General features: G+C 39.7%; 2 protein-coding genes across 8 annotated transcripts; one reads left to right on the forward strand and one right to left on the reverse strand.

The window, feature by feature from the left end:
• Positions 1-8,457: 8,457 nt before the first annotated feature.
• On the forward strand, positions 8,458-99,297 carry LOC101155255 (zinc finger protein basonuclin-2). 4 transcript variants are annotated; one of them, XM_020703682.2, is made up of 8 exons: positions 8,458-9,110; positions 9,924-10,259; positions 13,513-13,575; positions 53,773-53,875; positions 55,402-55,637; positions 85,482-87,877; positions 92,059-92,132; positions 93,109-93,219. In XM_020703682.2, the coding sequence occupies exons 1-7, from the start codon at positions 9,108-9,110 to the stop codon at positions 92,087-92,089; spliced, it is 3,168 nt and encodes a 1,055-aa protein (XP_020559341.1). In that variant the 5' UTR covers positions 8,458-9,107; the 3' UTR covers positions 92,090-92,132; positions 93,109-93,219. The 4 variants fall into 4 exon arrangements, with proteins under 4 accessions (XP_020559341.1, XP_004065975.2, XP_020559334.1 ...); XM_004065927.4 differs by lacking the exon at positions 92,059-92,132 and having other exon boundaries at positions 93,109-99,297; XM_020703675.2 differs by lacking the exons at positions 13,513-13,575; positions 92,059-92,132 and having other exon boundaries at positions 8,459-9,110; positions 93,109-99,297.
• Positions 99,298-132,878: 33,581 nt separating this feature from the next.
• LOC111948731 lies at positions 132,879-137,245 on the reverse strand. Of its 4 annotated transcripts, none has more exons than XM_023963085.1 (6): positions 137,205-137,245; positions 136,062-136,154; positions 135,753-135,902; positions 135,217-135,350; positions 133,461-133,586; positions 132,879-133,166 (listed from the first exon to the last, which is right to left on the reverse strand). In XM_023963085.1, exons 2-6 carry the CDS (start codon positions 136,147-136,149, stop codon positions 133,074-133,076), a joined length of 591 nt encoding a protein of 196 aa, XP_023818853.1. In that variant the 5' UTR covers positions 136,150-136,154; positions 137,205-137,245; the 3' UTR covers positions 132,879-133,073. The 4 variants fall into 4 exon arrangements, 3 of the variants coding, with proteins under 3 accessions (XP_023818853.1, XP_023818886.1, XP_023818812.1); XM_023963118.1 differs by lacking the exon at positions 137,205-137,245 and adding an exon at positions 136,755-137,187; XR_002874713.1 differs by having other exon boundaries at positions 133,128-133,166; positions 136,062-136,142; positions 137,205-137,242.
• Positions 137,246-144,179: the final 6,934 nt, after the last annotated feature.

Genomic DNA, 144,179 nt, shown 5'->3' on the forward strand with positions numbered 1-144,179 from the left:
TGAAGGATGACATTATTAGAATGAGCTGAGTAATTTAGGCCACCCAATGATCCAGGTGTTGCGCAATGGTCTCTGTGCGCCGTTTTACCTCGCAACATGCGCCCACTACCCTTCCCCTTCTCCTCCTCACACACACACACACCCACACACACACACACACACACCTCTTTCTCAAAGGCGGGAGCGCCGATTCGCAAGTTTCAGGCTGTTCCATACTCTGCCATATATTTCACGATAGCAGAACTAAAGTGCCACAATTACTAATAGCAAGCACTGAATGGCCACCCTCTACTATCCAGGCATGTACCGTTGCGCCCGAGTCTTAATTCACTATCTTCTTACTTAGTAACAGCCCCACTGGACATGTCCAGAGCTGCTACCCGTGCCCCATGCAAAGCACAACCCCGGTTTGTTGAGAAAAACACTCACATAAGTTAGTGGACAATCATATCTGTCCGTTTATTTTGAACACACCCATCACCAGCCAAACAGCATAAACCTGACTTCTGCTCACAGCTCCCTCACTTATGGTGAGCGATTTAACACCCGAGATTCAACACTTAACATGTGTCTTAAAAGCTGAAGGCGGGGCAAACCCCCAGATCGCCACAATATATTGATTTGCTATATAATCAGTGCTATTTTTGGAGCATTCCCTGCGGGCGCCACAAGGGGTGCTCAGGGTTGGTGACCCCTGATATAAGCTTTTTATTGGAAGTAGTTGCTTGAACACGCTGTCCGGGCCCAGTGGGAACGTAGCACAGGACCATGCAAATGAGCAAAAATACATCCCAAAAAGAACCAGTGATGCAATACCTTCTGCTCTGACAGAAACCTGACTTTGGGTGATATATAATAATCTGGTCCTTGAATGTAATCCACGCCCCACTGTTTCATTAAATATTATTGTTTTACTAACTAACCTCTAAGATATCCTTAGGGAAACAGTTGTAAAGGTCAAAATAAAACCCACTGATACTGAACTCTCTTCTTCATCTCAAAGATGTAGGTCTTTGTGAAAAAAAAAAAACACGTCAAGACGAGCAGAAAGCTGAAAGAGGTAGAGACGTTTAAGTGAGGAGGTAAAGAAAGTCAGGTTAGAAGAGAAGGACAAAGGGTAAAAATGGATAATGAGAGATCGGGAGACAGAGAATTAGCACTGAGCAGATAAGTGAGGGACTTTGTCAAACTCAGTGCTGAGTTCAATGGAGATCAAGCTGGTGGAGGGGGTGGGGTGCACTACAGGGGCACTGGCAGGGTTGCCACGGCAGCGTTCCGGATGGGCAGGCGGTCTCCTCTCAGGGGTGAGGGGGACGTGGGGCTGTCAGGGAGCCTGGCAGGTGGAGACACAACGCCCTGTGACTAGGGGGAAAGCACGGGTCAGTGAGAGAGGACAGGACTGAGGGGATGGAGGTGGTGGAGGAGTGAAGTAGAGGCTTGTCTGATGAAGTGAGGAGAGGGTATGAAAGGGGAGGGAGATATGTGAGAAGTAAATGAGGGCAGAGGAGGAGAGCAGCTATAGAGATGATTAGAGAAGAATTATCCAAGTGTAAGTGTGGATCACTGGAAAGTAAAGAGAAGGGAAGAAAAGCAGCAAACTGAAGGGCTCTGGGTGCCCCAATTTATACATCATTGAAATAGTCTGAAAGTGCGCCAAACTATATTTTTCTTCAAGAATCTCCTCACACATTTCAGTATTCTTTGCTCTCGTCAACCAAAAGATGCAATGATTCAAATAATCATGGTACAATTATTGCAATCACAATTCAGTCTTCTAATGAATTATAGTGTAGACTCAAGAATTAAAAAACAACACGTTCACCGGTCATATCCGATCTGTGCCACATGAGAGGAAAAAATCAGAATTGGGTCACTTGAACCATGCAGTGTTAATGGGGCATTAAACTCAAGTTACATCCAATAGACCTGCCAATCATTCCAGCAGGTAAACCTTAGCAACGATTCTAATGGTAAATTTAAATAGAACAGCTCTGCTGACAGGATTTTATTTGAGACATTTTTAGAATGTCAATCTTGTAAACATAATCCTGAATTTTTAAGAGATTTTATATCAACCTATTGATTCATCCATTTATCAATCCATCCACCCATCCCTCCCTCCCTCCATCCATCTATCTATCTATTTACCCAACCATCCATCCATCACATCCTGCTTCTTTTTCGTTGTAAAAATGTGGATGCTGGAAAGATATCAAAAAGCTGAAGTAATAACTGCAGCGAATGTTGCCACCAAACCTGATTGAGTCAATAAAATAAACAGCATTTTTATTTTATTTGGTATTGAATTTACAGAATTGAACAAAACTTTCTTGTTTGCACTTTCTTTCATGGAAAAACCACTAGAGAATAATATTTTTTTATTTTTTATATTGTTTGCTCATTTTTATCTCATGAAATTATACAGTACATTGAAATCAGCTGGTTTATGTGAATTTATTTTCTTATAGTAAACATTTTTTTATATTAACTGTGGTTGTTTATGCCTTTGATTTAAACTTTAGGATGGAAAAAGGGGATGAAAAAGCAACATATTGTTGTGGGATTTTCTGTGATTCAGTGAAGAGAACAAAGGTCCAGTCAGCTTTCTTTCTGCAAGGCCAGAGGTGAATATGTGCATGACCGCTGTTAAAGTGTGTGCACTGGTGCTGATAAAATGGTAGCATTTTCCTTTTGACCTCATGAGTGGTTGTAATTTTGCTTGGAAAAACAAAATGTGGAGAGATTTTATGCATACCATGTGTCATTAGGTCATGTGTTGCCAAATAAGCATTAGCAGGTTACGGTCTCAGCAATTAACCTTGTGCTGCTCTACATTAGCATGAACATAGTTGAAAACTGTAAAGAACTCATAAGACTCAGCCACGACACTCTGCTTGCGTCTTCATTATCTGCCTTTTTCACAAAGGTGCACTTATTTGTGGAGCTCACATCGCAGTGATCAGTGACACAGGCAATCATGTGGCTCCCTCACATCTCTCAGACCTTTCAGTGCCCTTGTCTGACTTTTTCTACATCTTTCTCCCAGTCTCGCTCTATCCTACTCTCACAAGTGGAAGGCTGTTCCTGTTGGTGTCACATGATGTCTTGTGGCCCTGTAGTGGTAGCAGAACAGTGACAGTTCTATCCCTGTGCCATCTGATCGACACACTGCTCCCTGTCACATGCACACATGCTATGACCATAAACCAGGTCAGAGACAGTAGCTGCCCCTAAGCATGTGCTCCTGTTGCTTGTGAGCTTCACAAAGGCAGCACACACTTTTTGGGAAATGCCACTTCCCTCCCATGTCAAGCCATCATTTTTGTTGGTTTGCTTTTTTACTTTGAGTTGCCCAACTTGAAATGGGGAGGAGGTTGGAGGTGAGATCTTCAGAAACGTAGAGAGTGTCTAACAGTGGTAGACATAAATTCGTGATCATGCATCAACTGGTGTTTTATCAGCATCTTCTTCTGGCTAAAGGGACACCATTTTCCTTTGCTCCCTTTTGATGATGTTCATTCGTTGCTTAGTTATTGCCATCTCAATACAAATTGTTCTGTTCTACTTTTCTATGCCTGCCACCAGCATCTGTCCTCACTTGACCTCCTCTTAGAGTGCAGAGATGGAGTTGCGTTTTGTTCAATTGAAATTTTGCTGACATCGATGTACTACACACACTCAAGCCCAAACTGGAAAATAAGACAGCAGTTAAGGATTGTAATTATGGGTGTTTCATGACCTTTGCATTTGTTTTGTACCAAGTGATGTTTGCTCAAACTGGGCGCCTTGTCACTCCACACTCGGGGGCTCTTGCTCCCTATTTCTGGGCTATCTGACACATTAGATGTGTGGAAAACAAGCAGGCAGCTATGAGAGCTTTGATGGTAGTGAGGGAGGATAACTTGTTACTGATTTTTTTACCCACAAAAAAACAAAAAGCTCAAAAAGGTTTGACTTTTTTTTCTTATGTTGTATGTGGATCCATAACTATAACCAGACAGTTTTGTATCAGGAAACCCAGGCCCTTAGAATCATTTAAATGTTATTTTAGACCCGCACACCTAAATAAAACTGAAGATTAAGGCAAAGGTTGGTCTAGCTCTAATCGTCATTCAGGAGATCTGACTCATATCAAGTCGGACTACATTTTTGCATTTAGTTCCTTTTTTTTTTGAGTTGGCTGTTTAAGATTTATAAAGCATCTGGGTATCATTTGAGGACATTACAATAATGCATACAATCTTTTTTATGTTTAAACCAGTTAATTGAATTTAATAAAACTACAAAAATCCAAAATTTTCACATCTATAAAGATAGTAATCCCATTACTTTGATTAGTATTTTTTTACATCAAGAGTACAGTTCAGTTAAATGACATTGACACTTATTATTAAAGAAATTGTTTTACATGCAGCTGAAAGTTACAGTTACAGCCAGCAGTTCGAGGTTTGTAATTTTTTTCTTATTTTGTTGCAATAATTTGAAATAAAATTGATTTTCACGACTTGTGGGGCTTAAAAGGGTTAATGTGTTTGTTTCAATAGAAAACATATTTACTCCAAAGAAAGAGCAATTTTTTTTTAAATGTTACATTTTTTTAAATATAACTTCATAGAAGACTTAGGTTGTACCCAAATTCCTTCACTTCTCACTACTTAGTGCACTATAAAGGCCGTTCTCCATTTTATATGGATGTCTAAATCTAAATCCACAATTCCGAAATCTAATGCCTTAGAAACTTCCCAGAAGTCTCTAGTCTCTATCAATACTCACTATTGGTATATATATACACACCGGTGTATATATATATATATATATATATATATATATATATATATATATATATATATATATATATATATATATATATATATATATATATATATATATATATATATATATATATATAATGTATTGTTTAAAAATCAGAGTCCGCTGTGTTTGAATGATTTTTCATTTGAAAAAGAAAAAAGTATTTAAATGTATTGTTTAAAAATCGTCCAAGTCTTCATCATCAGAACACAGTGGATTCAAAAATAGTCTTTGTAAAAAATGTTCAGATTTTTTTTTTTTACTTTGGGAAATCTATGACGTCATATTCGGGGATTTTAACCCAATAAAGTCCACTACATCAAAAACTTGTCAAAAATTTTATTAATTGGGGAGAATTGAGATGTTTTATAAACCCTTTGAAAAATTCCACCCAAAAATTGCAAAATCCTTTCTTCAAGGAAAAATAGATAGTATTAGCTCTAGCAGAGTTTCTATTGGCTATGAAATTGTGCAAATTGTATTTGCAATAATAAAGTCTTAATGGAAACACGACAATTTCAAAAAACTTGAGAAAAAAAGTTTTAATTGAAAAAATGTATTTGAGATTGTAGGAAGTGGTTTTTTAAGTGGTTCAAAATTGACATATTTCGTAAAACTACAATAAAACACTTTTCGAATTAAATGAGTCAAATAGCGATGGAAATGCGCTTCTTGTCTTGGTAGGAACTGGCTGCCTACAGCATCACACAGCTCAACAAAAGTTAAGTGTGTTGTGCGGAATTGTTGGATCCACAGCTCCTCTGTAAAATCACCATCCACGATTTCCCATATCCCTTTATCCGTAGCCACTCCCACGTGTAGGGAGCTTGCCGCTCCCTACATGCCGATGTCTCTTTTGACACGCCGATGTCTCAACAAGACGCTGATGTCTCCTTTGAAAGGACATTTATAGAAATAGTTTTGCACATATGTAATGAAAATGCAGCTTATAAAACATTCGAGTAATAAGGTAAATTTTTTCTCGCAACAACGTTGGTTTAAGATGCAAAAATATTGGATATGGGGAACAAAGCACCTTATTTACTCAGTATCTTAAATTTGATCCACACATTGATGTAACTGTATTATAAAGAATTCATTATTGTTATACTCTTCTAGTTCCCCCTAGCATTAAAAGGGGCACAACATAAACTGGGGGCTCATCTGGGATTTTGTTAACCGTAAGGGTTTATTTGATTCGGTATTTGATCTACGTGGGTTTTGTTCAGATTCTATATTACTTGGAGGAAGAGTTTAACAGTTTTTCCCTTTGTGGGCCATAACTTGACAATTATTAACAAACATATCTTACTTACAATACAGCAAGTATAGTCATTTAAAAATGTATACCAACAGATGCGTTATTCTCATCATAAAGTTTAAAAAATTGGCAAAATTGTTTTCTTCCAAACAGTTGTTGAGATTTCATAGAGGCAGCCATTTCCAAATGAGCTGGAAAAGCCGTTCTACTGCCCCTAGTGGAATGATGATGAACTACAGGGCAGAAAACATGGACCAAGTTATGCTTTTTTTAAGGAAAGTTTAGATCATGTTAATGAGATAGGGGTTATACAAATGATTAGGTATCAGTAAAAGAGTAAATCACATGGATGCGTAAGCATCTTAGCATCTCCTAAATTACTTATCATTACTCTATCATTGAGTTTGTTATCACTGTTTCATAACTTTTTTTCTCTGCAGACTCCTCAGATTGCAATATTTGTGAGTGGCCGGGGTCTGAGGGTGCTACGGCAGAGCTTCAACCTCATCCACACATTTGTATTGATCCAAACAAGCCTCAGTGACTGTTGCTACAGAGCAGGCTGCCCTCCTCATTCAGGGCTACCCTACACTCACCATGAGTGTCAGCTAATGAGGAGACCCACACACCCGACACTAATAAACCGTACTCGCATCAACATCTGAGCTGCCACCAATCCTGCCCATTTCCTCCTGTCTCACCCAGCTACCCTCAGTCTCCATCTTCACCCCCCTTTTTGCTCTGCCTCTTTCTCTACCTCACTTTTCCTCTAATGAGTTGCAACACTGATAACGAGCCTGATGATCTTCCATTGATTCAGCTATCACTTGCTTGTCTGGTAATTGATCCGTAGCTGAGCCTCTAGTTAATTATATGGGCTTCGACATGAACCCTTGCCCCTCAGGGAATTCTCAAGTCCTGCACAATAATAGTTTTAATAAAAGAGCATGAGGATCTTTTTTTCTACCCTTTTTTTCTAGATAATACTTCTTTTTTTTAATCTTTCTGTCTCCTTTTCCCTCCCTGTTTCCCCTCCAAATTTCTTCATCCTTGTATTTTCACCACATGGTCATCACTATAAGGAAGAGAAAAGTGGGGGTGGGTGAAAAATGAGGAAGAAGAGTGAGCACTATTGGCAGAGTCCACTCCTCTCTCCCACAAATAACAGCCATTAACCAGCCAGGTCAGAAGCTGAGCCACCAGCTTGACTTGAAACACTGAGTGCCACTTGAAAAACCCACAGACTAGCACATTTACTGACAAGAGGGAGGCAGAAAAGAAAAAAGGACGAGGGAGAGTAAAAAGGAACCTTGGCGGCTAAATTGTCACTTAATATAATTAGCCTAAGACTTGTGAATTACCTTTTCAATAGGAGCGGAGCTGGTTGTACACGGGCGGCAGTTGACACATTCAGAATTTCTGAACAATGCTGCTTGTGGCTCTTGACAGGGCATTGTCCACAAAAGATGAAGATGTAGCCAAAGAGCGGCAGGTTGATTTAAAAGCTCAGATTAAAAAGTAAATCCGGAAGACAAAAGACACAGACGGGAGGATGGGGAAGTTAAGAACTCAAGTGGAGACAAAAGGCTCGGATGTTCATTTTTCAGGTGGCAAGGAGAGCGCTGTTACCTTTGTGTCTGCTTCCAGAAATCCTCATATGTAACAACTGGTGTAATAATCTCAGCAAAGGTTAACGTCGCACTGCCATTAGTGCGTGGTACAAAAGGCTTTTAACACACAGCCGAGCAGCTGTCTCCAGCAATTTAGCACAAAATTTGAAGTGACTTTAAGGAGGCCATTTAATGCAGTTGGAAAGCCAAGTTCTCTCCCTGTCCCTCTTTTGTTCCTGTGCAGTGGAAAGATCACTGTGACATCTCTCTCTCGCTGTGGACCAAGCCCCTTACTCTGTCATTTCTCTAATGATAGTGAGGGGGGGGGGGGGCAAGATGGGAGATTTAACATAAAGAGGAAAAGATCAGAAGGTGTTGTTTGTCCTAAGAAGTACAGATCTCCTTCTTTTTATTGATTTTTTTAGTTTTTTATGCTCCATCTTATTTTTTTCTGTCTGCCTCTTTTCCTCCTCCATCCCTCATTTTATTCCCTTACCTTTGCTGCTGTGGGGACCAATTTGACTAAAATGGAACCTCTTCCTCATTTTTTTCTTAATTAAAATCGGAGAGCCTCCGCGGACAAGAAGGAGGAGGAAAGGGGAGAGAGGAGGTGCGTGGAGCGTGCGCGTGCTGGCGGTGGCAGATTGCTTGTGTTTCATTAGGCTTTCATTAGAGCTGCAGTAGATCAAACAAAGGCAACCGGATTTTTAGGAGATGCAGGATTCCATTTTGCCATAAAAGCTATGATCAATTGTTGATCAACTGTTATACATCTTTTTTTCTTTCTTATTTTTTTTGGTGGCAAAATACTAAACTGTTTGACAGCGTTCAGAAAAAGTGCAGTGTGGTGTGTATATAGAAGTTGGAAACTGCTTTTTCCTCCAACCAAAGTGTGTGTGCTCGCATTTGTGTGAGGCAGGACTGTCCCACAGGAGAACTAAGCTGCTCTGAGACATGCTGGCCACTCACACAGCGCAAATGGTAATAAGGCAGAGGGGGGGACAAACGCTCCCCCCCCTCCTCCTTCTTGGTGAGGCCCCCACCTTCCTTCCTCTCACAGAGGAGGTGTATGTATGTGTGTGTGTGCAGCACAGTGTCATTGAGCATCTCAGAGTGGAGAGGCACAGTTGACTCAGTTGAGCCTGCACCGGCCTGGCACACACACTCCTTCGCAGCTTGGCTCCTGGTCTCCGGCGCGCACACACACACATGCGCTGCGGAGCTCAGTTCTTGCACAGCAGCGGCGGAGAACAGAGAAGTCGGAGAGAGATAGGAGCAAAAGAGGGAGGACATTCAGAGGCACTGACGTCGAGAGAGGGACACGGTCACGTAGAGAGAAAAAGAAAAGGAGGCAGGGAGAGCTGGATAGTTGGTGGCTCCCTCCCACACCTCATCTGCACTTTCCTGGGACAGGCACAGATTTGATGGTAAGACACATTTGTGCTTTTTTTGGGGAACTTTTTTCTTTTGTGTTGACTTTCTTCTTTTGTCATTTCTTAAGGGATTTTGTGCAGATTTTACATCTTTGCTTTACATTAAAGTTGACACCAAATTTTGAAGTTTATTTTGAAATTACTGCAAGGAAATTGTTTCTCGCTGACAACTTTTGCATGTGTGACTGCTCTCTGCTTGGTCTGGATTTCTCCTGTGCCTGCATATGTTGCATGCATGCGTTGAATGAGTGCAGACAGGTGAACTTGGGCTCCACTCTGCGTCTTTGTAAGTTTTGAGTCAGGGTTTTCAGAGCAAAATGACTGACAGCTGATCTGCAACAAAAACAAAACTCAATCTACAGACAACATGCACCCCTCCTCGCCAACTCCATTACCTTCCCTCCCCTCACATTTTTTGTCTGTTTTGCTCCCTTATCGCTCACCTTCTCAACGGCTTCAACTTTCTCACCTCCATCCTTCTCCCCATCCCTCCTCACCAGTGGTCCGCTCATCTTCCCCGTCCAACATGAGGCCCCCCCTGAGGAAATGAACTGCCGGCCTTCTTTTCCATGTCTTCATGAGAATAAACTCCACACATGCACAGACGCACACACTTTACCAAAGAAACCGCTCACACACATCTTCTCCTCTGTCTCTCGTTTCCTTGTTATCCTCCTTTAAACGTGAGATGAAAAAAGCTAGCACGACCCTAAGAGAACCCACCTTCACTGACTTCTTTTTCTTCTCTCCTCCTTCACACTCCCACATCCCTCCTGCCCTCCCTCCTCGTGTCTCCCTTTCCCTAAGTCCAAGGAGGCAGAGTTGGATGTGAAAGACAGAGAGAGTGACACCGTCCCCCCAGAGCCCAGCCAAGACCCGGAGCCGCCGAGGCCACCTCCAGCTCAGGCTAGCGGACCCACCGGCGCAGCTGGCATTTGTGTGACCATCCCCTCCAGTAGTCAGAGCAGCCGCAGCAGAGGCAGAGGTCTGGGTGGCATTAGCATTGTTAGCAGCAGCGCTGAGGGAGCAGGAGAAAGCTCCATGCAGTTCAGCACCAGACCGCCTAGTGCTGAGCAGCCGGGCTTCATGGGGACATGGCAGCAGAGCACTGACAGCAACCTCCTCTACAGAATGTCCCAGCAGGTATGTCAGCTCAGCTTTACCTCCCTGTTTTGTGTGTTCATCTTTTCTTTCAGAAGACAAACTTTTGTTTGGTTTTATTTATTTCTTTGTGTTGTTCTGTTGTTCTTCATCACTTCTTATTATCCCAAGAAAGTCTTTGTGTTGAAGGATCATGTCTGTGGCTTGTGGGGGGAAAAGAGTGTTTTTTGTGACATTTAAGATCAGGATTCTCACCTGTTATTTCAGCAACTCACCTTCCATGTAGAAGAGTTTCAGAATAAAAGCTTGCATGTTAAAGTTCTATGAAGCATGCCTGAAAGTCTTTTGTGTGCGTTGACATTTGATTAATTCAGTGCATGATCTAAGTGTGTGTAATTTTCATATCCTATAAAACATGGTTTTGCATACCCCACACTTTAACTAGGAATTGTTAAGTTCAAGAAAATATATTTTTATTTTTTTGGTGGGGGGTTTCTTACCCTGACTTATTGTCTGGACTCCACACATCCATTCTCAAGTCTGCGTAATTGGTCTGTGAGGGTGTGGAGTTTAAATTAAAGGCAAGCAATCGCCATGTTTTTGTAACCTCTGCGCCGATAAAGCCTCGGACAGAGGGTCCCCTCTGGGACGGGCTTATTAACTTCATGTGGCCGAAGCAGGAAGTCCCTTGCGCGGTCACAGATCAGCAAAGGAGTCGTGAACGAACCGAGTTTTGGAAAAGTGGTGGTGATAACGGATAGTCTGCGCACAGAGAGGAAAGTCCACATTTCCTCCCGACATTGCGGGTGTTTACATTTGATTGTAGATTTTCTTTCTTTCTTTGTCCTTTTTCTTTTCCAACTTAAAACAAAAACATAAAGGAGAGGATTTCGGCACGAGCCAATGTGGTTTCGTGGGAGAATCGCGTATTGTGCCATCTCCAGCAGCTGCGTGCGCGCGTGTTTCCGTGTGTCCGTTGGCGCGCAGTGCACGTGTCTGAGGGGGAGCCGGAGTAGATAGAGAACGGTTGCTGGGTTGCAGTTAATCATAGCGGGACCTGCAAGCTCTCCGTACCAAGCACATGTTGTTACGCACCCAGGCCACAGCGGCTCTTGCGCAACAGCATCACGGCCGCTCCGAGTTGTAAAATAAACACAGATTATTCTGTCACTTAATATTTTAATTGTGGAGAAATTTTAAAACGTTTTCCCTCTATTTCTTTCATTTATTTTTACACCAGGGACAGTTTTGCGTTTAAAGACCTGAAATGATTATTTTCTTTATTCTTCGATTACTCTTAATCTCGTGTTTTATGGGGTTTAATGCTAAATACAATTATTTGCACAACTTTTTTGTATAAAAAAAGACATTAAACACTAAGTGTTGTCATTTAGGACTCTGTCTCCTTGCTTTATTTTCATGCGTTTTTCTTTAAAGGAGTTTTGCGCACGTGAAAAAAAGTGATGGATGGATCGTTAGGCCAGCGTCGGCGAGCCTCCTTTTCTTCTCTCAACTGCCGGCTGAGCAGGTGGATGGGCCCTAGCGCTCTACCGGGACCCCACGCCCGGATCCCCAACCCCTTTTCCACAAATGCGCACCGTTGTTTCAATATAATCAGCCGTGGGACTCGCTATTTATCCTTCCTTGCACCACTCAGAAGATATCTTTCCATGTTTAGTAGGCATGACATAAATTCTCTAAAGGAAGCCTGTTTCTTGACAGACTCGCCTTATTGGAATCTAACCGATAATGACTTTGTGTTTGCCGAGCCTGGCGCACCCAGGGGTGTTGGAGAGAGATGCGTTATGGGCTCGTGCATCCCCTCCACCCCCCTCCTCCTCTCTTCTTTCGTAAAGATCGCCTGCGTGACACGAGAAATGCTGTAGTTTATCGTTGTTAGGCCCAATTATATGTGATCAATACTCGCGCAAGAGAAGTCAGCGCAGCGCGTTTAGGAGGCGCGCGGCTGGGGGGGGGAGCTGCGATTCTTCCGAAAATCCTTGTAAATTACGCACAGATAAACACACACTCAAATATAAACAGAGCAGCACCTAAGGAAAATAATGTGCTGAGACATAAACAGAGGTTGTCTTTAAAATCACCTTCCTCTGCAGCCTGCAAATAAGATGTGGTTTTGCGGCAGGTGTGTGGTTTTCTCTTGGTGCGTAATCTTTATTGGCCACTCCAACAACAGCAGAGACTTTGCAATCAGCAATTAATGACTCAGTTTTTAAACGACTTTTTGTTTGTCCTCACTGCTTTTTACAGAGTAAAAGGTGTATCTGATAGAGACAGAAGCAAAATTCCTGACTAAAACAGATTGTTTCTTTTATTTGAATTTATTGATTCTGTTCACCTGTTTGCATTTTGCTATTTTTGTGTAATTAATTTTTTGCCTGAAAAAACTTCGTAATCTTTTTTGTTCTTCCTAAAAAAATTGCAACACAAAGATTGCATCAGATAATACGATTAAAAGCTTTTATTTTCTTAAATTAATTTGATTTGTCTGGTATAAGATGAAACAAACGTGCACTTTTTGTAATTTAGCCTATTTTCTCTTTGTACATTTTCTAAAAATGAACGAAAAAAACGGCGCATTATGGCATAACTTATTTTTAAAGGCCTTCGTGTCAGAAATAGATTTTTTAAAAAGTGCGCAACAGTGGATTCTACTAAATTTTCTCAAGAGCCAACAGAAATAATTAGTAATTCATAAAAAATCGGTTAAATTCATTCGATAAACACATTTATTTCCTATTTCTGCAAAAACATTGTAAGAAATAATTTTCGGAATTGCCAAAAAATATTAAAAAACAACTAAAAAATATTCAGAAATTAGAAAAAAAATTGTAGCTATTTAATTATGTTCTACTTTTTTCCGCAGAGATTATATTTAGAGCATTAAGTGACCAGCAGCTTCACGTGCGTGGCTCTGAAAATCGACCCCTGCAAGTTAAAAACTCCGGAGTTAAGTGATACCACGGGCCTAATTGGCTCATCAGGGATGTTTCCTTTATAGCACAGCAGCCGGAGGCCGCTTTGTTTCTATTTATTTGATTATTTGGTTCGCTTCGTGTTGGAAACATGTAGAGAAAGAAAAAAAACTTGGGATCTGAAGGGCGCGTAAAACCAGATCATCCACCTGAAGATCTGCTGAGGCCACCCTGACTCTGCGCGCGCAACTCGGAAGGAAATGAGCACAAATACCTAAATAAAAAACTAAAAAGGAGAAAGCAGTGTTTGTCTTACATTTAAAGCTATCTCTAAAATAGCCTCTTCCTTTTCTTTTTGCAAGGGTGCTGTAACGCGGCTTCCTTTGAAGTGCGACAGGTCGACTATGGGCCGAGACCTGGAAGAGGTACAGTGGCATTACAGTTTGCACTGCCTGTTTCTTTTAAAAACGGAGCCCTCTTAAACTCACATATGAATAAAACAGGGTATTGTAACATACAGTTGTAAATGTGAGCCCAAAAATGCATCATTACATCACAAAAATGTGGAAAACTTGATCAAAATGTGTCATTTTCACCTTTGCTTTGGATTTTACCACCTGGAAAATAAATGACTTGCATGATTATTTACATATTTTTCAAGATATTATGTTGCAATTACATTTTTATTAACTTAATTCATGTGTCGTGGGGTTTGATTACAATATTGTTTCAGTTTGACTTTCAATCTGAAAAGCAAAGTCCTTCTCCCTGTCACAGAATAGTTAAGACAGACCTGTCTCCTTAGGTCATGTCATTCACAGTGCCTATAAAAATATCTCAACTAAACTTTTAAACTCTTACTTCATTTGCTCGTTGTTTTGTTTCATGCTGATAACTGGTCGTTTTCTTCGCTGTGCATTTCATCAGTGCTCTGCATGTGCAGCCTGCTCGGTCCTGTCTGTCCATGTCAGAGCACTGAAAGTGCCTGGCATTTGCTTTCAGGGTATGATGACAGACATATTTGTGGAACAGCTCTGCTTTGTTTTGTCTGAGTGAAGAAATGAGCTAGATATTATCCTCCACAGCGTCGATCATGGTGCAAGCATATCTGCGTATTAATGGACTCAGATGGGCCTGTAGCAGTGTGTGCGTGTGTGCAAACTTTGTTTTTACATGGTGGTGTACAGATGTGTTGCACATTGCATGTGTGCTTCATATGTCTTTTTTTTCTTCTTTATTTTGTTGAGTGGGACTGGAAGGCAGTGATTTGACGCATATGTGCAGAATTATCCACAGTCAGTGGATGCGTGTGTACATGTGTGGTTACATTCAGCTGTTATTATTTCTGTGTCTGTCTTTGATGGGTCATTGCACACAGAACATATGGACGTCTATACATGCATGTATCTGGTGTCAAGTTTGTCTCTGCGCGTCCTGATACTGACGTTTGTGTGTGTGTTGAGGCGTTCGTGCTTTTGCCATTTATTTTTCTGAGTGGGTGGCTAAACAGTCATATGCCAGTTGTGTGAGTGTGCGTCCTCTCAGTGTGTGTTGGCTCTGGCTCCATGTGTGTGCGGGTGCTAGCTGAAGTGTCTCTTGGCTGGCCCTGGATGGAGAGCTGGAGGAGAGCAGAGGTGAAAGAGGAGATTTGCAGAAACGACACGCACCACTTCCCCCATTACTACTTTTTCTTCTTCTGCTTCTACTGCTCTGTCTTGCGCTGCCTTTTTCTTCTCTCACTTGCGTTTTCAGTCTTCTTCTTCCCCCACCTTCACGCCCTCTGCTCAGTCTCCACTTCACCACTGTCTTGCTTTATAAAAACTGTCTCCACCCTCCATTCTCAAACGCTAAATCGGATTGTCCTGCAGTTAGACAAAATTGTATTTGTGTCACAGAACCTCTTGCAATTGTAGTAATTGAAAATCATACAAAATGATGCATTCAAAAAGCACATTTAAAGTGCACCAGGTCAAATAAAACAACTATAAAGCTGGTAAAAGAGAGTCCTGATGGTAGAAGCAGAACTCGGAAAGGTCATCAAATTAATTTTACAATGACTGTTAAAGTGAAAGAGAAAGGGGCCACAGATGCTCATGTGTTTACGGTTTGAGCGCTCTATTAAGAATCCATCTAGCCCGACGAAGTGGGAAGATGCACAAGGTTCCATTCATGCCACGGTCCCCTCCATGTTTACCCAAGAAGCCACCAGGGTGAAATGACGTCTGGAACACTTTTACCTCAAACTAGTGTCAAAATACATTTTTATGTGCTGCTTATTTATTCTAAAGGAATTTAATTACTTGCTTTTTTATGTCAGTCATATGTTTTATTCTGTTTTTTTCTTTCTCTTTAAACGTGATGTGTATAAAGATGGAGCTTTTATGTGGTGCCGATTGGGTTGTGCTGCAGAGTTGTTGTGTAGTGATGCCCTGCAGGATGGGTATGCCTGACTTTTGACTCTGTGTGCGAGACAGAGGGCAAACAGCGATCAATAAGCATCATGTGAGCAACCCTCATGGGCTCCAGGTCAGCTGTTTCCCGTTTGTCCCGAGGAGACAGCCCCCTCACCACCATGGAGAATGCTTGAACGATTTGGAGGGATGCAGAGATGTAATCACGGAAGTCCAAAAGGGGGGTTTTCTTTTTTGCGCTGTGCCTTTGTGTGTATTTTGTGCAGTGACACAAACGAACGGCCATCTGTGGGGAAATGTGTTGAGGGATCTCTTTTACATCAGCGTGGCAAAATAATCATGAAATATGTGTTATCTGGACGGAAAATGTTACGTCACCCGTTGGAGGGATTCGTGAGGGGGAATGACACCAAATAATTTAGAATTTATTTATGTTTTTGCAAGCCAATCAGTGAGGCAACAACTTATGTAAGACAAATGAAAGAGGATTTGACAGCTTTTGGATTGAAAACATTTTAACTTCACTCACCTTAATTCCAAGTGACCTATCTGTTCCCTCTTTTTCAGTCTGATTTCATTGTGAAAAGCCAAAGTCCACACATATTTTTTTCACTTTATATTGCATTTTAGAGATGCCCACGAGGTCTATATTTTTTGGGCAGTTCCCTGATTTGGGGAGAAGTCGCCGGTGTAAAGAGGAAGTGTGTGCTTGAAGGGCCAGTCGCTCAGGATGTCACCACCCCACTGCTGCCTAATGAGGTGGACATAAGCACAGGGCCGGGCACACACTTGAGCACGCACACACGCATGGCCAAGGTGCAGCAGCTGTCATCCAGGTTTTAGCAGTTGTGAACGTTTTTAAGGTGAACTGCGAAGTGTCAGAAGCTTCTTTCAGAGGCATTTTAAAAACCCATGGGAAGCCAGCGTTGGTATTGTTTACCAGGCCACCGGCACAGCGGGTGATCTCAGATAAGACTATTTTGTGTAAACAAGACAAAAAGGAGGAAACACGCACAAATATTTGACGGTGCGTGTGATATTTTGAGACGTGAACATATGGAAGAGACATTGTTGTTCTTTTGAAGCAGTTCTTTCCCTTTCTGCATCCAGAGGAAGGTGACATTAGGTGTGACCTGCGCTAAGTGACAGGAACTTGGGCATACTTTCACCATGGCTTCTCCCTTTTCCTGTTATTCCTCAACTCCTGTTATTTTGTTTTCCTTGGAGCGGGGCCAGAGCAGCGGGCAAATCGACAGTCTACTATTTTTACATCCGTCTTTAAGGACCCCTGTCTGCTGGCTCTGCCTGCAAATTTGCCCCATCAGCAGTGGCAACCAAGAAGAGCTCTCAAGGCACCAAGCCTTTCATTTTTCTGTTGGCGATGTGACTAATGCTGTCACTGTTATGTGAAAAAGCACTCACAGTGAATTGCTACTATTATTGTTAAAACCATCATCATCATCAGCAGCCATATTTATAGTTATGGATAATGATAGTAATTTTGTTGGCGGCTTGTAGTTGTCTCTGTCTCTTTCACCTGGTAATCCAACATGTACTGTTAGGTGACTATTTCCACTGTAGGTTTTAGATGCGCTGGCCAATTTTCAAAGTTGTTGTTTGAAGAAAATAGCTTTCCAACAGGCAACACACATTTCATGCCCACAACTCACATGTGCAGGGGTGGAGGGGGGGGGATGGACAAGGCTAAATGCTTCATCTCTTAATGCATACATTGAGCTCTTGTGTCTGTGTGTGTGTGCGTGTGTGTGTGTGAGAGAGAGAGAGAGGAAAGAGGACTTTTTTTCTTTCTTAAATGCTCCCTCTACTTTACGTTTCATTTTTCTTTCGCTCCCATGTTTTATTCTTCGCCGATCTCTCCGCTCTGCTCTGTTCTGTTCTGTCTCCAGCTTGCCATAGGGATTTGATTGCCAGAGGCCCAGGGAGGATTTTTTAGGGAGGTTCTGGAGAAGGGAGGGTAGTGGTACCGGCTGTGGTAGGCTTTTAGCCAAGGTACACTCACACACAGAGACACCCACATCCACACACACACACATAAACGCACAGAGGCATACACTCTCAATCATATCATGCCTTTTGGGTACATATTCACACTGGAACTTTCTGCATTTAGCTGTAAGTTTTCGCTCATTAGCCACCTTTTTGTTGTGAGCAAAGTGTTAACGCAACATGTGCAAGCATTTGTTTGCACTCTCTGCTGACTTTGTAAAGATGTTTGCGCTGTTGGATTAATAACATTTAATGGCCACTGTTAAATGCAGCTGCCTTGGCATCCTACTGCCTGCATTTTTCTGGCAGGCTTCAACTCCGGGTAGCCTTTTTTTTTCTTAACCATGCCTTGAGCGTATGCATGCAGCGCAGTGAAATACCACTGTGTGTGTGGGCTGGATGGGAGAGGCATTGTGTGTTGTCACAGAGCATGGCTTTTCATTTACATGGGGTCCCCATGGGTGGCTGAATCGAAGCATGCGAGCAGATCACAGATGAAGAACTTTTGTATTCCACTTTCCAGCAGTCTATAACTTAAATTAAATCACAAATTACCTAATTAGCCTACAGTAATATACATTAATTGGAATGACTGGGTCCTGTAGCATTTAGCACTTTGGCATTGAACACTGGTAATCTTCTGACTTTAACAGAAGTGACAGCCTCGGTCTTTTCCAACGGGACAAAGTGAGAATGCATGTTGGAAAAATGCAAATGTCATGCAAGTTAAAAGAAGAAGATGTGTTTGTGTTGTTGACTCGCTGGCTTGGAGCCACACATAAACGCCTGCTTTCTCTGTGCTGATGTTTTTCTGTGTTAATGGCCTGAGCTGCCTCTTCCTTTGTCGGGAAACACACTCCACCATAAGTGCTTTGTCTCCTGCATGATGCGTGCGACTCTGACTGCCATTTAATATTTTATGCCATTTAATCCATTTGATATGTTTCCTCCAATAAATAAATAAATACAAAACAACTTTAATTGGTGGCTTGTTGATCGGGTTAGTGTTTTTTAAAATGTCTTATGGAGTTTTATTTCTTAGATCAAATGTGATGCATCACTTTTGCAATAAATTGGAGAGGGTTAAATTTTGGGGACAAATGTGCTTCTTTCTGATAAATCAATGAATAAGAAGATGTTAGGGTAATGACAGCCAGGGGACAACATCTGACAAAATGGCGTTTACACGACATAGTTAATGTTGTAAAAACCTTCCGAATAATATGATGAAAAGCAGCCGACGGTTGGTGCTTTAGTCATGAGGTGAGGAGGAGCCTCTCTTTAGAGATCAATTGGTAATAGTCTGAAGTCACAGAGGCGATTAGAGGCGTCAACTTGCCTGTGTTGTAAATGCTGTCAGATCTGTTAAAGGAAGCCTAATACCTCTCAGGTTGAAAGCTGTAATAACATCAGCTGTAACTGAATCCGCGGGAAGTGCAAGTCAGTCTGCATGTGCCCGAGCGAGTGAGTGAAAGAGGACTGGGAGGGAAGGGGAAAGTGTTTCATTTTGTGTAGATTACATAGGTGTGTGCATTTGTGTGTGCATGCCTGATACAAAGCAGGGCCAGCGCGCATCAAGGCGAGGGCCGCGGGCTTGCTTCCGGCGTTTTTTAGGCCACCAGATGCCTGTCACTCTTTTAAGAAAAAAAAAAGAGCAGGGGATGAGGAAGAGAGAAGGACAAAGAAGGAAAAGTGGCGGAGAGAGTGTGTGTGTGTGTGTGTGGGGGGGGGGGGGGGGGGGGTTTGCAACACTGCTCAAATCATGTCACGTAGCGCTAATTCATCCAGCCTCATTAGAGAGCGGGAAGGGACCAGAGGGCCTCTCTCAGGACAGGGGCCCGGGCTCACAGACATGCACAGCCACACACGGATATGTGCATACACTTAGTTTTTCTCTGGCACATACTTACACACAGATACAAATTATCTCTCCCTCAGACACACACACACACATAAACACACACATACAGATGACACTGGCACATGGCGCAGCGCGGGGGCAGTTTGGGGAATAGAAAATTGCCTTCTCAGGAAGGCCCTGGCCAATTAAGGATCTGACCGTATTGAATGTCAAGTGTTAATTTAGGCTCCCCCCTCCCTACAATGTCCCCCAGCTTCACCCCTCAATTTCCCAGCAGTGGAGGTGGTGGTGATGGTGGGGGTAGGTGAACGTGTCCCAGGGATGAGCAAATACATGTCAAGCCAAAGTTGATTGCCTCCTCCATATTATGTGTCCCAGGCAAGTGGCAAATGTGCCTCCGCCTTTTAGCCTTCGGCGCGCCCCCTTGGGGGACTCCGCGATAGAAGGAGGAGCAGAGAAGGAGGATTAACTGTACAGCAGTGATAAGAATAGGGGGTTTACATGGGGGCAGGGGTTGCAGGCGACAGAGAGGGAAGTAGAAAGCAGGGTTGGTTTGATCCCACAGGACTGGGTTGTGACTTTGTCTTTTATTCAACTTCATTTCATAGAGAGTTTTATTTGAAGTGTGAAAAGAATCGTCCCACTTCAATCATCTTTTGACGTATTTTAAAAGGGTTCCCAGTGGTCTTTTAATTATGATTATGCCGTTTTTTTTTTCCAAAATAAAAAAAGTTAAACTGTTGTTTTTTAGGACATAATTTCTGCAGAGTGGCAGAAATTGATGAAAAGTTGCCTTTAATTTATGGGCAGGACTGCTGGCACGGAGTAAGCCTTCCTTCATTTCCCATCATTACTTAGTTTACACTCTCTCCCACTATCTTACAGCCCCTTACAACCCCAGCCTAATATTATTGGTACAACAAAAATGGCAAACAATATTGGAGCTATCCAGTCGTACAGTTTGACAAGGAAAATGAAGATCTAAATGGATTTATTTGTCTGCATGTGGATGCATAGGAATGGAGATTTTACGTGACAACTACAGGCTTTATTTAACTGCATGTTTTTCTTTCCCATTTCACCACAATTTCATTTCATTTATTTATTTGTTCCTTTCATGATGTTGAATTAGTTTACATGTTTGTCTTACATATTAAGCATATAAATATTAAGAAATACATTTTTAATCTAAAGTTTCCACAATTCATGTCCTCTACTATCAGAAAAAAGCCAAAAAGAACATTTTCATTCGAGTGAGTCTTTAAACATTGAAGAGGAATATAAAAAAGATTTAACTTTGTTGTCATGCAAGACTTTAAATGATCTCAACATGATGGTTGTCCACTCAACAGCCTTTAAAACGCTAGACAGGATTGTTGGACTGATGGTAAATCCCCACCTCCTTACCTCTATGATCTAATAGACATCCACTTAGAGTTAATGGGCAGATTGCCTTTCTTCTCTTGTGATGATTATTTTCCTCTTTAAAGGTGGAATTGCCAGCTTGTCTTTCTTATCAAACCTCACTTTGCCTTCTTTTGTCCATGTATCTTGTGTCACTCCCTCTCACGTGGGTTCCTGGGGAGTATTCAGTGATGAAGGTGTTAGCGCCTTTCCTGCATTTTCAACAAGCCCAGAACGTCTGTTCTGCCCTTTAGCTCACCTCCTGATTTTGGAAGCCCCTTTGTTTCACACGGATGCTGCACATGTTCGCTGGGAACACGTGTTCATGTTGAGCATGTCTGGAGCTTGTGTGTTTCTGCTAATAGTGGGGATGTTGTGAAATTCAATAGGGAGGCTGAGCACCGTTCATTTAGGCCGGTGTTATTGGCGCCTGCTGCTTCTTGCAGAGCCTGGAAGCCACCTGCACATACGCGGCCTAAAAAAATGTCCGCGCACATATTGATGTACTTAGCGTCTTTGCATATTTTGTTAACTGTAATCCATCGACTAAATTGGGAAATAAGACTTACCTGAAACAAAGCAATTTATGTAAGTATCAATATTGATGGCAGATGTCTGTGAAATTAACGTCTAAAATTATGACAACTACATTAAAATGACTGACAGCAGTATATTTGAATTATTATATCTAACAAGGGTGAACAAAAAAACAACGATCATCCTTTTTAACATCTATTTTATCATTCCTCAACAAGGAAAACCCCATTTTGAGTCTACAATTTTCTAATATGATTCAGCCTGTGATCAATGACAGGACAAGCTTCCAGGACCTCAGGAGAAGGGACGCAGTTGAAGCCAAATAAGCGCTCCGTCTTTGGGTAGACTTCGATGTCAGCAGAGCCACTGGAGCTCCAGCGGCCTGAACTGAGAAGTCTGTCAAGCTGTAATTGATCACCCGGACCTGGGGAACTGAGGGCGAAAGAAAAGGGTTTTGAAAGGATGCAATAGATAAAGCTAAAGGGAAAAGGAAGATGGAGAAAAGAGGAGAAATAGTGAGACCAGTGGTTTAATCTTTCTAGAACGGCCATTTTTTCCCCTCTGGATGATAGATATGGTAGGTGCGGTGTGTGACACAGATGGATCGTGCAGGCATCTGGGGTGATAGAGTTATAAATTAACACATTACTGCCCCTAAATGTAGACGACTGTGGACAACTGAACGGCGGCATCATCAAGCCTGCAGGCGCACACACGTATTCACACACAATTACAGTCTCACTGATGCGTCTAGCTGAACTCAGGATGTGGATTGCTCTCCTCAAGTGGCATTGATTTGTCAAAGCGCTGAATTAGCAGAAACGCTCCAGCTGCTGCTCAATGTTCTACTTTCCTTCCTTTTTTTTCTGTACGTTTCACTTAAATCTTCTTTACGTTTTTTTTCTTTTATGTCTACCTTGTTGCTCCAAACTTTTGTTTCGTCTCCATTACCTGTGTGAAGTGTTCACACATTTTACCTGAGTTTGCCCTTTTTGCCGTCTTGGCAAACCAAGTGACGTTTTTTTTGTTGCTTTTTCCTATTTTTTGTGTCCAGCTGGGACTTTTCACTTAAAGGAAAAGTTGTGTTTTCTCTCCAACTACTTGTGGCCTGCACCGTTTTCACCAGCCAAAACTGTAATGTCCCTGACTCTCACAAGAAAGCGGTGCATGTATGTGGCTGGGAATTGGGATTTCATAACCAGGCGTATATCCAGAGCAGCAAAAAGCTTGCACACTGTAGAGGCCACACACAGTGACAAAAATCTATCCAGCTCGCAGTTTTAAAACTCTCACACTAATACATCTACAAGATAACCACAGTGAATTCCACTGGTGCAAATGTCATTTAACAACAAATGAATGCCTTTGGAAAGAGTGCGGGGCTAAAGTAAGGGTCACTAGTCCTTCTGGCTGCTGAACGTGTAGCGGTGTGTTTTACTTGGGCTTACGAGCCGGGCAGACTGTCTGCTTTCTGATTCTGAGTCAAGGCTTCTAGCCAAGAGGTGCAGATTTGTTAGTGTCTACTCCATTATCACCCATCACTCTCATGGTTTAGTGTGTGTGTCAGCGAGCGGGACTGGGGAGTAAAGAGACTGTCCCCCGCTCTCTGTGGTTCAGCCCAAACAGTTAACATCTGGTGACCAGTGAGTGACCTTCTTCCAGCCTCACACACATTCAGACGTAGACATAAACGCGCACTAAGAGCCTAACTGCATCCAAGCGATGAGTGAATGACCACCCCCTTTCTGTGTCCTCCCCTGCTGAGTGTCCGTCTCCACCAGAGCTCTGCCCCCCCCCTCACATGCACAGATGACTGGTTGATGAAAGGTTTTTGGGTGACCAGGATTTTTAATAATTAAATAAACGTTGGCAATCTTTTTCCCATTTAAGCTCATCACAGACCAGATACCACACTCTGTTATAATATTATAATAATTTAAATGCACACTCAAAAACCTTAATTAATTCTAAGAAAAAAACAGACAAGTACGCTTTGTATTCTGTAACGCCTTGTTTTTGGATTAATTCTGGTTGCGCTTATTAATGCTGAAGCGATTTTGAAAGGTATTCTATCCAAATATTTAGTTGGGTGCAACGTGTCGGACTGTGTTTTTTACATGTTACTAACAAAGTTGGGAGTTAGTGAAGTCACAGTAATGTTTGTTTTAGTTCGATCTGTTTTTTTATTTTCTTTACGTGGCGGTTCTCATGTGGCTAACTTGCAGTGGTGTCTGACTGTGTATTTCTTATGTGTTACTAACAAAGTCGGGATTAACTGGTTTTGTTATTGTGCTAATGCGTCTTATGTGTAACATGCCACAAAACAATTACTGTCAGTTAACTAGAGTTACGCAGATAATAAAATCTGATTGACTTATAGACTTATTTCTGACTTTTTTCTTTCACTTACTGTGCATTATAATTCGGTGCCCTTTATATATGACATAAATTTAAAAACTAGACTATTCATTGACGTTGGGTCTTATAATCTGTCGCGCCCTATGGTGTGGAGAATTTAGTACTGTATTGATCATTTAAGGTTTTTGCCCCTTGAGGACTTTAATGTGAAGATTATTAATAGTCTCAATAGCATTTCTTGTTGATATTTAGACGATTACTGCTTTTTATCCTCTTGTGAGAGAAAATAAAGTGATTTTGAAATATTTTTAAGAGTTGGTCCAACATATACATTTGATTTGTTCTGTAATGAAAACCGTACCAACTACTTGAAACACAAGAAAAATATATTTAAAAAATATTTAAAATCAGTTTTATTTGGTTGATGATAAGTAAGTTTTAAATAAATCAACAACAAAAAAAGATTGGGTGTGTCTTATCTACTTTGTGACAGGAAAAAGAAAAAAATGTTGCAGAAAAGGGGTGACACGTACATCACATGGTTGTGGCATGCCAGGGTCACGACCTTTATCCCCCTGAGTTTCTCCCTGTGTTTTTTTTTGGAGGAACTGTGTCAAAGAGTCAGTGTCCCTTAAAAGTACAGGAAAATTGTGGCTCCTGGTCAATGGAGTCTGGGTGAACAGGGAATGTGCGGAAAGCAGGTCACATGCGGGGTCTAAAGGCAGCATGTTGTTGTGACTGAAGCTCTCCCTCCAGATTACATGTGGACAAAAAGAAAAAAAGGCAAAGTGTGTTGATAGGGTGACAGCATTAAAAGGGGAGATGTGGTGACAAGGGGCAATGAAGTGAAAGCAGAAGTGAAGCATCTCAGCAAGAGGCTCACTTAATGTGAGGGATAGTGAGCAGCCTTGGGACTGGTTGGTGTGAGGGTGAGGGGAGTGCATCCCTCGCCTGAGGCTGATGCATTGTGACAGTCACTTAGAAGGATTTCACTTTCCCTAAACTGTGGCTTGCAGGAAGAAACACCATAAGTTGGGACAATTACAGAGTGAAGGAGATATGACAGGACACATGCAGAGCCGCGGAGGGAGGGAGGAAGGAGGGAAGCGAACCAAGGAGTGTGCATTTGTGCATGTGTGTGCCTTTACTCAGGGGAACACAATCATATAATCTGCTCACATTTGGTGGATTTATTTACAGTACATATGCTGTCCAAATACTTTGTGTGTGTGTTTGCCTGCAGGGGCCAGGAGGTGCATGGTGCGCAGCGTGTCAGGCAAGATTTGCGTTTTGCTCCTCATGGTACAGCGTGTTACCACACTACCTCCCTCATTCCTTCACCTCATGCCTGTAACTTAACCTGCTGACGGAGGGCAGGAGGGAGGGAGGAAAAAAGAAAATATAAGAAGCTGCAGGGAAACACAGCCAAGTGAACAGACACTAATTTACTTCAATAGTTTGGACCTTTTTTTTTTGTCGTTGCCTTGATAAATGTCCCAAATGTTCTTTTTGCAGCAGTACACTGTGTTACCCCAGTGCTGCAAGTTTTGCCAAGAAATTCAATATAATTTGGGTGTTAGGTGATTCCAAGAAATACACTTTTTTTTCCTGTTTCATTGAGTCGTTTTCCTTTCAGCGGAATTATGTCTTTTCAGTGAGGTTTTGGTGAAATTGTCTTTTTCTGTTTCTCTGGCTTGTGTTCTTTGCACGATACACTTCAGCTATACACAGTTCTGTTTCTTTAACACAACTATTGATCAGTGCAAAAACAGTATTTATCTAGAAGAAAATGTAGAATGTAGAAAGGTAGAAGAATTTTTATCTACATTTGGCATTAACAATTATATTGTCAGTAGTTTTGACAAAATTCAAATATTTAGTTAAAAACATGAGTTATTTGTAACAAACTATTGCTAAAGAGAATTCCTCAGGGAAATCAGCTGATTGCCATTACTGTTATTTTTGTTGTACAGTTTCCTTATGAGTATAATTGTTTGCTGCACTGTAGACTTTTATTTTGGTCAGTTATTTGAGATTTACAGTAGTATTGACTACCTTTTCCCCCCTCTCCTTTTTTATTGGTTTGGTCAGACACAGGTCAGACTGCTGAAATTGAATGGTTATAGTGGGGTAATAGGTTGAATTGCTGGATGGATGACCTGATGTCATGTTTATTTTAAGGCATATAGCCAAAAAATGTAAATTACATTGTGAAAAGATCCATTATTTGTAATCCAATATTCTACTTTTAAAAACACAGTGAAAAAACATCAAAAGAATTTGAACTATTTTACTATAACCTGTTATAGAAACTTGTTTGAAATCGCCTTTTACATTTTTTGTTGAATAACTTTACTTGTGACATTATTGGATGTGTCCTACACATTTCAACACCTTTTTTACTTTCCTCCAGACTGAATCGTTATTCTTTTTAAATAAATCAAACACACTTAAGCTCATATTTCCACATTAGTATAAAATCTACTTTTTCCCCTCTTAACACCAGACAGAAAGATTGGTAATTACTTTATCAATTTTCCAATTTTCAGTGTCTGAAATTTCTTTAAAAGCCAGGTTTTTCAGAGACTTTGATGGCCTTATAGAATTTTCATTCAACAAGGAACTCTTCTTAATTATAGCTGATGTTGTTCTCTAAAAGTGAGGTTAAAACTTAAAAACACACACAGACAGCAAGCAGCATGGAGATTTCAAAAGTTATTTAAAAGTTTTAACAAAAAGAAATTACCTGAACTGGAACTCACACATTGTCACATTTGTGTCACATTTTTGGATCTTTAAGCAAAAATATGTTTTTTATACCATTTATCACAGTAATTACCTGTGACAGGGGTCACCAATGGTTGTGTCTTTTAATCTTAAATCTTAATAATATGTCACTCATGTCTGTTCACGCCCATCCTTTAGCAGTTTAGACGGGTCAACCACGTCATGACTCCCTTAAGCTACTTTGATCATTAAGGAGAAATTACTAGTTGTTGTTTGTTCGTGGAAGGAATTATGTGATGCAGTCTTTATCGGAACAAAGCTGTGAAAGAAAAAGCCTGGAGAAAGATTTGCGATATTTACACCGCTTCAATATTTTGCACAAAGACTCTTTTTTTTTTTTTTTTTTTTACAGTTTACATGTTTTGCAGACCAAATGTTTTTTACACTTTTGCAGCTGTATTTATTTAATATTTATTTCTTTATTTAATAAGAATCTCATTTTTGATAATAATTTTTCATAATAATTTTAGTAATATTTTTAATTATCTAATATAAATGTAATTTGTGATGTCCTTTATTGATGTTATATTATATAGATTATTTCTGAATGTCGTGTTGCTGCCACAGAAATGAAATTTCCCCATTGTGGGATTAATAAAGTCATCTATCTATCTATCTATCTATCTATCTATCTATCTATCTATCTATCTATCTATCTATCTATCTATCTATCTATTCTATCTATCTATCTATCTATCTATCTATCTATCTATCTATCTATCTATCTATCTATCTATCTATCTATCTATCTATCTATCTATCTATCTATCTATCTATCTATCTATCTATCTATCTATCTATCTATCTATCTATCTATCTATCTATCTTATCTATCTATCTATCTATCTATTCTAATCGTAGGTGGCAGGCAGACATGTGCTAGTAGGCAGCAGAAAAAGAAAAAGAAGAAGCCCCTCCTTGCTAGTTCAGTGTGAACACCATAGGCTAAAAATGTTTTCAAGAACCTGCATTTAGCGTGTTCTTGAATGTGCATAAGTCCGGTGTGTCAGTGGCTTTATAAACTTCTGACACATTTAAAGCACACTTTATCTTTGCAGTTGTCTCTGCTGAAAGCAGGAACTGGGCAAAAAACAGTCCATTTTTGCAGTCCAGCAGCAGCCAGAGCTCTACAGTCCTCTCGGGTTTTAATAATTTATCTTTCCTCGCTATCCCTAGATCATGCACTTTCTCTCCACCACTCTTCCTTTCCCCCTTCCCCCTCGTCTCATTCCTCTTAGCACTTGCTTCATTTGTTTGCTTTGAGGAGCTAAATCTTGTTTGCACGTATTAAGAAGTCAAGGCGGATTATACCCCCACCGCCGAGGCCCTTGCAGCGTCGTAGCTCTCTCTCCTCACACTGTGTTTGTGGCTGGGTGGCTCTGTTTGCAGGGTGCCCCCACTCCCATTGACTCAGAGAGGTCTAGTGCGCTAGGCTAATTAGATTAATTCCGACGCCTGTAATGATTGTTCACCATCTATTTTTAATGACTTGTGCATATCAAAGAATGGTTAACCATGTGACGAGCATAGCTCACTCCCTCTGCCCTGTGTGTCAGGCACAGTTGGGGGCCCTAGCTTAACGCTCGAGTGTCAGCATAGTGTTGCTGTGTGTGTGTCTTTTTGGGTGTGCATACATTTCTTTCACTAAAAAAAGCACTTATATATATAAAGCAAATAAAAAAGGAAAGGTTCAGAGCACTGTCTTGTGGGGTCTAGCTGACCCAATTCCCAATGTTAAAGTGCCTAGGATAGCACGTTAAACAATGATTTTTTTTAAAAATAAATTGCCACAACCACTAGGGGGTGCTGTAGACGTGTGTATGAGTATTTGCTACTGACAACGAAGAAGAAGTACAGGTTAGTCGTACACAGTTGGCAGAATTGTTCCAAAGCGACACAGAGGATAAAGAATTTAGGTAATTTTTTGTGATTTAAAGTGATATAAAGAGTTTAGTTGACTTGTTAGCATATTCTTATGCTATGGTTATCTGAATAAATGTTCATATGTTGCACTAATAAAATAGATTCCTTCTGTTTCATGAGACTGTTTCGGTAGGTGAAGTGTGAATATATTCAGTCTCTTCCTGTTATCTATTCTTTTGCAATTTTCCTTTCAAGCAGAAATGTACTTTCTTCTTCCCGTAATATATTTTTTCAAAGTTGCAAAATATTACATATGATTTTATTTTCTTTGCTATGCATGTAATGGCTGCTGTGACATATACTCCAGAGTGGCCTATAGTCCAAAATAATTTCTAATTTACCAAACCAGGTTTTTTGTATTTGTTTTTACTGGCTTCTTCTTCAGCTTTAGTGCAGAAAATAAACAACCTCACTATGTGTCATTTAACATTAAATCATTAACACCTCGCCATCCCTGAGCAGGGGTCTTCATCACTACCTTTATGCATTTGAGATGTTGCTCATCTTTAATAGATAGATCGAAGTCGCTCCCCTCTTTCTTTACTCCTCTGTATCTTGGCTCCTTGAGAGGGAGCATAAATATTTGAGAGGGAAGCAGTTCAAAAGTGGGGCAAAAGGGGCGTTTAGCGTAGCCATTTGGAAACACAAATGTGAAATGAGAGACTGTGAGGAGTGAAGGAGGGATGAAAGAAACGGCGCGAGATCATGATTTCATAATTTTCATTTTCTGTTCCTTTCAGAGGTTGAATAAACATGTTCAAATGCAACTCGCTTTCCATTCACTCGTACACACACACTCACACACGTTCACTAGATTTCCATAAAATATTAAAGGAGGTGTTTCCTGTAATTATAGCACTGTTTGCCTCTGACTCAAAGCCTGATCTGTAATTAAACAGGATTGCACACGCTTGTGCCAAGGTAAGCCACGCACAAACACACCTCTTAACCCCCAAAATTCTACATCCCAATCGCCACGCAAATACACAAACTGCAAACTGAGCACAACTTTTGAGAAGATTGCTGGAATTTATACTCCTGCAACACTTGCTCACACCCTCAATGGGCTCATTCACACCGAGGCTTTCGCAAACACACATCCTTCACCTCCTCACACACATTTTTATCTAATTCCCACAAGGAGAAGAAAATCAGGAGTCTGTAAAGTACTATCTTTTCCAGACACTCTATTGTGACGTTATCCCTAGTTGCTATCCATATATTGATCCACCTCCTTTTTCCCTCTTTCTAATTCTCTCTCATCCTGCCACCCTTCACCCACCTATCCCTTATCTAATCTGGCTGTGCCACTAATGGCAGCCATTCCAAGCCACGAACAAGTGCCATAATGTGCTCTGGTAAGAAGTCATGACGTGAAATGACCCCATTGATTGGCCTGCATCCCCACTGACAAAAAGAGGTGGCGGCAGTCACTTATTACTGTTAATGAGCTGTGGGACCATCCCAAAGTGGCATGTCGAACATGCACATTTGCAGGAGTGCATGCATGTGCTTTCATATGGATGCATTTGTGCTTCGTATAATTTTCGGGCATTACTCCACCTGTCTGTGTCTCGCCACATTCCTGCTCGTTAGTGATGGGAGATCCCACCGTGTGGGCAAGTGACGAGCTTTTAATGGCTGCCACTTGGCATTGTCTTGTCTGTTTTTTTGATGACTCGTGCATCTGTTCCCATTTTAGCATCTGTTGTACACACCTGGGGTTCTGTGATGAACAAAGCAAAATGCAGACACTTAGTGTAACAAATGATACCGGCTTTTAGAGCTCTTTGAGGAAACCTGGTTGGTCAGCCTATGTGTAAGCTGTGGAGCAGGAGCTTTAGTGGAAAAACAGTCAGAACAAAATTGGAAAGTTTGGTGGGAAACCAGTCAGTGTTGAGGCCACAAGCACGGTTTATCCACTTTTTGTACACAGCCACTGTACATTTGTCAAGCTGGCAGCACCTTCCTGTACTAATCCATGGGATGCAACCAATCAGCCACAGTGCATGTGCGACACATGTTTTTTTATTCAATCTTCTTGACTTTTCATGTTCCGCCATCACCAGAACGCTTCCTGCTATTTTCTTCCCAGCTCTGTACAAACGAATAACAGATGTTAAAATCTGGAACAGGCTCTCCCGCTCCCTTTCCTCTCGTCCTGTGCTGTGACTAGCCTGTGACAACCTTTGCACTCGCTCCTCTTTTCCTCCTCTTTCATTTTCCCGAAGGCTGCCCATCCCTTGTCTGCTATGTGGGGACAAGATGCTGCACCCAATTTTCCACCCAATGTCTGATTTAAAGATGTTTGCTGGGGTCTGCATACGTGTAAACAAGCATGTGTGCACAGCTGTTGGCCCCCCAACAATGTGGTCAGTCAACGATCAATCCATGTTAACAGCAAAAAAAAAAATCCTGCCATTTACATAAAATAAAAATAAAAATGTCATTTTGAAAGCTAGTTTTAAACAGTGAAGAACAGTTTATTGTTTTTTAAGCACATGACTCAAATTAAAGATATGCTGTTATAATAAGATAAAGCTGTTTGTAATGGAGATGATTATTTTACTTTTCCTGTTAATTGGCTGCAGGGGTGGGCTGGTCACCATTCCACCATCGTGGTATGCTTATGTTTACAGTTTGTTATAGAGAATTAACCAACAGAAATCAGCCTTTCATACATGGTTTTTACCTCTGAGAGAACCTATTCTCTGCTGTCTGTTTGCTTAGATCTTCCCATAAAAGTAAATGATTAAACTCCCATTCACACATTTTCTTATTAATAAGACCGTCAAAAAATAAAAAGTCAATGGTATTTCGTTACTGCATGCTTGAGAAATTGTATTTATGAAAAGCTGTGGCTAAAATGCAGGATATAGTGAGGTGTCTGGGAAGAGTCAATATTTTCATATGTAAGCCTGTGAAATTAATGACCTAATATCTGCAATGGAGAAGCTTGTTTTAAAGAGATAATCCTGCCTGTGCTTCTTCGTAAAATGGGACCAAAGAATCAATGAAGGTTTAGGCTCTGGGAAATTACCAGAGCATATGCACACACTTACCGTGCATGAACGCACACAAAGGTCGAGCAACTTGCACACACGCAGTTTTGCAATTCTGAGAGAGGAAAATTATTTACTTGATCTCCTTAACTGACCGGTATGAGTCTAAATCTATAATTAAATTTGGTGTGAAATAAAAAGCATTCATCGACAGTTGGCACTTCTTAAAATCACCAATCAGTTCTTGAATGTAATCCAGAGGGCAAATGAGGTAGGGAATTGTACCTCTACGCCATGAGAACACGTGCTAAAGGAGGAATTTCTACTTTACTGCAGTTAAATAAATCTACACTTTGACATTTTCCTGTAGAACAATTTTCCTTTTTTTTTAAAGAGCACTTTTTATTTAACTTAGTGCAAGTTATGTGTGTCTAACCCTGTCCAAGCTTATTGATTACAATAGCAGGAAAGACAAAGACTCTTTGTGTTCACCTAAAGAGCTGTAGTTTCCTGCGCACACACATTGACACACTCGCACGCTCAGAATTAAAATGTCATTACTTTGCTGGAACGGAGGAGCTCAACAAGACAGAGGAGACAGTAGAAAGGAGAAAAAGAGAGCGCAAAATGGCACTTAACATTTTCATTATCTAAATGAATGAAAATCCCATCAATGATGCTTCACATCTGTCTGAAAACTAGCTGATAATTATCAAAGGAAGATTTGTGTGCGCTTCGAGGAAAGATATCTTTGTCTGACACCAGCTTTTTCTGGACTCCAAACTTTGATTCACCAAATAGTTAAGAGAACTAACTTCTCATATTGAAAACTATATTAATGTAAAGCAAAATATTACAGTATTGCAGCACCACACTCATGCAACATGAGTCCCAACTCCTTTGTGCCATATTTTGGTATGGGAGAAGGCGGACTGGGAAAAATAGACAGACCAGAGACGTAGGGGGCATGTAGAGGACAATCGTTAGACTACACGGAAGGAGGAGTCAGGAAAAGCTGCTGTGTGTTGGAAGAACCAAGAAGCTCAGAGGTCCCAGAGCATCTGGCAACACGTCGCGGGGAGCCACGGTCCTTGTCATTAATAGTGATGAAATCATTTAAGTCATCAGGACTAAACGAGCCAGTTAAGAGACACTCAACGCTGCACTTCTGTCTAGAGACAGAGTCGTCTGTGTGCCCCACTGGCACTGACACAGAGACAAATAGATGTGTGCATGTGTGGTAGGAGCAGGCAGGGTGAAGAAAGTGCATGAACGGTAGAGATCTACAGTAAGTGTTGTTTTTATGCAGCCGTGTTTTGAGTTTCCAAAGCTTCTGCAGGGTGAAGTTATTTGAAAATAACTGAATTGTATCTCTTGAATTAAAGCGAATGGCTTAAAGTTTAAAGGAATTTTTTTTTATTATTATTTTAAAGTTGCTTCAAATTAATTATATTGCACAACTTTTTCTCAGAAATTCAAATAGCACTGATTTAACCAAAGAATATATTAAGTGTCCACAATACTTAAAGCCAACGACTTTATTGCAAGAACATGCACTTTCATTATTTTGGTGTTAAATTTGTTTTCTAATTACAACTAGGAAGATAACATGCCTACAAAAACACAGAAAACTCGACAATAAATAACAAAAAATGCTTAAAGGACACTCAAACGTAACTGCCAATCTGCTCCAACCCTCAGAACAGCAACGACAAACGTGTATCCAAGCACTTCCTGTGTCTTCAATTCTTCATTGTCGGTGCACCACTGCAGCAAGTAAATACATCATATTTTTTCTATTGCCACTATAATATGAACATAAAGTTAAAAAAGGGGGAAAAAAGTTGTTTATTATTGGTGCGCCACAATTTACAAGAGATGTACAATCATTAGAGCTGCAGCCAGTGAATAACCAAACCACTGGCTAAATCTGCCATGAAATGCTAGACTGCTGCAATAAAATCTAAGCATCTACACCAAACTGGAAACAGATGAACCCTGTAAAGGATACACTGTTCTTTTTTATTTCCCTTTTGCTTCCTACATTATCTTATAGTATTGCTTCTTTTTTTCTTTGCATAATCACAGTACATGTGTTGATCTACTGAATGCTTAATGCACAGCATTTGCAGATGGTAATGCACATGCTGATGTGTGTATCATATTATGGGCTGCACAAGTTCTGAGGCCACAACGGAAATCCATTGCCAACAACAGCACGGCTATTGGCAAGGAGCCATACCACCCCAGAGAATTATGGAGAAGGGTTTAAAAACCAGAGATGGAGTCTAAGAGGCTAACATCTAGAAGGGGGTGGGGGGGGGGGGTTGTCACTGTGTTACACTTAATCTGGTGTCCAGTTATTCATCAGGAAACTGTCAAATGCCTTCCCAGAATTTCTCCAAAACATGTTTTCATCTCGTGCTTCAGGCAGCTCCTGACCAGCAAGGTGTGCTGCTGTCATTTAAAGCCACTGATACCGAGCATTACGTTGATGTAGAGCAGAGAACCACAGATTTATAGACTACATTAGGAGTCAGATGAGAACATTATGGTGTTGGTTGTGAGTTAGGTCATGGGCTCTGTGCCTTGTTTGCTCCTGGGGCAGGGTTGTGATATCGCCTTACTTCCTCATGGCCCTCACTCAGATGGGACAAGTGTGCTTTTTCCATCATAGCCCCAGACGACTTTTTTCGACGATGTTGGCTTTCTTGCTGCATAACGATACTTGATTGCTGCAAGGTCATGCGAGATGGCTGGTTACACTACGCAGATGCAGAATGGTGACTGGTTTATTAGCTTCATAGACATAAACAATGTGCTGTTTTTGCTTTTGCAAAGCCGACTAAAGTGACCGTGCGGTCCATTGAGATCACGGCTCGTACTTTCAGTCATTTATTTCAGTCAGTGTAACAATTTCAGTCGCTAACAATGTGGAATGTTAGTAAAAAGCCAGACAGTGCCTCGATTATCACTACCACTGCCCTTTCCCCCTCTCTCCTTTGTCTTGTCATCCTATTCTTCCTCCTTTTTTTCCCCTTGCCTTCCGTCAGTGGCCTTGCTGTTTATTGACAGAGCAGTACATTCTAGACATATCTGGGGGATTAAGTTGCAAATTTAAGCAATGAGAAAATCAATGGGTTCCTCTTTTAATTCATGAGAAAGGCTGTCACTGTGAAAAAACAGCAGGGCGATGTGGCTGCTTAGATCACATTCATCTGGGGAGAAGCAGAGGAGGAGGAGGAAGAAGAGGAGGAGGAGGAGGACAGCATCCGTTAAATCTCTCCATCAAATGAGGGCAGAGCTAAAGGTGGTTAGCTTGAGATAAATCCTCAAAAGGGGGGGAAAAAAAGGTCTTTTGTTTCTACGTTTATCCGTGTCTTTAATGACGGAGCTCTGACTGAGGTAAAAAAGATTATTTAAAAGAGCTGCATTGCTAGTTTTTTCCAGATTTTAGCATTTGAACATTTAAAACAACATGTTATGAACAAAACAAGTAATAGCGAAGAATTACCCATTCACACCTCCCAGCTCTTGAACGTCAGCCATCTTTGGCAAATAGTCAAGAAAGTCATCAGATGCAGCGAATGTTTTACAACTCCTCTAAACCAGTCATGTTCATTCCAAGGATACAACTACAGTATGTTAAAGTGTATCCCCTGCTGACTCAAAGGAATTTGATTTTTTTTAATGAACAGCTCAATATCCAATTCATTAAAGTGGCTGTTTTATTTGATGCACTTTCCTTACTCCAGCTGAACCCGGAGAGCAAGCCTTGGGGATGAGGGCAGATGGAGTCCTGGCGAAGGATGTCCAGTTTCTCGCTCCGTAAATGTGTCTATGTGGCCTTTAGAGAGAGACTTGTGGACTCGGGCGGATTGTGACTCTCCTCGGCAGAGGCTGAGATCAGGAGTTTTACTCTCTCTGGCTGCCGAACAATAGGGGATGTAATTGGCTCTCCTTCATCATTAGAGGCAGGCCGAGAGGCAAACCTAACAACTGGTGTGGGGCCATCCACCAGAGCTTTCTAGAGCTCTCTGAACATCCATCTGCCATGGAAAACAACTCACATTGAGAGTCGTGTTAAGCTTTAGTGTCGTATCAAAAATGTCACCCGTGGCGCTGCTTTGTGCGTACTGTAATTACAGTTTCTCTTTCATTTAGTGAAGTGAATGTGCACTCTGAAATCTCCTTGTGCGACATATGAAGCTAAAGACAAATTTAGGAAGAAAAAATAGGTAAAAAGATGGACATACATAACCTACAGCAGTTTGGAGGCCCTGAGGAGAAAACGCATACAGGGGAAAGGGTCAGACCAGGAGGGGAAGGAGTTCCTTAGCATGGGCCTGAGGGCTGGTTGGGGATGTGTCAGGTGCGTGAGCTGCGCTCTGTGCCGTGCAGTGTTGTTGTTGTTACACCGAGGGCAGAGCCACAAGTCCGAAAGTATTGATTTCCAGCCTTGTCAAAAGGCAAAGAACTGTCATGTGGAGAGCCCTGACCTTGGTACACATACTAAGACAACTATTCCCCTCGGCCCCCTGCGGCACGGATAGGAGAGAAGAGAGGAGCGAGAAATATCAGCATTGAGCAGCAAACAACAACCAGAAACCAAGTCTCCTGCAGGGGGTGAGAAGGAAGAGCAGAGGGGAGGAGGGGGGGGGTTGAAAGAAAAAGACAAAGAAGGTAAGGGAAAGGAGGTGATAAAAGTAGGAACAGGAAGCAAGACAGAGAGACGAGTGGAGTTAACAGTCAAAGCCAGGACCAGTTCCCCTGAGTTGTCAGTGGGCAGCCCAGCGTCTAGTTATCACGCTGTTTGAAATGACAATGGCTTGACTTGTATTTTCCTCCCGAGACCTGTTTCAGATCTATAAACCGGAGGGGTGGGTGGGTGGATACCAGAAACAAGAAAAGGCTGGTCAGATATAGAAACGGAACAAGCAGGTCCTGGCAGAAGCCTGACAAAAAAGAAAAGAGACGCAGAAGGAGTAAGAGATTGGTTCCTTCTGTTTCTGTATCGCTCATGTACTTGAAGCCTTTGAGATCTACAGAGAGGACGGAAGAAAAGAAAAAATCAAGCAGCAGCTCCAGTGAAATGTTTTTCATGTGGAAGCTCCAGGATCTGACAACAAGGAAGAGCTCCCTGTCACCTGCAGCTACACGGCAGGGCTCATCCCAGATTGCTGCGGAGCGCTCCGAGCGGGGAGACAGACGGAGGAAACAGCCTACAAAGAGCTCTCCCTGGGTTAGATTAAGGTGACAGACACTTAAGAGACCCAGCTTTAGTCACACATCTCTTGCCTCAGATCAGGGTCTTTTGCTAACAAGCTCAGTAACAAGTTCCCTCTCTCATCCATGGAAGCTTCTGAATAAAGGCCACTTTTTCATGATGAAGAGTTCTGCATAGAGTTGTAAGGGAATCTGTGCACAAAGTCTCTTTTTAGCGAGTCTGTAAGAACTGCACTCCTAATTGAATTAGCTGGCTTATTAGTGTTTGACATTGTAAGCTTGGCCATAAGTGAAGAAGTGGGGACTTGGGGAGTGGATTTAAAGAGCAGTGTTGGTTTTGGTTCTAATTTTACACTCTCTTGACACACATTATTCCCTTTGTAGCTGCAGTTACGCCCCCATATAGAAATGCTAATAATACGCGCGCAGGCTGGTTTTAGCGGCTGCCAAACCAAGGAAGCTCAGTCATCTCATAAGCCATTGGCTACAGCCTTGTCCAGTCCCATCAGTGATGGAGACTCATCATTTATGGATAAAGTAGGAATAGGGAAGTGGGTATAATTAAAAAAAGACCATTCATTAGAAGAAAAACTATGTTATTAGGCTAAAAAAAAATCAAAAGAAACAGGATTATTGTCCTATTTGAAGATAAGAATATGCAACATTCTTTATCCTCTTACTCTCAATCCTCTTATTTGAACTGGTTTTGAAGAAATAAAGATTAATCACACCTTTAGCTATAAAACAGTTTAGTAGCCTTGATGATGACTCCTGCATGTGATTCTGCCTTAATTTGACCAAAAATAATTGCTAATTACGCTTGCTTGTGTTATTTTATTGTTAAATCCAAGGGCTTATGCAGAGTTAACTCAGGAAAAAAAAGGAATCTTTGATCAAGAGCAACAACATTCAGTTTTTATGAGTCTGTGCAAATGCGCGCACACACAAGCGAAATGAATGTGTCTTTACCTGCTCAGTCCGCACTGTAAAAACTACTGTCTCTAACCGCATAAATCCTATTTAGATTATATAAAGTACATAACACATTTTGGATGGGACATGGCAATCTAACTAAACTATCACTTGTCTTTTTCTTGTCAAGACCCGACTCTGCTTTTAAAAGTGCTAAATTGCTCACTTTTAAAATTATATATAGTAAAAATGAGCATTACAAAAAGATATAATTCAATAAATTAATTTAAACTGGGGAAATTTAGATTTTTTTCAAAGAAAATTGCATAAATGTTCATATTCAGATTACACGTGCAGGACACGTGTATTCACCTACAGGTAAAAACAGACCAAATAAAGAAATTAAAAATGCATCCAGTGCAAGACTTTGGGTTTAAAGCAAGAACATGGTTGTGTCTTTTAAATTAGGATTAAATTCAGTTAAAATGCTTGAATTTGTACAAAAAAATGAATAAACAAGGACAGATTTTGCCCCCAAAAAACTGCTTCTTTACCCACAAAATGATCTCTCTTTGGATATAAATGAGAGCAACCCTTTGAGGCCAGCCGGCCTGTCTGCTACTGTAGGTGCCAGAGGGAACCCTGACAGGCAAATGCACTGACTGACATTTGATGATCTTGGGGACAGGTGGTCAAAGTGAAACTGGCCGTTCTTCACATTTCACACAAGCTTTCAAGTACCAGCATGCCAAGAGAGAAATCCGCCGCTCATAAATCCAGCAGAGAAACATACTGGGCTGTACTCTGAATGGTGTCAACAGGTATGATGAAACACGGGGAGCATTCAGGTTAAACAGCTTGATGACATAATAGCAGCTCTTGTTTCCTCACATGAGACAGCAATTTGGGATGATGAATGTATTGTTGGATGGAGAATTCCAAAATATAATTCTTGCAAGTGATAAATAGAAAAAACTATTGAATGAATGTATGACAAATTTTTTTAACCCTTTGATGCTTATTGATGCAATCAAACCACTTTGGCTCCAAAACGTAGCTTAAATTTAGCATCTATAAAAGCACAAACACTTGATTTGTTTTCACAGTCATCAAGGGGTTAAAACATTTTAGTTATGTATCTTTTGTGGAAGGGCTTTTCTTTAATGTTTTTGTTCAAAATATCAAGCATGTCAACATTTTGTTATTTTGTCTGAATTTCATTTCTTGATCAAACTATTTCTTTCCTGCATTTCCCTGGTGATGTACACATTAGTCTTATCCCGGCATTTCACCTGGGGATACATAGGGCCCATAAATATGGAAGGCACCTTACCCTGTAGCTTCTTAATGAGCTTGCGTGTGTGTTAGTGTCTGGGTGGCGTGCCGTTTGGTGTGTCGCACCACGTCCCCGCTGTTTGTTTACTCACTCCGACAAAGATACACTCGCTCAATGATGGTGCTCAGCACCTCTGCCTGTAAGTGCCAAAAGAGCGGGCTCCGGCTCCTCCTGTAAATAATGCATCTGCCAGCGTCGTGCAGCTCGCAGGCGCCAGTTGTCTGGGGCTGTTTGGCACCCTGATAAATCTAAAAGGCGACCTGTCGCTCTGCATTTACCGCTATTTTTGTGTGTTTGTTTGGAAAAGTGCGATTGTCACTAGCAGGCGGGCTTCAATAGCTCCATGCTGTGTGAAAATGGTGCATTATTTGTACACACGCTGCTGCCCCTGAGGCTGCATGGACCCTGCGAGTCCCCCGTGGCTGCACTGATGCCAGCACGTGCGCAACCGCGGCGAAGGTCCCCATGGAGAGGAAGTGGGCCATTAGTACAGTCCTTGCCCCGCCATTTTATTCCACTTCAGTACACATTACAGAGGGCCGCCCTTTACAAACTATCTAACACATACTAATTAGTCTAGCGACAGAGACGATTTTTTCCTTTGCTGATGGAGAATCTGTACAACTACAAAGCTGGGCAAAAAAGAAAAAAGCCCTGGACTCATACTGCATTAAAATCTCTCTTTTGCTTTAAAAAAAAGTGTGTCATGTTATAGGCCGGTCTCCCTATTTAATAGTGCTGTGAAAACATAACTGATGGAACCATTTCATAAAGGAAAAAAAGGGTAGTTTTATTTGTTTGAAAAAGAAATAAACCTCCTGGCTTTAAAGTAGTTTGGATATACAGTTAAAAGTCCTTTTTTCTTTTCTTACATGACTGGCCTAACGTTATAGATTAGCTTGTCGAGCCGTCTTCTCTCCTACCAACTCGCCTCTCATGCAACATCTTCATTTTCTGGAAACAAGAACAACCACAGGCTTAATGAAACTTAATGATGATAGTCATAACACAACAATAATCCACTGGTCTGGAAAACTAATCAATGCGTCTTCTCTCCTTCCACTAATGACCTGTGAAAACAAAGCAATAAAAAGGCGGTGTGTGTTTATTTTGGGCTAAGCAACAGGCTGATAGCACCGGTGGGTTGATTAGTGTAAAGAAAAGACAAGATGGTCACACAGATTAAGGCTCACACAAAGCTGGTGTCATCACATGATGTGACGGAAAAAGTCTGTGAATCTAAAGGGCTTCTTTAAGTTATTTATGATTTTTAAGATTAATTTTTTTTTATTACAAGTGTCCTTCTGTTCTGTGTGACTTAAGTAATGGGGTGTGCAGAAATTTTATTTTGTTTTATTATGCATTTTTAGCTGATTCCTTCCAGCCTGTGGCTGTTTAGTGGAAAAAACTGCGAATGCAGCTTCAGGACTCAACTTCACCCGACACAGTTGGGTCAATTTCTTTGTGGGAGAATTCCAAAAAACAATTCAGGCCCACTTTTGAACAAAGTCCTGCTTTTTTTCAGGCCTATTGTTTTTAAAGGAGAAACTAAATCAAGAAAAAGCAAAAACTAAGGACATAATATTGTATGTACTGTGGCTCTTTTATTCCCACATTCCCTTGCTTCCTGTTTCAGTTTTGATCAGCAGCTAAATCATTTCTTGAACCCATCAACTGCAGCAAATAGTTCTTATTTTGTGTAAATAGATCATACATTTTGCAGCAGGGTTATTCTTCAAAAAAAAAAAAAAATTCAAATTCTTTATAAAGTTTTGTGATAGATGTACTTTGTATTCCCTGGTCAGAGCATAGGATTGCCTTAACACAAAACACACTTCATGTGTCAGCTTCAGGGATCACTGTCAGGTGGATTACATGGAATGATGGGGTGATGTGTCTTTTTTTTTTCATCAGGCTTGCCAGAGAGCCTGGTGTCCTGATTAAAAATTTCAGCTCCACTGCCTTTCTAATTAATTAGCGGGGCCACTCAAAGGATCGCTGCGGACCAATTAGTCTCTAGCAAGCCGATGATGCTTATCGCTACTGCATCACCATACAGCTGTCGCTCCCTGCTCCGAGGACGGCTGGGGATGGACCCTCTAGGTGCTCTCGCAGGTTCAAACATGCATGTGTGTGTAATTCACCAGATGCACAGAGAGAAGGAGAGAAATATGCAGACACAATCGGCAAAAAGAGATTAAAATCTGCAATCAAATTAAAGTTAGATAAACTCTAACATACTTAAAGAGCAATTGCATTTTGAGGGGTGAAAAAATAACAGCAGATAAAATGCTTTTTGAGCTCTGACAGTGAGTTGGTCCTGCATGCTGACCACAGGGCTGGGCGGGGAAGTGTCTGCAGTTCTTTGGAGAGGTGGCTGAGTTTGCTGACTTTGTGAGAATGGACTAGTTATAAAACCAAGGCAGCTCATTTCCACTTCAAAAAGGTCGTCTGAAACATGGCATCAGCAGGCCTCTGTTGCAGTCGCTGGTTGTACACGTGTCTGTGCAGACTAATACATGCGTATGCACGCGCACACACACACACACACACCCTCCATCTGATCATCCCACATTTACTAATATTCCTAACGTCTCCTCATCGCCTTTTTACCCGGAGTTTACTATTTATGCATACTTGAGGAAAATGAGCTGATATAGTTTTTCTGCAAGACTGAAAAACAGCCAATAGCTAAAAAAAAAAAAAAAAAAAAACACTTCAAAGCCCCCAGTCGTGGTGAGTACGCACTAATGAACACATCACACACTTCACACACACAAACACATAAGTTTGGTTACTGAGTGGACTGAAGATTGGCATGTTTGAGAATAAGAAAATGTGTGCGGGTGCACTTCCAAAGCGCAGACACAAACTAACACCAGTCACTTTGCAACTACAACAGTCAGCACCATTGTGGCTGATTAGTATGAGGAGAGGCGATGAATATTAGAGAAGGACTCTGAAGAGCTGCAGATGAAATGTGGAGACGACGTCAAAGCATTTTGCTTCTGTTTCGTTCATTAGCTCTAAATCAGGCCACTGACGGTCTGTCCGCAATCACACAAAGACAAAACTGCACAAACAACACTGCTGGAAATAGTTGTAGTTATTAGATCGGCATGTCTGACATTTTGTCGACATAAGTAATTAATTTAGCCTTTCTATTAGGAAAGTCCAAAGAGCCCAATTAACATAGCTAATATTGCTGCATCGTGTAAAAAAAAAGCATCTTTTTTTTTAATACAGAGGGAATATTTAAATGACTTGCCTTCATTATTCAAATGTACAAGCAAAGTCATCACAGGGGAAGGAGACAAGATGGGATTCCGAGTGGTAGGAACAGGAAAATGATAATCAATCTTTTAATTGTGCAAAGCAAAAGAGCATATGAGCCTCTCTTTGGGTTTTCAGGAGTCATTGAATAGCTGAAGGTCTACTGACATTTTTCTTTCTTCTAGACAGCAGCTTCGATGTACTTTTGTTTTCACTGAGCACCATGTTGTGCTCATAATGTTTAAAATTATTTTGAAAAAAAACAACATTTTTTTGTGGGTGACAGTCTAATCATCTTTAGGCTATTTTCAAAGGATTCCCAGTGTTCTTTTAATTATGATTATGCTGTTATTAGGCAAAATCAGTATATAATCAGTTTCTGTAGAGTGGCAGCGAAATTCACCTCTAAGTCGTGGGTTGGACTGTCCCAATCCTCTCCCGTTAGCTTACAGCCCCTCACACCCGCAACCTAACATTAGCGGTGCAACAGAAATGGTGAGCCAACCAGCTGTACAATTTTGAGCCAGATGCCAGCTTGGATGAGGATGTCTACAAGCCTCCCAGCATAGGTACTATGTGACGCCTACAAGCTTATTTTATTATTCCTTCATCTATTCCTGATTTACAATTTGAATAAAGAAATATGTAAAAAACAACATTTTGAGCTAAATTATCTTCATCTATGTCCTCTATCATGAGAAAATGGCACAACATGATGCTAAAAACACCTCTAAGTTTAGCCTACAGACATGCAGAATTTTAAATTTTTCAGCTCATAAGCTCATACAGGAAGGAAGTCCCACAACTCTGGAAGCAGCCCACCCAACACTCAAAATCCAACAAGAATACATTCATAGAATAAAAACCTAAAGGTCAGCTGCAAGTGAAAGAAACCTTTTCGAGTTGATTTGAATTTTTAAGTACGTGTTTTAAGGACGTGTTTTTCTGTTTTCACATCAGTACCGGGGCTTGTTTTGTAGCTAACTGAGAGGGCCCCACTACTGCTCTTGGCTCCAATCTCCCACTCGGATAGCTATAACAAAGTCAATATTACAAAGAGGTAACACATGTCGAGGTTTGCTCCAGCCCCGCCTGGTCCTGTGATCCTGTATTTGAACACACATACATGGTGTAACCTTCTGTGCTAGAAAGCTTACCTCCAAGAAGAAAAATGCATCAGCATTTTTTTTTTTTTTGCTAATTTGTCCTCTGTTGATGCTGGTATGTTGGCTCTCCTCACGTGTGAAATTGTTCATGTATGACTGAGGTAGTGTGACCCCAGAGCGGTATTTCGGATGAATTAAATAGCGGCATTCGTTCATATGAATTTTGCCTAAATGTGTGTGTGTGTGTGTGTGTGTGTTGTGTGAGGGACAGTTTGTTTTGTTTTTCCCTTACTTCAGCACATCTGAGAGAGCTTTTCTGGAACTCCTGAGCCTTGTCCAAACAAAGATGGACGAATGTGAGGGAAGATGGGGGTGGGGGTGGAAATACGGGTGTGTGCATATGTGCGTGGAAGTGTGTGTGTTTGTGATTCTTCAAGTAAGCAGGGACTAGAAGGGCCTTGCGAAAAACCAAGAGGAGGGCTAGAAAACCGAGCCCCTGAGAAAGGCAGCTGGAAACACGAAGACTTGTGGTCTTTTTTCCTCCTCCTTGCCCCCCCCCCGACATACACTCTTCTTACTCCCTGGTCCAGCTGCACTCAGATGTGTCTGCATGCCCTCCCCCCCCTCCGAAACCTCATCACCCCTGCGCTCCCAAGCTCAATGCCACTGCCAAGAGGAGAGAGTGTCACAGCTGGTAATACTTACTGGCCATTTCACCGCGGTGAAGGCATGAGATTCATTAGGCCGCGTGTTTTGTGCTGAGTACCGGCCGTGTTATTGTTAGGATGTGGTAAAATTATAAATATGGTGGGGGCGAGGGGGGGATCGGAGGGAATCTAACTGAAAAGGTTGGAGCAGAATGAAGGAGGTGGAGGAAGAGGAGAAACATGCCACTCATTAACTCCTCTGCCACAGACTTGTTTCTCATGATTGGGTGGCAATAAAAAAGTCTGTCACAATTTGTCAAAGTTAACGACTCAAAGTCACAGCAGCACTCAAGGGCTGGAAGGCACGCAAGTAAATGCCGAATCAGTCGATGGCTTTATAATTGCCAAAAAAGTGAGGAATTTGTATTTAGTCAAATGAAACAGACTTCCTGCAAAAGAGTTTGTAATCCTCTTACTTTCTTTCCTTTCACCTGCTTGAGCTCTGCTGTATCTTCTATACGACCTGTGACTCTGAATCAATGTCTGTCCTCCACTTCAGGCTCTCTATCTGTGAACTTTGTAAGAAGCGATAAAGATTAAAGCAGTCAGAAAGTCTTTCCCGACTTTAAACTCGCATATTTAAAGGCACTCCTCATTCGCCTGTCTCATCGTGTGGCTCCAGGAGTCACACAGATGTCATTGCAGCGGTGTAAGCTGCTGGTTAAATAATCTATCCCTCCCCTCCATGTCCCTATCTTTTATTTGAGTCTTAATTCTCTGTGTCACACAAAATACTAATGGAAGACTCTGCTTTCCGTTGGACTGTTCTGTCTGAAGCGGGATCTACAAAACTGGATTGGGAGCAAATGTCGCTATGCTGGCTGAGGTAAAAAAAAAAAAAAAAGACAGAAAGAAAAGGTAGAGAAAAGGAAAATGCATAAATGTGTTTTTTTTCCTTGCATTTCCAATTTTTGACAATAATTTACAAGAATGATGTAAGTATGTGGTTTCAAATGACTACAATAGTGTAATTATCCCCGGTGCGGCGCAAAGGTTTAGTGTTACCACAGCTGTTGGCTGTTCGAGACCAGGTGTTTACAAGTAAACCGTCACCGCTGACATTTTGTTTGAACAAAGCTCTCATGAAAGAAACAAATATTATTGCCCATTCGTGTGTCTTGAAAACCAGCCAATCTGTCTGCTGTAGTTTCTCATTTGGAAAATAATAATACAACATAAAAAACCCAACAACAACAAAACACACACATAAATAAATTGGGGTTTGCTTGTGCTCTGCTCTGCTAGTGCGTTTTGCATAAAAATGGCAAAAGACAACAAAAAACTGTTGGGGAGATTAAATCTAGGAGCTCTTCCAAGATTTTTCTGGCTTGAAGCTGGTTTGAGAGTAGGAATTCAGTGCTTGTGTGCGTCTGTGTACACGAGTTTGCATGAGAGGGGATGTTGGAGAATGTGAGCGCATATAGTTCAAGAGGTTATGCAGCATTGGAGGTGGTTCTGGAGTCTCAACCAGTGCATTCTTGTGATGATTAAATGTCAATTTGGGGGAGTCTCTTCATTGCCGTCCTCCTGTTGCCATGATGCTGTCAAGATCTGCGCTCCTTGAGCCGCCATGTCTAATGCCTGCTGTGAAATTTCCCCTTGCAGAGAGAGGTCGGCAATAGCTCCAAGGTATTCTGAGTGGTGATGGGCCGGGAAGTACAGATCAGATAATCACAGTCCCTCTCTCCTCCTCCGCTCGTACCACCTTTACAAAAACACAGCATTTTCCTTTTCTCTTTCATTTCAAACCCTCTGCTTCTTTTCTCCTCTTTTCACTAGTCTCCCTCTACCAAACATGTGTCTGGTTGTGCAGTCACATCCGTCCTGCAAGCCTACAGGGAGGATCCAAGCGAGATGTTGGTGTACTATTTGCATTCTGTGAGGGCAATCAGTGGGCCAGCAAGTGCAGGTGTCAAGTGTAACACGGCCCAGTGCTTATCTGCAGCTGGACACTCCCTCTGATAGGCTGAAGGTCAGAGAAGATGTAGTATATATGGACAACAATGGGCTCTTTATTTTCCTTCCTGTTCTGCCCACACATGACCCGTGATAAGAAAGGATGTGCATAAAGACTAATAACAAAATTCATACTTTTCTGTAATGATGAAACAACATGTAGATAAGTTATGGGCTAACATTTATTCGTTTTGGGCAGGTAAACACTTAAGTGAAAGTGTCAAATGTGGAGAAAATCATATATATATATATATATATAATATATATATAGATATAATATATATATATATATATATATATATATATATATATATATATATATATATATATATTATTTGATTCGCTATGGGATTATTGCTTTATGTGAAAATATCACACCCAATTTATACAAAAATTTAATCGGTCCTATTATTTTGTTATTTCTAATTTTAATTTCATTCTATTTTTTTGTTTTATTTTGAAAGGACTCAACGCTGCACATTCTGAGGAAAGAAAATGGGCCGTTTTAGCATCTTTTTTGCACAGCCTTTTCCCAACCTCCCTCTGCATCTCCACTTTCCTTGAAAAAAACCATTTCCACACCGTGCCAGCCTCCACCTGCCCCCACCCCACCCTTCTCCATCCCCTCATACTGCTCCCTTGCTGCTGTATCCCAGATCTCTGCGTTTTCACCAACTTTCCATTCGTTCTCCCCTCATCAAACCCTGCCTCCCTTTGCACCCAACTTTGAAGCAGACCCGTGTGTCTGTGGACCCAAAGGTCTGTCACTGGGCAGATGGTTTGATCTTTGGCTGGGGAAATGCTTTGAGGAGAGCTGAGAGGGGCCAAGGGTTTGGACTGGGGGGCCTGTGCATGCACCTGCTCTCTACCCGAAGGACAGAAGAAACTACTGCTCCCTTGATGCTTAGCTATTTGAACTCATAGTCTAGTCTTGTGTTACGCATGTCTCTCCATCTCTACCGGTTGCAGTAAGAGTATTGCTCTCCCCTTTTCCTTGGCTGCTTGGAAATATCAAAGCCAGCTGGGTCCTTTTTCTGTCCTCTTCATAAACAAGTGACTGTCCTCAAGTGCATGGACAGCTATTTATTGTGCAAGTCAGAGAGAGAGTTTCATCATTGATCTGGGTGGAAGCGATTGGCCCTCATCAAGCCCAGATTTATTTCTGTGACTGTCAGTTTATCAAGGGGGAATGTTGGAAGGTTTACTTGGATGTGAGCTGGATTTTGAAATATTCCCTAATGACTGTCCTGTCTGTGGATGTGCAGGAATCCAGGGGTGTGGACAAAACTAAAGCAGGAGTGTCTTCTGGGATGGCAGTGGACAATAGATGTCAGGGTTTTGTTGTTGCTATTAAAAGACACACTCCAATGAAAATATTGTTTTGGTGTTTTAATATGTTCTTTTGGCAATTTTCTGTTGATGGAGGACACATATAAAGAAATTAGGATGAAAATTGCATGTCTTTATTCAAATTGTTGTAAAATCAGGAGCAGGCACAAACATGCAGTTGGAAAAAGCTTGTTAGCTTGATGCTACTAAGGCAAGCCACAAGCTCCCTGCCCCGCTCCATTCTGATGCATCCACTCGCAGACAAATAGATAAGTGTAAATCTTTGTTTTCCTCATCTGAGCTGCCATCTGGTTTAAAACTGTACAGCCAGACAGTTCTGATAATGCTCATTGTTTTTATTACACAGATAATGTTAGGTTGGGGTTGTGATGGGCTGTAAGCTTGTGGAAGAGCATGTAGACAAATGAATGATGGGAAGGGGGCGGGCTTACTCCAAGCCAACAGTCCGACCCACAATTCAGAGATGAATTTCTTACGAACTACTGCCGCTCTGCAGAAAATGTGCCCTAAAAAACAACACAGGTTTTTAAATTTTTTTTATTTGAGCTTAAGACAGCATGATCTTAATCAAAAGACCTCTGGGAAAGCTTTTAAAATAGCTTTAAAGATTATTAGAGTGGGACTTTAATGTTTATAGGGGTCCAGACTAAAGATTTTTAATAAAAATGACAGCTTTTTTTTTTTAATCTGCAAGTTTATATTGATGAGGTGGTCAAAGAAAGGACAAGACATTAAAAATGATAGATTGGATTTAAAATAATTGTCTGTCATTTGGGCATTAATCTGAATACAGTTAATCTCATCCCTACTGTGTGTTTGTAAATTCAACCGAAATCTTGATTTTCCCTGTTGTTGCAGCACTGAGGCCGCATTCTTTTTTCATTACAAGCAGGTGAAAGCAGAGTACAGCAAGCGGGACAAGCTGCCAAACATCTGAAACTTGTGTTTCGGCTTTTTACAGACACAATATGTCCGCAAAACAACAAAGTTCAGATGCTCTTCTTTCTTCACTCGTCTTTGTGAAAGGTTTATTTACTTTGCTTACTTTGTTTTCAAACTTCATTTTCAAATTTTGAGCTTCTCACTAAAGCAGTTTACAGGACGAAAAATTGTGAAACAGTCATTGCCTGTATTTGATCAGTTTTCAGTTATGTCAACTGATCGACAATTATTCCTCAAGTCTGCTAAATAACAGGGCATTAGTTAAGAATGCGTGCAAACTGCAGATATTTCTGCTCACATTTGTTTGACTTAGGAAAAAAAGGAGAGAAGAAAGAGTGAGGTCCCAGGTCTCCGCATGAATACATGAAAACACATGCTTCTCTTCTCCTTCTGTAATCCACCGGGGGCTCACGCCCCATTTGGTTCCCATTAGCATAGCTCTGGTCGCTCTGCCCCGTGTCAAAGCCCAGATGCACAGCTGCACACAGGACAGGGACCTCTGGCTCTGTGACTGCCAGCCGCTGGGCTCAAAACGAGAACCGACAGGCAGGATGGGCCTTCTCCTCCAGGGAGTTCAGGGAGAGATATTCACTCTTTAACATATAAGATACCTTAAAACCTAAAAAAAAAAAAAAAAAGATACCCCAATGATTATTCTGCCTTTATCAGTACGACTTTGTCAGACAAGAAAACTGTTTTTCAAGTGAAATCTGAAGGAAACAAGTCTAAAAAACAGCGATTAGCCTTAGCATGAGGTATTTGCTTAGCTGTCTTTTGTGGCATGCTGTGCCTGACTACAAAGACTTTTGTGTGTTTTATTTGTCACCTGTTTCCAATATGGACATTGTGAAGCCCTGATCTATCTGAGTCAGGACCCTGTTTTATGACACGCAAAGCTGCCGTGCCCCCCCCAACGCACATTGGCCGCACATTTCTGGCAGGAAATTGACAGCATTTCAGCAGCTAACTCATGGATGAGATAATATCTTGTGGATGGAAGAGAAGACAAGATGCTCCCAGTGTTTCACTTGACCCTAAGCATAGACAGTGTGTGCATGTGTGTTTTCATTTAAAATCGCAGCTCTGCTTAACTCACCAAACAAGAAATGTGGTCTGTGGCTTTGTGCTGAACATGGTCAACGTTTAAATTAAACAGGAGGAACAAAACTCACCCAAAATCCAGCTGCCTGGGTTGGTTTTGTTCTGCTGAAAACATGCACATGTGTCTGACAGAGAAACTGTTGACACTCCGTCAAATGTATCCAACAATGGGGAAGTACAAAGTGTGACATAATACTTTAAAGCTATCTACACACTGGGCATGTCATGTGGTTCAAGAACGCTAATATTCTTTTAGCATAACGTGTTCACTGGACTGTTCGAGTAGCACATGTCCTCACAGTTGCCCCTGATTGGTCAAAGTTAAACTGCTTTTACTTTTGATTTGCGCTTAATGACTGATATAGATACCAAATACTGACTTAAAAACACGCATAGAAACACGCATCACTGCAAATGCGTGTTTACATTGATTTTTTAGTGGAAGTGGTCGCTTGAAAGTGCTTATTCGAACCCTGTGTGAATGTAGCATCCTAGTGATACTGTTCGTTGTAGTGGCGGCAGATAAACGTTTGCAGCTGAGTTCTACATATTCTGTTGTTGGCCTTGAGCTGACTGTCATGCATGTTCACTCACTTTTGTGCAAAAATTTCAGCCATCTTTTCATGCAGCTCCCCTTTTCTGTAGTTCTTCTGTTCCACTAATCGTCTTTTAATTGAGAGTCTTTTCCAGGACCGATGCTGGCCATGTCTGACCGTCAGTGTTTATACATTTGGACTGGGACAGGGACTGTAAGCCAAGAAAAACAACCATGAAACATCATGCCTCCAGCAGTGAGACACATGAACTTCAGCCAGCTAAAGGCTGAAAATGATGCTGTCTGAGTGAGCTTGGTTAGGCTGTTAACCAAAGTGGTACCTCGGCAGCAGTGAGGAAATGTTGACTGTTGTCTGGGTCTAATTAGTACAGCGCTCTGAGTTATATTTTTCACTTTAGCCTCTAAGTTTTCCTGTATTTCAAGTCACACACACTCTCGTCTTTGTCCTTTTACTCAACATCATCCTCTTTAGTTTTGAGCCAAATGGGAAACCCTGTTGATACGATACCACAATGACTAATGTTGAGTATCTAGCCAGGGATCAGACAACACTGACTCTTTCCTGTGTCTGTTGTGACAAATGCATCCAGTGCAGATGAAGGATGAGGACCAGAGCATGCCGCTAAACCAAGCTCAGGTCAAGCATTTGGCCAGGGCCTACAGGAATGTGGCTGTGAATAACTGAAACTCATAATGTTCTTGTGGCATTTTTCTGATGATGGAGGACATACATAAAGCAAATAGAGCTTAAAATTGCATTTCTGAGTTTTTCTTTATTCAAATCATTGTGAATCAGGAGCAGACGATTGGAAAAAGAGCTTAATTGTGACTTAAAAATATGCTGGACCGGCCACAAAGCTCAGCTTTGCAATGGAGAGGGGAAGAGGGGACGGGGTTGCTCCACACCAGCAGCCTACCCACAGCTCAGAGGTGAATTTCTAATGAGCTCCTGCCACTGTCAAGAAGCTATGTCCTAGAAAAAAACAGTTTTTTTTTCAATAAAAATGCCACAATGATAGTTAAGAAACCACTGGGAATGCTTTGAAAATAGCTCTAAAGATGATAAAGGTGGGACTTAAAAAAAAATATATTTTTTTACAGTTTTTTGACACTTCCATCAGCCTTTTTTTGTATCTTTAAGATATTTACCTCCTGGCAACAATAACGTGTAATTCCACCACAAAGCATTTCTTCTGCTACTTTTCTCTTTAATTTTTAAACTAAATGTTTCCCAGAACAAAAATTAAAACCAAAAAACACTGTCTGCCCCTTTTGTTTTCCTTTTCTCCTGTCAGTACATGTTTAGAGAAGGGGAGCCTGCTGCTGCTGCTTTAAAGCTTCTTAATGCTGTTGTCTGCTTAATGGACCAGATATGAGAGGTGCTGCTACCCAGCGTAATAAGTCAGTGATTAGAGGGCGCCTTGTCACAGCAGCAGCCCTGCAGACAGTGGCACGCTCTAATTGCCGTATTAGACGCCCCTTAACTATCTTGTCAGCTGTCAGACCCCAGCTCGTAAACAGCAGAAGTGCATTTGATATTTCCATTTGTTTATTTCCACTCTTCTTTAATAACGCTGCTGCAAAGACAGGTAATTAGTAAGACCTAGGCTGACTAATGTCATTGAACAGAATTTTGCTAAGAATGCTCGTTCTCAGTGCAGGTAGAGTAAGATGTTTTGCGAAGAAAACTTACATAAACTGAAAGTTGGTGATTAAAAGCCCCAAAATGGCAACTTCACTTAGCTCTTTTCAGTGCCAAATGGTAGTTTTACAATTTTTAAAAGACAAAAAAAAAAAAAATACTTTTCAATGTTTTGGCCAAATCAGAAACTGTTTCTTAGTTCCCAGTGCTTTTATTATACTATATAAGCATTGGGGAATGTATCTGTTTTGTTTTTTTAATTTAAACAAACTGTTTTTGTTTTAATAAGTATGTATTTTGTGACACTGCTGCTGCAAAAAAAGCTGAATTATAAAAGAGATGCTGCAAAAATATCTCTAGGAGGCATAGTAGAGGTCTAGATGCAGATAGATGGCTAAATAAAGCTGAAACAAGTTTAAAAAAATCAAAAAATGTTTCCAGTGGATCATAAATCAATAGACTCTCATATTTGACCATCACCTGTAAAACCTCCAGAAACACCCATGACTGTTCCATGTAGCTTCTCAAGGGAAGAAAAAATGAACGCAATTATGGTGAGCTCTGGATTAGAGCATCACCGGCTCAGTGAATCACCCTCCATACGTGCGATTCTTCTGACACATGCCGTGTAATCCTCAGACACTGTGAGGATTGCCGTGGCTGCACCTGGAGAGCTTAAAAATTGTGTAAAGTCAAATAATCTCTGTCTCCTGTCTGGTTCTGTGTCAAACCGTGTGGTGGCACGGTTAGAAGTGGTGTAATTTCTGCTTAATCTCAGATAAACCTGTGTTCACTTTGACACCTCTGGTAACTAATCTGGATTATGGCACCATTGCAAAGAGGAAGTAAATAGCTGGTCTGATAGATTAAATAGCCTTCCAGTTGGTTCTAAATGTATTGCATTAAACAGTTCGGACCCCCATGGGTTTTTATTCTTATCCCGAGTGAATATGCAGAAAAAGCAGAAAAGGCTGTCTCCTTACTGAATTGACCTTAGTTGAAAAGACAAAAAGCAATCTGTGCCGATCCATTTACTGAAGAAGTGCTGATTGAGGCGACATTGTGAAATGCAGCTGTTGATGCAGATATGGACTCCAACCTACGACCCTTTGTCCGTGTCACATAGGTGTCACTCCATCAGGAAAAAACAGTTTGATGACACGGCATTGTCAGTTCAGACTATAAATCCATAAACATTTGATAAGTACAGCCTTAGTGTGAGATTAATAAGTCACTCTTTTATAATGTTGTCATAAACAGATGGATCTTATCAATTAAAGACAAACAAAAAATGTACTTTTGTGTGTCAAATAGAATCAAATTCTGCTTTTACAGTTGACAATTTGTATTTAGTCTTAAATATTTTGGGGGGGACAAAACATTTTCAAAGTAAAATACAAAAAAATATGTATCGGTTTAGCTTTATAAAAAATATTGCTGCACAATTTCAGGTCAAATCCCCTGTAGACTGATAAAGCAGCACCCATGTTAAAACCTTAATTTGTCAAGTCCTCATGTTCGTGTTAGAAAAAGATAAACCGAGACAGTGAAACAATGAAGATTTATGTTTCTAATTTCTTTTGCATTTTCCTCCCTTTTTCTCACCTTTTGCCTTATCTTTTTGTTTCTTCATGTCATGCTGGAATTTACTGCTTGCAGCTGCTCCTTTCATTTGGATGATGAAGCAGAATTCATTTCTATTTATAATTCAACAGCTTGCCCTTTGCAGAGCCGAACGGTCATTTTGATGCGTTTTATTAAATCAAGCAAAAGTCCTGTAAAATGTGTACCTGAAGATTTGTTTATGTGGTGGTGAGCCTCAGCAGGCGGTTATCGCGCTGTAGTGGGATGGACTCGTCATGTCTGGACACTTAACCTCTCACTACTAAAAGCTTTCCAGGGTCAGACAAAGTGCAGGTCCAGGGTTAAGTAATGGAGCTGCGGTCAAAACAAATTATTTTTTCGGACGTTTTATGTTGATCCACATCAGCTCAGCAAAAAAACAAAAAAAAAACCCCCAGCAAATTAAGATGCATATTTGTAAAAATACTGACCAGACAGTCGGGTGGAAATGTGACATTTATCCCACTTTCAGAATGTCGTAAGCCTTAGGGATTTGCTCTTCTAGAACCAGCTACTACTTTTCATTTGCATCTCATTGCATATTCTTCCGATTTGCATTTTTCTTTGTAAATAATGGCAACATTTCCTGTGTGTTTCTGCAGGCCATTCGCTGCACTCTGGTAAACTGCACATGTGAGTGTTTCCAGCCTGGAAAGATCCACCTGCGAACATGTGACCAGTGCAAACATGGCTGGGTAGCTCATGGTAAGGTTAAATAATACTTGTTTTGAGTGCATACATATTAAAATTGAAGCAAAAAAAAGCATAGTTTTTGCCCTTTCTTCTGTGCAACAAGAAACTGTTTTTACATAAATATTTATAGACATAGTCATTAAAAGAAAATTTAATGTATGCATGTATTTAAAGGGAATTACACTGCTGTGATATAAGGTTTTTAAATATTTTATTCAAATGATCTCTCTATGGCTGCCTGTTGAGGCAAAACTGAAGTTGCCTGTGCTTTACATTGTTTTTTTTTTTCCACTTTTCCACTGACTTGATATAAAACAACCAAAGGACAGGTTTGGAACGGAGAGACAACACCTTGTGAGCTGTTCACGCTGCTGTAGAAAAATGGAGAAAGAACAAAGAGAAAAGGGATGGGAAAAAAGATAAAAGAAAACACCTGTTTGGCTCGTGTCCGCACTAGAGCGGGCTGTGGGCCCTGTGCACAGGACCCCTTTGACTAGTTTTTAATCTCCCACTCTGAACTGTCAGGCACACATCTCCGCTCTTGCTCACTTTTCATTTCAAGTCGACATTGGCAGGGACTTTGACAAGTAGTTCTTCATATTTTATTACGTTCGTGTCTGGCTGCAGAGTGTTGTCAGGCTAGGCCCTCATCAGCAGAAAAAAAAAAGTCGTCCCAGGATCAGAGAGAGACCCAACCAGGTGTCACCCAGGCAGGGAAGAAGAGAAAAAGGGGTGGGTGGTGGTGGGGGGGGGGTGGGGGGCATGAAGTAAGAGAAGAAACCGGGACTGAGACTGAGAGGAAGAACAGGTGTCGCCCAGACAGCCAAAGAGGGAAAAACTGCAGACTATGCTCTGTAGCCTCTGCTTGCATGTCTCACACTCATACACCGTCGACTTAATCGATTTATATTCCAATGATCCATGGCTACAGATCGATTTTAGGTCAGTGAATCGGATCACTCAATATTAACCAATATTGGCTATGAATGGTATCATCAGCCACAAGTCATGAAAGGAGTCCTATCATTGTAAAAATGAATAGTTACATCCCAATTAAAAATGTACCCACAGTTTTTTATTTGTGTTTTGCCTTCCGAATTGGGGAGGCATCTAGACAGTTGAGGTGGACAGAATGCGTAGTGAGTGAAGGAATGAGAACTAAGGTTTGGTTTGGAAGATAAAAACCATCCTAAAGCCTCTTTTCTGATCTGATGAGGGGGAACTTATTCGTTTTTGCTGCCGTGTTTCACTGTCCTTTACTTTTTAGATAATCTGAGCAAACATAATGATGAATAAATATGGTTCAGTGGTGAAAAAGGAGGGCAGGGTAATTGGGCTGCACACAAAATTCAATTAAAAGAAAAGAATGAAAGATAATTGGATTAATTGGAATTTCTCTGTTTGACTGACATTTTATAAGTCTGACTGCAGAAATCTATTTGCCAATCCTTTTTATAGGTATTAACTTTGTCCCTCTATGCTTTTTTTCTGTTCACATTTTCTTTATGTTTTTTTGTCTTCTGTTTCCACTTATGCAGCTCTGGACAAGCTCAGCACTCAGCACCTCTACCACCCGACCCAGGTGGAGATCGTTCAGTCCAATGTGGTGTTTGACATCAGCAGCCTGATGCTGTACGGCACTCAGGCCGTTCCCGTCAGGCTCAAGATCCTCCTCGACCGCCTTTTCTCTGTGCTCAAGCAGGAAGAGGTGCTGCACATCCTCCACGGTCTGGGCTGGACCCTGCGAGATTATGTCCGGGGCTACATCCTGCAGGTGAGTGACAGCAACAGACACCTGCCAAGCGTCCCATGGGAGTAAACACTCAAATACAGGCATCATTTACTGCTTTCCTATGTATGAAGTAGTTTTGTTTTTTTTAAAAAGCAGGAAGCATGTCCAAATAGGTTCTCACTAACCCACATTACTGGACTCTTTGTTAGGTATGGTGAAGATTGATGTTTTATGAAGAATGTTGTTTGAAAGCACTAATCCAGGCCACTTCGCTGCCATCCCATTTTTCCTGCTGTGAAAATCCGGGCCTGTCAACACTATAGTACGGCCCTCTGCTGGAAACATGAGGGAAGAAGGAAAAGTTGAGAAAAATGTAGAGCCAGCAAACTTTGAAACAACTGAAGTGCACTTCCTTTCTTTTCTTTCGCTCTCTGTGCTCCCCACTCATCCCTCCCATTTAATTGCATTCAGACACTTCCCTCAATCAAAGGCACAGAGTCTTTTTTTTAAATGTTGAAACAAACCAAAATGTTCCTGAATGAATTAGTTAACAGAGGTGAAACATGTGCATGTGGTTAGCACGGTGTGTGTGTGTTTTTGTGAGGGAAGGGGAGATGGGTGGTGGTGGTGGGGTTAATGCATAAATGGTTTAGTTTTACTAGGAGTGTAAATGGAACAGCATGGCGAACAGTGACAGGGTTGCATGTGAAAACAGCTCCTGTGAGTAAAATGCTTGTCCTGATAAGAAGAACACACTAATACTCATAGTCTTAACAAGCCAGCGCTTACATTTCAGCTTCTTTTTGATCACTAAAGTGTCCCGACATAGAAAATGTAGGACTAAAGTGCAGTTATTGCTCAGTTTTTGTTTTTTTTTAAGTTAAAATTGTCAGAAATGTATATAAATGTGTTATTTCATAGAATTTTAATAAAACTGCTAAAAGCATGAACAGGAAAAGCTTACACGTTTGCTATTTCAAAACTAAAAAGCCACAATTTTGTTATAGTTAACCCATTGATGCCAATTGATGCAATCATGCATCAAACCACTTCTGCTCAATACATTATTTAGCATCTACTTGAAAAATAAAAGCATAACTTTCAATGCTGGAAATAAATAAATTCAAATCCTTTCTATGACCTCTGAATGCTTCAAAATGTAACGGCGAGAAAAAGTATTTTATTGAGCAAGAACTGAGAAAGAGTGGTTCCCATAGTGTTAGCTTCTATGTTTTTATCAGCTGGTTCTAATAGTCAACTGGTGGGAGCCCCATTGCTCAACTGCTTAGCCTCATGTCACGCTACTGGCTTAATCCTCTAGATCTCCTCAGAAAGGCTTCAAAGGCACCGCGGCCGTAGAGAGGCAGCCAGTCACTTAAGGACAGTAAGCAGTCGTTGTACAGCCCTATTAGCCTGTAAGCAGCTATGAAATTCAATCATCTTCCCGGAGCCTCCGGGCAACACTTTATGTCAGGGGTGTGTTCCTCACCACTACGCCGCACTAAATGAGAGATAAAATGAGAAGAACAGCATTACAGATGATGGATAATAAGTTGTCTTTTTAATACTGATGTCAGGGGACGTCATTTGATGATAAATTTCTTTACCGTAATCCTAGCAGTCAGGCTTTCAAGCCCATAGTTATACTGATTTAAGGTCGGAACAAAATTGTTTAGGCCACCCGGGTAAAGATGTTAATTTCTGTTTTAACAAGATATGCCACAGTTACCCAGAAGAGCCACTATGTTTATTGTTTACTATTTCTAAAGTAAATGCTTTTAATGAAACCTCATGTCATGGTGCATTTGATCTGCCAGTTCAGGTGAGCTCACTGCCTTCAGTTGTTTTCTACTTTTAGGGATTTTTGCAGCTTTGCTCTCTTCTAGAGAAAGAAATGTCGAAAAGGAAGGAAGTGAGCAAAGATAGAAAAATGGAATTTAGCCTGGCTGTTGTGTGGGATGCATAGTTGGTGTCTCACACTTCAACACAGGTTAACTTTTTTTTGTAAAGAAGGAAAAAAACAAATTTCTGCAACAAGAGGCAGCCTGAAAAAAGGAAAAGAACACAGATCTTACAAAGAGAAATCACAAGAAAACAGAAAAGTATCTGTCCATGCAGCAAGTACTTTTAAATCTTAAAATAGGATATCAAAATCTAATTTAGAAATAAGGAGTTTCACACAGGCATTAAAAATAATAATAATAATAATAGTAATAATAACAATAAGATAAAAAGCTACTGTTATACAGAATTGATTAAAACCGAAGGTCATGCAGCCCAATAAATATTTTTTTGCTAGTATTGAGAAAATGTTTTTTTTTTTTTTTACGTTTTATGTATTTAACTGTAGTTAATTTTGATTACAGTGATAAAAAATAACTAGTGTAATAAGTGGAAATGACTCATGTGAGAATATGATCTTAGTACAAATGGCCCATCTAAACAAATCCTTATAAAATCTAAAACTAGCACTTATTCTTAGCATATAAATCTAATTTTTTGTATCCAAAATTATAACACTAAATATCAGTCTAACTGGTCAACATGTATTAAGCTTTGAAATTAAACTGAACCAGAAATAACAGAGCTATTTGGTTATTTTCTTTAAGTCTTAAATCAAGTTTTTATTTTATTTTATTGAGTGTGGAGCAAAAATGATTTTGACCCATTTGTTTATTTCTAGATTTTAGCTCTTAATGAAACAAAAAAAATACTGTGCTGATTTGTGAGGAAAGGTATAGTGCAAATTAAATTTTAAACAACTTAAAACCTGGTAGGAAAGCAAGGTTTTAAATCTTTGCAAGTTTTAAAATAAATAGTTTGCAGGGAGGATGTGTTTTTGACCGACACATCTATTATCTCCTTCTGTCATGAGTTTGAACATTTACAGCTTTGCCTGTAGGTTCTATTCCCAAACTCCATCATTTAAGGCCACAGCCACCTTTAGGACTCAATGTTCTCCCTTGATATTAAACAACACAGCTGATGTGCTTCCGTCCAAAGCTACTTTGTTGTCAGGAGTTGACTATATGTGCTTCTCTGTATGTTAAGTTAAGTGAAGTCTCCTACTTGCAGATGGAGACTTTAGTTCTGAACACGGTGTAGTTCAGGTCGGGAGTCCACAGCTTCACGGAAACTCAGCTGCTTTGATGTGGATGCAGACTGAATGAGCCAAACACCTACACACCTTACGCACTCCGTTCACATACCATCAAAATAAACAGGAACACTAACTCCTGAGTCGCTCATTCAAGTCAAAGCATCCGTGCGGCCTCAGTGCCGTTGAACGCACCACTTGCCATTACTACACAGTGGAGCATTACGAATCCCTAAGTCAAACACAGAACTCTTTTTGACCTTAAAGAAACATATAGTTAAAAATAAATCGAAGGATCTTTAGTAAGCGGTACAATTATCTTTTAAAGGAAAAGCTTTCTTTCCTTTATTTAAAGCTCTGTTGGGGAGCGGGCACACACTTTCCAGGGTTTTTATATTGCATCTATTAAATCTGATTTTTCTTTTGAACTGAACAAGTCTCCATTATTCAACTCTAAAAATGCACACTGGAAAAGCAGGCCCCTTAGAAATAAATAAAAAATTCTTTAAACAAGCCAAAATAAAATCTGCCAATGGGGTAGGACAAAATAGTCTCACCAAGAAATCCTTATCTTTTAAGAATAAAACTTAAGTCAGCAAGACACATTTTCTCAAACTAAGATTATTTTGGTATTGAAAAACTTGTTTGATAAGATAATTTTTCTTGCAGGACAGAAAAAAAGACATTTTTGTTCTTAAGATTCAGTTTTTGGAGTGCAGTTGTTCAATAGTTATGGTCTGAGTTTGAAAAACTAGCTGTCACTTATGCTCTATAAGATGTCAGACTAGTGTCTCAAAGTAGGTCTTTGCCTGAAAGAGAGATCTATCTGTGAACTAACGTCAGATATACACTGCAAAAACTGAATCTTAAGAAAGTTAAAAAGACCCTTGTTTCAAGAACAAATGTCTTATTTTTAGTTTTGCAAAAAAAATCTTATCAGGAAAGTTTTTAATAGCAAAATAATCTTGATAAATGATCTATTGATGACTAGAAATTAATTTTTGAATAAGAATTCTTGGTAAGACCATATTTCTTACCCCATTGACCCCATTTTTTTTAAAGAAAATATGCCAATGGGGTAAAAATGTTTGGCTTACTTTTGAAGACCCTGTTTTTGCTGTAGGATATGTAGTGCCAAGTCAAAAATGCATTTTTGTAGAAGCTTACTTTCTCAATCAGAGATGTTGTGTTCCATAACTGGCCATTAGAGCAAAAAAGATAAACTAATCCTGTAATGTTTCACTCATTTCTTTAAAACAAAACTGCTTACATTTGTAAAAGAAAAAGAAAAAGTGTACATCTTCTCTGAAATGTCTCTTTAATCATAACAAATTTTTTTATTATCAGATTGTGGTTACTGACGATTGTGTATTTGAATCCATTGCTCATTCTCCATAAACTTTTATTTTACTCTTTATTAGGGGAATATGTGCAACTATACGTCTGGCCAAAATTCCACGTCTTGCTTGTCGGCATGACTTTCACCTTCTCCAGCTCACACTATTTTATCTTTTGGAGCATCCCTCCCTCATTCTTCCACTGCTCTTTTGCCACAGTTGCTTCCAGACAGAGTCACGGCCGATGTGCACCAGATGCCCCTTCTCTATGTGCCTGAACTGGCAGCTTGTCACAGCTCACTCCTCTCCCCAATTCGGACAGATGGAAATACTATTAGCGTGGGCTTCTCTGCCTCAACCTCCTCTGTCTCCACAAACTCCATGCTTTGTATTTTGCCTTACTTATTTCTTATCCCTTCGCAGAGCAAAAAGAAAAAAACAAAAAAAGAAGTGGAAAGCCAACATATGGACTCAAGCCCAGGGTTTTCCTGAGCGACATTCTCAGTAATGTTCTGTCCTTGTAGAACATTGGGCTGCCTCTGCTTTTATGAGATGTGGTTTTTCTGACTCCTTCCAGGAGGCCCAGATGGAACCGCTAACAACCCCCACCACCACCATGCAACCACACATGCATATACTGTACATACACAAACAGCTTTAAACCCTAATTGCACACACACTCGCAGGAATGCTTATTCAAACTATCAGGCACACAAAGAGCCACAAAAATCACACTCTTCTCCCCCAGCAGCTCCCTGACCTGGGGCTTTGTTTCAGAGTCAGATGGCTGGGCAAGAATGGGTGGGGGTAGGGGGTTGGTGTTTTCAATTAACATGACAGTAAACTGTACTTTTTGAAAAATTAATAATTATAATATAATTATAAACTAGAAAAGCAGGACATTTTGTTTTTTTATTTCAATTGCAACTACAATGTAGTGCATGGATGTGATAAACACTCATTGCAATTGCATGGAACCGGGGTGCAACAGTGTTTATATAAAATTAGAGAAAACATTTCTAGTTGTAGTTTAGACACAATAAAAGCACATCTCCGTTTTGTGTTTTCATTTCTCAATAATTTACTGCATTCCAAAGTTACATTTCAACGGTTCTGTCATGCTTTCTTCTTTTTATGCTGCACTCCTCTCTGTCTAACCCTGTCAACCATAAGGGTCACCATATCTCTCTATCCTTTCCTGAGAAACTTCCATTTTAGGTAGCCAGACTCTGTGCAACAATGTTTTTGGACCCAATCCCCTTCTCCAATCTCCTCCATACGGCACACTTGTAACCCTTATTCTCCTCCTGTCCTCCCATCCTCCTCTCCACCCTCCATCACCTCCCCTCTCTCAGAACCTGTTTTCTGTTATCACTACTTAATGCCTCACCCTGGGAGATGGACGGGGGAGAGAGCATTCTTCTAAGGTGGAAATTCTTATGTTCATATGGTTATGATTTGGTGGGAAGGTCAGGCTCGATTTTTGCTGGAAGGCTTACGATTGGCTCTCTGATGGCCATGCTGGGCTCCAAACACTTCAAAGACAGCCGGTGCACTGAATCAAGGTGAATCTCAACCCCTCTACAAAGACACACACACACACAAAAGCAAAAAAAAAAGTTACCCTCCCTTTGCTTCTAAGATGGCCTTCAACTGCTCACCTCTTCTTAAGCCACAGATAAAAAGTTGTGATTTCAGATAAAAGGATCAGTCAGAGAAAAGAACCTTATCACAGTCTGACACTGAAACCTCACAGTTTAGTAGCATAACTCGTATTTTAAATATTTGCCCACTAGCATGTTTAAAACTAGCATGCATTATACAATAAACCAACTAAAAATCATTTTACATGAAATGGTAACCCGCCTCAATGTCACCTCCCTCACCAACGTGCTGAGTGTACAGCACATTCTTTTTACACACAGAGCCAAATCCTCAGTCCACTACTCTGGAGTCCTGAACCCAAGCCTCAAATGAATTCAAGCTGCAGAAGCAGGGTTATGAGCAGGTTACACTGTATACAGGAATTTGTGAAATAATTCCCCTTATATTGGATTTGGAGGAAAGTCTGCAGTTTTGACAAGACTTTACCAGCTGCTCTTGTTAAAAAAAATAGCCTAAAAGGCAAAAAACTGAACTAATCAGTTAATCGATGGTCCATGTTTTCAATCCTCCTGAGGAAATAATGAGCCTCAGGGGAGATGTCACCTCAACTCTCCCATACGTCTCTCTAAAATGACGACAGTGTCTCACAATCAACCTATGACATGAGGTTGATAAATAGTTAATACGTACTAACATTTCTCCATCACAGAAAAACAACACAGCATATAATCATCCCCAAAATGCATTCAAACATCATAACAGCACAGTACTACAAAAGCCTATAGCGTGCAATGCAAACTGCTGCAAGCTAAACCAGTACAGAAACCAAACACAATGTAAGGGATTAATATTGCATTTTTCTAGCTGAGGTAAGCAATATCAAAGTCCTAAAGGTTATAGCTATACTTTTTCAGAAATGCTAAATACACAACTAGGTACAAGCACTTGACACAACTGTTTTTACAGCTTTTTTTAAATATATAAATGGAGCATTGCAATGACAGATTTTTTTATGCTGCAGCATTAAAATGTTGAATAATTTTACAATCAAACTATTTAATGTAAAAGTAAATTGTTGTGCAAAATGCTCAAGTGTGTTTAAGAGGGACTGCTTTATTGAGACCGGATTGGAGTGCAATGTAAGATCTGTTTAACATGCATGATCAGGTCTAGGAGTCCTTTAGGAACCCTTGCAGGGTTGTTTTTTTTTTTTAGAGGGATTGAGGTTCACACAGATAATCTGGACACACACACAGGTTACATGAGCGCCACTTTCTTACCCATTTCTCACAAAGCCCCAAGAGAAGGCTGTCTTCAAAGCCTGCCAGCCAATCCTACAGCTTTACCAAAGATGTTGGTTTGATTCCCTGGTTGGGACTCTTCCCATGGCCCCCGCCACACCCCAGCATTCACAAAAACGTATTTCCCTTTAGAAAAAAGTAACTGTTTCCCCATGTCTTCTTTTTCTTTTTTTTAAGTGCTAAGTGGTTTTTTTTTCTTTCTTTTTTTCTTCTTTATTTTAACTTTTTAAAAATAATTTTCATTTATCGTCATCGAAAGTTTTAATTTAACCTCGACAATCCGTGTTCTACATACTTTTTCAATCCCTCTTTTGCATTCAGCATAATTTCTCCTTCTCTGCATCATAAACCTCTCTCATAAGTTATAATATCCTGATGCGCCTGTGCTCCAAGGAGGAAATGGCTTCGGAATTCTGAAGAAGCTTTTCAAGCAGCCAAGGGTGGCTTGTTGTTGCAGAGGGAAATTGAATTTTACTTCAAGGTCAGTGACACTAATGACGTTGTGGGAAGGTGTTGATCTTGTGAAGCACTGGTTTGCCCAGAAGCGTCCCACCGTATCGATCCAAATGAGAGATTCTAGTCCTGCATTGATTGTCACACACTGAATTGTTAAGGAAAGCTGCAGGAATTACTTGTTTTGGTGGAAGTGAGGATAAGAGTGTCTCTGTACTCTCTGGGGTAGCTTCTGTTAAACAATAAAAGTAAGTTTCATGATGATTCTAACCAAAAGAGCAAAATTGTGTGGATCTACAATATATCATAGCTAAAATTCTCCTACGCGCAGAGAGAACTAATCCCTTTCATTGAACTGACACTCCTATGCAGCACGGTTAGTTACGGGTTGGTGTCCTGTGGTTTGAGTGAATGTATGTCACTTCCTCTACAAATGGAAACATTTGGACGCTGAAGTGTGTCCTGAGGTAAGAACTGTAGAAGCTCTCACTCATAAAGTAGCAGGGAGGCAGCTTGTGGAGGAAATGAGCTGGGCAGACTGGTGGAGGCAGAGAAGTGCGACATGCACTGAAGGACCTCACACACACAAAGTCACTTTTTGCTGGCAACCCACACACTGGTGACTACTATGGCGGTGCCAGGTACCATGTCCATCCCTGTGGTTTCATTGATCTTTGTTTGACTCTGTGGTGTCCCTGCTTAATTGCACACAGCTCACACTGTGTTGGGCCTTAGTGTTGTGTGGTTGTGTTTGCCAACATCAGTGCTCACCTAAAAAGATGCTTCACAATCTAAGGAATAGAAGATTACTCAGAATCTGGAGAATGCTTACATTTTTTAGATGGGTCAGCACCTCACAGACTTGGTGGTGTGTTTTGATTTTTTATTTATCCCGTTTTTTCCTTCACTCCTCTTTCGTTATCCTCTTTATCTGACACGTTGAGTGCCGTGGTTAAGCGGGGTGAGCTGTCATGCAGGAGCGAGGAGATGCCAATGACCATCCCCGTCTGCTTCTACAGAAAAATACAGCTTCACCCATGCCAATTTGTCTGGACTAGGGGAGTAACGATTAATCGGCCTATTAGAAGAATCAATTTATATTCCAACAATCCAAGCAGATCAATCTCTCTGAGGGAAATTGTTAATTGAATTGACCGATTCCTATATAAAACTGAAATTAGATTTATAAATGAATGAAAATGAAATTAATCGATTATATCGATCTTGGAAAATACCATTTGGATTGAGACAAGGCAGGTTCATTTTACTCCAACGTTAAAATGATCAAGTACCATCACAGCGGACAACACACAAGTGATGGCAGCAAAAGGTCAAAAGGTTTTGCGAAAACGTGTCGATGGCTAAAATACAAAACCTCATATCTGCTTATTTTTAGATTTTTAGTTTTTACATTAAATGGGGAGAACAAGGATAACTCCACATTTTAAGTGAATCTGCAAGAAAATCCTGCCCTTTTTTGTGACATAAAGGTCGCAAGACAAAACCACCTATCACCATTGACTGAAGTATTTGAAACAATTTTCTTGTGTCCTGAAAAAAGGGATAGGAGATTTTGTATTTTGGCCATGGATGTGACCATAGAGTGTGGTGTTATGTTCCAATAATGTTCTGTTTATATTATTTTTTATTTGGAAAAACAACACTGGGCTGAACTTTATGACACTAAAATGGGAATATCTTTGACCTTAATGCTTATTTACTTGTTTTTTGTACACATATTTAATTTACACTTGATTATCTTGCAAGAAATACAAGGAATCTGGAAAACTTCACTTGTACCATTCAGAACCAGGTATTTATCTCTGATTCACACTAGTTGGATTTTAGGCTAAAAATGTCCTGGATCGATTTTAAGTCAGTGAATCGGATCGTTCAAAATGAACCGATATCGACTATGAATCGTTGGGTCAAGCAAAAATTATGATATGAATGGATTTTTTTTTTATGAATTGTTACAACTCTAGTCTGGACAGAGGAGTTGAGGAGGACAATGAAAGTAAAGCAATGATGGTTCCTGGAAACGAATTCTATCATAGATCAGCTTTTTTTTTCCAAAATATTGATTGGAATAAGCATGCAATCCAGACTTTAAGACCTTTTTTTGTTTACCTATTTGTTTTTATCCTTTGCCAAGCCAATAGACAATCAGTGCATTAAGTGGCGACCAAATAGAATCAATTCATTCAGTTTACGCAGATGAGTGCAGAAAACGAGACGTGAAGCAGCCGCTCTCTATGTTTGGAGTGGCTAATTAGTAGCCCATTACAAAGCTCCTCAGCATGGTGCTATCCTGATTGTTTATTTGAATTTCACTAAGATGAAGCAGAGTGAGAGTGCAAGGGGGGAGAAGTGGGGAAAGAAGGAACTAATAGCAGTAATAAATGGATAATAAATGGATACCTAACAGGCAGAGACACACTTGTGCACAGCGCTTAGCTAAATGTCAACCCCTGGGCTGCCTACAAAATGGCTCTTGTAAAAATGGGGCAAAAGGCATAAAATACATGTCTACCAGCTTTGTCGAGAAGCTTGGCTCCGTCCTCTTTAAGGCTGTCTTATTAAATGGGTAAGTTGCTGAGTGTTGGGACCACCGAGTGAGCTGTTCTGTCACTGGCGCATGGCTCTCTGAGGGCTGAGTGCAGCTGGCGTAAAAACTATATCATGCAGAGTCACCAGAAATGATGGTTTAATACCCAGTGATGCCTCAGTTCCCAGCATTCACTGCTCATCCTGCCAGTGGCTTTCACAGACCTTTCCAGCCCTCAATTTTGTTGTACAACATGCAGATCTAAGCTATCGACTCCCACAATAAGGCATGTTGGAAAGGAAATCAACAAAGACGGTGCATGGGTCTCCCAAAGAGGGCTTATCAATACCGTGCTACAGGTGACTGACTACAGTGAGCATGCTTGCGTACAGAATACAAAGCAAAACTTCAGATCTGCTCTCTCTTCTTCTGGAACCTATGTGTGTGTGTGTGTGTGTGGGTGGGTGAGTGCGTGTGCGTGTGTGTGTGGGTGTGTGTGCATGGGTGCACAATCACAAACAGCCAAGAACTATTTTCTGTCATTTTCTAAGGCCCTTTGCCAGCTTTTTTCTTTGGTGCCAGGCAGTGCCCCGCTCTCTCACACACACACCCATACTTGTGTTCTCCATTCCTTGTGCACTTTTAGGCAACTTGATTGCAAGACTGTGTGCAAATGCACTCGCACACAGCTGTGCACGATGATCTGCCCTCTGCATAAACAAAGATAAGAAAAGGAACGCTTAGCACGAGGCCCCAAGAGGTACAAAGCCATTACTAGGAGACCACAGTCGCGTGGCTGTGTGTATGCACGCTCAGTCATGTTTGTGTTTACGTAGGGCTAGTGGCACAGCAGAGGTCCTCAAAACTGCTGCTTAGACTTTGATGCAGGGGCTGCTGTTTGCCTGTTTGCAGCAGTTAGCACAGTTAAAGACCTTACGGGGGAGAATGTGAGGTATGATCCTTTTTGACTTGCTTTGATAATCTTTGCCATCAGTCTCTTCTAACTAAGAAAAAAAAAGTCACAGAGGGTGTAAAAAAGTGCCAAAAAGTCTTGACAGTTTGACAAAGGCTTTGTCAGGGCCATTGGCTCGCATTAAGCATTCTCTCACACCTTTGCCAAGCAGCAAAGCCTGCTTAGGTATGTGGTGTGCTGTCTGCTTCTTGATCCCTGACAAAAATCCAGCTTGTTCAGGTGACACAGTACAAAGTGTTTTCCTTCTTTACGGAGCTGACAAACCTAATTACAGTGGTAAAATTCCAGGGATCAGTCTCAGATCAAGTATTCTTAGTGCTGTGAGCTGAACACCCTTTGTCCCTCAGGAAAGGCATATCTTCAGATTCCAGGGATATCCCAGATTCCCAGGCTTGAACACTGAACATGTCACTAAGATTTCCAGAGAAGTAGACTTTTTTGTTTTGTTTCAATTCGACCTTTTTCATTTTTCAGTGTTCCACAGTGGTGACATTAAGGACTTTTATTTTTGATAGCATCAGGAATATTTTACAAGTCTAGTCATGCATTTGGATTGGTTTTAAAAGTATAACTTGTCTGGAAGAAAATGGAAAGCTTTGGGCGCTTTCTTTTGCTTTTCTCTTGGGTGCAGCACTTAAATGAATTCCTCTGCATAATGACCACATCAGTTGTAGAGCTCTCTGAAATAAATTCAGCCATTTTTTTACCCTCCGGCTCTTATCAAAACGTCAGCCGAGCCACCTTCTCCCTTTATGGACATGTTTTGCTAATCTGGCTACTGGCCCCTAGGTTTTAAGTCCAAACAGGTGTTGCACACCGAACCCGAATCTTGTATTAAAGTAAGCTCTGAGGCTCAGACTCATTTAAGGTAACATTTTTTTTTTTTTTGCAAATGCTTTTCAGAGTCAAGGGGCCTACACCTTGTTTCATTCGGGGCAGACTTAAAGAAAAAGAAACACGAAAGCTATTTTTATATGGCTTACATTTCAAGAATAACTTGCTGGGGATTAGAAAGACTTATAACAAGTCTTGTCAGTGCCTCAGAAAGCCACTGAGAACTCATGTGCTCCCATAAAACCAGGCAAGTCCAAAATGACACTTGCTGTGTCAACTCAGCATTTATTGATTTCTCCTTAATTATAACAAAATGCTTGTGTTACAACTTAAGCTCTGTTTACACCAAACATGATATACATGTCAGGATGTCCACTTTTAATGTTAGGTCAATGTATAGATGTAATCAGAGGTCCTGGGGCGAGGTTTGAGTGCGGCGTCCGGCAGCACTCCCTAGACTAATGCGAGACAGCAAGTCATCAAACTGGGTCACAAAGAGACAAAAGTACAGCTGAAAGTGGTCGTCATTCAGTAGCAGCTCCTGGAGTAGATGGTGAACCTCACTGTACTGGGAGAGTCTGTAGATGATCTCATGAACCCAGACACGGAGACGTGATTTTGTAGAGCTAGTCAAAATAAATAAACCTAATCTCTCAACATCATACTTCAATGCTTCCATGTAGTGATGAGGTTAACAAATTTAGTCAGTAGATCCTCCCACAAGCCTCTGGGGCGTCACGTTTATCAACAAATTTTTGGACACGCTTCAAGCAGCGAATTTGACATGCATCGAATGAGAGGCGTCCTATGCAAGTTTGACGTGTAAATCACATTTGGTGTAAAAAACAGCATGTCTTATTTTCCACTTTAAAATATAAGCCATACACAATAACCATGAATCTGGGGCATGACCCAACAAATGTTTCTGTGTCAGTCCTTTCAGCCACCATCCTGTCTCTCCCTTTTTCTGCTCTTTGTGGAAGGACAGAGAGATTAAAGGAAGCCTCGTCTCCACCCCAAGGAACTACCATCACTCAAAGATGAGCGGTGCCAAGCTCTGAGCTCTGTCCCGCTCTCTGACTCTCAATCTGTTGGATACACAACATCCCCCTGTGCTCTTTGGCCCCTCTCTTCATCTTCAACCCACTCACTTGTGCGCACACACACACACACACACACACACACACACACACACACAGCATCTCTGATTTGCAGTCAAAAAGCTTCATTTTTTGTGCATGTATGCAATAGATGTACGTAAGTGAGTGCACATGTGACAGAAACCTCTTTGGATACACTATTAATTACTTTTGTCAAATGTTAGTCCATATTCTTCATAGACTTTTTTTAGAAATCCACCTTTCGCATACTGAAAAACATTTCAATATATATAAATATATATATATGGAAAAGTAGAAAATAAAAAAATAATAATGAACAAGAGAAACAGCAGCTTACATCTGGTACCATGTCTGTGCTTCACTTTTCCAAGTATGTGTCTGGGAAGGAAATCTGGTGGGACGGAGCCTGAGTCGGCTTGGAAGCAGTAGAAACGGATGTCACACTGGAAATTTATATGGTGGAGTTCAGGGAGCAATGGCTTCAAACTGACAAAAAAAAAGTCTTATGAGCAGTATGGCCCGTATGTTTCCCTTTCTCTGGTCTTTTCTTCTCTGAGATGTTACTTCTTTGCATCTGTGCACATGCCAAGTATTATTGTTAACGGATGAGAGGTACAAAACCAAGCCAGAGGGCTGGGGAGGGAGTGGGTTGTTAAAGGGAATGACTTGTATTCCCAGTGTGGCGAAAAACAGACCCGAACAAAAATGTGAAGAAGAGCAGGAGCCAGTATCTTTTTCTCTGGATGAAAATGGTGTTTTACTTGGATGAATGTGACCCTGGAGCCTTCAATGATGAAAGTTGAACATGACGGGAAATTGTAATACAACTCACACAACATTAATATAACCATCAAAACCGAAAAATTGTCCTTTTTTGGCAAAAACAGCAGCAGTAACTACACTTCTATCATTGAATCTTGGACAAACAAATCAGAGATCCATCAGTGAGGAAATGCAACATTTGAGTGTGTGTCGGTGTGTGTGTGTGTGTGTATGTACCATGAACTGGTTGAATCTCAAGTCGTCATCAACTGCAATAGGGCTCCTTAAAGACCCACTTCGATCCTCTTTTGATCTATTTTCAAAGCATTCCCAGCGGTCTTTTAATTATGATTAAATCAAAAAACATGTGCCGTTTTCTAGGACATAGCTTTTGCAGAGCAGCAGGAATTCATAAGAAATTTGCTTGAGTTGTGGGCGGGACAACTTAAGACACCTTTCCCCTTTCTGTTGCTGAGAGCTATCTGTTTACACAGACGGCCGCTAGTTTACAGCCCCTCACACCCCCAACTTAACATTAGCTGTGTAACAAAAATGGCAAGCAATATTGGAGCTATCCGGCTGTAAAATTTAGAGCAATACGAGTGAAGTAAGATGAGGAAAACCAAGAGATACATGGATCTGGTTGTCTGGTTGTCTACAAACCTAAAGACCCACACTGGATTCAGCTCATCACGCCCCCTGGGAAACAAACCCTGGTTTCCTATGTGCCAATCCTACCCACAGCCAACCAGTTGCCCACTTATTATCAGTCAATCAACTTAAAATTTTAATATACTGTAAGATTCCATATTATTACCCTATGGATTGAATCTTTTGGAGAGGATAAACTGTGCCACTGTGAAAGCGATACAGCCTCATGATCTGAGCCTGTGCTCTGTCTGCCAGTGCACCGCTCAGCAGTGACATCTGCTAGACTGCGCTTTTTCTCCCACCAGCACTGCCGCACACCAATTGAGATCAGACAGATGCCAAGACCGCTGTGGCAGCTCTGTTTTGCTATGGGAAACATGCTGTCACATCTGGTCCTTTCAGAGAAAAAGAGACATGAGGGAAGAGATAATGCAAGGCAAAAGTGGGTGGAAGGATCAGAAGGGGTGCAGAGACATGAAGGATTTCACCAGCACTTCCACACATAGACATGTCACAGGCCCAAACATCAATGTGGGTGCCATAAGTATGAAGCCCCTTCAGGGTGACAGCGTGATGAGAAGGGAGAATTAGACACCAGCCGTGGTGTGGTATTCTAAGCGTTACTTGCCACCCCTGCCTAGCCCGTTCCGCTCCCCCTCTCATTAACCTCCAGTCTGATTGCCCCCAGGACTCCCTTGTGCTAATTAAAGGGGGAAATATGTCTACGATGCATGCACTCCCACGCAGGCGTACACACACACACACACAGGGTTTTGCACAGCTGACAGAAACGCTGCCATAACTGTAGGTGTGAGAATGAAAGGCTCGTCTGCTATTGTGTTTCATCTGTGTTCTGAATGTGTTGGCAACCACAAAGTTAACCCCAGCAGGTGACGGCTAGCAGCACCGCTGATTACTTTTACACCGACAGCCTTCATCTCAGAAGTGCGCACTTTTTTGATTTGGCTCTGCTAAATCAAGAAGTAAGCGTTTTGTCTCAGCATGAAACAATTAGGGATGAACAGGATATAAAAGTGTGAATTGATCTTTTCCCCTTGTCAGTCACGTATTATAATTACTGTTGTTGTAACACTATCAAATTTTGATAGTTACTTTAGAAAATTAAGAAAGGGGAAGTGTTCATTAGAGGGAAAACTGGAAAAAAAAGTATGATGAGTGTAATTTCCTCATCTTTAAATGACGTTTCATTTGCTATGGTGTGTTGCACGGGGAGGATGCAAATTAACTGATTACAGAGGTGAATCACACATGAGGTTGCAAGATGACTGTTCAAAGCTCTACTGCCAGGGAAACCGGCGTCTTCCAGCACAGACGTTTGTGGCACCATGACATCTCAATTTAGCAGGCTTTTGTGATCTGAGAAGCAATTTGTCATCACAGAGAGTGCACATTTTCTTCTTTTGTTTTACATGCTGTAAGGGACAAGCAAAGCAGACGCTAACATGATGTGGGAGTTGTACAGCAAATAGCCATTTGTATCTGGTTTGGACCTAGGGACGACTGTGGAGGAGGGAAGGAGAATAGGGTATAACAGTAGAAGGAGGGGAAAGGGGGAGGTGGTGGGGTACAAAAGCGAGTGTATTTAAGAGCACTTGAGTGCCCCGCGTAGATGTAGTCACTTCTCCCAGCGGACAAAAGCAGTTCCTGCGGCACCGTGGCATGATTTTTCACTTTAGCAAGTAGCACTCGGTGCTCCTCCATCAGTCCCCCTTCTTCGTTTTCCTCTTCTCTCAGTGACTGTGTGCTTCAGTGGGTCCATCATTCCCTTTCATTCACTCTTGATTACAAGGGGCTCAAGTGCATACAGTTTTATACCCCCACCCCACACACACAAACACACAATTTGACCTATTTGTCCCTCCGCCGTGGGTACTGTAGAATTCCATTGTGAGGGCCATTAGTGAGCATCTCAAGGGGTTAAGAGGGGAAATGCACAGCCAGTCAGATGGGCAATTAGACAATGACAAGATGAAATATCCTCTATTGTTTTGTTGCTTTTCGTTTCACAGCGTACCATTAGACCTGTGGTTAAATCATAAATGCACTTGCCTTTTATTTGCCTTCTTTTTTATTTTGTTTGTTTGATTGGAAGGCTACATTTCCACACATCCATATGCAAACACATTTGTAATTACCCCCTTTGTGCATGTGGCAGTGGGTTAGTCTGCCAAAATCTGATGATCAACAGACCTGGTTCCCATCACTGTGTAGGAAACGTAAGAAGCAATTATGCAAAGTATAGAGAGGACTGAGCCAAAAGTTTTTGTCTGTCCTGCTGCATTCCAGGAGCAAAACCAAATTTGATGCATTAGTGTGTTCGTGTGCTCGTCAGTGCGTAGAGCCTCGAGCACTGCAACACCACTTTGTGGAGAGGTGCACCTTTAATGGCCAGACCACAGCTCTTTCAGTGACATGGCCTTTTAGGAATTCCTGTCGCCAAAATCAGAGACCAAGAGGGCTGATTGTGAATATTAAATTTTCAGCCTAATTTCGCATAGATGTATATAAGTGGGCACTACTATCTGTTTTGGCAGATCAAGCAAAAGCTTACCAGCCTTCTGAAATGTTTTTTTGTTTCATCTGATACCTTTAAAGTAAGTATCACATTTGTCTGGACAGATGTTTAGTTGAAAGTAATGAGTATCTGAAGAAGCACTGGGAAAGAGTCCCTTTCAAAAGTAATTGTAATTGTAGTTATGAGATATATATGGTATCAAATTATGATACATTGTGTGATTTGGTAGACATTGCTCCAATCAAACAAAAATCGCCTTATTTACACACTGACTTAAATTTAATCCACACATATTTAACATTTTGTTATAAAGAATTCATTATCAACAAATTTTACATTCTTTCAATACAACAAGTGCACATTTAGAAAACTTCATAAAAGTGGATGAGTAGTTTTCACCATAAATTTTTGAAAACTAGCTTGAAAATTTCCCGCCAAAATTTCATCGAAGCAGCTATTTTAAAATGAGCAGGAAAAGCCCTTGTACCGCCCCTAGTGGAATGATGATGAACTGCAGGGCAGAACACATGGACCTGGTTATATATACTTATAAAATGGATTTTAAAGGAAGGTTTCGATAAGGCTAATGGGATAGGGGTCTCAGAAATGTGATACGAAAGGTTATACAGGATTATGTATTAGAAGGAAACCAAACAACCTATTAAGGGGTTACATTAAACACACTTTTTTAAAGTGTCAATTTAACAGCAAAAAATAGGGGGACCAACCAAACAGGTAGAATGGGTATGAAGTAGCATTTAAAGTCATTAAACATGAGTTATAAAGATTAATTAATTATTAAAACACCAAGGCACTTTGTCTAAAAGGAATATATGGTGAGCACAAATAATCTCTAATCAATATATAGAGTTAGTGGCAACATGGTTCCTAATTACGTCCACGTTTGACCATGTTTCTATTAACCAAGCCACTAATTTTTTTCTTCTTTCAAAAACTCTTCAATTATCCTACTCCTTTACTATTGTGTGGCCTACATGTGAGGAGGACATACACCCACAGCACAAATTAATAGGCCAACACTTAAAGGCAAGCATGCCAGGTATGGGCCCCAGGACCTCTAACTCAAACACTTCCAGCCCTCCAGGTTGATAGATAGTAAGAAGAAAAGAATTGCCACCCTATCGCATACTTTCCATCGTTCTCATTCAACGCTAATCATTTTCTCAATGTTACACCTCCACCACCTTTTCCTCCTTTCTCCAACAGCAGAGAGCAAAGTTTATTTCCCCGAGCTCCTTAGAAATCTCAGAAGCCTCCATGCCCATATCTCACCTCTGGGCTACAGCCAGACACATTCAGCAACAGCCTATTACTATCGTTCCCTCTCCCTTTCCCTCCTAACTAGATGCAGACAGAACTTGAACATTAGTTAATCCATACTTATTGCATCTGGGTTCCTCTTACAGCCTTGTAATTCTTATGGAAAGACATATTAGCATGACACATTAGGCTTGCACATGTCTATGAGGTGAGACACTACAATGATGCTAAATTAGCTTACAGGGGGCCACACGGGACGGCTGCTGCTAGCTGACAGCTTGGGTCCAGTCTGCCGGTATTGAGTTTCGGTGATAGGTGTTTAGTTTGCAGCGGCACATAGGACAGAGAAGGGGAATGGAAGGTACTCCAGCTCATTGGGTTTACTGACAGGAATCCTGCAGACAGCAATACTAAAGGGATCAATAGTAGTGCACTGCATAGCACTACAAGACCAGGGCAGACCCAAACACTGACAGATTACATTACACTCAGATCTGAATCAGGAGATGAGGCATTAGAATAAACACAAGACAAACATTAGCCATGCACTCAAATTACAACAATTACTTAATTTTCTAATGCATAATCACATTTCCCTTTCGATTGAAACACTGCTGAGCATTTGTGCAAACAAAAACACGTCTCAACGTCAGCAAGTCCCAAACGCTGTTAAGTTTTTCTATGGCGGTCCTGGATGCAAGCCACCAGGTGGCCTCGTACCCCCCCGTCTGAACAAACGGAGCCGCAGTTTGTTTCATTTCCTATATGTCACCTGGGCCTTGCTCAGACATTGTGTGGTCAGCCAACATGCTGACACGGTCATCAAAGGTGCCAGGGATTTGCTGCTGGGCCAAATAGTTGACCTTTAGTAAAGGAAGCTTTATGACAAGTAAAAGGGAGTTACCGTTTGCACAGTACACACCCAGTATGCAGCATGAAAGTGAAGATTGAAGCTGTGTGTGACCCCCCTACATTCACAGAGACAACTTTCAGTCTGATATTTAATATCTGATATTTAATATTTTTTCATAAACTACTAAATTTTTTATCAAAATGTTTTTAAACAGGCAACCTTAAATTGGTTACTAGTCAATCAGCATTAATAATCTTTGAAGGACAAACATGATTTGTTAGATAAACATCTACACAGTCAGAAGTTGCGTGACATAGATTAAACGTGTGAAAGACCAGATGTGCTGTGAATGGAACAAATAAATGCTGATTCTGTAAGGCGTCCATAGTCCTAAAATGACCCCACTAACCCGTTTCCTTGTTCCTTTGAATACCCACTCTCATCCTGTTTCGGTCTATTTCAAAAGTGTTCTCAGTGGTTTTTTAATGATTATGTCATTTTTAGCCAAAATCAAACAATCTGTGTGGTTTTCTAGGACATAGTTTCTGCAGAGCGGCAGATGTGTATCAGAAATTCGCTTTTGAGTTGTGGCCGGATTTGTTTGCACATTTGTTTGAAAATTCAGCTACAAGCTTTCAACCCGAGGCCTTTTTTTCGTCTGCTCCAACAATTTAAATAAGGAAATACTCAAACACAATTTTAAGCTTAATTTTGTTTATATATGTTCTCCATGATGAAAAAAATGCTGCAAGAGCTAAAAACACCAAAAACATGATTTTCATTGGGATGGGTCTTTCTCTATCAATATAATCCAAAGAAAAAAATATTATATTAATCTGTAAGATGATGCTGTCTATGCCTGTTCACAACTGTGTGTACAGACCCAGAGCAGTAGTATGGAATGTGTACTTCATCTTTTTTTTCCTTTTTTTGGTGGTCTGTTATCATTGTGTGTTTTGTATTTTGATGGTCTAAAGCTTCTCTTGGTGTATACGATACAAAGAGGCAGCACCAGATGGATATAGTGTTTATTTTTCCTGAAACTAATCACCACTAATCACCATCAACTCATTGAATTTATGACAATAGACAGACTCAGGAACCTGGAACCATATCCTCAGAGACCTGAGATCACACACAGACTCACGCACGTGTATGCAGAAGAATGTTTTTCGGTTGTGATCTTCTGGACCACAAGGATGGATTTGTGCTGGTTTACAGTGTAAGTTACACTGCAGCCATGCTGGTACAATTGAAGATGAGGAAGCCAATTTACAGCCCTTAATTTCAAAAGAAGGGGTTATAAGAGTACACTGCTGCAATCTAAGCCCTTTTTTAAAAAGTGTTTCATCGTGATTTTATTAAATTAATGTAGTATTTTAGCTAGATAAAACATGTATATATCCTTTAACCTAAATGCTTATGCATAATCTAGTCCTTTTATTCCGTGTGCTGATTAGGTTTTCTTCACTGTTCAAATTGTGTTTTTATCACCTTCTGCTGGCTGTTCTGAAGCTGTGACTTTTCCTTTAGAAATTGGAATTGACAGTAAAGGGTTTTCACGCTGCATTAGTTCTCAAAAATAGGAATTACTTTTGCCATTTAACAATTCCCAGCTCTCTGTTTTGAGTCATAGTTTAACCTGCGATGACATATTACACTTAGCAAAATCCTTTATGAAGGCCATCAAATTTGAGCAGGGGATATTTCCCCTTAAAGATCAAATGAAGGCCTTTTAGAGGCAGATTTAAACTAACACACCAAATGAAAATAAAATCCAGTAGAGTGAACAGCACGTTTCATCAGTCCAAAGCTAAAAAGTTGAACTTCAAACTCAGGATGTACCATTAAAAATGTAAACTTTTGCATCAAATTTAATTGATTTACTCTGTGGCATATTGTGAAAACATAAGTAGATTCAAATGTCATTTATTTGTGTTAAGTACTGAGGAACACCTGCCACTGTTGTCAGCAGAGCTTGTTTCATAGATTTGGAGTTAATATGACAGACTTACATTCCTTTGGGGTGCCTGAGCCCCCAGTGGGTTTTCCCTCCGTATGAGATTCAGTCAGGCAGTGAAATATTGTCGGGCAAAGGAGTGGGCTGGAGGGAAGGTACCAGAAAGGTGGAGAGACAAAGAGAAAGAGAGAGACTTGAGTTAATGGTCTTGCATCTTCCTGGCAGCATGTCAATAATGGCTCTGATCACATTAAATAAAGAGTCCATTAGCTTATTCTCTTTCCTCCTGCGTGCTGCACAGCAAAAGCACAGGAGAAGACTGAAAAGCTGCTCTAATGTAGTGTGTCTACATGTTACACACACGTATATCTGTTTCCTTCCAGACCAGAACAGAAAGAATTGGCTGGCTCACCTATAATCCACAATCCTTTGTGTGTTTAAATGTTTCCTTTTATGCTGCTCTTTGAAAGAGTAGAATATTTTCAATGTGTAGAGATACTGAGCAGAAATATAATAAAAAAGGAATTTATTTTTTAAATGTAGGACATTTTGTGGTTTTAATCTGTTTACTTAACATTTAAAGTTCCACTCCGATCATCTTCTGTAAAATAATTACAGTGTTTTTATTTTTATTTTGATCAAGCCGTTTTACACAAAAATAAAAAAATTGTCATTTTCTGAAATAGTTTCTGCAGATCGGCAGGAGTTCATTAGAAATTCCCCTCTGAGTTGTGGCCGGGACAGTTTGTGTGGAGTAAAGGCCTGTTCACACCGGGACGAATTTCGCCGGCGATTTTCGCCGACGTTTAACGCCTCGTGACTAAACAAAGGGCACCAATGAGAGTGTGCACACCAACGCGAAAAAACGCCACGCGACAAAGCGTCAAAAAAAAAAAAACGCCTCGGGTTCGTTTTTTTTTTTCGACGCGTCGCGTCGAAATCTACTCGACCAATGAGAATGGCGCTTTTGCTCACGTGTCTGGAGCTTCTGAAGTTACAGTAAAACACAACTTGGGGGCGCTCAAACACAAAACTGCCTTGCCGAGCACACATACCAGCGAAGAAGATAGACGCCAAGTAGCGTCTACACAGCCGCGAAGCAATAATGACGGACATTCTAAAACATCCCCGAACCAAGCACCAGTTGGAGCTACTGGTGCTTGAAATATTCATGTTTTCTTTGTTTGATTCTGACAAGCGTGTAAATACTTGCTCTCTTCTTCTGAGTGAAAAGCGACTTTAAGAAGCGTAAAGTTGCGCAGCGCCACCTTGTGTACAGGAGTATTTCTGTTTTACATTAAGCGCCATCTAATGTCAGGGAATGAAATTGCATGTTCACTCCACTCATCGTCAGCGAAAATCGCCTGGGTGTGAACACAAAAAACGTGGCGAAAAACGCTGGCGAATAACGCCTGGCGAATATTCGTCCCGGTGTGTACGGGCCTTAACATTACTGGTGTAACAAAAATGGCGAGAAATATATTGGACATACATCGATCTAGTCGTCTGGAAGTGAATGCATCAGAATGGAGCAGAGCAGGCAGCTTGTGGCTTGCCGAAATAGCCTTTACATCACACTTACAAGCTTTTTCTAACTGCATTTATTTCGTCTGCTCCTCTTTCACTACAATTTAAATGAAAATTCAGAGCTTAATTTTCTTCATATATGTCCTCTATCATGGGTAAAATGACACAAAAAAAAGTTAAAAACACAAAAAACATGATTTTCATCAGAATGGGTCTTTAATAAACAGTACAAGAGAACGCGTTTAAGCCAAAATTTTCCAATATCCTTTTTCCACTTACCTTATTAATATGGTAAAGACAAAATTTTGCTAGTCATTATTGGTTATAATGTACATTTTATAGAGGATAGAAACAAGTAATGGATTAGGACACAGTGCAGCCACACAATTACGGAGGCAAAGAGCAAATGTGCGCATATGTTAATGCACCTACTCTGTAATGACCCCCTGCCAGAGCAGTAACAAGACAAAGGAGATGTGAAATAAGTCGGACAAAGAAGCATTTATAACAAAACACACGCACACACACACACACAGAAAAGACAGAGCAATTCTTAGCTGCTTCACTGCTTCGTTTTGGCCCTGGAGGGAGCACAGAGGCCCCCACATCTGTCTCCCAGGCCTGCGACAGACCCTGGCCGCTACGTACAGGCCCAGCGGATCATACGAATCATCCTCAATTAATGTGAAACTTCAGACGTTCCCTCACCGCTTCTATCACTCCACCTCTCATCACAGAGTCATTCATTCTAGTTCTGTGTTAGATCGCTGAGTTTTACACACCAACTACTATTACTGTTCCTCAGCACAGCTGGGTAAAAGCTATTCTGTAAAATGTCGAGGGTAGTTTTTGAACTTTAATAAAGGTGGTGGAAGTGAAAAGGAGGATAAGTAAAAAAAATTTAGTTACCTTATAGTAAAAAAAGGCAGTGGAGGCAGAATTTCTCTAAAACCCCTTCATCTCATACATCCACCTTCCTAACAATCTTGAACTGCGCTTTAGGTGGCCATAAGTCTCACCTCTGTCGATTAGTGAGCCTGTGGCAACAACGATCACACAGGCATGAATTTTTAACAAAAGCTGTGAGTTGAATTAGGCTGAGAGGTGAAAGCAGGGTGTCTTGTGGCCTGTTAGTTGATCAATGTGTCTGGTATGGCAGAATAACCCCTTTGGCCTTTTCACATTTACTTATGCTGGAGATCAGCAAACACTCTTCTCTAGGTGCGATGAGCATATTATTAACCAAGGCAATGCCCTGTGCATCATTCTTCATAAAATGATAAAGAAGAAATCAAACTGGAAAGCATCAAGTGCATTTTCCAATAGGAGGTGGTGCTATTTTCTTCCCACCATCACATTTAACACTCCCCCCCACACACACACACACTCTCTCACACACACAGAGGAAAAGTGCATAAAACTGGGTTTTCACTTTTAGTTTTGTTTTATCTTGTTTCACATCAGTTATAATTAAAATCTTAATATTTATAGAAATATTACAACTATATGGTAAAAGACGTCATGGAATTTAATTTATTAATTTTACAATGTTTTAGTAGCTAAGAAGAGCTATTTTGGAAGTCTTAAATCTTTATTTTTTGAACATTTTTAGCCATATATGAGAAATAAATGATTATATAGCAAAAACCTTTTTAAATAAAAGCTGAAAATATAAAACATAATGTTCTAATCCATGATTACTTTACTTTAATGAACAAAATTAACATACACAAATTTGTTTGTTTGTGTATTGATGTAGATATCTTTCAGGCTTTTTTAAATACAAACCAACTTTTAAACAATTGTTTTATTACTTGCAATTTACTGGACATTACAAAGTCACAGCTTCATGGTCCTGTTCTTTGAAATATTTTAGGTTTATGTCTATAACTGATACATTTGATGAGAGGCCAATAAAGAAGACATTTACTATATCACAGGATGTAAATGTTGACCTTTTTGGGTCTTACAAATGTCCCCCCACCTGCAACCCTTTTGCAGTTCGCCTTTTTTCTTTGGTTCATCACAAAGGAAGAAGAGGAATTCCTTGTTCACATGTGATCTCTGACCTGCCACTGGGAAGCCACTGGACGAGCAGGCTGTGTCTTGGGAGCTCTTGCCCTCTTATGTGATGGCTCCGGGCAGTGGGTTTCTCATGAACCCATTCCCCACGGCGTCTCCTCGCCACTAGCTTCTCTGCATTATTCATACTTCCCAATATGGAGTTGGAGAGGGAGGCAGAATATGGAAAAAGAAGGTGTCAAGGTTCAAGACCTTCTCAGATCACAAGGAACTTCTGCTTAACCTCCCTTGAAGTGGCAAACACAGGAAAAGAGCGTGTGTGTGTTTTTTAAAGAAACTATATCTGAGAGCGGGACTGGAGATCAATGGGGATTCCCTGGAGGCTCAGAGGAGATCGCATGCACTGCAAGGTGATTGGTGAATCAATGTGGTTCCCATGGTTCACTTTGCCATTGTGAGAACTGATTTTCCCTGTGGCATGTGAACTGTCTTGTGATCAGTGTGGTTACTCTTGTGTTTGTATGGATCCGACAGGGCATCATCTAGGAATTTTAGTTGTTTTTTCCGGACACACATCAATAATATAAATAATGAAAACAATCATTTCTATTTGCCTTACTTCAAGATTCATTCAAATATGAGTTAGAATTCATAAAAAGCTCATACATGTTAAATTGCTAAGAACTCATCATGTAAGCTATGATAATCAAAACGACCTGCCTCCTAATATGACCAATCAAATAACCTGCTAATTGCATAACCGCCTGATTTGTTTTTACTGACAGTTGTTGCCCAGCGCATGACAAGCCCATCATTTGCTCATCGTCGTTGTTGGCGGTTTATCTCACTCTTCACCCACTGCACAGCCCTCCAGCTCGACAATATTAAAGACAGCTGTGTATTCTGAACACAGCGCAGCAGCAAAGCGATAAATAAATACAAAGGTTTCCAGATTAGTTCTGGAAGACGTGAAGGCAGGCGGATAAAATAAACTAACAGCAGAAGCTGTCGACCAGATAAAGTAGGGTACCCCATCGCCTCTCTCCTGTAATTATTGGCTAATAGTCATTAACCCGGCAAACAGAGGTTTAGCTGCATTGTTTAAAGGACTCAGGGATGCATAATGACGGACTAATATGTCATAGCACTATGGGAAATGGGGAGGGGTGGATTAATGAGATTTTACTGGAGGGAGTGTACAAGAAGAGGTGGAGCACGCCTGGAAAATATAGGGGGGAGAGGGCCACATTAAGCTAATTGGAAGATGAGTGCCTACTTGTAAAAGTGCTTCCAATGGCATATTTGTTTCTTTAGCAGCAGCATCACTAGGCTAATGCAGGGGAGTGGAGTTGTGAAACTTATAGCAGTAAAGATTATAGTGGCATGTGTTTGCCTTGAGGTGTGTGTCAACATTCATTAGATATGTATTTTGGCATATTTTATGCCTTTTGTATTTGACCGTATCATTATTTTACATGTGAATTAATACTTTTAAAGGGAAAAATGACAAATTAGCGTCACCCATGCCAAAAAATAAAGCTAGTATATTTTATTCATTTATGGTAGCTTGGCTTCCATGTTTGTGTTTTTATAAAATCCTTTCTCCAGGAATGACCCTGTTTATTTTTTATTTTTTATTTTTTTATTTTTTTTAACTTGTCCTGTCCAACAGCTGGGCAGACAGATGAGAGCTGAGGGCCTCTTGTGTTGGACATATTTTACTTTAACAAGAGGGGTTATTAATCTTCAGACAAACCAAAGGTATGTCTGAATAAACCCCTTTTGAATGACCCTGTTTAAGTGCATCTTGACCAGGGGTGGGTAAACTACGACCATAGTGACCCGTTAAAGTATTAAATCTGGCCAAACTGGAATAAATTATATAATCCCTATTAATAATTTATTTTCTCTGTAATTCTGATGTCTCCTCATAGTTGGTGCACTACAATTAAATTGACCTTTGTTTTGGTGCAGACATTTTTTTTTTTTGCATTCATGTAGTGTTGGAGGATTTGGTGTCAACATTCCTGTGTGCTTTTTGAGTTGGACAGTCATTTTTTCAATCATTCCAACACCACATGAATGCAGCATTACTTTAATTTTTTAAAAGTAAAAGTTTTTTCCGGAGAGACATCAACCCATGGAAGCAACTGACCGTAAAATGATAAACACAGAGGGTTTGTAAATAAAAATTCCAAATATATATATATATTTTTGATTTTCAATTAAAATTAAAGCATGTGTTTGTTCAGATTTAATGTTATTTCTTTCTGTTAAGAGGTCAGTTATCGCATCTGATCCTAGTCTGGCCCTTTGTGATAAATTTTAGAACCTATTGCGGCCCACGAGTTAAAAAGTTTGTCCATCCCTGATCTTGACTATAAAAATAAATTTTCCTCTAAGAATTAGTTCTTAGACATGCAGATTGCCAAAAAAAAGTGTTTTTTATTATTTTCTTATCATTTAAGGAGTGAAAAATATAATGCAAAAAATGTTTGAACCAAAAGAAAATATTGTTATAAAGACGTTTTTGAATAATTTAATCTTGATATCATTGTAATGATTTGTTTACATATACTGCTTTTTCATATATATTCAAAATCAAATACATATAGCATGTATTTTTAGACTTAACATTTACATCATTGTTGCAGAGCAGGTCATTCACAAATGGCGTGGTCTTTAAACTTGAAAGTGGAACTGATGGCAGGGACATTGAAAAAAAAATGCAAATTGGGCTATAGTTAAATTAAACATCCGTTATTTTTTACAGATCTCAAATCAGAGACACTGTTTAAAAGACTAAAAACTGCATTTAAAGATGTTCAAAGCTGAGTTGGATACCTTATTGTGTTTAACTGTGTAGCACAATTTAGTTGTGTGTGAATAATGTCAGACTGCCTTACTTCTTAGAAACACAATTTCTTAAGAAATCTTCTGGTAGTAGAACTATTTAAAGATTCATTTTTTAATTTGCTTTCATTTTTTTTTTTTAGTTTAATCAAATGGAAGTACTAATGCCCAGATGGCCATGCAGTGTGAATAATAGTACTCAGGCTAGAATTTAAAGTCATACCTCCAGGCTAAAACTCCAGAGTGCACACAGAATGAAAGTACAAAAATGTTTTTTAATGTATATTTAACAACAAAATACCCCAGTGACTATTGATGTTTCGTCTCAGAAGAATCTGTTTCTCCAGCATATCTGAGGGCATGATATGAAACCACTCACACTTTTATTTTCTCTGTTTCTTCCTCTATGTTTCTCCCATACGATCTCTTTTTTTGCTGTCTCTTTTTAAACATTTATCTTCTGTTTTCTCCTCACAGGGCCCTTTGTGCTTTGTGATGTTGGTTTTTACAGCTTTCTACTCACCAGTATTGCCATTTATATTTTATAGGCGCCAGCAGCTGGGAGCACATAAGAAATGTTATCATTTCAGTATGACTAATTGTCATCGCTTCTATTACTCCCTTGATTCCACTTGTTACTGGTCTCCCAGGAGCCTGTGTTTGGGCCATAGTGTTTACACTGCATCTTCATGTTTCACTTGTAAATTTCCCTTTTTTTTCCAGACAAACGCCTTATATCATTAGTTCCTTTAACATTATCACATGTATATATATATTTTCTCCATTTGGTTAGATTCCTACAGAGAAGTAGAGATGCCATCCAATCATGGTTGAGCATTGTCTTGTGTTAATAATTAAAAATACCCCTTTTCTAACAAAGTTTTTGGTCTTACAAGTAAATGTAGGACTTTTTGCATAAAAAATGTTTTTGGTGGAGTTTTAAACTATTTTTTCAAGGAAAAAGAAAAATTTGGGGGAAGTTGTTCAAGGCCCATTTCAGTGTTTTATATGAATGTTTGTAAATCACTAAATTTTTAACAACTGCATAAAGGCTATGTCACACAGCCACTATGTACATTTTGCACAAATTGCACGATTGCAGATAGGTCATACAGGAATATACACGGAAAAAGTCTAAAAGCTTGTAGTCATTATCAGAATCAGAATCAGAAATACTTTATTGATCCCACACGTGGGAAATTTGTTCGTTACCATAACAACTGACAGGAAAAAAAGAGTAAGAATAATATAAATAAAAATAAAAAAAGAGAACAAGGAAAATGTGGTATAATTTAAAGAGCTATTTACAAAACAGTGCAGGTAAAGAGATGTGCAAAAGAAATGTGCAAAATAAAGAAAAGAGAAAAAAAAAAAAAAAAAAATTATGTGAAATTTTCACAGATGTTTCACGAATGAATCACATTACAACCACAGAAGTACAAATAAACCATGCAAGGAACACGTAAATCAATATGGAAAAAGACTGTGCGTGCTTATTGCACTGTTTATATGCAATCCATTAGTGATTTGTGCGTCAATTACATATTTTGTACGTAATATGTGCGCCGTATATCCGATGTAAAGGTTCTACATCAGTGGTACATGAAAACTCTGTTAGACATAAGTGGAACGGTCGTTGGAAGACACAAATTTGTTTCATAATCTCACAAAAGGCACGGACAATTGCATCAGATTTATTTAGGATTACATATAGATTATATAATATTTGCATATAAACTACGCAAAATACACGTATACTGCGTAATACTCAATAGGCCAAAAATTCTGAACAGCAGAAATTCAAAACCGAATTCGGGTGAAGACCCGTTGGCCGTAACCCTCGATGGACATCTGCGCACATAGGCGAATGACTAAAGCAAGAAACACTTATGAATGTATCATAAAAGACTGAAATGTCATACATGGAACATGCCCAAAAGAGTATGTAGTGGCTATATGACTCAGCCTTAAGATTTTATTGCAAGTGTGTAGTATACAAATCAAAAATAATAATGTAAAAAATAATAATAAAACGAATGAGAACAGGAAGCGGAGAAAATGTTTTGCAACATCTGAATTTTAGTAATGAACCTATTCCATGATTATGAAAAACTGAGGCAATTCAGAGTCTTTTAATATTTGTATTTTTTTCTGTCGTTTTTGGACATGTAGGATGCAGCAGGCAAGGTACTGGATCGTTGGACTATCATGTCCAGAGAAGAGGAGATTATCACCCTGCAGCAGTTCCTGCGCTTTGGTGAGACCAAGTCCATCGTAGAACTGATGGCCATTCAGGAGAAAGAAGGTCAGGCTGTTACTGTACCCTCGTCCAAGACAGACTCTGGAATCAGGACATTCATTGAAAGTAATAACAGGACACGCAGTCCAGGGCTCTCCTCCATACATATAGAAAATAGTAGCCCTTCAAGCATTCACCACTTTGAAAATATCCCTAACAGTTTAGCATTCCTTCTGCCATTCCAGTATATCAACCCAGTCTCTGCCCCCATGCTTGGTTTGCCTCCAAACGGGCTCTCTTTGGAGCAGTCTTCCATGCGGCTGCGGGAGCCCAGCCTACCAAATCAAGGAGAACAAGTGGAGACCAGTGAGTCAGAGGTATCTCTATCACCGTTCCGCACTGGTCAGAGCCCTAGTCGAGGAGTTTTAGGAGCCATGAACAATAACACAGAACCCAAGAAAGAACCCAGCAACTGTGGATCGCCAATTTCCCCTTCCCCTTCTACTCAGCAAGCTCAGCAGCAACAACAGCAAACACAACTTCAGCAACAACAGCAGAGCCAACAGCAATCCCAAAGTCAACCTCAACAACTAAACAACCTGAGTGACCACCAGGTTCATCATCAGTTTATAAAAGATGAACCTTCCAAAACTATCTCACACTCAACTTTCTCCACCAAGATGCATCACCGTATGCGACGCATGGGAACAACCTCACGAAAGGGTCGCGTGTGCTGCAACTCCTGTGGAAAAACCTTTTACGACAAAGGCACATTGAAGATACACTATAATGCTGTACACTTGAAAATTAAACACCGTTGCACCATTGAAGGATGCAATATGGTCTTTAGCTCTTTGCGCAGCCGTAACCGACATAGTGCCAATCCTAATCCCCGGTTGCACATGCCCATGTTGCGGAATAACCGTGACAAGGACCTTATTCGTGCCAACTCCACCACTGGTACACCTGTCATCTCAAGCAGCAAGAATGGTGGCTTTACACTCACCAGCCCAGGAAGACCACCATTGGGTTTCACTACTCCTCCAGTAGACCCCTTGCTTCAGTCTCCTCTTCCAAGTCAACTGGTATTCCCATCCCTGAAGTCGGTCCAGCCAGTTCAACCAGTGCCCCCATTTTATCGAACTCTAGTGTCCCCAGCAGACCTCGTCAGTTCCCCAGTGTCACTGCCAACCAGTCCCATCATGCCCACCTCTACCAATAGCACCGCCCTGATGGACCAGCAACAGCAGATACTTGCTGCTGCATCGGTTGCATCACACAATAGTATGCACATGTCAGAAGCAGGTCCCTTGTCACACCGGCTAGCCACCTCCAGTGCCAGTCAAGACCTCAGTATAAACAGTGACCCCACACCCAAAAAGAAACCTCGTAAATCCAGTATGCCAGTTAAGATTGAAAAGGAAGTGATTGATGTTGCAGATGAATATGAGGACAAAGATGAAGATGACGATAATAGTATACATCATAACCTCAATCACCAAACATCTCTTTTGCACAACAACATCAAAATCAATGGAAACTGTAACAGCAAAAACAACAGTGGCAACGGACACCAAAGCGGTGGTAGTGGACAGCATTCTCCCTCTCAGGATGAGATGAGCCCAGGCCTAGCTCTCAGAGGAATGATGAGGCAGAGTGAAGATGAATGCAGGGAAGGGACTGGCAGTGACAGCAGGGGTGGTGCTTCTGAGCTACGATGTATGGACAGCTTCACATCAGAGGATCAAGACAATGAGAGAGACTTTGAAAACGAGTCAGAAACCTCTGATTCAAAGATGTTCTACAGAGATGAGCTAATGGATGCAGAGGAAGAGCAAAAGCACAACAGGGGTCTAAGAGGCCAGGACAAAGTCCTGGACAGTGAAAGTGGTCATGAAACCCACATGAGAAAAGAAGTAGAAGGAAACGGCCATTCCTCGCCCCCCCCTCACCATCCTCCCATCAAGATTAAAGAAGAACTCAACGATCCATCTTACGACATGTTCTGCATGAGCCAATACGGCCTCTATAATGGAGGCATGGCAGCAGCAGCAGCTGCTGCTGCAAGCATGGCAGCTCTGCATGAGAGCTGGCACCATATCTCCTCGATAGGATACGGTGCCAGTCCACCCAAGTTCCCTTCTTCCCAATCACCGGAAGGGGATCCGTGTTCAAGTCCTGATCCCAAGATCTGCTATGTGTGCAAGAAGAGCTTCAAGAGCTCCTACAGTATGAAACTGCACTACAAGAACGTGCACCTTAAAGAGATGCACATGTGCACTGTGGCTGGCTGCAATGCTGCTTTTCCCTCCCGACGGAGCCGTGACAGGTCAGTGCTACGTTCAATGTCGCAATTCTGTCTCATTACCTGTAAAATGTGTGTAATAATCAGTGGTCTGATTATGCAAAGATGGCTGCTTGTCTCCTGATAGTTTTAAAGGAATTGTACATATTCTAAAGAACTTTTTTACCTCTATTTCTTTTTAAAGTTCTCTTAATAGGCTTTGACTGAACATCTGTTAGTTTATGCAAAACTTAAAATAGATTCAGGGACATCTGCTCTAATTTCAAGTTGAAAAGAGTTGAGTGGCATGAGCTGGAACACTTACACATGTAGCCAAAGACACAGGCGGCTGTGTACGTCAACCCTCCAGCTGCAGTGTCTTGTTTACCTGATCTCACTACCTCACCTTGTCACAGGAAGGTGAAGGCGCATATATTAACATCAAAAGCAGTTTGTTAAACCGCTGCATTTATTAGCGCATTAGGAGGTGAGGCTAACCACATTCACCTGGGTTTGTTAGCACATATCACTGGCTAGAACAGCACTGACAGGGGTAAATGACACAACTTATGTTGGAGGTAAAGCATCCTACAGATGCCCAGAGGTAGTAAAGGATCCTAAAGATATGGAGGGGGGAAAAAAGAAACATTTTGTTTGTGTTTGATAGTGATTTCAAAAAACTATATTTTTAATAGCAAATAACAAGTGATTCATTCATTTTTTTGCACACTACCTGTTTACTTCGACTACCTTCCTGCACCCAAACTTGCTCATCATTTTCTTCACCAAGCCTTTTATTACATTTGCTATTTTTGTGGCTTCTGTTCCTGGCACTGTTTTTTCATTAGCTGCACGTAAATGGAGCTGGTGATTCTCAGACTCTATTATGGTGGATATGAGAGGGTATCATGAGGTGCGAAGCAGGAAGGTTTGCGTCCGTAAATGTGAAACCCTGCTGCTCACCTAACCCAGCTTTGCAGACAACAGCAAAATTGAAGAAGTGTTATAGCATGTGTTGCCTCTCCGCAACTTAATGTCACCACTGAGTGTGTTAGGTCCCACCTAGGCTTAAATGCTTCAGGTAAGGCTATAGTCTGATACGCAACACGTGCACACTCATTCTTGTTTTTAAATATGCAAACTTTTTTTTTTAAACAGATTTTTATAGCTTCCTGGTAAAAAATTATATTCTAGTTAGCAGTAATTAAAAAAATTAAAAAACAGGCAGTTAATACAAAATTTCCGAATGCGCTTTTCAGTCAGTTTTGCAAATGTACATTAATAAATACTATAATATATATATATTATTATATATTAGTATTATAGTATAATATATATATATTATACTATAATACTATAATACCTACTTTTCACCTACATTTCACTGCGGTGTGTGGGCATATATTACTGCCCTGCAGGCTCAAACAGGGAGCAAAACAACAGACAGTGGAATCATGGAATCCTGTGGCTTTCAGATGACTCAGTACACAAGATGTGCTCCCATCAAATCTGTGTCTGTATAATCCTCTAATGACATAATAAGAGTTTGAGTATCATTAATGAAAAAATAAATTACAACAAATTTTTTTGCTTTGTTTTCATCGGTGCATTTAATGGGAAACGGCACGGACACTTGCACAAAATGAAAAATGAACAATTATTGCTTGTAAACTTGATCTAGTCTTCCTCCAGAATAGATTTATTTGCCAACTATGATGTGAGTGTATGTTTTACAATTACATTTTGATTAATTGCCTGCTGCTATATGTCATCAAGAATCAGGAATGTCCTGTTCTTATCTGATATGTCCAGCAAGAAAGAAAAAAAAGGCAAAAGGGCTGCATGAAAGGCTTTCCTTTCTTTTTTTTTGGAGGGGGAGGTGATCTAAGGAAGAAAACAACCAGTTGCTGATATCTCAGCGGGAACATATTTTGTATGAATACCCCTAAATTCCTTCCACATCCGAACATTTACGCAGACCGCATACACTTCTACAAAAGCAGATAATTTTCTTTGCCCTGAAGCAGGCGTGTAATGTGAGTATTTTCAGTAGAAAACGGAGAGCAGTTTAAGCATGTGTGTGTTTTACTGTGTACAGTGAAGTGGTTTCCCTAAGCCTCTTGGCTGACTTCTGCACAGTGGTAAATAATTGCATATTTATTTTGGGAAGTGAACACGAGCGATGTAGAGGCTGCATGATAAAGTACCAGAGTGGTGTTCTCCACTATTTATCACTATTATTAGTCTTCGTTATAATAGCTCTTCTTTATTGTGACAAAACTTTCCTTGTTTATCATATGTTTATTATCCTGTCCAACTTTTCTTTTAACCTTCACCCCAGTGTGTTATTTCTTTGCTGCCACTGTAAGCAGGTGGCCTTGCTATTCTCAAATTCCCTGGGTGCAGGCGCGCAAAGTCCGTGGTCCCTGCATGGGCCACTGAAAAGGGAGAGAATGAAGGTTAATTATGTTAGAGTCTCTTTCCTCCCCTGTCCTTCCTTTCTCCGTCTTCCTCCTTTTCTCTTGATCCCCTCACGCCATGTGGAGCTGACTCCTCTGCTATCCAGTCAGCTCTGTTTGTTTCCGTGTAAACAAAGGACATGCAGCTCTTATAGAGAACACGGTGGAAAACATTTATTTAACATAAGTGCTGAATGAAAAACACAGATAAAAAATACGTTTTCCCTCCATTTTTATGGTTTAGTGGAGTGTTTCTCATTGCATGGAATACAAATAAATAAATGAATATTTATATAATCAAACCTGACTCCAATTAAAATGCTTCAAAAGGAAAAAAAATGGTAAAGGCTTGCAAATAATTTTGAATCACAGCTTTTTAAAAATCCTTAATAATTTAAAAATGTGCCTTCCTAAAAGGCAGAAACAATGCAAAATAGATATAATGGTAAAAGAATGATAAATGTTACTAAAGTTCCTGTCCTCCCACACACACCCAAAACCTCATAACCCACCCGAAATGACAGGAAAGACAAAGAACCTCTGGTGTCAGTCTGATTCAGCCAGCCCCTCCGTCTCATTTACACATTATGAGTCATTTAGATGACATACACAGGTGTGGATATATATACATACACATTCACACCGACACAAAAGCAAGGGCAAGGGCCATCAGATGAGCCTAAAGATGATTAACGCCAGTTGGGACAGGCACACTCTCACTCTGCCTCCTCTGCACAGTCAAAAATGGCCTCTCTGGAGGCCTCCCCCATCTTTTGGACGAAGATGAGGCTGTCAAATTAGTTTGCCAGCCACATTACTGGCCAACAGGGAGGTACTGTTGAGAGGGAGGTGTGTTGGGGGGGGGCTGAAAAGACAGAACACGCTGAATAGCATACTGAAGAGGAGTGATAGAGGTAGAGGGATGGAAGGGAGTGAAAAACGGGGCAGAACGTCTAAATCTGATAAATGAAAGGACGAGGGCATTATGTCCTCTGTGTTTGGATACAGTTAGCTTATTTTGATTGTGCAGGGAAAGGAAGTACCGCCAACACAGAGACTGAATAACAGTCTTAATTATAATGACCATAAATGAGCTTTTTCCCCACTTCATATAAAATAACATCTAAATAATGTAACATGTAGCCAATTTTATCATTCATTATTTTATTTTGCAATAATAGTTGGGATTATTTTCTTTTTTTTATGTGTTACAAATTTGGAGTAACATTTTTTTAAAATACTTTTGACTACTTACAGCATGTTGTTTAGCATGTTTGACTTTAGTAGGAAGACATTGTTATTTTAGAGCTTATTAGCAGTGAGAAGGTGTTGTTTTACAGTTGGAGACATGTTACTATGGACCTGCCTACCTGAGCATCATCGACAGCATCCAGACCATGACAGAGTAAATGTGTGCCCCCAAATCAAATATGTTTCCCTAGAAACGCAAGAAAGGATTTTTAGAAACATGGCAATGTGCACTCACCCAAAAATGCTGCACCACTGACAGTAAATCAGTGACACCCTTTGTTCACAAGTTAATGGTGAAATATTAGAAACGATTATGTCTTTTTAAAATCCTGCTTTATCAGACAATCAAGTAAACATAAATAAACATTAATGAGTGCAAGCACACATGCATTCATGATTAATCGTTTTTGTTACGCTCCCTTCCCACAATGCTGACGATGCTCGAGTGGACGGGCTCCTGGTTGCTTGGTTCACAGAAAAGGGTCCCTCAAATGAATGTATTTCTACCTCTTGCAGGACAATGTCGGATAGGGAAGTAAATAATTAAAGGAAAGGGACCCTTTTTGACTGCATCAACCCTGCCACTGCTGGTAAGCTCTACAATCCATTGTGACTCCATTTTTTTGCCCGTCCTAATACGGATGCCTTTTTTTTTTTTTTTGGTCATTTGGTTTGCTTTACACACATGTGCCCTCCCTGCATGGAAACCCTTCATACTAAAGGCTCTTAAAGTTTGCACATTGTTGTCACTTGATTTGATGAACCAATGGGATAGAAGTAGGCCTTGCATATGTCGAACTTGACAATGGTCATTGGCATCTTACGTTTTGTTTTAGGTATTTTTTTTGTGCTGTTCTATTGTGTCATGTGTAGTGTACACCCCCCCCCTCCATTTTTTTAAAATCATAATTAATAAATGAAGTAAAAAAGGTAATGATCTACAATTTAAGTTCATTTCACCTTGCACCTTTAGCATGGCTGCGTGTGCTAACTAAATGTTTTCTGGCTTAAGCATGGCTTTGGTTGCTGACTTTGTTTTGGGCTGTGACACCTCGAGTGATACAGCTTTCCTTGTGTTTGGAAAAAAAATGTCCATCTCAATTGAATCCAGTGCTACATAAAGACATGTTCATTGAGGTGCTCGATTAAGCCACCTCCAATAGAGAATAAATGCAAGAACGCTGTCAGGGCCTAGAGCTAATATGCTATCCAGTTCCCCTCGATTATCACATTACCACTGCTCGAATCAATTGATAAACTCCCATTCAATATGGTGGAGTATTTAATTGAGTCAGAGTCTATTGGATTTGAGTGCTGTGCAGAGCAGACATGCTGACAGACGTAAACACTAGCAGGATGCTCTGTCTCGTTGCTATGTTATTGCACTTTCTCAGAGGAAAGCTACAGGATGGATGTCTCTTTCTTGAAGTGTTTTTGTATCTGGAAGACCAACATTATTAAAAAATGATCTGATATAAATGAAAAAATATAATTTTATATTTTTAAATGGTTGTTGGTATCTAAGACGTAGCTATGTATCATATACTGACTGTCCTCTCATATTAGGCACAGCTCCAACATCAACCTGCACCGAAAACTGCTGACCAAAGAACTGGATGACATTGTCTTGGACCCCCGACTCACGCCACTGCCTAAGGACCTGCAAGCTGAGCTGCTGGCCAAGATCTATGGTGGGCACCATACAGGCTTGGACCCCTTGACCAGACTTGGCATCGGAGCCGCCAGCCTACGGTTCCCTGGTCTGCCCCACAATGGCCATTCCGTTATGAGCAATGAATACCCTCACCATTCTCTACACCAAGAACTTAAAAGCCGCCACGCCAATGGCTTCTTGCAGGGCCAGCCAGATGATTACATGGTGTTGGACCTGAGCACCACATCCAGTGTTCAATCTAGCAGCAGCGTCCACTCCTCACATGAGTCAGAAGAGGGCAGCGATGAAGGCATCTTATTAGATGACCTTGAGGAAGAAATTGAAGAACAGGAAGAGGAGGGCAACAGCGACGGAGAGGACTACTCTCAGCGGGCCGAGGACCGGGGCGAAGGGGGACATCAGGATGAAACTGGAGAAGTAAGAGAAGGACGAGGTGAGGGTTTGGGTCCTTCCTCACCATTCCTCTTATCATCCATGGGGGCCAGTAATGGCAGCAGTGGTGGGATCCTCTGTAACATCTGCCACAAAATGTACAGCAACAAAGGGACCCTGCGAGTGCACTACAAGACTGTGCACCTGCGAGAGATGCACAAGTGCAAAATCCCAGGTTGCAACATGGTGTTCAGCTCTGTGCGCAGCCGGAACAGACACTCTCAAAACCCCAACCTCCATAAAAACATGCCCTTCTCTACAATAGTAGACTGAAAAATGACTTGCAACTCAACCCTCCTGTCAGTCTGCCCACTCATCCCCTCATCCTTCATCTTTATTTCTCCTCTAATTAGCTATTAGTTTCGGCACAGGACCATCAAATCCAAGCAACATGCCTGTATTCTTCCTTGCTCTTACTACTTTGTAAGTCAAGACATTTTTATCTCCATTTATAAAGTTATTTAACTCTAAATGCAGTTTATCATTGCAAACATTGACTTTTCCTCATCTGGAAGAAAAGGATAAAATTCATAGGCATGGAGTATGCTTTGTATTAAAAAAAAGTTTTACGTCATAGGCTCCCTTTACCTGTTCTTTTCTACCTTTCTGTGTACATCCATCTCCAAAGAACCCACTCAAACTCTCATTTGTGAGTTTGCCTGCAGAAACTATAGTATTGAAAAAAAGAAAATCTTCTCGTTGTATTTGTGTAATTATACCTTTTAAACAAACCCCTTACAAAAGCATGACAGCTTCATATGTAAATAATGTCCCAAGAGGCTTTTGTTGTGAGAGTTGTGTTGATGGTTGTTTGCTTCTTTTTTCTCTCCTTATGGTTTTTATGTTACAGCCAAGTACAATACTTCAGCTGTAGGCAAGAAAGAGGTAGCATCTTAAAAAGCTTGACTCATTTATGTTCGCGTTGACAAAGAGTTTAAAATTGAGTCCTATGGGGGAAAAAACGAATATCATGTGACTTGTTTTAAGTGCTTGTTAAATATTCAGAGTTTGCCGGCATGCTTTTTTAGGCTCCAACACTGATATCATTCTCTGTATTTCTATAATTTTTTTTGTCTGTTATGTTTATGAGCTTAAGTATACCAATTCAGTTTTTTGCACTTTGCATCTATAAAAGGGGATGTGTAATATTATTATAAAGATGACTTTTGCTATTGAAAATGTAGGTGTTTCTCAAGGTCATTGGTGGCTACAGTGCCAAGGGAGGTGACACTGCCTTTAAGATATTTGTGCCAGTTTTTTTTTTCTTCTTTTTTTTTTTGCACATGCGTAATTTTAAACACAGCTTCGAGACATAAAGTACTTAACAGAAGAGATCTTGCCCCATGACTCTTAATCTACGTTCACACCGGGCTCGGAAACGCAAGTTCGAGTGACGGCTTCCACTCACAGGTCTATGTAAACATGCATTTATGCAATGCTTACATGCGCTACACACATTTCTAAGTCTGTTTGTGGGCTCTATGTACAAAACGTGCGGAAATTGAAAATAAACCAGTTGAAGTGAACAATCCGGGACCCAGGTTTGGAAGTGACGTATGGGTAGGGTCCTTTTTAAAAGACGGAAATGCCATCATTTGAAATTCAATTGTGAAGGAGAAAATATTAAATGTGGTTTATGCCCAGTCGAAGTTATTTGGTACCAAGGCCACATGCAAATGGCTTTCTTACCCATATGCCTTCTCCCTATCCCTAAATGTATACATCCAAGGAGAGGGATGTGGAAGAAAATAGTGTCTTCAAATTCGACTGCCCGATGACATCATCTATAGTCGTCGGTTATCTATGTTAGTGCGTAGATGCCACCGCTCAAAAATACATAAGATCGGATTTATGACTTTAAAAACCCATGCAAAAACAAAAACTAATTACTTACACTTAAGTATAAACTTCAGTGCTTCAGTGCACACCCATGTGAAGAAATGCATGTTTTCTTTGACCCACGCGAATTGTCCTACTGGTGGAGGGATACCTAGCCCCCGAGTCGCTGAACTTGGGGGCTATGAACACCATAAGCACGTTCAAAAACCCACGTCCGGTGTGTACGAAGCTTTAAATGTCCTAAGAAATTAGCTTCGAAAGATTTTGATAATAATCAAGTCAGTCTAACTGTTGTTACAAAATGTAGTCAACATTGCGGAAAACTGTGCTTCAACTTATGTATGTAACTATAAAAAAAAAAGGAACAAAAAAATCCTTCAACTGTGACCAAAATACGAGTGTTTAAAATCAAGCTCTTTTAGTGTGACTAAGCGATAGGGTCATATCGCCCGTTTTGATCAATCTCAGACACTTGAGTCTTAAAAGTTTTGCTGTGAAAATTTGCTGGATGTTAGCATTGCTGGGTGCCCCCTTTTAGACACACTTAATTAAAATATTGCCATTTTTCTTTTTTGAAAGTGCCAATCGCTGACTCACGGTACAAATATTTCAAATTATTGGACAAACTAGCCAAGGGAAAGGGTATTTATTAGAGGGTGATATATCTTCATTGAGACGTTTTGTCCAGTAAACAATAACATTGTGAAAAGACAAAAAAAAAATCTGACATTGTTAATCAGTTAGACTTGTTTATCAGTGTATCCGCCATGTGCTACTTCAAAAGAAGATATTTTCCTCAACTGGTGCTACCCGCAGCGGGAACATATGCAGTGTTATGCGGTGTGCTGTACAGTATTCACATCACCTTCCATCCAAGTTTCATTTCTCTTAGTTCAACCTTTAGTCATTATGCTGTAAAGACACAACCTATTTTATTAAATGCTTTTTAAATACACAAACTCGAAACACATGCAGTTTTTAGTTGTCTTTTTTGTAGAGATGAGAGGGCAGGACAGTGAGGGCTGAGGCTGATGGAAACGTTGCAGAGGCGGAGGGCTGACTAGGGAGGAAAGGATGACAGGAACAATCATTAAAAATGTGCCGCTTCCCTGTTACCTGGAGGCGTCCCGCCATCCCAGCTTCTTCTGTCTAATAACTCACATGTCACATCGTTACACTGCCAGGCGTCAAAGGTGCTGACAGGACTGTGACACTGACAGAAGAAGAAAAGAAAGAAAGGAAAGACATGGTGCGCTATGAACAATTTAATTTCACTCAGTCAATTAAGTTAAAATCAATTCATCTCTTCATTTTCCATGTGTGCTTATTCTCCTACTGGGAAGATTGTAATTTAAAATTGTAATTTAATTCTCATCCTTCCTTTTGCCTGTGTTTTCCTGTTTTTTTTCTGTCAGAGCTCAGTCATTTAACGTCTGCCTCCCTCGTTTCCACTCCCTTGCCTAGTCCACACGCCACAGTGCAGATCCTACAGGGACGCACTCTAATACTGTATGCTCAAGTTCAGCAGACAGCCATGGCATTGGAAAAAAAAAAAAAAAAAGAAGGATGGGTAATTGCCTGTTTATCCCAAGTGAAGGGAAAATTGAGTACAGGAACCCCAGCCTTCTCCCTGGAGTGAGTTTCACTGAGCTGCTCGCTGCCTCATTCACTCATTCGCTCCCTCAGGCCCGTATTCTGGCACAAAAAAAAAAAAGGAACCCTGCTGACAGCTGTCTCCGTAACACACAACAGAGGAACAAGCTCTGGAAGACAAACCTGAGATCACTCTCTTCTGCTCACTTAGTTAACTGAGACCAAGCTATACACAGAAAATAATCCTTTTTGTTCAATAACATGACTGTAGAAACAAAAAGATGACAACAGCATAATCAGATTGTTTTTAAATCCCACAAATACATTTTTAATTTTGAGCAGTACTTAATTTGTAAATTAAGTCATTTTAGGCAGTTCCCAAACTTGTAGGTGTTTAGATGAAAACCTTGTCTTTTTATAGCAGCAGTCTGATTAGGTTGGACCAGCAAAGCATGAACCTGAAGTGTAGCAGGGAGGCACACACACCAGGAATATAATGATTCGGCCTCAGGTCATTTGATGATTTGGGATAAACTATAAAATAAGGCATTCTGATTTTTTTCTCTCATTTTCGATCAGTTGACTGTTGATGTGATCAGACATACTGAATTCTGCATATTTTGGCCTAACAAGAATTGAAAACGAGTTTAATATAGTTAAAATGTGAAATGTGATTTTGGTCGTAAATTACATTTCAGTTTTTCTACGCTGTCAAGTTAAATTATTGAGGATGAGATATTAGTTTAGTTTAATTAGAAAAAACAACTGTTCAGAAAAGAATAGCAATTTTTTTGTTAGTAATTGCTATGTTTGACACAGCCATTATGGTGATAAAATGACAGATTCAATTTTAAACTCAAAATGAATTAATATAGTTTGTTAAATTTATTTTGAAAAAGAGCAGGTAAAAGGAAAAAAAAACTAATACAAAAATCTTCCAAAAATACATTTTAGTGTAAAATTCTTTACATAGAAATATGACATTTTTAGGTAAAACGGTATTACAATAAACCGACTCTACTATGGTCCAGGTAGGTTTTTAAATGAGCAGAATTAAAGCTTTAGAAGACAACATATCTTACTAAAAAAAAAAAAAAAACATTCAACAAATTAACACTTTGAGTTGAGAATCAAACAGAAAAACGGGATTGCTTGAAAGAATCAAACTTAATCACTTGATGCAGGATAGAAAGGGAAAAACAGAGTCAGAATCCTCCTGACTCTCTTATGCAGTGAAAAGGCCACATGCAGGTATTTACACTCCAGACACCCTTCAACAGATGACATCCTTCCTCCTCAAAACTAGCTTTCGCGTTTTATTGTTTCTAACTTCTCCAGGTCAGGCTTCATTTTGCTACATATCAGCTGTGCTTTTGGATGGAAGACATTCTTCAGGATCAAATCTTAAATATTTGATCGGAGCTGCATTTATCACTTATATTCTGTTTAACCTACTGAGAGGGAGAGGGCTGGAAAATGTCTGTCTTGTTAGTTGGTGTCCATTTCCTTCCTGTCACAGAATGAGTGAGTATACCATGAGGATGAGGTGACACTGCATGCAGTCAATGTAGCTTATAGGTCAAAGTGAGGTACTTTTCTTAAATTTAAAATATGCAGACAGAAATAAAAGTAGATTTGTGTCTAAACAAAATACCCTCATCAGTTTTAACTGGAATATGGGAAACATTATAAAAAAAAAAGAAATAACGGTCCTCAAAGTGTTTGCCATTCTGTTTTCCAAATGTTTTGCATTTTTAAAGCATTTCGTTTTGAGAGGTAGTAAACTTAAACTTCTACCATATCTCATGTGTTTGTGTATCCCAATGCATTTGTTTTTGTCTTTGTAAAGCCTATCCTACAGCGCTGGCACTCAACAACGTTGCATGGCTACAAAATCGCACTGCAAAGAACCAAAAGAGCAAAGGAGCTTTGTGTCACTTTGAACATACTGTATGTTACTTAAGGAGGTGTTCCCCATATGTGGACAGTAAAAAAAGGAAGAAAAAAAACTTTTTAAAGGACTGTGCGTTTTTTTTTTCTTATTAGCTTTTCTTGTATTTGTCTCTGTATCATAACTGTCCATGGTTTTTGCATAAAATGCATAAGGGTTTTGGGATGTAAATGGAATTTTATTCATATTTTGTCCGAATACCTCTTGTAATTTGTATCAAAATTCTTGTACAATTTTTATATTAAAGATTTATCAGTGACTGGCATTTTGACATTCCTTTTTTTTAATGAACCTTTGACTCGTAAAACTGCTCTCTATGTTATGCTTTATTTAAGCCAAATACATTGAGTCATCTGTAATGTACAGATATAGCAGCACAAAAAAGTGTCAGTCAAGCCATTTTAAGGAGACACAGTGATTTCAGCACATTTCCTAGAGCTTTTTAATTAGACTACGATAAAAATCATCAGGGAAAAGGCTATCTTGACCAATTAGTGGACGATTAGATTAATAGAGTTATTAAAAGATGTTCTGGCATGAGGAGACGGTGCTACAGTAGTTAGCAAATTAGTTAGATGGTCACTGTAGGGATGAATGAAGGACAAAGTACTACTTTCTGATTATGCGTTGAAATCAAAATAAAGAGGCACTGGTGACAGAACCTGGAAGGAATAAAATCATAAAGGTTTTTTTTTTCCATTTCTCTTGAAGAACTTTTCTTTGAGTTGGAACAATCAATCTTTTAGATGATTGTCCTTAAATTTAAGAATGTATTATGATTGAATAAATATAAATAATAATTTAAAAAAATGAAACTGTTGAAACAAAAACGACGTGAAAGTGAAGATCAAATGGGATCTCATAAGAGATTTGGATAAAATAAATCCCTGCTGCCTCACCACCGGGAGTCAGATCACAAACAAATATCAAGTTTCAGCAACAAGGTCTGACAGTCTTTAAATCATTTTTACTTTATTTTTTAACTATAGACTTATTTAAGGTGTGAGCCGAGGTGAAGGTTCTTTGTCCGCAATGCTAACTTTAATTGATTCAAAAACACCAACCTTCAGCGTTTTTCTTTCTTTTGGCAAATGCATCAATAACTATTCTAAACAGGCTTGAGTGTTTAGGTCGAGGAGGTCATAAGACTACACTCAACAAAATTAAAGTTTGGTTCCAAGGTGAGTTTTTTTCTTTTTTTATAACTTCTGTCTCGAACCATCTGCGCGAAACATAAATTTCCCAGTTTTGTGAAGTTTTTTTTTTTTTTTTTTTTTCTCAGATGACCTGACAGTGTTATCACACATCCCTACCTGTCTCACAGCTAGATAAGAGAAAAGTCCTTTACAACTTAACATCTCAAAGACAGAGGTCTTTCATTGGTAACTGAGGATCTTTAGTGGTCTGCCTTAAATTTTGCAAGAAATTTGGGGTCCAATCAACAACAACTTAGACTTGATCAAAGGCAAAAGGTACCTCGCTTTGGCAACAGAAAGGTTAAAGATTGACCCCAAACAAATTGGACACTTAGTGTAGTTGTTCTTGATTAACATTGGCTGAATTTGATGTTTTTCTGTAGTTTTTTTTGTATTTTACTTTCAATAAAAACAACTGCTAGATGACTACTCATGAATACATTATTCATTTTCTTGTTTTTTTTTTTTTTACTGTTGAACCTGTGTCTACATTTTCCTATATGCTACTTATATCCTTTACACAAAATGGCCCTGGCTGGACTTTGGAAAACAAAATTCATTGGAGACTGAGAGACTCAAGTGGACTCTATTATTACTTCAAGAATTGAAAAGAGGCCGGGATAGGCTACGGCAGCCACATGACCCCGAAAGGGACTAAACAGAATAGAAAATGAACTAATTAATTAATTAATTTAAAAGATGTAAAAACAGAATTTGGGGGAATAAAGTAAATCTATGATTTCCAAATGCTTCCAAAAACTTGCGCGGTAGCGTGAGAAATGGCTGAAATGGACTGCATACAACTATAAGACTTTTTACTGAGCCTTATCGATTTGGTTCTACACCAGTGAGGCCTGCAATGCTGGCTAATGCTATTGACGAGCCATCAGTCTTGTCTAGAAGTGTGGAGGCATGCAGCTCTTTTTCCAACACCAACCAAAGAAGGAGAGAGGATGACAAGAGAAGAAGGGAGGGGAAAAACATCAATGGACAGTGATGGAGAGTAGGGAGGAGGGCAAAGATGCAAGCGCAGCAGACACACTCAGACCCCTGTCCATGGTTTGGGAACACTAAATTAGAAAAAAGACAAAAGGGATGAGAGAGGGAGAAACTGTAAACAGCCAAATCGATCCAACTAGAGTTGGGCAAATAAAAACCATTAGAGACAGATTCTGATGCTCCACAATTCAGGGAGTTGGTGTAAATATCTCCTCATTTCTTCAGTGTAAACAGAAGTTTGCTCCAGCACATGATTGTTTCAAAAATAGCTAAACTTAGCACTGCTTTAGTTTGCTACACTTACCAAATGAAAAGGTGGGAGTGTGGTTGGGATAGTAAAGGGTTAATTCGGAGGAGGGTGGAATAAGTGGTGAAAAAAAAAAAGCCCTCTGGCAACCCAGGGACAGAAGGAACGCTGAACTCATCACAAACCCCTCTCCTGGCGTCCGCCAGCACATAATGACCCCCAACAAGACGGGAATCCCTTTTAATTAAAGTGAAGGGAGATCAGTTAAGCAGATGGTTGCCGACAAATATTAGGGGAAATAGAATGTTTAATGGTCTGTGCACTTATCACAGGCTATTTTCCACACCCAGCCCCAAACTGATAAACAGGACAGGACCTTGTTAATCAACCTTACAACCTTTAAAGCTTAAGATAAGAGAATAATTCGGGATCCTTGTAAATTAGCTTGAGATGTAGCTCAGTCTTTGGCCCCTCATGTGCTCAGGGCCAGACTGCCAAAGAAGGAGCAGAATTTCTATCAGTGCCGTGGTGTTGTACAATAGGGCAGAAGTTTTAGGGTAAAGTACATATTTCAAGGGGATGAAAATATTTTTTTCTGGTATTTTTGAAAGTTTTTATCTGTCTTGTGGTTTGACCCTCCTGCCGCCAACCAAATGGGCTCTTATCAGCGACACAGGAGAGTCACCTGCCTGCATGGAAATAATCTAAACAGAGGCTTGATATCTACAGAGCCTCTCTAAGCAGGTTAACGGGTTGTCAAGTCATTGACAGGTAGTTAGATGTAAGATGGAGGTTTTATCAAAACTGCAGCAAGCCTGAAATAGCAACTACAGATGTATGCAATAAAATAAAACATAAACAGTGAGGAAGGCAATTTAAATTCCATGCAAATCACAAAATTGCAATTATTATTATTATTTTTAAACGATTTATAATCCAGAGCGCCTTATATATTAATTTATTATGGTTGTTGTGACTGATGTCAAAGTGATTGTGAGAGGTGCATGGCGCTCTTTCAAAATGTCGGTCTGATTTTCACGAGCTCCAAAAAAAGTTGGGTGTTGTTGTGAATACCCTAACGTGGCTAACAGGTAGCGGTGTTGGGTTGGGTTTTTTCGTGAGACTATCTAGGTTTGGAGTTAGCATACTCACAGTAACGTTTGTTTTAGCTGTATCAGTCTAATGCAAACAATGTTGGGAGTTACATGCATTGTGAATATGCTAATGCAATGCATATATTATTGTTGTTGCTTTTATCTAATGTTTTTTTATGACCCTTTTTTGTTTTAACTACTGTTTATATATGTCATTTTTGTTCAGCAGATTGTGTTCAGCAGTTTTAAATGCAATGCATTTTGGTCTATGTTCACTAATCTGGTATTTCGCAGAGACCTCTGGGAAATTTCTAGGGCACTGGATTTTTGATTGTAGATTTCAACAGCACTACAAAATGGCAAACGCACTATATAGTGCACTATGTAGAGTGAAGGACTTTGGATACAACCTTAGAGTTACTGTGAAAGCAGTTAATAAAGTCGGACTGACTGACAGCCTTATCGTATCTTTGACACTTTTGTGTCGCTCAATGCATCTTATAGTTCAGTGCCCTGACATACATTTGAAAATAGATTATTCATTGACGGTTCACCTTATACTGTATACAAGTAACCTTATACTGTACAGAAAGTACAGAAAGCAATCTGTAGGCGGTGTCCGTCTTCTGCAGAATAAAATGCACTATCACATATTTTACCAAGAAAAAAAATCCTCAAATAAAATGTTAGAGCGATGTTCTTTGGAAAACAAATTCATCACTTTAAATTGTAACTCTCTAAATGTGTTAATATATGCAATACGTAAACAACATTACCTTTGTTTTAGAATGTAAAACTAAATGTATTTCAAAGGTGTCTGATTTTGTTTTATTCATACTATGCCCTCAGGAAAAGCAATCCTTTATACCCTCATTTTCATCTCCACATTAGTTTAATTTAACAAATCATGTTTTTCCCTGCATCAGTAAAACCTAAAGTACACTACCTTCCTCAACTTAACTTTTTCTTCTTTTCTGTATCACTGCAGCTTAAGTTTTTTTTTCACCTCTATTGGTTCCTTCCTGTTTCTTGGAAACGTAACACCGGATAAAAGGTAATTACATTGAGAAATGCAGACATTTATCAGAGTTTGTGGTTTGGGACCTTAAATGTTCCTGCTGACAATTTTCCCTTATAGCAGGCCACTGTGGAGCTGGCAAGTTCTGCTCATAGCCCCAACGCCGAGCTTGAAGACTTAGAGTGCTGCCATATGTTGAACTTCTGAGGTGCCAACAGCAAATGTGCTGAACTGTGTGACTCAAACCATGAACTCCATGCCTTGGCAAAGGATGCGTTCATGGGATACTTGCATGAGCTGGGAGGTGTGCATTCAACTGCACAACTTGAGGATGTGTGACCGCAATTATGTCTATCTGTGTGTTTGTCAAGTATCAGATCAAGAATACATTTGCTTACTTTTTTGCATGCATACTCATACATGCCTGAGTATCCAGGGAGAACATCCCCTGACTGCAATGGGTCACACCTGGTTATGCTTCCTCCCTGTCTTCCCTCTAACTCCCTCCCCAATTCCCACACCAGAGGCATCTGGAACCTATTGGCAGCAGAGTCACACCGAGCCATAAAGCCCTCAAAGGCTCACAAACGCACTAGGGGTAGAACGTCAAACAATGTTGGCCCAACAGGCTGCCAACAGACACAACACATCTTAAACCTGAACAAACCCCACTGCTCATTTTTTATCCTCGCTGTCTATCTGTGTGTCTCTCCAAACCATTCCTTTCGTTTTCTGTCTCCCAAACCCCACCTGGGAATGACTTAAGGCAGAATTTTGCATTTTTACCCCTACATGGAATTGGTACTGATTTTAAGGGAGCTAAATACAGCTCAAACAACCAAGACCGTGGAGAAACAGATACTGATGTGGCAAAAAAAGGAAAAGCTGCTGTCAAAATACCTTGTCATAGAAGGAGAGCCCTCCTGCATCCTCACATCTCACTCCAGCTGAATGCATTTAGGTTTTAATCAAATGCCTTTGACAGTAACCATGCTTGCTCTGTAGAGTCACTAAGGGGTTAATGATCGCTCAAACCAATCCACTGATAATGTGATCTGTCCTGGATAGGATCTCATGAGTGTGACTGAGACCCACAGTCACACAGCCACTCTGAAAGACATAAGAGCAGGGGATGAGGTGGGGGTCAATCTGTCACAGCCTTGTAATGATCGATTCTCCATATCGGTTACGGAGGCTTGGAAGCATGTCCCAAATTTGATATGCTTTTTAATGCAGGCCAAGATCTCAAAACAATGCAACACCGATAAAAGAAAAAAATAAGATGACAGCAGCATGAACAAAGCTTTTGCAGCTGAGCAATTAAATAAAGCTGAAGCGGGTTAGGTGTAGTTTGTTCCCTACCCTCATTACGAATTGCTTTCTTTCTCCCAGCCATTTCTCTCCTTTTTGATTTCTGTGGCATAAAAAATGTTGGCTTGTGTTTGAGCACAAAAATGTGTGTTGGAGCAATTTCAAACCAGTATTTTATTGTTAACAAATGCTGCCTTTGATACTGGCTGAACTGAGCAATACTCTTGCTGTTTGTTTGTGCTGGAGGTGAAAATGAGTTGCTAACATTTGAAACTGGAAACTTGTGAAATAAAATGTAGGACCAATACACACGCATGCGGCCAGCGCTCCTTAAAGTCGTGCAAGAGCAATGTTTTTCCACTCATTAGAGTGACTTTGAAGTGTGTGTCTGAAACCTTAGCTTGGGAAATCTGACAGAGGCAAGACTGTGGTGCACACTTACTCACCCAGGAACACAGCATCTCAAGGTAGCGTATCCACATCCTATTAGTTCATGGTAAGTCTACCAATAGGCTGCAAACAGATTGGGGTATTAAGCAAGGTAGAGTTTGATCATATGGCCCTTATCATCAAATGCAGCTGTATTAACTGTTATTTTTCTCACAAATTTGTAAGCAACAGAATTATAAAAAGGGAAAAAAGAAATAATCATTAATAAAAGATTTCCTTGGCTCAGGTTCGATTGACTCCTGTGATGAGTGGTGCAAAGTCTTGCCTCTTTGCTGTCAGACCCCAGGGTGCTGTCTAAATTAACTGGGACGGGTGGATTATTACCAGAATGACCCTTTCCCTATTCACCAGTTTTCTCCTCCGTGCGCGCACACTTTATCGCACCTACACACTCTGAACGTCAGCTGCTAAGCCTCAATAAATCTGATAAGCCACCCTGGTGGCTCCTGCACCCAATCGGCACACAGAACAACATGGCCAGTATTAGGCAGCTCCAAAGCCCTTGCCAATCGGGACTTCAAAGAACTCTGAAGGGCCTCACTCGCACCCCTGAAAACTGCCCAGTCTCCCAGCTCTCCCTTATCCTACTCCCTACCCCCGTGCCTGGGTGATGTCATTATTGAAGTCTTTGGCGTACTATCCGAGGAGTAAGTTACCATTGACAGCTTCAGAGCTTGGCTGGCTCACCCATGAGGATTCATGACTTTGAAGCTATTGGTTTTAAGCTGCAAATTGCTCTTTTCAGGATCGCTCTACCTACAGGCTTAATCCACAACCTCCTTTTTCCTCAGTACACTAGAGATTCACTTCATTGCACCCACCTGCACTGTGCCCAATGGCCAGCAGAAATCACACACAAACATGCTTACGCACAGTAGAGAGATAAGGAGTGCAAACACATGCTCACAGATTTGGCCACATAACTGGAAACTCATACTTAACCTTGACCCATATTCACTCTATTCATCAGCACTTATTGTAGTGCCGGTCCTTTCTATATGCTGCGGCAGTAAGAAGACAAAGAAACAACCATGCCAGTATGCCTGATGCAACTTTAATGTTGCAGGATAAGTTTAGTTTAAGGTAGAGTCTAAAAAAATTGAAACACTTAAGATTTAAATGGGTATGAATGTAAAATGTGTTTTCATTTCTCATCTTGTGCTAGAAGAATTAGACCTATGATGGCAATCAATCAATCAATCAATCCAGCTCTAGTACAACACTTTAAAAAAATGTAACAATAGGTGACTAGTATAGATTTAAACTGTGTTTACAACAGACAACCACAGGTTACAAAAACCCACATAATCCACAGGTATCCTGATGAAACACAATAGTTGAGGGCAGTACAGAACCACCCTACAACCAGCTTCAGCATTTTTATTTAGAGATACAGCATGTTTCTATCGGAGCTTAACGATATGTAGTATAAATCTACTACAAATTTGATCTTTTTTTAGTTCAACAACACATGTTTTAGAACCCTTGATTGTGAGGATTGTGTACTATAGTTTGGAATTTTTGTGATATTTATTTGTTTCGGTTCATTTCTGTCATGACTTTTCCTCCTGTCACATTCACACAAGGTTCAAGGTAATTTACCACAGCTGTTTTCATTTCTTTTCATTGTCCTCAGCTTAAACAAGTGTTTTTTGCTGCACACTCATTTTTGTCATGTTTAAGTTTATTTATTGAATGTTTTAATTTATGGGTGGCCTCCTGCATTTTGGGTCCTACACCACTGGTTGTTGAAAGAATTTTAACAATGACATTTGTTTTCTCCCAACTATTTTCAATTTGAGGAGTTAGTTAGTGGATTAAATGAAACAGGACTTAATTAAAGAAAAAAAATTGGATCTCCCAAAACAACATTTGATAAATGTATACAAAGGCTTATTCGTAAGGGTAATCCACAGCAAGTTACTATAAGTTGTTAGGTCTAATTGGAAAGTTTGAAGCATACATAAAAATTCTGCAAACATTGCAAATGCAAATGTAACTCTTTAACTGATTTTAAATTTGTTTTATTTTCATGTTTTTGTGTTATTTGCTTTTGTGTGTGAGTGTGCCAATGCCTCCTGGACAGGTCTCTCTCAAAACAGAGATTTAATCTCAGAGGGCTCCCCGATAAAATAAAGATTAAATTAAAAAACTAAAAATAAAATAGAAAGAATTGCAACCATCTCACAGACTAATCCGTGTGGCTTGACCTCTATTCATACCAAAGCATTATGTATGTGGTGGCCCACTGGGTTCTGGACTTGGACCAGTTCCGTTTTCTTTATACATGCCTCTGTTTGGTAATATTATCAGAAACCATAGCTTTAGCCCCCACTGTTGTGAATATGACACACATCATCAATCAGAGCTATTAAAAACCCCAGATCAGACCACTAACTTGTTCAAACTGCAAGCCTGCCAGCACAATATTAAAACTATATAGATACCCTGAAACTCTTTTACCTTTGAATCCCACAGAAACACAAGTCATTGTTATTGGGCCCCAAAAACTCAGATGTTCTCTGTCCATCACTTCAATTATTTTTGATGGGATCAGCCCTGCTTTAACCACTAAAGTAAATGGTTATGTAGCGCTGTTTTACCTTAAGTAGGACCCTAGGCACTTTTACAGTCACATTTACCAAAATCTCTCATTCAACTCCCAATTAAATGGATGTGTGGAATCATTTCATACCATCTGTGTAACACTGCCAAAAACTGGAGCTTTCTTTACCCAAAGTGATGCTTAAAAAAAAAAAACCACATAGTTATGTTTGCATTACCGAACTAAAGTGATGCATTTATAGTTGCAGGCCAAAACCATTCCTTCTTTACATTTTAAGTTTTTCGGTGTATTTGCAACGGTTGTCCATCTGGCACAGAATCCACTTTGAAATCCTTCCAGTAACATGAAAGGATTCAATAACGTAGACTAGTCTCTCTAAAATTCAAAGATCGTGTTTTATTTAATCATCTAACGTGGACTCTTCATTCTCTACCTGCTGGCTTACTCGTCATCTTTAAAAATAGGCAAAGCCAAAACCAATGACACATCTCTAAATTCTAAGGTTTGATTAGATTAGCATAGATTATTTAAAGGGGGAAATGTTGTTTCATGAAACACACTAGTATAATATATTAATATATGAGTGAAAATTAACTAAAAGTCTATTTTTCATCTGTAAAACCTAACCAACTGCCTGCCAAAGTGCACAATGCCAACTTTCTTCTAAATTTCACCTAAAACCATAAAAAAAAACCTTTTAAGTAGGCTAGTCTTTCTGAAACATTGCTTGTATGTTCATTATTTTACTTTAAAATCTTTTACCATTTGACTCTTGGTTTAATTTTACATTCTATTTTACTGTGAATTTTTGTGTTTTTAAAATTGTTTTAATCTGTAAAGCAACTTCAATTGCTAATTTTCAGGGAAAATTCAGAAAAAATGATTCTAAAGTTGGAAGGTAGAAGGGAAACTGTCTCTCCAATCGAGCCTACAAGGAAAAAACCCTGTTCCCTAAATATTTGCTGTGATGCAGTACACTGATCAAAATCCTAATTAGTCTTCAGGGCATGATGGGATTCGTCCTTGTAAACTTCAGGCAAAGCATGGCTAAATGATTTAATTTTTGGAATAGTAATCTGTACATTTTTCACTTCTACACAAGTGTGAAAAATGGGAAGCAACTGACATAACTTGAAAGAGTTTTTCATTAAACCTTTAACTACCGTACTTGAAATAAAGGCTTGAATGCAATACTATGACTTTTAATACAACAACCGTGTCCTAAAAACCAACAAATCTACGACCCAATCTAGATGCATTGACATAGACTGCGAGGTGTTGGTGGTGTTGAGGGAACGGGGGGAGTACACAAGTAGTGAAGGAATACCAGTACTCCCTGGGTACGAAGCTCTGGCAAAAGAACTGAGAGGTGTTTTGGCTTGTGTTACATTCAAAGAGAGCAGCGTCTCCCAGAAGGTAGCTATAAAAAGACAAAAGAGGCATGAGGCCATGTGGAGAGCTTGTTTAAAGGAAGCAAACACCTACTCTGTCATCCCACCAATGCCACCATCACCACCACTGGGGAGGGGAAAGAAACACACACCGAGGCTGAGATCACATAAACGCTACATTAAACAGCCATTAAAACAGGCATACAGATCCACACTAATAGGAGACTATTGGAACTGTAAAACTTAACGTTCCTGGGTGACATGGCTTGTTGGTTTGTCCAAGTATAAAAGATAGTTTTGCATCAAGAACACTGACAACATCAGAAAGGAAATGACACCTAGCCACATCTGCAAGGCTATAAGGAAATACAGCCACATGAGCAAGCAATGGATGAGGGAAAAAATGCAGATTCTAATCTCTGCAAGAAATTGGAGGTGGTTCAAAAGGCTAAAGCAAACTTATTAACTTGCAAAAAGCAAAACAAGACCTCAGGGCTTAAGTCACATATCTGCTCCATGTACACACGCAGAAAAATCTACTCAGAATATGAGGTGTTTTTTGCAGAGAAAAAAACATTAAAGATGCTTTACCACACCTATGTAAGCCGGGAGGTACAGCAGCTGTCTTTTGTGACCAACATACATAGCATGCAAGTCTGCATTTTGATGCAATACACAACAAGTGAATTCAAAACCTCTCTCTGCTTTGATTTTACATCTGGCCACTGTGGCCAACGTGGTCAAAACATGGAAGAATGGTTTGAGTGAAGGGGATAAGACATCTGAGAAAGAGGAGAGGAGAAAAGAGGACAAAGGAAAAAAAGAGGTTATGTGCCACATCCAATTCTCAATATTTACGTGTTAAATGTGTTCTGCAGTTCTTTCTCCTAGCAGGTCCATGGGAATGCAATCCATTGGCCTTTTGCCTGGGTAAATGTGTTCCCTATGTGTGGGCTCTGCAGCCCTCTATGTTGTCTTCAATGGAAACCAAGGTGTGAGAGAAAGGAGCCTCTGGTTAAAACCTTTTTTTGTTAGCACTTAACACATATGGAAGAGGGAAAGACAAAAACGAGGTGAGGCGGAAAAGAAAAAAATGAAAGTTATGTGGTTGAACCCGAGTGTGGGAGGTCCCCCCACTTTACCCTCCACCGCCACCGCATCTACTATTAAATACCTTTGGAACATCCCAGCTGGCTTTTTAAACAGAGCTTGCAGAGGGTAACTGGTTGATAACTGGATGAAATTAAGCATGCCCAGAAGGGGGGGGGGGGGGGATGTTGTGAATCGCTGGGTGTCCATGACCTGGCACTGCTCTGGCCCTCCAGCTCATTGTTGCAGGCCCAAGAAATCATTAATAAGCCCATTACAATGAGAATTTTACCAATCCAAATGGAGTGTATAACACCAACAAATGCTAAAGTCGGAATTTATGGCTTTTAAAGCCCTTGTGGTACAAGCCTTATGGAGTTTGCGCTCAAGCTGTTAGCCATTACATTGACAGACAGGTTTCTACATCTGGTCCCCTGCATTAAACAACAAGGTAATTCTATTTTCAGTTCTGTTTTTCGGTACAAAGTTTTCTTACGTTTTTTATTCTTAACCTGAGAAAAGTTCCCTAAACATTTCATCATGTCTATTTATTCTCCAACTAATTTGTTTCAAAACAGCTACATCTTAAAGTCCCACTCCAATCTTCTTTTGATCTATTTTATAAGTGTTTCCAGTGGTCTTAAGTATGATTATGCCGTTTTTAGCTGAAATAAAGAAAATAAAAACTCTTTCGTATCCTAGGACCTACTTTCTGCAGAGCAGTAGTAGTTATTCAGAAATTAAAGTTGTGGGTGGGACTTTTTGCACAGAGTAAGCCTGCCTTCATTTCCCAGTATGCCTCTGTTTACATTCTCACAGCCCCTCACACTTCCAACCTAACATTTCCGGTCCAGCAAAAATGGCGACCAATGTTGGAGCTATCCAGCTGTACATTTTTAAGCCAGATGCCAACTCAGATGAGGAAAATTTAGACGTACACAAACCTATTTGTCTGCAAGTGGATGCATCAGAATGGAGCGGAGTAGGGAGCTTGTGGCTTGTCAAAGTAACTCATACGTCACACCTACAAGCTTTTTCCATCTGTGTTTTTTGTCTACTCCTTATTTACAAAGTTTTGTAATAGATAGATACTCAGCAATACAATTTTAATCTTAAAGTTTCTAATAGTAACTGTCCTCCATCATGAGGAAAATGCTACAAAACATCAAAAAACAATTTTCAACGGCGTGAGGAATTTGAAAAGGTCCATCTGAAAGAATATCTTATAATGGTTTTGTGCAAGTCTAAGTTGAATCTGACATCACAAAACTAAGATGTATTAAATTTTCAACTTGTTTGCAACAACAATACTTCAGCCTGTATTTCTTGTGGCTGAATGTCAAAGCAACTTGTACTTTCAGATTGTAAAACAGTTTAAGTGCATGAGAGATAGAAAGGAGGGAAAAAGATTACAGGAAATCCACAAATCAAACACAAAGCCTAACTTTAAAAACCGTGCATGCATGCAGAGCTTTTCTGAAGCACAATCTCCATGACAAAAATCTGTCCGTTTTTAAAATGCTTGCATGTGTAAACAACTAAAAAGTATGCCAAATGTGTCAGAACCTAGACGAAGGGTGGAGATCTGCTGATTGAGTCATGTGGTTGCATGTTCTTCCTCAAATAAACCAGCATATGCAGCGCATTCACATATGGCCAAAGCACTTGAATCTGCACTAAACCATGTCTCTGCCATTTCGCCAAGAATGCTTTACACTCTTTAGAGGGCATAAACATTATTTTACCTTTGCATAACTTTGAATTTCTACAATAGTTAGAATTTTTTGGAACAACACCTGGTTATTTGTAAACTGGGACTTTTTCACTTGAAATATTTTCCTAAACCAGCATATTGTCATGGCATAACTGCCAGAACCTGAAATGTAAAATGTAAACATTAAAGATTTCTTAAAAAAACGGTTAAAAAAAACAAACAACCTTTGAACTATATAAAAGTACTTTCTAATTGATTCTAGGACTTTCGTTAGGAAAAGTCATCAGCACATGAAGGTATCCAGTGGCTGGCAAAATTGTGCTGCTAATTGTCATGTGGTGTGTGCAGGTTGCCAAGAATAGACAGTGCCATGTGGCCTGGTGTCTTGGGGTTTGTTTCTGGCCATGATAACTTGATATAGAGGATAGGAGGGCATTGGTTTCTCCCGAATTGAATTAAACTGTAAATACTGTTTGTGTTTTTGTCGCGATTTCCTGTTTGTTAGTAGTCCCATTAGGGGTTTATCTTGGAGCGCTTCTTTCCTCTCACACACACCCAGTTCTTGTCTTAGTCTGTACTCTCTTCCTCCTACACAGTCACTCACACAGAAAAAAAAGGCTTTACAGATGAAACACATTAGCAAACACAAGGCAGGGGACACCAAGGGAGGGGTTAAAAAAACTCTTCTGTTTCAACCATATCAGCATTTTTTTTTGCAAATTCGCAATTAGTCTTAAGGGCCACTGCAAATTAGGTCTCCTGACAAATAAGCTATCAGGAAAGGACATGAAGTTTCAATAAATCTGAGAGACTGCTAAAGGCAGTGGTGTTTTCTTACTCAACAGTGTGGAGACAGATTCCCGACAGACAAGAGTGGGATCCGCCTAGAGAGGAGCGTCACCTCAGGGATTCACAGCATCGAACTCCTGCTTCTTTTTTAAAAGCGCCATGAAAGAACTCACCCCAATGAAAACTATTCTCTGATTAAGATATGAGAAGGGGGGCGTGGGTCTGGAAAGCCCCAATGAAGACTGTTTAATGTGGGTTAACTACCACCAGTGTCTGTGTCTACACTCCTAACTTCATAGATGAGACCACTTTACACTCAGAATGAGAGTGCAGCGGTCCCATTCAGGAGAGTCTAGAGTTGCGTCTCATTCGTCTTTAAATGTATTATAGAGGGGCCTGTGCTGTTGCTGATTTGATCTGCTGTCTCAATGGAAAGACGTAAAATATAAGGTTTTATTTTTGAAAGACTTTGCAGTTCTAACTGTACAGTTATTGATGGTGCAACAACTAACCCATTTGGTCATGGCACTGGAGGCGTTTCCTACAAGTATGACAGTTAATGGAGTTGGCTGAGGAAGCCTGAGCAAGGATCAGGTTAAAATGGATTCCTAGTTTCTGTCCATTTAATCAAATTTGACAAAATAACACACCACAATAAAGTGCTTCTTAAGGTCGAGAAATGAGTTTAAAGGAGAGGCAAACTGATGACAAAGTGAAGGAAAGTAGGATGGGACTGTGAATAGCATTAAAGCACCATTTGTCTGCATTACCTGTGTGGAGAGGAGCTGAAACTTCCTTGAGAAGGAACAGTGATGGGAGAACACATTAATGTGGTGGCAGGAGGGACTGCTTACTAGGTTACACACAGATGTAGCCCAAGATTGAATTGTCAGCAATTGGGATGCTTGGAAAGTACAGATTGAAACATCTGCTTCATATTACAGCGTGATGCATACAGTATCCCATTATGTGATCATGTACGGGCTATTTGATCAGATCCATGGTACAAGAGGCGGTACTGCAACATGCCTTTAGGACTGGAGTCATTGTAAAACAACACAGAAAAAGTTTGTCTAAACATTTTGAATTTTAGCAGTATAACACAAGTGTCTTATACACACTGCCAATGAGTTTGTGCATTTTCCATTTTCTTTAGAAGACACCTGGTTGAGTATAACAGTGTTCCCTTGACTGTTGCAATAGGTGAAATCTGCAAAGTAGGATTATAGATGTTTCAAGGCTGTGAAACCCCTCACTACACACTTTATACACTTTTATCAGACAGACATGAACATTTTCACACTTTTCTCTCTCATGTAAACTCTCTAAGTTTAACCCTTCATGGAAAAATAAGTTCAGTATCGGATCAGATCACAATAGGAAATGTACGTAAATGTGCCAAACTGAACACATCCTGTACAGGAGACAAAGCACGGAGGAGACTGACAAAAGTCTACAGCTATTTAGGATGCAGAACACAATGTGCTGTTAATAAAAAAAAAGCGTGTAAAAATTGCATTGAAAAAAAAGCATTACAGCGAGACCACAAAAAGTGGACCACGTAATAGTAAAGAACCCACAATTGGGATGGGCAAATTTTACTTAATTTGGTTTATTAGAGCCTGCTCATAGAACACAATGTGCACAAAAAGTAATGTTAGCATAGTTACTTCATAAACCAGTAGGTATCAGTGGTTATCTTTACCGTCAGCCGCAAGACATCTCAAAATTTGCCTATGTCACCAAAATTATTTTTCTTTGCTGTATTTTTGTTTCAAGCAGATCCACAACTTTCATTTAAGACTAAATAGACCCCTTTCTATTTCAGAACCTTGTTGTTTCCTAGCATTCCTGACACACTCTTCTCAATGCTTTGCATCACAACTTTTGTTATGACATATGTGGTCATGTTTCCAACACACAGCTACCTCCTACTTTTCTTAATATATTCTAATCTTTTTTGGCTTTTGGGTCCTAAAATGTATAGCAGTCGATTCTGTCTCTGAGAAAAGCGGCTTTGCGCATATTTGTGCAAAGTTGAAATGCAAAGCGGCTTTTCTCTGCGTCAGAAGTAGCTGTTTTACATTGATCGCGTTATGAGTTATGGTTTGTATGTGTTTTGCCAGTGACATTTGCAAGGTTAAAGGGTTAATAAAGCAAAAAAGTTGTTTAAACCTCTAAAATCTTTGATCAATTACAAATTCTGGGGGTTTTCTGGGGGTGGGGGTGCATAACATCGCAGCATTTTTTGTAAAGTGACAGTAGAGACAAACCTAATGCCGTTTGGATAGGTAAAAGGTAGTTTTAACTTTAGTGAGTGTCAGTAGTAAAACAAAATCTGTGTTTCAGTTTTTTTGTGCAAATGCTTTTTGTAGATGTAAAACAATTTAATCTGCAACAATGGAACTGGAAAGACACACACAGAGATGAGCAGGTGGTGGAAAGAAAAAACACGAGGACCATAAGTTGAATCCAAGATAAGGTTTTCCCTTCTCTCTGGGGAACCCTCCCTGCAGCCCCGCCGCTTATTTACTTCAAAGTTGGAGCCACTTGCTGACACAAAATAAAGCTGGTAATTAGATTACACGTGTTGTGTCAGTCCCAAGACAGCCGGAATCATTAGTAAATAAGTAAGGTAGAAAAACACTTTTTTGCCCCTTCATTGAGGAATTTACACTTCAGTGCATCAGGAAGGGTTCATTAGTCCATTTAAGTCTGACAGATAATCTCCTATGGATCCAAGAATTAAATATTGTTATAAAACAATGCTAGAATTAACATTCTAATATTCTTTTATGTAGTGCAATTCAAATAAATCTACATAATTCAATTCAGCCAAACAAGTTTGGGTCTAGGAAGTAAAGCAACTCCTAAGGTTAGGTTTAAACTAGACTGACAGCTGGGAAACAGTGACAGCTCTTTTGCATCAATCTGTGCAGACCAAAAATAGCTTATCGAAGTCACAGCATCTAGTTTAGTTTGGAGACAGAAAACTGTTTGCAGATGATAAGTGTCTCCAGTGAATTTGCATGACGTCATGTCCCCGTAATTTACAGAAGATGTTTAAATCTAGCTAACAGTGCATTTCTGCAGCACATTAACCTGCACTGTAGGGATGAAATCTCTCTCGACCTCCCTTTTTGACTCTGGGCTCACCCGTCCAGTCCCTGTCCTAATTGAGTCAGCTCTCCTCTGCTGCTTGGACCTTATCATATCACGCTTTCTAATTGACCTGTGCTGCTTCATAAGACAATGCACCAGGAGCTTGATAAAAGTTAATAATTTTCACTTTGTCCAAGGCTCTGTCCCAATTAGGTCCCTTGGCTGGGGCCGACAGGGCGGCTAACGTGATTACAGGAAAGGCTTATTAGTCTGCAGCAGCGATGAGGAGCAGGAGGAAAGACCCTAAATGAGAATGAGGAACACAGAAAGTGATTACCACAAGTCGTCTGTGTGGTTAAGAGTCGTGCAAATCAGATGCACAGGTGGACAGGTCATTCTTCTTCCCCTACACATATACAAATGTTCCATATTTGTATGTGATCAAAGACTTTATAGTTATAGTCACCAGTTTTTGACCCAAATAAAAATGTACACTTTTAATGGTTTTTTTTTTATTTTTTTCTTCCTCAGGTGTCCCCAACATTAAAAGGGATCACAGCTGGAGCTGTAAATCCAGAGGCATTAAGGTATTTGTCACAGTAGGTCTGATGTTTGGTTAAGAAGAAGCCATGCGAGTGAAATGTGCTCAGTGAGAGTTCACCAGGTGCCAGGAGCAATGGCATCACTCTAATTCTGACTCCAAGCCAAGTCACCCTCAACAGAGAAGCTGAAGGAACCAGTCAGACCCAATTAGGTGTAATTGCCCCAAGTCTATCACAGTTTGGTGCAAAGCTTTTACTTTAGTTTTTTTCCACCTTGTTTGGAATCTGCTCGTTGTCATTCAGAGTAACAAAATCTGTTTTTTCGTAGAGAAAGAGTATGGTCCAGAATCCTACAATATGCAGTGCAGGTATGTTTTATTGCCTGAAAAAGCATATTTAAAAAAAATAATTCTTTGGGTTTTTATAAACAAAAATTACCTTTTCAGTTAGATTATAAGGTAGGAATTAAACATTTTAATAACAAAAATTTCATTTTTTTTTTTATTTAAATTCAATAGTTGTGCTTATGTAAGAAAATTGAAAGCAAAAAAAAAGAATTTTGAAAGCAAAAAAAAAACTTTAAAGCAAAGAAAAGGTATTTCAAAGCAAATATTTAATATTTTCATTTGCAACTTAGAATGTTATGTGTGCAACGTGGTGGCAAAAATATCTTTAAAAAAGGGAAGAAAATTATTAAATAATCAGCACAGGTCAAATGTAAAATTTTGACAAGTGAATCAAATTCTGTCAGGTTCAGTAGTTTGGCAGGGATGCCCAGTGGTCAAACCAGGATAGACTTAAAGCGATTGAAAAATCACAATTGAAAATTAAAAAAAAAAAAAAAATTGGGAATTTGAAAACGGTTTCAAACTTAAAACAAATATTGAAGTTTTGGTGAAAAAAAGTACATTTGAACGTTGAAAAAAACAACTAGTAGCATAACAATGCTGCTCCGGAGCGGAAATGACATCACCACAATCTCTATCACTCTATGTCAATACTGTCCTGTTAGCCAAAGAGATCAAAGCCCCGCCCCAATGTAAAATTAGGATGAACTCCAAAAACAAAAAGTCTGAATTTCACCTGTAAATTGAGGAGTGAAAGTAAAGAGGGAGAAAAATGATAAAACAAAAATTGAAAATATCAAACAGCAACTGCTACAAATAAACATTATTTTTACATTTGGTACAATTTTTAGGTTTAATGTATACTTTTTTTTTATTCAATTTTCAAATTTACAACTTTTTTACAACTCATTTTCAATATTTTTTTCATGTTTAGATCATTTTTTTAAATATACAATTTTATTTTTCAGATTATTCATATTTTCTCAAAGTTCGCACTTTCAAAATTAGAATTGCCTTCAAGTTTCTTTTTTTTTTTTTTTTTTTATCCACGGAGCTAGCGGCGATCTGCAAAATCTCTTTCCTTTGTACAAAATGAACATCTGTTACATGCACATCTTACTTCCAAGAGGGAATATGCTCAGGAAAATAACTAATATTCAATTTAAAAAAATGTGTTCTTTTGTGTGCTGCAAGTAATAAATTATCATATACATGGATGCTGTTTACCATAAAAGGCTTGAGAATAGCATGTTATAGGCACTGATTTGACCCCATAATGCCCAGCACTACTTCTATTCCAGAGTTTACATTAAAGTAATGCCCAGATAGGTTTTTTAGCAAATACTGAACTTTCAAACATAGCATTTCATCACTTCATGTTAAAAACCTTTCATTTAGAGAAAACAAAAATGCTATCGACAATCTATGTATCCAGCTTACAAAGAGAAGTAAAGTGTGGCTCTTGCTCTTGGCTAATCTGATGGTGCACAATAAAGCTGTTGATTTCAGCTTTTATGGAGATCAGTAAGTTTTGACATTTTTTTAACCTTTTCAAAAAAAAAAAAAAAAAAAAAAAAAAGCTGATGATACGTCCAAAGAAAGAAGCCACAACAGCATGTATTGTGAGGCCTCTTTCATGTTTAGTTTTTCCTGCGCTGTCATGTCCAATCAAACACTGGTACCAAGGATTAAGGTGGTAGACAGTTGAAGGCAGTTAAAACAAAAAGAAAAAAAGGAGCTCTTCTTTAAATGGCGACTTCAATAGCCCTCAGTGCAACATTATTGCACTTGTGCCATGCCTGTTGGGGGTGTTTTAATGACAGCTCTCAAAAGGCTGGCCTCACACTCCATGATTAAGGTTTTGATCAGAGGCAGAGGAAAACACACAGTTAGTCCAGGAAAACAAGGGAAAGTCTTGACACACAAAAAAGACACCTTGCTCACTCAGCAACAGCGATTTCAGCCGAGGGGTCCCGCCTACAGCCATCCAGCTAACAAGTGCAAAGTCCTGTGGATGAGAGGAGAGTGACAGCGGCCTGGCAGCCTGCTGCTGTGTGATGAATATTTCATCTTGTAACTTTGGGTTTAGTGTACATGTCTGAATCTAAGAAAACTTAGTCCTCGTACTACAAAACAAGTCGGCTTTTTTAAACATGCAATGAGTTGTGACTCAACAATAAACTGATTTATAGATAATAAACCATACCATGTGTTTTTCTTGGCTTAACAAGGCAATCTTAAACAAAATAGACAAATGTTCCACTCTATAATCATTCATCAGTGGTGGTTTTATTGACAGGACTCTGAAGGTAAATATTATTCATATCATGCCTAACACAGTTTATCATATCCAGTTACAGTACATCACAAAGAGTCAGTTAAAATACATAAACCAGAATTTGATCATTTTGTTTGGAAGAAAAAATATATAAATCATGCAAGGATTTAAAAAACATGTTATATTTCAAATAGTGAGAGCTGCAAGTTTCTTGAAAATCCTTGCCTGGCTCATGCAAATGAGCAGTTCTAAACACTTACATGTAACTGACTTTTGCTTGTGTTATGCCGTCACAGCACGGTAATCTTCCACTGCTTTCTGAGAAGCACTGTAGAAAGTCTTTTTTTTTTCTTCTAAAATGTATTGAAATATTTACACACTCTTTTCTGTCACTTGGAGAAAATGAGAGGAAGAGAATGCACAATCAATAAGCCACAAAGGCAAAGTCCAATTATGTAAAAGTGTAAATTATAGATTTGGTGTGATGCCAAGGACATTCCATTTCTTACCTACTCTCTGGTTTTCCCTCACATCCACATGCACACAGACGCAACCAAGAGGAAAATGTGAAATTCTAATGTTTAGAGCCAAAAGCTGTTTCAAGTGCACTGTGACTACATAGTGCATGTGTGAGACTGTATTCAAATCTGGGCTTTTTAGCATCAGGGAGCACATTTTCACAGAAGGTTTATGAAAAATGCATCTATTAATTCATTATATCGATTGAAGCAGTATTATAAAAATCCAGCACTGAAACACAACAGTGATTCTGTCTGCCTCAAGTTTCTATTTCCATAATTTAATTGAGGTCACACAGGCTGCTTTGAAGGAAGTCAGAAGTTATGGGGCAAAAAGCTTTTCCATATGTTTGCATTGACCTTTAATTTTATGAAATGTGTGTTACACAATCCTCAGCTTCCATGGGTCAACCTCCGTGATTATTCATAGCAAAAAACTAGCAGCTGTTGACTCTGACAGCCACATTCCTCTCTTGCCTCCTGCGTTTCAATTTGTCTTACAGCAAAAATCTCTTCCGTTTTTAAATACCAGGCAGGGCTTTTTCCCACACAGGTCCTGCTGAGGTGAAGAATCCCACTCCTGCCACCACAACAGCAGATATGCCAAGGTCTTCTGAGAGGTTAAAACATTCTGCTGATGTTGGAGGAGGAGGAGAGAGGAGTAGATGGGGGGTGGGGGGTGGAGAAGAGGGTCTCTCTGACAGTCAGAAAACAGTCCCTCACAGCGTTCGCCCCAGCCTCTGCTGCAAAAACAACACTTGAATTCCTAACAGCGAATGCCAGGTGGTCACAAGATGAATTCATCAGGGCAATGCATAACGCAAAAGGCGGAGATTATCACATTGCAGCAGCCCTTAGGCCACGGTAGCGCAAGCTGATTGGAGACAAGAAGGAGGCCCAGGAGAGAAGCTGGTCTTCCCTCTGGCCAGCGGAGAGGTGCTGGTCCACTCCTGGGAGAGATGGAAGAGTAAGGGAGGGGGTGGGTGGTTCAGAGTAATGGTTCACCTCGCTACAGGCAGCAATCCCAGTGGGTCGGGAGGAGGCTAGGAGAGGCCTGAAGGCCACACACACACACACACACTTGCATTTTTGCTTTTCAAAAGACGCAAACACACATCCATTTGCCAGATGCTTGGCAACATTTTCACCATCATGGGACCTGCAGTCCCAGCAAGATGAGGGTTAATATCAAACAAGAGTGCTTGTATGTTTTGCCACTGTAACCCCGAACTGTTGAATAGTTAAGTCTGACTAGCCCATTGGTAGCTGTGGGTGGGTGATCTTTTCAAAACAACACTGCAAAACAAATACTACTGTCATTCAAGGGCTCATTCAAATGGCCATATGGGAGACATGTAAAGGCATCAGGTTTGAGAGCTCATGGTAATATATTCAGAGATTTGCAAGGGAAAAAAGCTTCTTGTGAGAAGCTTATCAGCATTTCAGTCACTCTACAACAACAACAACTGCTTCCAAACACTAATTTTATTCCAAAGTTATGATTTAACAATAATATCTTTATAAAACAAAAACATTTGTATTTCATTACTCCTTATACTGCGACTAAATACAAGCAGACAGGAGGTATGAAATGCTATGTTAATAGGACTTATTGCCGGTAGCAGAGCATTCCAGGAATGTGCTGTAGTCAGGCTAAATCCATTCTAATTTTATTACTTTAGTACCTTAACCACTTTGTCTATGCATAAACTGCAGCCTATTGCACCTGTCTGACAATCAAACTTGCCCCAATAAATTCATCCATACATACATTTGCTTAACCTGCTATATCCCTTTTTAGGAGCCTGTCCTGGCTACTGTTAGGCGAAGACAGGGTCCACGCTGGACAGGTCTCCAGTCTGTTGCAGGGTCACACAATCAGTCCCACTCGTATGCACACCTAGGGACACTTTAGAGCAGGGTTCCCCAAATCCAGGCCTCGATGGCCGTTGTCCTGCTGGTTTTCCAGAAACCCTGCGTTACTTGCTGCTGATTACCTGGATCAGGTGTGTTTAGGCAATAAGTAGCTTCAATGGCAAGTTGGTTGGAAAACATATAGGACACCGCCCCTCAAGGCCTGGATTTTGGGACCTCTGCTTTAGAGTAATGAATCTGTAAAGCATGTTTTTGTAAGGTGCTAGAAAGCCAGGATTAAACCCACAGGGAGAACATGCAAACTCCACACAGAAAGGTCCCAGCTGGGGTTCAAACCAGGGTCTTCCCACTTTGAGGAAAGAGCACACACTGCTGCGCCACCACACAGAACTCCACAAAATCATCAAATCATAGTCTGTATAGAAAATGTGAAACATTTGATCATTTCATGGCTGGAACTCAAAATTGTTTGCGAGGGAAAATCTTTTTGCCCTTATGTCTGTCTGAAAATATGGACATCTTGATGTTACCACATTATAGTTACCCCTGTTTTTACCACAGTCATTTTTGATTTGATTTGAAATTGTTTATTTCAAGCAATAAAATAAGAATAATACACAAAACAAAACAATCATCAGTTATACATTCATACAAAGACCTATCAAACTTAGGATAAATAGACATTAAATAAAAAATTGCTTGAAAGGGAGTGGAAGGAAGCGAACTTATAAAATCCCTCCCCTATTCTACTTTACTATTTTTATTACATGATTTATCATTATCCGGTTCTTAACTTCTATCAGACAGAACTAAGAATCCTTAATTATCAATAAATCACATGACAAAGATGAATTACTTATTATGTAATAAATAGACATAACTATTTTAGAAATCAACATAGAAAATGCAGATATCACCGACAAGTATGTTTCTGCTCTGAATTTTTGACTGTATGATCACCCAATACTGTACTTGTCATCAATGTGAGAATGTATGTGTGCAATGTGTGAATGGGACTGAGACTGAAATGCGCTTTCCTTTTGCATACACCATTTATCCCATTTACCATGATGGTTGCCTCAACTTTTACTGCATTTAACTCATTTTTTTTTATAAATCTAGCATGCTTTATGAACAAAAATCTAGTAGTTACTCTGAGTGACAATATTTTTCATTCTTACAACAAGAGAAACACAAAAATGTAAGCCAATTACTTATGTTGAGTAAAAGGGTGGGGTCCAACTGGAGTCATCCCCATTTGTCAACATTTTTTCAGTGTAACGTAACGTTTTTCATAACAATCACACAGTCTTTTGAAATTCAGAGCCCTATCAGACAATCAAACATTTCATTTGAAAAGTCAAAACAGGAACTTAATATAACTGGGATGGCAGAAGTTTTCATAGATGTGCACAAAAACCTCTTAGGAAGCCCGAGGGGTTTGTAATGGAGTATGATTCGGATGTTTTTTTTCCCCCCCACACACTCTTCCAGGTTATCAAATGCTCCTACTTGTGCACATTCACATTCACATCACTAATTTGTGTTTTACATTTCAACCTTAAAAAAAAAAAAAGAGGAAAAAAACGTTAATAGGAAGATTGGTGAATGCAACGAGCCCCCCCATAATGAATTTCCCAGCAGCACACACAAGTTTGTGTGGTGCTTAGATTTTCACCTTTGGTTTATTTCTCTTTACCAATTCTACATAAGGTATTGACTTGATGATTTGGTTTGCAAGTCCGGTGAGACGCTGCAGCATCGGCATGACAGCTTCATCTAATAGGCTGACCTCAATGACAGCCTTGTTCCGGCACGGTGCGTGTATGTCTGTGAATCTGACTGTTCATGCGTGCATATAGGTGTGTGTGTCATGTGTCTCTGATGGTATCGGTGTGTTGGGGGGGGGGGGGGGGGTTCAGACTCATTCTCAGTTGCATTAGCACAGGAGCGGGACTGGGACACATCAACAGCTTAATCAATACGTGAGAGTCAATTACTGAGGAAGCGCGTGCTTAAGCAAGATCTGATTATTGGGTTCATGTTCAGTCCACCAAATGGACCAAATCAATGCAAAGTGATATGTGCTATACACACTCCTTCCCAAACACATACACACTCGATCCGGTCCCTCCTCCTTTTTCCTCCTGTCACCTCGTGCCGCTCCAACTGTCCCCACCTGCTCACATTCCTCATCGGAGGAAAGGAGGCTGATCAAAGAGAAAGGATTTATGCTCTGGTGCAGGAAATAATGGGACTGTGCTAAACTTGTCCAGACAGCACAAGTGTACCAAGATGAAAAGGTTGGAGGAGCTTCAACAAACCTTTAAATAAATCATGTCTGGGGATAAGTTATGATTTAAGCAAGCATCATCCTAAAGGGTCTCTGACTGTGCTCGTTCCACCCTACCAAACCAAAACACACAGAGAATGGATGGGTTTCAAAAGCTATGCTAGCTTTTTCTCACAGAGATACAGTGCATACTTAATCATACTCTGTTGTTTCATGCACATCTTACATATGTTGCTGACATTAGAGTCCACAGCAGGTTGTATTGCTTTTCATCACATCGTTCAGGCTGTGCAATGGAATCCAGCATTCTTCTCAAACACTAAGTTCAATAATAGTTGAAAGTATACCAAATCTTCTGTGCAACACAGTAGTTTCATCTGCTGTCTTTGTGTTATAGATATTAGTGTGTGTGTGTGTGTGTGTGTGTGTGTGTGTGTGTGTGTGTGTGTGTGTGTGTGTGTGTGTGTGTGTGTGTGTTTTTCAACATTTGTCTGTCATATTTGCTTTGACTGAAGATTTTGATCGTTGAGCTGCTGCTGCCTATAGGCCGTCATCTCATCAAGAGGGATCACACAGCGGGCTGCCTTGCTTCCTTTCAGAGAAAACTCCCCTTCAGTTCAAGCCCCTCCCTGGGCCGGAACCCCACCTCACTGTCAAACTACTTCATTATTTACCTGACTGAAAAATTGCACCTGGAACACGGAAGGCACAACAAAAAGAGGAAAAACAGGGTGATGAGAAGTCGGTCGGTGGGTATACAGGACCAACAAGGCAAGAAATCAATAGTTGAGAGATTTTTAAGTAAGGGGTTTTTTTTACACTCTCTCTCTCTGTCTTTTTTTATATCATAAGCTGCCAAACATCACCAGCAAAACTTGCACGAGGCAGTCGTTGCCAGAGGGTGAATCATAGCGATATTGATTTGATTATGTAAAAGCTCAGTGGAACCTCAAGCCAGATGCAGAAATAACTCCTCACCTAAGTCCTGCGGGAGAGTACACACACTAGTTTGGAGGAAAAAAGTGAAAGACAGAGATGGTGGAATGAGAAAAACAGAAACAAATATACTGATCTGTGTAAAAAGCATAATTGCTTCCCTCGGAGCTAAACTATATTGTTCCTGTTTCTCATTTAGCTATTCTTTTGAAGCTGCTTTGCTCCAAGATTTTTACACAATAATTATCTTTACTGAATTGAGAAATGACAGAAAAACTCAGCGGGTTGCTTCCAAGAAGTGTGCTTTTTCTGGTTGATCTGAATTGCACGAGAGTGTGTTATCTAGCAGTACTGTAGATATTAATAAAAATAAATAAATAAACAAATAAATAAATGAAAAGGCTGTGAAAGGAACTGTTTGGATTCTGATCTATGGCACCCTCTTCTGGACCCACAACTGCTGGTCTTACTGCCTACAAAGAAAACAAAAAACACAATCTAGTCTCAGTAATTGCCTTTTACAAAAGCAAAAAAATCAATGGTAGATTTAGATGATAATCTATTAAAGAAAATGCTAAACATGATAAGGGCAAATCATTTTGCTATACGTTTACTTACTAAAATGAATTTCATTATAACATCTTTATAAATTAAGTGGCATCCCCAAAAACAACTTATTCCCTCTTCCTCCGTCTCTTCTCTTTCTCATTTAAAATTTAGTATCTTATTAAAAATAAGTCATAATGAATCACTATAGTTATATGACTTGACTAAATTTATTTTTTACACAACAAAAACATTATTTTGGGATGCTTTTCCTTCTGTTTTTTGCCATTTTTCCCTAAATGTTTTCAATATGTTGTTTCATATTTTGTTTGAACTGCATTGAAAAAAATAGAAATGAATTCATATTTTGAAAAGTGCACCCATAAACTAAACCAGTTTAATAGTCTGAGTCAATGTAAAAATCAACTGTGAACTTTTCTTTTCCGTTTTTTTCTTTGTTTTGCTTTCATTTAGAAAGACATTAACCAAATTCCCAAAAACAAAAGGAGAAAAGAAAAGAAAAATCCTGATATCCTCTCATCATGGTACTTAGTTTTTTCCATCATTTTGGTTGATTAGATATTAATGTGATTTAGTGTGGAAGAATGCATGATGGACCCATCCTAAATGGCATTGACTGGTTTAAGAGTAAACATCAATTCAAGATGCACATAATCATATTACCTGGCTAATCAGAATTGATTTTTATCTGCATCAGGGTGACGGGGAAAAAATACATGCAAATGAAAAAGGCATTTAACCATGAAAAGCCGAACTACAGGATACCTAAAGGACAAGCATGCACTGGTGATTTAAAGTTTGAAAAATAAGTTGCTTTGCTCAAAGTGCACCTTCCCTAATGAAATACTTGTCTCCCATCCAGGTAACATAACTAGTGAGAAATCTTTCTTTTCAAGATAAGGCGGGAGCTCTTAATTAAGGCCAGTTTCAGTGAGAAACCCTCATTCCTGTAGGCTTCCTCTTCAGAATAAGGATAATTCCCATTCATATGGAAGATCTCTTAATGATCACTCCCACACTGGACTCAGCCCCCAAATAATACCATGCCTTAATCAGCATATTCCACAATCAATTCTAGATAGATTTCCTTTGCTGCTGATTACTTTAATAACTTTAACATATCTATTAGCAAATGGGCATGTGAATGGTATCTTTGTGATGATTATCATTTGGCTATGAAAGGGGAGGGGGTAATTTAATTACCATCCAATATTGCTTTGTTCAATTATGCAGAAGCCATTTATGTTTCTTTTTATTATTGAAACTGTTGTTTTATACAAATAAAAATATTGCTTTAACATAAACAATATTTCGGCAAAAAGCCTGGAATAAATAATAATAATAATTATAAATACAGTGTCCAATAAAGGTTTTTAAAATCTTTATGTTCAAGCTTTGGCAGAGCATAGTTTGCTTACACTTGCAAACTAAAGACAAGCTCAGAAGAAAAGATTAAAACATTTTAGAAAAATGGAACCTTAAAGAAAAGAACAATCAAAACGTACACAACTGAAAAAAGGATTCTGCATTTGAAAAGTAAGGCTGACAGAAAACTTTTAAATTTTTTGCAGTTTAGGAAAAATATACTCTTATTTCAAATAAATCTACATGACAGATTGTTTTTGTATGGAGGAGCAGGAGATATTTTTTTTAAAGTAAATGTTTTTTGATGATTATTGATTAGCTGTGATTTATTTTTATTTTTTTTATTTTTTTTATTATTTTTTTTTTTTTTAACTTGTCCTGTCCAACAGCTAGGCAAACAGATGAGAGCTGAGGGCCTCTTGTGTTGGACATATTTTACTTTAACAAGAGGGGTTATTAATCTTCAGACAAACCAAAGGTAAACCAACTAGTGTGAGATCTTTCATTCATTCAATCCTGCAAACTATTAGTGCAAAGGTGAGCTAACACCTGTGCTCAGGTGAGTGTTTATGTTGGTGGAATGTGAAAAGAAGGAGGAGGAGCGCCCAGCCACCCCCACACCCATACCCCCGCCGCAGCAGCAGCGGCAGCCGGAATTAGCCGGAATTAGCTGTGATTTAAATGTAAGAATTATTAATTATGATTTCCAATTCAACAATTACCTTCCCGATACATCATATACATTTCAAAGTGTTTGTAATTCCACATTGTAAATTGCCATTTTATTATTCTTTAATTAAATGCTTGATAAATATTGGGATTAGCTAACTCATTTGTAAATGCACTTACAAACGGATATACAAATAGATTTAAATTAGAATGCATTTTCTGAGAGAAGAACTTAATCACAGACCCCCTTAATTTGATTAGAAAACATTAAAAAAATCATTTCATAGATTAAAAAACCCTGATTACTTGTTCTATCATCATTGCATTCCCCGCTGGATTTTTTTTTTTTTTACTTGTCCTGTCCAACAGCTGGGCAGGCAGATGAGAGCTGACAGCCTCTTGTGTTGGACATATTTTATTTTAACAAGAGGGGTTATTAATCTTCAGACAAACCAAAGGTATGTCTGAATAAACCCCTTTTGTAATTGAGGCCAAACTTTATTAATTTCAAACATGTTTGAAAATCTTTGGTGTTGGACCGAACGGAAAAGGAAAGGAGGGAAGAAGAGAGAGGGACGTTAGAGAGGGGGTAGGAGGGTGATAATAGGAGGGGGGGGATAAGACCATGAAGCAGCATAGAGCAGCAAGTTTACTGGTTGTTTATCATTAGGGTAAGGTTCAAATGTAGTACAAAAAGGGCGGGGCCTGTCCACACACACACACTCAAATGTTATCAACACACCTGCTAGCTGCAAAAATGTCCACATGTCAACATGTACACAAAACAGATAGTGTTTTGTGTACAAAACGCTGGATTTTTGAATACACATCTCAGATCAATTTCCTAAACTGGTTACCCTCCCTGTTTATATTTTGTTTTATTGTGTGTGCATGATACCTTGGTGCCTTAAAGTAAAAATGAAGAAAAAGAAAAGAAAAGATATTTGAATGTAACTAGCTCTCTGATTGGTTACACTGCTTCACAAGTTTTAAGCTATCACGACACAAACCCTCCCACAGACTGGTCCTTGAACATGTCCCATTCTGTAATTGGATACTGCTATAGGAGGTTGAATTAAAAAAAATATATATATATATATATATATATATATATATATATATATATATATATATATATATGTATCATATCATGTACGATATACAAATATACATATTCATGATGTAAGTATTCATTTATTGATGTTTTATAATTTATATTTAAAAGACAATACATCCCTGCCTTCCTGGAGAAAAATCAAAAATGTAAACAAGAACAGTTTTTTTTAACTAAAATTTTATTTAATGACACTGGGTTATAAGATTATTTTCTTTACCACTATCTAAATTTCTAGCATGTCAGTATTAAAGCTGTTAGAATATCACATCAGATTATCCTAAGAAAAACTGTCAGTCTAGCTTTTAGTTAGCAATTTCCCATTTTCAAAGTTAAAGACTTTAAAACGCTGAAGCAGTTTTACTTATATCCTATCCTGACTACATATTAGAGGAACTGAATCTGAGATAAAATAACCAAAGATTTCCTAAAAAATAAAGATAACCGTTTGACAGACCTACCCAGAAAAAAATCAATAAAAAATATTTTTGTTTCTAGCTCTTGTTGCCTTAGGTGAGTAATACACTCAGTCAATACTTTTAAAATGTATTTTTTTAAATGTACTAAACCATTTTGGTTGAGATGGCAGGTAAAGGGATAAGAAATCTTTACTTGGTAAAATTTACACATTAATCATCATTAAGAATGTTTGCAATGAGAAGAAAAATGATTTGGAAGTAAGATTCTGAAATGTAAATGGAAATCTTACATGACTGTTTTCTCCATTAATAGAACTCCCACTTATTGTTCAGTGTTTTTTCTCTCTGTAACTTTCAAGCTTACGTACATCTCAAACGAGCTGGTTTAAAAAGGGCCTCTGTTTTCAACAACACATCAAGAGCCTCTGCATCACTGCAGATAGGGAGTTCTACAATGAAGTTTGAAGATTAAGACCCCTTCAAAAAGCTAAGTGGAGCAAGCCACACAATAAAAGGTAGTTTGTCTTTTAAGTAATATTTTCAAATGTATAGATTTGTCCTAAATGTGTTCTTGATTTGTTGGATGGATGTTGTATAGTTGGGCAAATGTGGATTTGTTATTGTGAGGGGAAAAAAATCTGTGTTGCATTACATTTCATCATCAAAAATACTGGGAGAAATTGAACTGCATTTTAAATGCATCACTCCTGCTCTAAGACTTTGCCCTGTGCGTCAGGATTTTCTTTTTCTTTAGAGAAAATAAAAATCACTTTTTTTTACCATTGGGCTGTCACTATTGACATATTCTAGGGTCTCCCCTGGCCCCCTTCCCTTCACCTGATGTTATTCTGTCCCTGAGGGTATCATTGGGAACTCATGGGGTACCAAAGTTTAGTTTTTCAAACAAAGAAAATCTAATGAGATCCAAGAAAAATTAACAAACAATTCTAATAATGTCATCATTATTGTTTAAATGACGTGGTTATTGAAAGCAACATAAAATGCATATGTTGAGTTTCATCTAAAAAATGTATGTTATCTCCTTCCTTTTCAAACAAGTTCAGAACTAAACTTGTGTGAAAAGTAAGGCCTTAGTCACATGTACCCATACAGGATTTGGCCCTCAGTGGTGCTGGTGTTTTTCGGGTTGTCCTGGCCCGTGAAGGGTCATAGACAGGAACGGCTGCATCTAAAAGGGAGTGCAGGTGTGTCTTGCCGTTCTTTTGAAGTTTGTGTGGTCACCTTAAGGGAAGTTATGAAAATGGAACATACCATTGAGGAAGTGATAAGTGTATTGAAAGGTTAATGTAAGGATAATGTCCGTTACACGCACTTATGACATACGGGTGATGCTATCTTACAGTGCCCTCATGCCACTCTCTAGTCATTGGAGAGGTCCGCATTCTCACTCCATACTGACTGTGTGCAAATGCCCCTCACACAGAGTATGAAGGTATGCAAGTACCCATAGGATGCCCACACAAACTACACTTTCAATGTCTAATTTCCTCAATTCTAATAGCCAAGCTACATGTATGGAGGGTGTGAAGCTACGTTCACGCCTTCCTCAGCAACGTGCACTCAAGCAGCCACCACCAATGAAAAGTCTTCAGGCTTCCGTGTTCAAAACTCTGAAGTTCACGCGCTTCTACTCAAGTTGATCGCTTTTGGTCTCTAATTTCAAAACATGCGGCCATTAAGCACACACTCAAAATAGGTTGAATTTTGACCAATCAGGACCTTGCATCTGGTAGCGAATGGTGGCGAAATGATGGCGTACTCTTTAATTGGTAAATTTTTTCAATTGGTATAGTTTGTTTGGATTTGAAATTGTATGACACCAAGTCTTTCATTTATCGGGATAAAGCAGTGAAAGAAAAAACCTGGCGCTTACAACATTTCGCACCAAGCCTCTGCTGTAGGTTGCAGACATTCGCTAGTATAAGGTTGTGACAGTCCAGTGAAAACACCATGGACTAAACGTGTGATCATAAATCTGTACAATATGTTTGCATACTTTCTACTTACTTACCTTTAGATGTTGTTTATCTTCGCCATGACCTGTCGCCCACAGCACAGAACATTTTTGCTTTACGGGCTCACAGAGCGGTCTCTCCCTTTGATATTGCCTGTGGGCCACCTACATGCCTCATAAAGGCTTGCCCATTTTTTGCCCACAGACAACTCATATCCACCCCCTAAGAGGAGTTGTGACTAAGGCATAAAGCAGCACCAAAGTATGAGCTCTGAATACCATAACCAGGAGTTGTAGAATAGATCACATCATACTGTTAAGGAACTCAAAAGGGTCAGTGAATGTACAAAAGCCCATTCCCCCGTTGCCTCATGGCTCTTAGAAATTACAAAAAAGCAAGGGAAAACAAGAAAACTGTGCAATTAAAGGCCAATCCTCTCATATAAAGCAAAATAAAAGCACTGTACAAATAGCAATAAACTGTGGATAATGACCTCAGGATGCCAAAGCAATATTTTCCCTCCTTTTAATTGTACTTGTATACACTCTCACTGTTTCATGTTATGGGGTCAGGCTTTTTAAAGGTTTCACAGCTGCTTTGAGGGGAAGGGGACAGCATCCCGGGGCGCTTTCAGCAGTAAAGAGAGTCGCTGTGCCAGCTCCCAAGATCTGGATTCATTAGTCTCTTTAGCAGCTCAAACATGACCTTAAATGGTTGGGCCATGTGCTGGCAAGGAACTCCTCGCGCCTTGTTTCAATTACATGGAATCAAACATTGGAGGTATGCTAGGCAAGGGTCTTTTTTGAAAGGGGGAAAGATGGGAAAAGTGGTTTACAAAGTTCTTGCCCTCCCTTGCCTCAAAGGGTCTCTGTGTTTTATTTGAAAACTGTCATTAAACAAAAGAAAGTGTTGTTTTGGCAAAAAGTTGTATTTGCAGTACTAATGTGTGTGTTTTTTCTCTCTTTTGTCTTTATTAAAGCTGTGCTAACTATTCTCTGCATTTTATTGCAAGGTTACTTTGATTTTATGTGACTTGTCAGTCTTATTAAAATGTCAGACAGAATTAGATTGGATTTTGAGTGTCACTCCCCACAAACATGTGTTTTTCCTTTTGGACCTTGGGCTGATCTTCAGTTTGTGGAGCAGCTCTCTGGCATCATTTGCATCATTCCGGGGACTCCTGGAGTGCCTACAGCTGCTGCCAACATAAAATCTTGTACCTCAATGCCCCTTTCTGAGTAAAAGGCCCTAATCTTCTCTCACGTTCACCAGGAGTCTTTATGGGTAATGAGGTCACTCCATTGGAAAAGGATCATAAGCACACATACACTGTCAGAAAAAATGTGCAAAATTTGTACCTTTAGAGGTACAATGGCTTTTTACTGGGGCAGTACCCTCAAGGGTACAAATGTTGTACCCTTTCATATAGGTGCGTATCTGTACCCTTTCACTATGTACCTTTCAAAGGCAAATATGTACCTCTGTGGACTAAATTGTACTTTATAGTGCTATGGTACCATAATGTACCTTTAAAAAAAGGTACAAATTTGTTCTTTTAAGGGTACTGCCCCAGTGACAAGCCTTTTGTACCCTTTGATGGCAAATTTGTACCAGATACAGCACATTAAAAGACCAGTATACTGTTTATCACATTTATTAAACATTCAAAACAATTACAATTCTGACATTTCACAGTATGTACAGTGTCACAACAGGTTGCATATATTTACAATTATTAGCAATTTTACAATAATGAAAAATCTATATTTTTCCTTCAGTTCACATTGCATTCATTGTAACTATAACCTTAACATTTGATCAATTGTAAACAGCACATAGCACTTCAGTTACCATTTTTAACCATGAAATAAAACTTGTGACATTAACAAAAGAAGCACTAGACCTCATTTTAAGTAAATCTTTCTACTGCATTCTACATTTTCTAAAAATAGATAATAAAAAAGTAAACTTATAACCAAGTTTAAATGCATAATTTAAATAATAAAATGCATAAATGTGATAAGATAATATTGATACGAATTCTAAAAAGAAGAACTATAAACACAAAAGATTACCAAGGATTACGTTTATGTCAATACCTAGTAGATCCTCTGCAAGCATCTCTTCTCTTGCTTCGTTGTAGACTTTAGCTAATGGAGCTTTTCTTTGAACAAGCTCAAGCACCTTTGGCACAATACTGGTAAACGCCGTCCTTGAAGCGCTGGCTTAAACTGACAGGTGATGGATGCATTCGGTCAACATCAAACAACTGAAAATTGGAAAAAAAATAGAAAATTAATCATTCACTTTATCTAAAACAAACAAAAGACATAAAACATTCTATTATTCTTTGTTGCCTCTTTCATTGCCATTTCCCTTTAGTGATCTCATTGTATAAATATTACTTGGCTTGAATGACTATATATTTATATATGGGTTTAGAAAATTACAATGTTTTTACAATTGAGTTAAAGCTGTTAATGGTCATTTTAGCAGATGTCTCAGCTCATATTGACATTCAAAATGTATTTTAAGCTGAGAACTGATTTAAAATGTCACTGACCCCTGAGGTTGTCTTCAAGAAAGGGTACTTCTTTAGTATATCCTCTCGCACCTTGCTGAACTGGATATGCAGGACATTCACATGACCTTCAACGGATGATGCATCCTCACCAATGACAGCAACCACCTATTGGATCAAATTTAAAAGTCCATATTAATAATAAAAAAATACAACCGCAAGCACTGATTACTGGGGTTAAAGCACTTTGAGATGATGTTTAAAGACATTTTGTGCAGAGTGGTTTGGAGTTGATCAGAAATTAACTTCTGAGTTGTAGGCGGGGCTATTGACACAGTAGTTACCCTCTGATGATGTCCGAACATCCCTTTGTTTACGCCCTCTCCCTCTAGCTTACAGTCCTTCCAACCTAAAACTAACATTAGTGGTGAAAGCAAAATGGTGACCAATATTGAAGCTTTCTGGCCATAGTTTAGATCAAGCTCAGACGAGTATGATGAAGATGTTAATGGATCTGTTTGTCTGCAAGTGGACGCATCAGAATACAGCAGAGCAGAGGGACTCGGACCCACCTCATTTCGTGTGGTGCGTCACAATAGAGAGCTTCCTCAAACTGCATTTATTTTGTCTGTTCCTGATTCATCCCAATTTGAGTGAATACTCAAATGTGCAGTTTCAAATGTGTTCTTTTAAACGTGCCCATCATGAGAAAAATAATGCGACATGTTAAAAATGGGGGACCCACTCCAATGAAAGTTATTTTTTAAAATGTAGCATTTTTATGATGACATATTGTTATAAGATTTAAGAATAAAACTGTGTTTCTGAATATTTATTTTCTCAAATTGGGATGAATCAGGAGCAGATGAAAAGATGTAATTTGAGAAAGCTTGTAGTTGTTACGTTACAAGCTACATTTGGCAGGCCACAAGCTCCCTGCTCCGCTTGTCTTCATTCTCCTCGTCTGAGTTGGCATCTGGCTCACATCTAGAAGGCTGGATAGCTCCAATATTGCACGCCAATTCTGTTGCTTGGGGGTTGTGAGGGACTGTAAGGTAACGGGAGCGTAAACAATGACATGATGGGAAATTAAGGCCTGTTAACTCTGCAAAACAGTCCTGTCAAGAACTTGAAGGTGAATTCCAATTGAACTGCAGAAACCATGTTCCAGAAAACATTTTTCCCCCTCAAAAACTGCATAATCAATGTCTGTCTTTGTATAATAATAATGGATTGGATTTATCTGCGCTTTTCAAGACACTCAAAGTGCTTACAGTGTGTCCATTATTCATTCACTCCTCATTCATACATGGTGATGGTAGCTACGGTTGTAGCCACAGCTGCCCTAGGGCAGACTGGCTGCCATTTCGCGCCTACGGCTCCTCTGACCATCACCGGGATCATTCATGCACATTGTGAAGTGAAGGAGGGTGAAGTGTCTTGCCCAAGGACACAACGACATTTTTTGGCTGGTGGGAGCGGGGATCGAACCGCCAACCCTTCGGTCATTGGACGACCCGCTCAACCACCTGAGCCACTGTCGCCCGTATAGTCAATATCTTGCTAATTATGCAGAGATTTGTTGAAGGAAATACAGAAGAATTATATGATGAGGACAGTATTCCAGAATGTATTCAATGTGTTGTGACTTACTCGGTGCAATCTGCTGTTTCCCTAGAAAACTTTAAACTAGTTTGGATGATCTGCCTTACTGCACTGTTTGACAACTAAACTGAATTGGAAAGACAGCCTGACTTTGAATGCTTGAAATGACTTTGTGAAAAGATTATTTACTTACTTTGGCAAGAGAGGTGCCTTCAACTCTTCGTCTTGTTGTAGGACTGTGTTGTAATATTATGGTGTCATCTGAGTCCACTTCAGTATCTCCAATTGAACTGGTATTGCAGCTCTTTGCAGGACAACTCTGCTGATCTGTCAAAGTATTAAAGCTTTCAGTTACTGTAATATTTAAATTAGTATGATAGCAAAAACAAAAAAAGTAAAATCAAAGATTTTTAAATACTGACCAACTTAACAGTTTAGCAGATTTATTATCTTGTCTAAGACAGCAATAGGATAAAAAAACTTATACTTATTTGCCCGTGTTTTGTTCCCCACACTATCCTGTCAAATAAATCATTAACCCTCAGACTCCTATTGATGCAAATATACAATCAAAACTCTTCAGCTCAAAAATGTTCTTAATTTAGCATGTACTTGAAAGCAGAAACACAGATTATTTCCCTTGGAAATAAATTCAGGCATCAAAGGGGAATTTACCCAAAACCATTCAAAACAAAATAGATAAATTACAATTTAAAAGAAAAACTTCACCTTCTGGATTTGCATCTTTGGCCAGACAACTTTCCAACACACCAAGGTTTGGGTTTTTCAACAGGAGATCAAAAACCTGCTCATCAACTTCTGTCTTTGAGTCATCAAACACTTTCAAGTCCAAGGTTGGGATGTTGAACTTTTTGGCAGCTGTGACACAGCAAAATTATGTTTAGAATACAGCACAGAAATTACCTTTAAATTAAAAAGCAATTAAAAAATCTGTTTGCATCACAGCTGACAGTTTATCCACAAAGTTGACTGATTCCTGTAAAGAAAAATGCTGGAAATTGTGATGTTTCCACTCACCGCATTCCCAAAAGGATTTGGAGGTCAGCTGAACTTCAAAACATTTATTTTTTTTGGCGTTCGAGTCATGTTCACGCACAGCTTGCATCTTTCCTGGTGGGAAAAAAAATAATATATTACAAAAAAGAAAAAACATTACAACACCAAAAGGTACCAACACAGCATTTATTCAGATGTAAACCCTGTTCCAAATAAATTTATACATTTTAAAATAGTAATGGCAAATATACAGTTCACAAGCTGCCACAGCAATGTTGCAGAATTTGCAGAACTGCTAAAAAAAACACTGGCGACAATGCACTGGCTTCTAAGGGCCTACAGATTTATTTCTTGGAAGTTCATTTAAAAAAATTATTTTTTCCTGGTTTATAAATGAGTTTTTGGTATGGGAAATCGTGACGAGTATCTGGAATCACGGACCTCCATTTAAAAAAAATAATCTGCAGGAGAATGATCAAAATCAACAACATTGTGTAAACTTCGCTTGACCAACAATGAGCGATCATGACAACCTAAACAGTCTGTCACTGTCTTGCATTCGAGAAATGGTGGCTGCGCGCGCACAGCAGCTAAGGCAGGCTGACATATGGGAAGGACTGCCATACTGCGGTGTAAAAAATAAATAAAAATAAAACGTTATTGGACTCCTACACATTACAGATTAAAATGATTAATGCATTGAATTCGACGGACCTGATAAATATCAGCAGGAATTATGGAGCTGGTCGTTTCAAAAGTAGCTGGCTTCCTTACTAAGAAAGACAGAAAGACAAAAAGAAAAAAAAAAAAGGGGGGGGGGGGGTAGGCAACAACAACCGGTGCATAAACGCCAGCGTACATCGGTAAAACGGCGACAAAATTATCTAGTGAAAAAATGTATATATTTCAATGTATTTAACGGAACGCGGTACAACACCAATAAAAACAACAACTTAATTTATTTAATGGCTGCATTTAGCTGAACTTCAAACGGCTGAGGCTAACCGTTAGCAAACTCCCGCTCATAGTTTTCAATCTCCTCACAGGCACATACACGGTGGAAAAGCAATATTCCACTACACAAAAGTTATTCCTTACAGATAAAATAACCGAACCCGCTTAAAACAAGTTTCCAACTTATTTTTGAGCAATTAGCAGACTTACCTCAGTCACAGCCTCTATCTTCCTCCGGCCGCTGCGGGATAACAAAATGGCGGAAGAAACGAAACTTAAGAAAGTATAGTGGGCGTGGTCTCGCTGGTTTACTCCAACATATTTCCTCTACGATTTTACACCTACTTAAATAAAAATTACTGATGGTAACTCCGAAAAAAAGTACTCCCTCATTTTTCCTGTGTAGGTACAAAAGCTAAAAGGTACTAATATGTACACAAAATGTAACGTAGTAACAGAGAAATTTACTTTTTTATGAGAATGTATGATTAGAAAGAAAATAACTTAAATTAACAGCTCAAAGACTAGAAATTTAAATTGAACTTAGGCCAAGTTAAAGCACACCATATAAGGTTAAAAACATCAAATAATTTTGTCTACATTGTGCTTTTGTTCTAAATTAAAGGCAAAACTTAAAACAGCTCTTATATAAGTAAAAAAAAACAAAAACAGGTTCACACTAATACATGTTTAAAAGTTATTATCTTGATGCTCTGCACAATCAATAAAATATAATGTGCTTGTGTACTGTTCAGAACTAGTCATAAAAGATGTGTGGTCTCTTAAATATATTTGGTTATTTTGTGCATCTTTTCCAAATAACCAACAATGTATTAAATGATTTTGGGTGACGTTTCATACACTTTGAATTATTACTTTTGTCACACAAGTGATTGTACCTTTGTTTGTGGAATAAAGGGTCCAAATATGGGCCCTCTGATGGTTGGAAACATATTTGTACCTTTTTTATCCTTAAATGGTACATATGAGTACCCTAAGGTGTAATTATGACTCACTTAGGGTACAAATTCACCATTTGTACCCTAAGTGTTCACAAACGTACCCCAACCGTACCCTTTTTTCTGACAGTGTATATAATGAGATGCAACTGGAAGGAATTGAAAGTCAGTAAACTGAAAACAAGACAAAAACAAATGAGTATACAGCACAGGCTGTAAATTGAGAGGTTTTAGAACGCATAAAAATTGCAGCCAGATTTGTCATAAAGTGCTGTGACCAACAGAGAACATCATTAGAATCCTGAGGGTTTATGAGGCCAATCCCCCAAATCTGTTTTTAATTTTTTATTTGTTTAAACCAAAAATCATCCAAATCATTTCATCAACCAATGAGATTTTGCTTTCATTAAATATGCCATACTTAAAGACCCACTCTAATGAAAATTGTGTTTTTAACACGTTTTTTGTTGCATTTTTCTCAAGGCTCGGGTTTGTAATGTAGCAAATGCAATAGACAGGCTAAAGTCTCCCTTCTCTGCTCCAATTCTGATGCATCCACTTGCAGAAAATAGATCCATGTCCACTATATTACCAAAAGTATTTGGTTTTGATCAGAATCAGGTTTCCTAATCACTTTGTCTGGTCACAGGTGTATAAAATCAAGAAGTCAAGCATGCAGACTGTTTTTAAAAACATTTGCGAAAGAATGGACTCTCAGGAGCTCTGTGAATTCTAGCATGAAACTGTCATAGGATGCTACCTGTGCCACAAATCCAGTAGTGACATTTCCTCGCTCCTTAATATTCCACAGTCAACTGCTCTATCATAACAAAATGGAAGAGTTTAGGAAAAAACAGCAACTGAACCACAAAGTGATAGGCCACGTAAACTGGCGGAGAGGGGTCAGCGGATGCAGAAGCACAAAGTGTAAAGAGATCGCAGACTTTCTGCACAATCGCTACAGAGCTCCAAACTTCATGTGACCTTCAGATTAGTCCAAGTACAGAACGCAGAGAGCTTCATGGAATGGGTTTCTATGGCCGAGCAGCTGAATCCAAGCCATGCATCACCAAGTGCGATTCAAAGCGTCGGATGCAGTGGTGTAAAGCACGCCGCCACTGGACTCTAGAGCAGTGGAGATCCTCCCATTCTATTTTTCCATCCATAAATCTGATGGACGAGTCTGGGTTTGGAGGTTGCCAAGAGAACAGTACATTTCAGACTGCATTGTGCCGATCATGAAATTTGGTGGAGGAGAAATTGTGGTGTGGGGTTGTTTTCCAGGTCTTGGACTTGGCCCCGTAGTTCCAGTGAAAGGAACTCTGGATGCTTCATGATACCAAAAGATTTTGGACAATTCCATGCTCCCAACCTTGTATGAACAGTTTGGAGCGGGCCATTCCTCTTCCAACAATACTTTTGGTAATAAAGTCTACGTCTTCATTTTCCTCGTCTGAGCTGGCATCAAAACTGTACAGATGGGTAGCTCCAGGACTGAAGGTCTTTTTGCACAAAAATAGCAAAATTATTCTAAAAACAAATTTACAAAAGCATCACAAAATGTAAAAAAAAATTGTTTAATCTAATAATCTCCTAAATGAGTAAAACTCTTTTGTCAACAATGTACCACAGCTGAGCCAACCTTCTTTTCTACATCCCATAATGCATAAATAATGGGAAAAATTATGCCTGAAACCACCAATTTTAGGTAATGGATTTCTACCAGGTAATACACACCATTGTGGAATTTTATTTAAAAGTGTTTCTTTTTTTACACGAGAAAAAAACTTGGGATCAACAACCAAAAACCTAAGTGCTGTAAAAAGTTGATCGATTTTTTGTAGCTAGCGCAGCTTTTGATATCAAGAAAAAAATAATTTTCCTAAAGCAGACCTGCTGGTGCTGTTGGGTTCCATGTTTATCTGAATTTTATTTAAAATCCTTGAAAGAAGTATGTCAGCTTGGCCTGCCTTCTCTATGGATTCAGTGGTTTGGACTTTTACCTGGAGATTAGCCATCAGCACAAAAGAATGGGTCAAACCTGAAGAATCACAACTATTATTTTCAGCAATGTAAATTTCTTTTTGTTTCAGTATCGTTGTGACACAATTATAAAAGTCATAGATTGTCTTGTCAGCTCTTTAGCAACATCGCTTATACTTTACTATGCTTTCCAGAATCAATACAATATTTCTCCCAATAAATAATGTAGGCCTGAAAAAGGTCCATTGCACACATCGACAGTTGGCTGCAATTAGGGAGCAGCAGCAGAAGTAACTGATGACAGTCCTTCCCTCCCTCTGGCTCACACCGGATCAGCAGAAAATGAAGACGCAGAGACCACTTTGTCACCGGCTGAGGGTGGACCTGGAAATGACTCCTAATGGAAAACGGGCTCCCTGTGCCGCCACTGCAACTGCTGCTCAAAGCACTTTCTCCAGGCAGATGAGCTAACCCCAGACAGTTTCCAGCTCCCTTTATCTAGGCTTTTAATATGCCCTGAGCAGCCTGAAGCAACCGCTAACTGAGGTTAGGAGCCGTCTGTGACAAAATGCATCAGTGCTTTTCTTCAAATGTTTTTACATTCATGTAAATCGATCACTTTGCTTTCATTACGTGACTTCCACCCAGATTCACCCAGAAAGAAATGAAAAATTACTCCATACAAATAATAAAACTATAATAAAGTTCAAGGGGAGGATGATCAGTTTCTCCTCCATACTAATTGCGTCATCAACACGTCACGGGCCAAATTTAAGTTCCTGGTTGGTTGAATTTTTAACCAAAGTTCAGATATTTGAAGACAAATATTAGGCATGTGTCACAAGTTTTACCATGCTGATAATGCAAAATGCGCCGCAGGAGGTCTGATCATGTCTGTACATTGACTCACCATTGAAACTGGCCGCCCCTCCTGCACAAATCACGTTCATTGTGAGCGCAGCATTATAGAGTAGGAAATCGTTATTAAACAGATTATTTTTTTTTAAAAGAGTGAAAATGAACTTCTACTATTTTGGAAGTCAGAGTAAATTCCATAGTTGGAGAAGACTGATGTGCCAACAGCTCTCCCCAATTGTTGTGAGAGATTTTGGGACATTGAGGCCACTGGGTTTGGAACAATGAGGTGAGCAGCACTTGCATTCATTCAACAGAAGTCTGGTCTGTAAAAAAAAAAAAAACAGAATCTGTATTATTATCTCTTGAGTGCTCAAAAGATAAAAACTAAGGTAGTACTGGTTAAACCAGCTTCTGCCCAAAGGAAGACCATTTATCTGACTCCTTTTGCTTCCAAGTATGTTCCTCTCAAAGGGTTCTTTCAGCTTTTCTATTACGTCTTACAATTTTGTGAGATATAAAATGTTTTACCAGGGCAGTCAATGATGTCATACTTGTAGGAAGCACCACAGGCAGTGACAAAGACAGGCAAAAGCAGCCTCTCTTTATGTCACTGTGCACCACCCTGCAGGTGTCTCACAGTGATGGAGAGGGCTTTGGGAAACATTTATTTCTCTGATCCACTTTATCGACCGTGCCACTGTCAGAAAGTAGCAAGCAGTGGTAGGGGGGCTTGAGTGGAGCAAGTGGCTCTCGGCGCACACATTGACACTAAACTTTACCACTTTCTCTTTAGCTGTGAGCCTGGAACCTCTTTATGGTGATTGTTTTATCAGGGTTCCTGTCCGTCCCCTGGGAAACCGAGGTCCAAGGAGGATGACCCTCATTTTCTGAAAGCAAAGTGTTCAGTATTGATCAGCAGGAATGAGCAGCCCTGACATGGGTTAATTTACTGGAGCTAGAAAGGTTCATTGTTTCCTGTCATTCCTGAACTGATCACACTGACCTTTGCCGCACTGTCCTGTCTTGTACAGAATGTCCACACATACATGTGCACACACAGGCCCACACACGCACACACACCTACAACTGGATAGTTTCAAATGGGTTCTCTCCTCACTCAATGACTGACCTCAGCTTGTTTTCACAGAGGCTTTAGATGCAAAGTTAACCAAGTGATTCTTATGTGAGACTATGTTTCTCCTTAAATATACTGATCAGGAACAATATTTCTTGAAATTAAACATCTGATCTCATGTGAGTTACTACAGGAAAAATAAAACTAATTATTTCCTAAATGAATGTGGTGCATGCACAGCAACAGCAAATCCAAACTGCATATGTTGCATTAATGAATCATCAGTCATCTGAAACTTCATGATTACTTCAGCACAGCATCAGAACAAATCCCTTCTTCAACCATTTTTTAAGTTATGAATAATATACTTTCAGAGTTAGTTATAAGATTTACCATGAAAAATAGGGTTTAGAGACATGTTTCTTTCCCAAGATCAGCTTTAAAAGTACATATTTTCGAAAATGATTCTATTAAGCTAAGATCAGTCCTTGTTTTTTCTCAATTATGCGTTGGTTCTCTTCAATTTTTATTATTCCAAAATAAATGCTTTAGGATTGATTTGTTTTTACCATCTGTTACATGGGGAAAGGCAGCACGCAAGGTTTGAGGCAGATTTATAAATTAATTAAATGGAGCCAGGACAGTTGACCAAATAACCACTGGGTGGATTTTTTTTTCCAAGTAAGAGAGTCTCCACTGACTACAATGTAAAACTATCAAATGTTGCAATAGGAATAATGTTTAATTCGAAAAGCATTTTTGTCTTCTGTGGTTACAATTAAAATCTGTGACAATAAGACTTAAGTGATAGCTACATGGCGATGATGGCAAAATGATCAAATTTCTTTTGAATTTGCAAGCAAAAAATGAATGGATTATCTAAAAACATGCTCTGTGCAGCTCATATATAAGGTCGCTGGTCAATTTCAGCAGCCAAAACTTGGATTTAGGGTAGGTGTGAAATTTATCAGTAACTTAAGGATTTTTTGAATCAGTACTTTAATTTTCTGAGATGAAAACAGTAAAAAATAAAATACAATATAAATTAAAATAAAAAAATATCAACATGAAATAAAATCAGTTCTCATACTTAAATCCTCACTTATCTTAGCCAGAGAGCTCTTCTGAAAGAGAAAGAAAAACTCAATGATTATCTCTTTGTGGTCAGCTAATATTAAAAAATACAAGTCGTAGCTGGCTTAGGAGCAGCGTTTAGGACATGCACCCTTCATCCCACATTGGACGTTAGAGGCTCTGGGTACACAGACATTCATGTTGATTCCATAATTCTTTTATGCATTTTAGAAATACAAATGTAAATTTTAAAAATGTAAACACAATAGGAATGAGAACACTTATGGACACAATTGGCCAAAAACACATCGTCTTTAACTGCTGCTGCTATGAAAAGAAAACAGCTCAATACTTTCCCAAATTTGAAATGGAATATGATCAATATTAAAATCATATCTTCTGCTCTGAGTATTGAGAAAAGTCACAGGTCAAAGGTGAATGTGTTTGGCTGAAAAGGCCAGTTTAGTTACATTCAAAGGTCAAAGCCTTAATGCAACACTCAATTCAAGCTTGTTAGGGGCATGGCCTGAAAACCAAACTACATATTTAACACAGGGCCACATTGTTGCAGACAATGAAATCTAAACAAAAGAATGCTCTCTTTAAATAATTCAAACACACACACACATTATATCCAGCGAGAGTTCTAGCTTGACATGACGACATTTAGGTGCTCTGATATTTGTTTCAATGAAAGTCAAGTTGAATGACCCAAAAAACAAAACAAGAAAAAATGTTTACATTTTTTTCTTACAAAAAATGTACGCTGCTTTCAGAGCCTTAGTGATTTATCTGACCATGATTCAAAGGAGCAGCGTCATCTCACACTCAGGATAATTTAAGTCCGTATTGCTGCCAACACATTGTGCCATCTTACAGAAACTACTTGCATGGATATTTTAGTACAAAGGATAAATGCGCCTGGATCCTCAGTAGCTTCATGACAAAGGAGGAATGCGTTCATGTTACCAAAGCAGCGAGTGTTTTAATGGAACAATAGAAGTGGAAATTATTTTAAGCCTCCAGAAATATTTACATTTTTACCTATACTTTTTGTTTGCCTAAACTGTTTCATTAATGATTATTTTATGGAGTTCTAAATAAGTAGATGCTGAAATATTATGAGTTGTTTGATTTTGTTTGTGTAATCAGTGATTCATTGTAGTTTTTTCAGTAGTATGTGATTAATACTATGTTTTTCATAGGATGCCCTCCAAGAAAATCCATTTCTAAGGG

The sequence above is a fragment of the Oryzias latipes genome, chromosome 1 (genome assembly GCF_002234675.1).
Source record: "Oryzias latipes chromosome 1, ASM223467v1".
Classification (NCBI taxonomy): domain Eukaryota; kingdom Metazoa; phylum Chordata; class Actinopteri; order Beloniformes; family Adrianichthyidae; genus Oryzias; species Oryzias latipes.

Coding starts and splice junctions, on each gene's coding strand:
- LOC111948731 (XM_023963044.1), bottom strand. CDS start 136,197: ATGTTTTTTCTTTTTTGTAATATATTATTTTTTTTCCCACCAGGAAAG. Junction 135,903..136,061: donor CAAATCCTTTTGGGAATGCG/GTGAGTGGAAAC, acceptor GCTGTGTCACAG/CTGCCAAAAAGTTCAACATC. Junction 135,351..135,752: donor CAAAGATGCAAATCCAGAAG/GTGAAGTTTTTC, acceptor ATACTTTGACAG/ATCAGCAGAGTTGTCCTGCA.
- LOC101155255 (XM_004065927.4), top strand. Junction 10,260..13,512: donor TCTACAGAATGTCCCAGCAG/GTATGTCAGCTC, acceptor TCTTTTTGCAAG/GGTGCTGTAACGCGGCTTCC. Junction 53,876..55,401: donor ACATGGCTGGGTAGCTCATG/GTAAGGTTAAAT, acceptor CCACTTATGCAG/CTCTGGACAAGCTCAGCACT.